The 139,436-nt window shown below is 41.6% G+C and overlaps 4 protein-coding genes across 27 annotated transcripts in view; 3 read left to right on the plus strand and 1 right to left on the minus strand.

Moving 5' to 3' along the window:
- ZNF350 (zinc finger protein 350) overlaps positions 1-11,906 on the plus strand; it is a 21,130-nt gene extending 9,224 nt beyond the window's left edge. For 2 of the 3 annotated variants that reach the window (XM_037991412.2, XM_037991413.2), the window contains exons 3-6: positions 1,006-1,197; positions 7,028-7,154; positions 7,485-7,580; positions 10,037-11,906. In XM_037991412.2, the coding sequence (XP_037847340.1) occupies positions 1,183-1,197; positions 7,028-7,154; positions 7,485-7,580; positions 10,037-11,400 (1,602 nt within the window). In that variant the 5' untranslated portion in view covers positions 1,006-1,182 and the 3' untranslated portion in view covers positions 11,401-11,906. Of the gene's footprint in view, positions 1-506; positions 899-1,005; positions 1,198-7,027; positions 7,155-7,484; positions 7,581-10,036 lie in introns of those variants that run through there. The other variant, XM_037991416.2, reaches the window with a different exon arrangement.
- A 22,343-nt stretch (positions 11,907-34,249) lies between these two features.
- ZNF613 (zinc finger protein 613) lies at positions 34,250-49,406 on the minus strand. Of its 10 annotated transcripts, none has more exons than XM_073016095.1 (7): positions 49,310-49,406; positions 48,857-48,956; positions 46,998-47,090; positions 42,361-42,486; positions 39,646-39,772; positions 39,273-39,365; positions 34,250-35,886 (listed from the first exon to the last, which is right to left on the minus strand). In XM_073016095.1, the coding sequence occupies exons 4-7, from the start codon at positions 42,373-42,375 to the stop codon at positions 34,271-34,273; spliced, it is 1,851 nt and encodes a 616-aa protein (XP_072872196.1). In that variant the 5' UTR covers positions 42,376-42,486; positions 46,998-47,090; positions 48,857-48,956; positions 49,310-49,406; the 3' UTR covers positions 34,250-34,270. The 10 variants fall into 10 exon arrangements, with proteins under 10 accessions (XP_072872196.1, XP_072872194.1, XP_072872193.1 ...); XM_073016093.1 differs by having other exon boundaries at positions 42,361-42,568; XM_073016092.1 differs by having other exon boundaries at positions 46,925-47,090.
- A 267-nt stretch (positions 49,407-49,673) lies between these two features.
- On the plus strand, positions 49,674-85,076 carry ZNF649 (zinc finger protein 649). Of its 7 annotated transcripts, XM_037991419.2 has the most exons (11): positions 49,674-50,004; positions 54,176-54,349; positions 60,549-60,606; positions 61,050-61,176; positions 61,784-61,877; positions 65,972-66,020; positions 69,903-70,108; positions 74,648-74,849; positions 78,305-78,431; positions 78,716-78,811; positions 83,359-85,076. In XM_037991419.2, exons 8-11 carry the CDS (start codon positions 74,835-74,837, stop codon positions 84,714-84,716), a joined length of 1,596 nt encoding a protein of 531 aa, XP_037847347.1. In that variant the 5' UTR covers positions 49,674-50,004; positions 54,176-54,349; positions 60,549-60,606; positions 61,050-61,176; positions 61,784-61,877; positions 65,972-66,020; positions 69,903-70,108; positions 74,648-74,834; the 3' UTR covers positions 84,717-85,076. The 7 variants fall into 7 exon arrangements, with proteins under 7 accessions (XP_037847347.1, XP_007996014.2, XP_037847345.1 ...); XM_007997823.3 differs by lacking the exon at positions 60,549-60,606 and having other exon boundaries at positions 74,648-75,144; XM_037991417.2 differs by lacking the exon at positions 60,549-60,606.
- Positions 78,722-105,894, plus strand: ZNF577 (zinc finger protein 577). 7 transcript variants are annotated; one of them, XM_073016103.1, is made up of 8 exons: positions 78,722-78,811; positions 87,037-87,166; positions 90,690-90,781; positions 97,066-97,263; positions 97,540-97,618; positions 99,403-99,529; positions 100,508-100,603; positions 104,247-105,894. In XM_073016103.1, exons 5-8 carry the CDS (start codon positions 97,559-97,561, stop codon positions 105,407-105,409), a joined length of 1,446 nt encoding a protein of 481 aa, XP_072872204.1. In that variant the 5' UTR covers positions 78,722-78,811; positions 87,037-87,166; positions 90,690-90,781; positions 97,066-97,263; positions 97,540-97,558; the 3' UTR covers positions 105,410-105,894. The 7 variants fall into 7 exon arrangements, with proteins under 7 accessions (XP_072872204.1, XP_072872206.1, XP_072872207.1 ...); XM_073016106.1 differs by lacking the exons at positions 78,722-78,811; positions 87,037-87,166 and adding exons at positions 88,547-89,654; positions 91,160-91,256; XM_073016102.1 differs by lacking the exons at positions 78,722-78,811; positions 87,037-87,166 and adding exons at positions 89,575-89,738; positions 91,160-91,256.
- The last annotated feature ends 33,542 nt before the right edge of the window (positions 105,895-139,436 follow it).

Genomic DNA, 139,436 nt, shown 5'->3' on the forward strand with positions numbered 1-139,436 from the left:
CCATAACACTTTCCGATAAACTTTCCTCTTCCTCCAACACTTGCAGTGTCTTTCTGCTGGAGTCTTACCATCCATACAAGTAGTCAGAAAATTTCTTTCCTTTAATTTGTACTACACGGGTAGGTCTGTTAGAGGCTATGGGTTGGGATAGATAGATTTCCTGTGTAGTTGTGCTCCCAAACCCTTAAAGGTTCAAGTGATTCTCCTGCCTCAGCTTCCGGAATGCCTGTATTTTTAGTAGAGATGGGGTTTCACCATGTTGGCCAGGCTGGTCTCAAACTCCTGATGTCAGGTGATCCGCCCGCCTCGGCCTCCCAAAGTGCTGAGATTACAGGCGTGAGCCGCTGTGGCTGGACTTACTAGTTTTAATTGTAACACTAGAGATTACATGTAGTGGGCAACCTTTGTCATATTCTTCTGCTAATTAGGACTTTTCCATTCTACAGAAACCTTAGAGCACATCAACCTCATTTACCACCTAGTTTATCCAGTAAGTTATTGTGTATTTTAGCTATTTATGTCTTTAAACCTCCTAAAATATTGTCACTACTGTTTCTATGACAATGCTTATGATCTGCCCAGTACATTGGCTTTCAAACTGAAGTACATGTCCTCACAGGGTGTATGTACAAAGACTTTTGAAGAGGTGTGTGAACACACGTGATTTAAACGAAAACAAAGACCAGCTCCTCTCTTTGCTGACTGTCTCTTTTCTAAAGCTAATCTGCCTGAGAGTTCACCAGCTCCTGAGGCGTGGTGCTATGGTGGGTCTTATTTCCTGCATGCCTTCCCAGTCCTTTCACAGAAATATCACAGAGGAAAGGCATACTTCCACCACAATAAGCATCCTCGACATTATTGGCCAGAGGGATAAAATCTTCTGGGGCTCCAAATAAAGGTATAGTTAACTATATTGGGGGCATTGTTTTAAGATGAGTGCCGAGAAGCAGTGACAGTATCTGGGCCCAGAGAAAATGTACCACTTACATTGAATTTGTTCTTCAGCCCACAGGTTCTTACCCCTCAGGAGAAAAAGCATCACCCGAAGAGGGAGGAAGTGGATTTGGGTATCACCATTTCTAGGGGCACACTTGATTGAAGACTGAGACTTCTGAAGAGAAGTCCAGAAGATACAAAGACAGACCATCCCAGTTGAATGCTGTTTTCCAAGAACAGAAGAAAATGATCCAGGCCCAGGTAACTGACTTATGGTTTGTTTTATTCTTTCCTTTGTTCCATAATAGATTTGTAGAAGCCACTTTACACAAACATCTCTGTGCAGTAAAGAGCAGTATTGCCGCCAGCATGTCTCACCTCCAGCCATAAGGTGGTTTTCTCCTATCTAAGTAAATAGAATGTACGATTGGGTTTTACACTGAGACATTCCATTCCCAGGGACGAGCAGGAGACAGATGCCTTCCTCTCATCCCAATTGCAAACAGGCCTTCCTCTTTCACTCATCCTCCTCAGCACAGACCCTTTATGGGTGTCGGGCTGAAGGACGGTCAGGTCTTTCCCTTCCCACAAGACCATATCTCAGGCTTTCTCAGGAGTTTGAGACCAGCCTGAGCAATCTAGTGAGACTCTGACTCTGTTTAATAAAATTGAAGAAAAGAAAGAAAGAAAAAGTTCCCTTTTCATATATTTTCTTCCTAATCCCCTTCTGTAAATGGTTGGTAATATTTACTTCCTGTCACTGTATCTGTGTGTGGATCTATGTATGTATTAACAAAAGCATGAGTATATATGAATCTGTAGACATAAACATATGTATCTATTATGATATATATATATATATATATTTTTTTTACATGATAGAATCATATTTCAAAGAACATAGCAGCCAACTTGAAGGGACTCTTCATTGGCCTAAGGTGCTATACTTTGAACATCCAAAGACGAATGATTGCAGCCGGGCGCGGTGGCTCAAGCCTGTAATCCCAGCACTTTGGGAGGCCGAGACGGGCGGATCACGAGGTCAGGAGATCGAGACCATCCTGGCTAACACGGTGAAACCCCGTCTCTACTAAAAATACAAAAAACTAGCCGGGGGAGGTGGCGGGCGCCTGTAGTCCCAGCTACTCCGGAGGCTGAGGCAGGAGAATGGCATAAACCCGGGAGGCGAAGCTTGCAGTGAGCTGAGATCTGGCCACTGCAGTCCAGCCCGGGCTACAGAGCAAGACTCCGTCTCAAAAAAAAAAAAAAAAAAAAAAAAAAAAAAAAAAAAAAAAGACGAATGATTGCAAATGATGGAAGAACATTCATTGTATAAAATTCCATCAGTTTATAGTGATAACTTGGAAAAAAATGCATTTGTTACCATTGGGGGTTAGGAGAGAATCAAGTATTTAATTTGAAAAATGATAAAAGAGGCCAGGCGCGGTGGCTCAAGCCTGTAATCCCAGCACTCTGGGAGGCCGAGATGGGCAGATCACGAGGTCAGGAGATCGAGACCATCCTGGCTAACACGGTGAAACCCCATCTCTACTTAAAAAATACAAAAAACTAGCCGGCAAGGTGGCGGGCACCTGTAGTCCCAGCTACTCAGGAGGCTGAGGCAGGAGAATGGCGTAAACCCGGGAGGCGGAGCTTGCAGTGAGCTGAGATCCGGCCACTGCACTCTAGCCCGGGCGACAGAGCAAGACTCCGTCTCAAAAAAAAAAAGAAAAATGATAAAAGATCATAAACATACTTTGTGTGTGTGGGTGGGGGTGGGTAGGATTGGGTTGACTATGTTTTTTTATTTTTTACTTTTACTTTTCTGCTTTTTTCTTTCTTCCTTTCTTCTTTTCCTCCTTCTTCTTCCTTCTTCCTCCTTCTCCTCCTCCTCCTCCTCTTCTTTTTTTTTTTTTTTTTTTTTTTTTTTTTTTTATAGAGATGGGGTCTTATTGTGTTGCCTAGGCTGCTCTTGAACTCCTGGGCTCAAGCAATCCTCCTGCCTTGGCCTCCCAAAGTGCTGGGATTACAGGCATAAGCCATTGCACCTGGCCCTCTTGGTAATTTTGTATTACTGACCCTCACTCTGCTCCTTGGCTGTAAATTCCCACTTGCTTTTGCTGTATTTAGAGTTGAGTTCAGTCACCCTCTACCACTGCAAAATCCCATTACATTTGTCTATATGCCTATCATAATGGCCCTGAATAAAGTCTTCCTTACTGTGCTTTAACAATTATCATTGAATAATTGTTTTAAACACGTATAGCTTAATTAAGGAAGTGAGATTCCAATGCCTTTGCCATATTCTTCTGATTAGAGGTAAGTCACTAGGCCAGTCCATGCTCAAGGAGAGGGTGTAGAGCACCCAATTCTGTCCCTGTTTGGGCGCCACTTGTAACCTGCATGGACCTAGGGGGACGGAACAAAGAGTGGCAAACACAGGAATAAAAGACAAGAGATAAAAGAGTATATTTGGAAGAAGGGGTCAGGGGGTACCTTGCCTCTAGTGGACAAGGACTCTGAGCTTTACACAGCCCTCCGTATTTTTAGGCAAAAGAGATAGTTGAGTGGGGTGCAGTGGAAGAAGGGGTCAGCTGCTCAGTCCAGAGTAGACTCACAAGACTGCATTCGTTAGATGTTGCAGTAGATAACCTCAGCTCCAGGGTGTGATTGCCTCCAGAAAACCTTCTGTCTGTAGGAGCAATCATGAGTTTGCTCACATCCTGCATTCATGATAAACAGTTTGCTGTTTGATCATGTAGCCTCCAGTGGAATGCTGAGTTGGTCACGTCCCACGGGCCTTTGGCTTCCTGCAAGTGGGAGCTACATAAAGGTGTGAACACTGGGAGGCTGGAGTTCATTGAGCCATCTGCCTGCCATAGATCTGTCATATAGTAAATTATTTTTGAGTGTGGATTGAGGTAGGACTGTCACTTTACTTTTTACCAAATAGGTAGATATCTCACATAAATAATTTAGAATGGGTAAACCAACCAGGATTAAGTACTTATATCATCTATCAAGTGTGTTCACTGGCCTCTATAATAAAATGAGTGTAGAGTATACCTTCTGCTGTTCCCTGGGTCTTCAATGACTCAATTTTCTACCCAGCAGTATTCTTTAAAGGCATCCTGAGACAGGAGATTGACAATTCATTGATAAACAGTCTTAATTGTCACTATTACAGGGCGGTAGGTCCCTTGCCAGCCATGCCTTTGAGTCCCAAATGTTCTTCAGGGTTGGGCTGTGTTGTTCAAGAGGTTAGGACCTTAACACTTATTGTTCCGATATTTATTGGCTATAATAACTTATCTGGAGCAGTCAACTGTCAGAAAATTTTGTCTCCTTTGTAGGTAACCTGTCTTTGGTCTCTGGATGCTTTTATAGTCTCCTCTTTGTATCTGGTGTAACTTAGTTTCGATCTGTTGTGTCTACATGTAGACTTCTTGGTTGTTGGATTTCTTGAGTTTGAAGTTTGGAGTGTTTAATCAGTTCTGAAAAATTTTCAGTGTTACATCTTTGGATATTGTTTCTCCATTACTTGATTTTCTCCTTCTCCTTGAAAATTATCAAAGTCAAGGAGAAGGTCATGGGAACCCTCAATTTATAATTAGTCCATCAGAAAAATAGGAGGCCTGGATTTGTGATATATTGTTGGCCCTCCATATCCATGACTTCCACATCATGGATTCAACCAACTGAGGATTGAAAATATATATTTTTTAAAGCACCTGAACTGAGCACACACAGACTTTTTATTTTCATGATTCCCTAAACAATACAGTATAACAACTGTTAACATAGCATTTACATTGTATTAGATATTATAAGTAATCTAAAGATAATTTAAAGTATATGGGGCTGGGTGTGGTGGCTCACTCCTGTAACTCCAGCACTTTGGGAGGCTGAGGCGGGTGGATCGTCTGAGGTCAGGAGTTTGAGACCAGCCTTGCCAACATAGTGAAATCCCGTCTCTACTAAAAATACAAAAAATTAGCTGGGTGTGGTGGCAGGCGCCTGTAATCCTAGCTACTTGGGAGGCTGAGGCAGGAGAATCGCTTGAACCTGGGAGGCAGAGGTTGCAGTGAGCTGAGATCATACCATTGCACTCCAGCCTGGGCAACAGGAGCAAAACTCCATCTCAAAACAAAAAACAAAAATTAGCCAGGTGTAGTGGCACAACCTGTAGTCCCAGCTACTTGGGAGACTGAGGCAGAAGAATTGCCTGCTCCTGGGAGGCGGAGGTTGTAGTGAGCTGAGATTATGCCACTGCACCCCAGCCTGGGAGAGAGTGAGTCTCTGTTTAAAAAAAAAAAAAAAAAAGTATGTAGGAGGATGTGCATGGGTCACATGCAAATCTGCAAGTACTCTTCCATTTTATTTTATTTTATTAGAGACAGAGTCTTTTTCTGTTGCTCAGGCTGAAGTTCTGTATGATCATAACTCACTGTAGTCTCTAACTCCTGGACTCAAATGAGCCTCCTGCCTCAGCCTCCCAAGTAGCTGGGACCACAGGCACTCACCACTGCACCTAGTTAATTTTTTAATTTTTTGTACAGACGGGGTCTCATGTTGCCCAGGCTGGTCTTGAACTCCTGGACTCAGGTGACCCTCCTGCCTTGGCCTCCCAAAGTGCTGGGATTACAGGTGTGATCTACTGTGCCTGACCAATACTGTGCCATTTTATATCAGACACTTGAGCATCCTCAGGAGGTCCTGGAACCCATACCCTACAGACACTAAAGGACGACTGTATATATGTCTTTTGTCTGCATCTATGTAAACAAATATATGTACATGTATTCATATATATTTACATATATAAAATGTGTAAATATGTTGTTTTTAGGTTAGCAAGATTTAACTTCCACACTTTATAGAAACTTCCAATTGGGATGAAGGGGTGGCCTGCCCCTCCACACCTGTGGGCATTTCTCATCAGGTGGGAGGAGAGACTGAGAAAAGAAATAAGACACAGAGACAAAGTATAGAGAAAGAAAAGTGGGCCCAGGGGACCAGTGCTCAGCATACGGAGGACCTGCGCCTGGCCCTGGTCTCTAAGTTCCCTCAGTATTTGTTGATCACTATCTCTACCATCTCGGAGAGAGGGATGTGGCTGGACAATAGGGTAATAGTGGGGAGAGGGTCAGCAGGAAAACATGTGAGCAAAGATCTCTGTGTCATAAATAAGTTTAAGGAAAGGTGCTGTGCCTTGATGTGCATGTAGGCCAGATTTATGTTTGACTTTACACAAACATCTCGGTGCAGTAAAGAGCAGTATTGCCGCCAGCATTTCTCACCTCCAGCCCTAAGGCAGTTTTCTCCTATCTCAGTAAATAGAACACACAATTGGGTTTTATACCAAGACATTCCATTGCCCAGCAACGAGCAGGAGACAGATGCCTTCCTCTTATCTCAATTGCAAACAGGGCTTCCTCTTTCACTCATCCTCCTCAGCCCAGACCCTTTATGGATGTTGGGCTGGGGGACGGTCAGGTCTTTCCCTTCCCAGGAGACCATATCTCAGGCTATCACATGGGGAGAAACCTTGGACAATACCTGGCTTTCCTGGACAGAGGTCCCTGCAGCCTTCCACAGTGTATTGTGTCCCTGGGTACTTGAGATGAGAGAATGGCATGACTTTTACCAAGCATACTGCCTTCAAGCACTTTTTTAACAAAGCACATCCTGCACAACCCTAAATCCATTAAACCCTGAGTCAACACAGCACATGTCTCTGCGAGCACAGGGTTGGGGCTAGGATTACAGATTAACAGCATCTCAAGGCAGAAGAATTTCTCTTAGTACAGAACAAAATGGAGTTCCTTATGTCTACTTCTTTCTACATAGACACAGTAACAGTCTGATTTCTCTTTCTTTTCCCCACGTGGGTGAATGGAGGATAATTGAATATACAATGACATAATATTATATTAGGACTTTACTTCTTCCACAATGTATTTTTTTAAAAAAACAACAGCTATTTGGTATAAACACACAGCCTGTAGAGTGGAAATGAGCAGAAAAACTTTAGCATTTCTTCTATATCATCAAAAAGACATCACTTTATTAAACAGGACTGTTATTACAGGAATCCGTAACACTGGAGGATGTGGCTGTGGACTTCACCTGGGAGGAGTGGCAGCTCCTGGGCCCTGCTCAGAAGGACCTGTACCGGGACGTGATGTTGGAGAACTACAGCAACCTGGTGGCAGTGGGTGAGGACAGCTGCCCTGTGTCACTCAGAGGGTGCCCAGTCAGTGGCCTTCCTTTCTCAGATACTTACCTCTTTGGAATGCCTGCAGTACTCTGAAGTGTTAGATTCTCAGATCCTTCTCTTGCTCCCACACAAGATGGTGTAATCTACCCTCTTGTGAGAGAAAAACCTTGATGTTACAGATATGAAACTAAACTTTCATAGTTTCAGATATGAAACTAAACTTTCCATATTTTAAGAAACTCAAGTTTCCTGAAGTGTAGCGTTCTTCCTCTTGACATTGCCAGCCCAATTTGATATGTCTAAGTCCTCTATCATTTCCCATGAACAGGGTATCAAGCCAGCAAACCGGATGTATTCTTCAAGTTGGAACAAGGAGAACCACCGTGGACAATAGAAGATGGAATCCACAGTGGAGCCTGTTCAGGTGAGAGAACCCACAAGGCAGAAGGCTGTGGAAGTCACATTCTAAGTCAGTCAGAGAAGGCAACACAGCTGTGAAGGGGGTTTGAGGATATGTAAACAGTTCCTCTACTCATCTCTCTCCCAGTGTGAGACCTGTTTTTCTTTGTAGGAATTTAGAGCTAAAAAAAAAATCCCTTTATCTCTTCAGAGATCTGATTCTTTATTTTATTTACATATTTTTTGTTTGCCTGCATAATTTTCTTCTTCCTCGGATTTCAAGTATTTCCCTTCTTCATGTCCTTCCACCTCTCTTGTTATGAAATTCCACCTTCCAGGCCTCTCTCCAGAGAGGAACCTTCTCGAATTCCTGCCCCTTCATGCCCCTTGACTAATGCTGACCTCCCCTCCTAACACCTCTGCTGTGTTGGATGTGACAGTGGCTTCCTCAGGGTAAACTGGGCTTTCACTGTGCGTTGGCTTCCTTGGCTTCTCTTTTTCCTTATTCTTAGGTTCTCCAAAGGCCCCGTTTTCCATTTTCTCATCTGTGCCCTTCACTCTTCAAAGTTTCCTTCATTCGAGTAAGTTAAGTGCCTTCCATTCCCTGGAGGAGAGTCCCAAACTGACATCTCCCGGTTGTTACCTAACACAGATTTTAGTTCTGTGTAATTTATTTGATGGCAACTCTCCCCTGAGTTCCTAGTAACTGCAAAGAACTAGAATCATCTTTCCTCCAAGAAAACCCGTTAAGTTTGTGTTCTCGTTTGTTCTGTACATCCTGAATCTTGGCCATCCAGGCATTACCTGTCCGAAGAGCTCTCTTCTTTAAAGTTATCTGCTAGTCATGATGAATCTCTAAGTAAAAAAGTCATTTTTTTAAACATCCCACATTCCCAAGGCCAGCTTAAACCAGGTCATAACTCCTGCCCTACTTCCACTTGATTCCTTTCTGTGTTTAATAATTTGCTTTTGTTTTTTTCCCCGTCATATTCTGATGCCACTAAGTCCCAGTAAACCATGTTACCCGTCAAAGTTCTCGTTTCAGTGATCTCTGTGATACAATACCATCCTGCTCACAAAGAGATTTCCATCTTCTTTCCTAAACCCTCCCCGGTGTGTTCCACACATATGATTACTTCCCTGACTCATTCCCTTAAAAATTACTTATTATTATTTATTTTTATTTATTTATTTTTTGAGACAGAGTCTCACTGTGTGCCCAGGCTGGAGTGCAATGGTGTGATCTTGGCTCATAGCAACCTCCACCTCTTGGGTTCAAATGATTCTCATGCCTATCCCCAACACTAGCACCGTACCTGGTACATGGTGATCATTCAGTAAGAGGATGTGGAATGGATGGATCTGTTCTTTGGATGAAATGGCCCTCCAACCTCTGGTCTGCTGGTCACAGTGAATTGCTTGTATTTTTAAGGTCTTTGTTTTGCAAGGCACATTTAGAATGCAGCCAAATCTGTCTTTATTCGTTATTAGTGATCTAACCTTGTTTTTATGCTAACTGCTTTCACCTTTTAGTTTGTCTATTCTATTATTTTTTGCCAATGTGCAAGGAACATTAAACATGTAGTTTTATTTACACTCAGGTCATATGGTTATTACTAAAGAGACACCTCACATCAAGGCATTAAAAAAAAAATACTTTGGGGCCGGGTGCAGCAGCTCATACCTGTAATCCCAGCACTTTGGGAGACCAAAGCGGGCAGATCACCTGAGGTCGGGAGTTTGGGATCAACTTTGCTAACATGGTGAAACCCCGTCTGTACTAAATATACGAAATTAGCTGGGCGTGGTGGCACATGCCTATAATCCCAGCCACATGGAAGGCTGAGGCAGGAGAATCGCTTCCAAGGTTGCAGTGAGCTGGGATTGTGCCACTACACTCCAGCCTGGGCAACAGAGTGAGACTCCATCTCTGCCCTGCCCCCCGCAAAAAAAAAAAAAGTACTTAGGCTGTGAGCCGGGATTGTGCCACTGCACTCCAGCCTCGGCGACAGAGTGAGACTCCATCTCCCCCGCAAAAAAAACAAAACAAAACAAGTTTGGTCATGAGCCGGAATTGTGCCACTGCACTCCAGCATGGGCGACAGAGTGAGACTCCATCTCCCCGACTCAAAAAAAAAAAAAAATACTTTGTCCGGGCACAATGGCTCACGTGAGGTCAGGAGTTTGAGACCAACCTGGCCAACATGGTGAAACCCCGTCTGTACTAAAACTACAAAAATTAGCCAGGCGTGGTAGCAGGCACCTGTAATCCCAGCTACTTGGGAGGCTAAGGCAGAACAGTCGCTTGAACCCGGGAAGCGGAAGTTGCAGTGAGCTGAGATTGCAGCATTGCACTCCAGTCTGGGCAACAGAGTGAAACTCCATCTAAAACAAAAAAACAAAAGAAAACCAAAAAAAAAAACCAGAACAGACTTTTACCTCAAATCAAAATGATGGAAATCTTTGTTCTTTTCTTTCTAGAAATCTGGAAAGTTGATGATCATGTGCTGAAGCGCTTGCATAGTGAAAGCCTAGTGAACAGAAGGAAACAATGTCATGAACATGATGCATTTGAAAATATCGTTCATTGCAGCAAAAGTCAGTTTCTGTTAGGGCAAAATCATGATATATTTGACTTACGTGGAAAAAGTTTGAAATCAAATTTAACTTTAGTTAATAAGAGCAAAGGCTATGAAATAAAGAACTCTTGTGAGTTTACTGGAAATGGGGACTCCTTTCTTCATGCTAACCATGAACGACTTCATACTGCAATTAAATTCCCTGCAAGTCAAAAACTCATCAGCACTAAGTCCCAATTCATCAATCCCAAGCATCAGAAAACACGAAAATTGGAGAAGCATCATGTATGCAGTGAATGTGGGAAAGCCTTCATCAAGAAGTCTTGGCTAACTGATCACCAGGTAATGCATACAGGAGAGAAACCCCACAGATGTAGTCTGTGTGAGAAAGCCTTCTCCAGAAAGTTCATGCTCACTGAACATCAGCGAACTCATACAGGAGAAAAACCTTATGAATGCCCTGAATGTGGCAAAGCCTTTCTCAAGAAATCACGGCTCAACATACATCAGAAAACACATACCGGAGAGAAACCCTATATATGCAGTGAATGTGGAAAAGGCTTCATCCAGAAAGGAAATCTCATTGTACACCAGCGAATTCATACAGGTGAGAAACCTTATATATGCAGTGAATGTGGAAAAGGCTTCATTCAGAAGACTTGCCTCATAGCACATCAGAGATTTCACACGGGAAAGACGCCCTTTGTGTGCAGTGAATGTGGAAAATCCTGTTCTCAGAAGTCAGGTCTCATTAAACATCAAAGAATTCACACAGGAGAGAAACCCTTTGAATGTAGTGAATGTGGGAAAGCCTTTAGCACAAAGCAAAAGCTCATTGTCCATCAAAGGACTCATACAGGAGAGAGACCCTATGGCTGCAACGAGTGTGGGAAAGCATTTGCGTATATGTCGTGCCTGGTTAAGCATAAGAGAATACACACGAGGGAGAAACAAGATGCAGTCAAGGTGGAAAATCCTCCTGCAGAGAGGCACAGCATATTACACACCAGTGATGTCATGCAGGAGAAAAACTCCGCTAACGGGGTGACTACACAAGTGCCTTCCGTGGCCCCTCAGACATCACTAAACATCAGCGGCCTCCTCACAAACAGGAACATAGTCCTTGTGGGACAGCCAGTGGTCAGATGTGCAGCCTCAGGAGATGATAGAGGATTTGCACAGGACAGAAACCTTGTGAATGCGGTGAATGTGGTTGTGCCTTCCGTGATCAATTATGTCTTATTTTATGTTACAGAAAACCCATAGGAAGAGAACTCAGATCTATGTGGGAAAAGGGTGGAGCAAAAATTTGTATTTCATTATGTGGCTGAAAAGCATACACTGAGAGAAAATGTATAAGGCAGAGAAAGCCTGATAAACTCATCCTATTTAAATGTATGCTGTGATGCACAGGCAAAATCTGATGTTAGCCTAAACACATACACAGCAATTGCTCTATTGTGTCAAATAAATGAGTAAAGGAAGCCCAAGTACTTCGAAGTGGAGGAAATGAAGTACTGTGAATTTTTAAGAGATGAAAAAATTGGTATCAGGGGTGTTGCAGTGACTGAAAAACCCCATAAGGGGCAGTTGGTGGGAAAGGGCTGATACTGGAATGGTGGAATGTGGGACGCATTTGTGTCAATTCAGTTTCCTTAGACCAGTGTGAAGGATTAATTGAAAACCAGGACCAAAAACTTTCAGAACTATATTATGCAGAGGGATCTGTGAAACTAGTGATTTTGTTTCATTAAACAAATATTTTAAAATTATATCCTTTGTACCCTGTCCTGTTCCAGGAGCTGAGGTCAAAGAAGAAAAAGTTTGTGGTCTCCCGGAGAGTTTGCGGGGTTAATTTTAAGTAGTATCATTACACTCAGCTAATCTAGTCAAGGGATGCAAATATCTACATTAGGTGAAATGGACATGGAGTAACTGTGTCCAGGGGACATGATAATTTGTTGTTCAAGGAGTAGCAGAAGGACTACTGTTAATGGTACTTAAGCACCTGAGTACAAAAATGAGATTTTGTTTTGTTTTGTTTTTTATTCTCAGGTCCTATCTCTCCAAGATATTACAAATTCCCTGCTAATTTTTGTGGCTACTTAAATTTTAGAATTAAAGAAACTGAACACAAAATTTAAAAATTCAGTTCCCTCACTGCTCAAGAGCTGTATGTGAATAGCTGCTACCAAACTGGACAGCAGAGTGAACAGAACTTTGAGACAATGGGGACTCTTTGTCATCATTTCCAGCATCCCAGAAAGTTGTGCTGGAGAGGCTGCTTTGCATGATTTAATATTTCCCAACACATAGAAAATCAAAAACTATATATTGATTTGGAGAGAGAATGATTTGGAAAGATAAGTGTGTTTTGTCATTGAAGGAAATGACAGTTGTAAAGAATGGAATTGTCACTCACAACTTTTGTGTGATTAGAGACTTAGCCAAATATAAAAGGGGCAGAGCAGAAAAGGAAAAGGACCCTTAGAATAAGTAGAACACAAAGGAGGAGGAAAATCTTAGTCTCTGAGAATGGATGAGACTGTAACAGATGGGGGGAGGTGGGTTTCTTTTGGGATGTCTTAGAGATGACCCTTTTATTTGTCCGTAAGACCTATCCCTTGCTAAAGTTACCATTTGAAAGATCCTGGCTTCTCTGTGACCTGCTGAACTGAGACGTGATTTTTTTTTTTGAGATCATGATTTATCTTCATCGTTCTCACTTTTCTGGGAGTAGATCTCTTGGCCTTCTTTATCCGGTTTTTTTAACCTTCATCCCATATGGATACACTTCCAAGTTACAGTAAGTGCTGCGCATAGGAAAAGAAATGAAAATTTGCCTTGTTGTGGCTAGCTCAGAATTCAACAGAAATCCTGGGTTACTAGGTAACTTTTGTTTTGTTTTTGTTTTTTTTTTTGAGATGGAGCCTTGCTCTGTCGCCCAGGATGGAATGCAGTGGCACGATCTCAGCTCACTACAACCGTCGCTTCCCAGTGGGGTGTGTTGTCCCTGAAAACCCTGAGGAACAAAGGGCTGAATTGGGAATGCCCCAGTTTGTTGTGGGGCCTGAAGTTGGCCCCTCTTCTCCTTTCCCAACAACAGTTGCCCATTTTTATCAAATTTATTACAACGTTGATTAGCCAGTGTTTTCCTTTTTTACATCTTGGGCATAGGCCAGGTGGCTCTTTCTTTGTTGTAGTAGCTTGAGTTGTTATATTTTGTTCATTTGAGACTGGGCAATTCTGTTTTAGATGACCAATTGGACCACAATTATAACATTTTCCCCCAAATGTTCTAACTTGTCCTCCTAAAACAACTCCCGTTATTGCTTGAGCTATAAGTTTAGCTTTATGCATAGCTCCTCCAATTCCATCACAGGCTTTTATGTACTCTGAGATTACATCTGATCCTGCTGGGACCTTTTCTTTTAATGGCTTAATGGCTGAGTGACACTCAGGATTGGCATTTTCTTATGCCATCAACTCCACTATGACCTTACAGGCATTCTCATCCGTAATTGACTTTTGAGCAGCATCTTGGAGCCTTGCCACAAAATCAGGGTAGGGCTCTTTAGAGCCTTGTCTTATTTTATTGAATGAGGGGCAGGTAGTTCCTGGGTCTTGGGTTTTTTCCCAGGCTGTAAGGCAGATAGCTCTAACTTGCTCAGTGACCTCATCTTGCATTATTGCTTGTTGATTAATAGTGCTCCAATTTTGACCTGTTCCTAATAGTTGATCTGCATCTATGTTAACTGGAGGATTGGCAGCCCTATTTCTTCAGACCTGTTCTTGTGCCCCATCAATCTTCCAAGTCTTAAATTGTAAAAATTGAGAGGGTGAGAGTGATGATTTCGCCAGAATCTCCCAATCATAAGGAATGAGTCTATGTCCACGAGCAATGGAATCTAATAATGTCCTCATATAAGGGGAGTTGGTTCCATATGCTTTACTCCCTCTTTCATATCTTTGAGCATTTTCATAGAAAATGACTCATATGTGGCCTCAGCTAGGGGAGGCTCTCCCTCTTGGGCCCCTTCTCCAGGTTGTACCTAATATTACTATAATATTACTGGGAACCTCAATATCTCCTTGTTTTCTTGCCTTGTCAATAATCTTATATAATGCACTACCCTGTCCACTAGGTGGTGATACAGGATTAAGTCTCATAGTGGGCGGCTGAGGCTGCAGAGCCCTGCCCTGTGGTGCTGGAAGCATTCCTGGCTGTCCATACTGATTTTCTGGGGGCAGCCGATACTGAAGTTCAGCTGGCAGACAGTATTGATAGGCTACCGGCAGTTGGGTCTTATTTTCTACCGACTGTTATTGTGGATACTGTATTTGGATTGGCATTGCCGTGACAGAGACTCTATCTTTCTCTATTTGATATTCTCTTGGGGTTTGGACTTGTCTAACCTGCATTTGAGGTTGTAATGTTACAGGCATCTGAACTGCTGGAAGAGGAGTTGGTCTTCGTGGTTTAGACTCTGATGGACCCGCTAATTCTGGACCTTTTTCTTCTAATTTTAATGTTTCAGGGTATATTACCTCCTGTAATTGATTGTAGTCAACATTTTGTGTTGACCGAGCCATTACAGACTCTGCTACATATTTACAACGTAAACTTTCTGTTCCTTTCCAGGATTCTGTCCCTGCCTCTTCCTCACAATCTATTACACAGCTTTCAGGGGCATCAGAAACTGAAATGCTGTCTTCTCCTGTTTGAAACTATTCTAAAGGTACTTTAATAATGGCCCAATCATTCCATACTGTAAGTGTGACAATTTTACCCTCCCGACTTGCTTTTTTTATTCTTTGCCAATTTTGTCCCAATCTTTTAGATCTAAAGTTCCCTGTTCTGAAAACCATGGGCAGAATTGTTCTATCATTTGAGATAGCGTGATTAGATTTTCTGTAGAGACTCTACCTCCCCCTCTTCTTAAAAGAATTTTAATTAAGCTGAGATAAGAGGCATATTTACTATCAGTTTGTCCTATTTTTACCCTGGGTTCTTCCGAGCGCACAAGCTTACCGCAAGGCTGACTGTGGATGTACTTGGGAATCTCTTGTCGACTTGTCCTCAATGACCACGCTCTAGCGAATTTCACCCTAGAGAAAGGCCCCACGTTGGGCACCAGATGAAGGGGGCCAGCCCTTCCACACCTGTGGGTGTTTCTCATCAGGTGGGACGAGAGACTGAGAAGAGAAATAAGTCACAGAGACAAAGTATAGAGAAAGAAAAGTGGGTCCAGGGGACCGGCGCTCAGCATGTAGAGGACCTGCGCCAGCACTGGTCTCTGAGTTCCCTCAGTATTAACTGATTACTCTCTACCATCTCAGAGAGGGGGTAGACTTTTACAAACCATACTGCCTTCAAACACATTTTTATCAAAGCACATCCTGCACAGCCCTAAATCCATTAAACCTTAAGTCAACAGAGCACATGTCTCTGCAAGCACAAGGTTGGGGTTAGGTTACAGATTAACAGCATCTCAAGGCAGAAAATTTTCTGTAGTACAGAACAAAATGGAGTTTCTTATGTCTACTTCTTTCTACATAGACACAGTAACAGTCTGATCTCTCTTTCTTTTCCCCACAAGTGAGAGCAAATGGAAAAAAAAAAGCGTAATTCAACATTTTCAGAATACAGTGATTTTGCTAGTAATATGTAAGAAAAGAAACAGCCTCATTCACTACCCATGCCATTCAACAAACCAATACTAATGGATTGCTGATTGAAATTTACAACCAGATAATGCAATTTTGAGAATTACAAAATGAAATATTTGCTATGGTCTTAGAATCTGAGGATGTTTTATAAACAGTATGAAACACATTGATGATATGGGTGAAATGACAAATTAGAACATTAAATAAGAGTTGGCCGCCATCACACACACACACACAAACACACACGCGCGCGTACACATAGCGGGGAGCATAGGAAGAGTTGTATGTAGCATAAAGAACACATATCACATAATATAATGAAGTATAGGGAAAACATTACATCAGAAACAAAAAAATGGAAATTGTCCAGTGAGTAGTAACTATGAGGAAAGTTTTGATGTCCTCAGTAATCATGAAACTTCAAATAACACCACCACCTGGTGCCATCATATGCCAACTAGAAGTCTAAAATTAAAATGGCAGGAAATACCAAGTTTTGGCAAACATGTGCCAGGAATTCCATGTGCTGCTGATGGGCGTTAAAATTGGCACAGGCATTTTGGAGAACTGTTTGGCAGAACCTACTTAAGTGGAACAGATATCAACCTCTGTCTCAACAATTCCCCTCTTATAAGTATGCCCCAAATGAATTTCTAAATATATCATCAAAAGACAAATTCCAGAATTTGTATATCAGCACTAGTCATAACAGTCCCAAACCAGAAGACCAACCACTTGCTCCCTCAGAATAGAATGATTCAAACATTTGATATTAACAGAAGAAATGTTATGTATCAATGCTAATGGAAATCAATAGTACATTTGAAAAATCATAAAAATTTAAGAGCTAAATATAGACAGGTTCTTGCTGTATGATTTCATTTATATAAAAAACAAAACATACAAAAGCGATGTGACCTCTTAAATGTTGGAATAGATATAAACCTATGTCTCAACAATTCTGCTATTCAAATATACCCAACAGAACTATGCTCTTGGGGGTAGGAATTTAAGAATATGAAATCTTCTGCAATGTAAAAATTCAAATAACAGAAAAACGTGTCATGAGCCTGAGACTGATGTTCATATGTTATTAAACCAGAAGAAATAACACAAGACATAATTGGTCCTGGCAATGTCATCTGATATCCATAATGAAAATATTACCTTTTCCTTTAATGAGTCCTTAACTTTAAGAGAAAATGCACTCTCCCATAATCATCAGAACATGGATACTTCATTATAGACACAGTTATGACCTCCATTAACATAATAATAAACCTAGATTTATATAAAATATTTTTTATTCCAGAGATGAATTGACATCGTGGTTTTTGTACAGGATTATGTAGTTCTTATAGTTCCATCCTAATCTTTCTTATAAACACATAGGCATTATAAATATGACCGTAACAATAATACTGAAAACGTAGTCTATAATTCAAGTAAGGCAATGTGAACAACCTGAATTATTTCATATTACAATTCTTAAGCATCTTCAAAATGAGATATGAGATTTTATCACTTGAATTATTCACTAACATCCTCAGTGAGAGTTTTATTAAATTATAATAGGAGCCATTGAGGACTGGCATAGGGTCTAGGACGCTGGTCTTTTTACTAACCCGACTCAGAGCTAAGGTATTATTCATCCTCCTTGACTGGCCTTGCCACTGAATCTGCTTCTACCCCAGAATACTCCGTTTGTAGACATGAGCATGTAGTAAGACTTCCTTTCCTTGCAGACTCTGCATCTCAGAGTGCAACAGAAAATACTCACTGGACTTCTTCCCTCTGCCAGGACAGTGAGCTCAGTGTGAAGGTTGTGACAGCCATTACATGAGGGAGGGAGGCAGCCAAACCTCAAATAAAGGTTTATGATTCTGTGACCTCACGTCCCCTCAGAACTGCAATTGTCACTTTACCTATAGGGTAAATGACAGTGAAGGCCTGGGGAGCTGAGAACACTTCTGAAATTTTGTTTTCCAGTTGCTAATTACCAACACCAATGACAAGTCTCTTATGTGTGTCTTCAAACAGGCTGCTGCAGTGTTTGGGAAAAGCTCTTACTTTTTCATGATCTCTAGAGGCACACAGGGTCTCATATGGAAGGAACAGGAAATACTGAGGTCTGACCCGTGAGGGACCCGCAGAGAGATTTGTGTGTCTCACTGGGTTCCAGGCTTCCCTGAGTTCTTCTACCCATTAGTTAGCTAGATTAGTTAACCCTTAATTTTCAGATGTCTGAGCTATACCACTTTTAAGTATTCAACAGATACACAGAATCGGAAAACGTTCCTGAGAAGGATGTCTCATGAGGTAAGAGTAAAAGCAAGAACACAATGTCAGTAATTCACATTGAAGGTCACTGGACTTGTTTGTATAATTAAAGGCAAAATAACTTGAAAATGATTATATAGAAATATTCTAGAAAAATGTGCTCCACCAATATTGACCCCTGCAGAGATAAGAAATCGAGACAGAAATTTATCCCTAGAAGAAAGAGAGATGTATAGCATTCTCTCAAAGATGAAAGCACCAGTATCAGACAGTTTAACCAGAAGATTACATCATCCTTTTAATTGTTACATAAGCCAACTCTACGTCTCAATTCAACAGCATGGAATGGTTATGAAAATTGTCACACTTATTTTTGCCAAAAAGTAAGGAGCATTCATTGGTTATGTAATTAATGAACACGTGTAAAATTTAATCATCAAAATCAATCCTTTGGATTTTGCAACAGACAAATCTACATTCGACAAGGTCCACTATCTATTCCCTTCATGAGGATTTGTAGGCAAGCAAACTGTAGAAGAAACTCAGTTTTCACAAGGCCACCATTCCTTCTGACACCATTTGTAAGATTTCAGGTCCCCCAGTTCACCCTCAGTATTGGTAATTCTCTGAAGGACACACAGAACTCACTGAGAGCTATTTTACTCACTATTCTGGGGAAAGGATACAGATTAAAATCAGCAATGGGAAGAAACATAGAAGACAGACTCCAGGACTAGTACCCAAAACGCTGAGTTTTCAGTTGTCCTCTCTCCATGTTGTCATGATATGTTACTTTATCAGCAGCAATATGAGATAATACTCATGAATGTTTTCATTCAGTAAATCTCTCCCAAGTCTTGGAGACCAGAGTTTTATCTGGAGCTTCAGTGCATACTGCCTGCTTGGCTGCCCTTAAGTCTACCTCCTCCAGAGGCTAAGCTGTTACTGTGAGACCCAAAGCCCCCACCATAAGGCAAATTCTTAGACTGTCTGATGGTCAAGCCCAAGGGAAAACAAAAATACTTTCTTCAGGCACGACATATGAAAAAAATGGGCATCACCTCCAGGTAGGTAAGGGTAAAGGCCACACTTCCCGTTGGGAATGGTAAATGTTTTGCTACACAGGCCACCTGCAGGTCTCTGCCCATGACTTGTCTTACAGCCAAATGAGCCTATTTGTCTGGGTATCTATGTTTAGTATAGCATTTACAGGACAGACATAGCAACTGTGTCATGTGAGTATTTCCAGTATGTGGATCAGCCTGCATGGGATAGAGAGTGATTTAAAGAAACAACTAATCAAGTAGGAAGTGGAGAAAGATATTTAAATAAGAGCCTCCATCGATTGTCCTCCCTGCAGGAACTGAGCAGCTATCCACACAAAAGAAGCAGCTTCATAAGAGCCAAAAATCAGGTGAGCAATTACAGTACCTGGTTTTTACTTCATATCACCGAAAGAGGCACTGAATAGGGTAGAAAAAACAGTCTCGAATTGCCAACACCACCCCACCCCTTCCCCCAGCGATGGCCGCGTGGTGCAAAGAGAGAACCTGTGCTCTTGGGTTGGGCAGAGAGAGTACAGTGATTGCGGGACTATGCATGTGAACTCAGTGCTGCTCTGTCACAGCAGCCAGCAACACTGAGCAGAACTTAGCTAGCACTCATGGATGAAGCATTTAGATCAGTCCTGGCTAGAATCTCCAGTTTTGTTCTTCTTGCTTAGGATCATTTTGACTATTCTGGGTCTTTTGTGTTTCCATATGAAAAACATAGGAAAACATTAAAAAACACAAATCCCATTTATAACAGCTGCAAATGAAACAAAATACTAGGAAATAACAAGTGAAAGATCTCCACAATCAAAAAGTATAAAACATTGATGTAAGATATTGAAAACACAAACAAATGTAAGATATTCCGTGTTTAGGAATGAAAGAACTGACAGATTAAAATGTTCATACTACTTAAAGCAATCTACAGATTTAATGCAATCCTTCTCAAAATACCAATGACATTCTCCACAGAAATAGGGAAGAAAAAACTAAAATTCATATGGGAACACAAAAGATCCAGAATGGCCAAAACCAACCTAAGCAAAAAGAACAAAACTGGAGGAATCACAACCTGACTTTAAATTATACCAGAGAGCTATAGTAAACAAAACACCACGCTACTGGCATAAAATCAGACACACAGATCAGTGGAATAGAATAGAGAATCCAGAGATAAATACATACATCTACAGTGAGCACATTTTTGACAAAGGTGCCAAGAACATACCTTGAGGAAAAGACAGTTATCGTCAATAAGTGATGCTGGGAAAACTGGATATTTATATTCAAAAGAATAAAACTGGGTACCTATTTCTCACTATATACAAAATGTCAAGTAATAGGATTAAATACTTAAATCTAAGTATTTCATAGTTACTACTATGAAACTGCTATAAGAAAGCATTGGCCGGGCGCGGTGGCTCAAGCCTGTAATCCCAGCACTTTGGGAGGCCGAGACGGGCGGATCACGAGGTCAGGAGATCGAGACCATCCTGGCTAACACGGTGAAACCCCGTCTCTACTAAAAATACAAAAAAAAAAAAAAAACTAGCCGGGCGAGGTGGCGGGCGCCTGTAGTCCCAGCTACTCTGGAGGCTGAGGCAGGAGAATGGCGGGAACCCGGGAGGCGGAGCTTGCAGTGAGCTGAGATCCGGCCACTGCAGTCCAGCCCGGGCTACAGAGCAAGACTCCGTCTCAAAAAAAAAAAAAAAAAAAAAAAGAAAGCATTGTGGAAACTCTCCAGAACATTGGTCAGTGAAAGATTTCTTAAGTAATATCCCACAAGCACAGCAACCAAAGCAAAAATGGACAAATCATGTCGAGTTAAAAACTCTGGCACAGCAAAGGAAACAATTAACAAAATGAAGAGAAAACCCACAGAATGGGAGAAAATATTTGCAAACTACCCATCTGACAAGGGATTAATAATCAGAATATATAAAGAGCCCAAATAACTCTAGAGGGGGAAAAATCTAATAATCTGATTAAAAATGGGCAAAAGGGCCGGGCGCGGTGGCTCAAGCCTGTAATCCCAGCACTTTGGGAGGCCGAGACGGGTGGATCACGAGGTCAGGAGATCGAGACCATCCTGGCTAACACGGTGAAACCCCGTCTCTACTAAAAAATACAAAAAACTAGCCGGGCGAGGTGGCGGGCGCCTGTAGTCCCAGCTACTTGGGAGGCTGAGGCAGGAGAATGGCGTGAACCCGGGAGGCGGAGCTTGCAGTGAGCCGAGATCCGGTCACTGCATTCCAGCCCGGGCGACAGAGCAAGACTCCGTCTCAAAAAAAAAAAAAAAAAAAAAAAAAAAAAAAATGGGCAAAAGATCTGAATAGACAGTTCCCAAAAGGAGACATACAAATGGCAAAGGAGTATATGGAAAGGTGATCAACATCACTGATCATCAAAGAAACATAAATCCAGAGTACAATAAGGTATCATTTCTCTCCAGTTAAAATGACTTTTATCCAAATGTCAGGCAATAACAAAATCTGGAGAGGATATGGAGAAAAGCAACCCTCATACACTGTTGGTAATAATGTAAATTAGTACATCCACTGTGGAGAACAGTTTGGACGTTCCTCAAAAATCTAAAAATAGAGGTACCATATGATCCAGCAATCCCACTGCTAGCTGTGTATCCAAAAGAAAGGAAGTTAGTATACTGAAGACTTATCTGTACTTTCATATTTATTTTAACAGTATTCACAATAGTCAAAATTTGGAAGGAACCTAAGTGTCCACCAACAGATGAATGGATAAAGGAAATGTGGTACTTATACACAATGGAGTACTATTCAGCTATAAAAAAGAATGAGATTCTGTCATTTGCAACAACATGGATGGAACCGGAGGCCATTATGCTAAGTGAAATAAGCCAGGCACAGAAAGACAAACTTCACATGTTCTCACTTATTTGTGGGATCTAAAAATTTAAATAATTGAACTCATGGAGATAGAGAGTAGAATAATGTTTATCAGAGGCTGAAAAGGGTCGTAGTTTTTGAGTGGGGGATGTAGGGATGGCTAATGGATACAAAAATAGTTGGAAATAATTAGGCCTAGTATATGCTAGCACAACAGAGTGACTCATCAAAAATAATTTATTGTACATTTAAAATAATTTAAAAAGTATCATCAGATTGCTTGTAACATGAAGGATAAATACTTGAGGGGATAGATACCCCATTTATCCTCATGTGATTATTACACATCATAAGCCTGTATCAAAATATCTCATATAACCCATAAATATATATATATCTTCTATGTATCCACAGAAGTTAAAAATAAAAATTTCTTAAAAGAGGGTTGACTATTGCCTGTACAAGCCTATCTTTTACTACAATTCTTCCTGTGAGACAGCCAAACTATAAAGGGTGGAAATTTGTACAGGATCTCAGAACAATCAATAACATATTAATAACGTATGGGGTTGGACAGTACTGTAGGTAGTTCCTCTACATTCAATACTGAATAACACTATATGTAGGTAGCTGCCATCTTAGCTAATGGTTACTTTTTTACTCTGATAGATTTATGTAGTGCTTTTCTTAGCATTTCTGTTGATAGACATTTAGTTACTACTTGGGTTCACATGGAAAGACGAACAATGGACATAGATGGTTGTGCCTCAGGGATATACTCAAGAGTCCAACTTATTTCTTAGAAATATTGAAACCAAATGTCTTGTATGCTGCATTTTTTGAAAACTACACTTTAATACGATATGTGGATGATTTCCTTCTTTGTTCAGAAGATGAGAAAGCTGCTATAAAAAGATGGGATTCACTTGTTACAAAAATTACTTTCAAAGAGACATGGGGTCTCCAATAAAAAATCGTGAGTTCTGTCAACAATGAGTAAAATATTTAGAGTTATCTATTATCCAAGAAAGGACTTTTTATTGATCCAAATAGAATAAAACAAATATTTTCCTTGCTTACTCTAAAAACAAAGAAAACAACTAAGAGGATTTCTGGAACTGGAAAATTATTGCAGAAATTAGAGTCTGAATTTTTCACTAAAAGCTCACCTTTCTATACTCTTTTAAAATGAGACAAGCAGACTCTCTGGATTGGACAGAAAAAAAATCAATTAATGTTAGAAACAATTTAAAGGATCTCATAGATGCCCCAGCACTGGAAAAATCCAAATTATAAATTTTGTTTACATTGTTTGTACATGAAAATCAAGAAAACACCCTAGGCATTCTGACCCAAAAACATAGGGCTCAAAATAGACCTACATAATACAATAGTCAGCAATTGGATTCAGTGGCTAGAGGACTACCAGCCTGCATGGGGTTAATACAGCAATCACCCTACTAGTAACCCTCCTGGGCTCAAGCAATCTTCCCACCACAGCCTCCCACCTAGTTGGGACTTCAGGTGCACGCCACCATGCCTGGCTAATTTTTCAAATTTTTTTGTAGAGGCAAGGGGGTCTCCTTATGTTGCCCAGGCAGGTCTGAAACTCCTGAGCTCAAGAGAGCCTCCTGCCTCAGCCTCCCAGTGTGCTGGGATTACAGGCATTAGCCACCACACCCAGCCTGGAAGCACTTTTAAATTCACTCCATGCTCAGATTTATTTAGTTAGCAGGCTGGTACCTTCAGAAGTCCTACTTCTTTCTGCACCTCATATGACACTGCCCCTAAATTTGAATGAAATGTCTCATGATTGCATATAATTTTTTTTTTTTTTTTTGAGACAGAGTCTTGCTCTTGTCACCCAGGCTGGAGTGCAATGGCATGATCTCGGCTCACTGCAACTTCTGCCTCCTGGGTTCAAGTTATTCTCCTGCCTCAGCCTCCCGAGTAGCTGGGATTAAGGTGCCTGACACCATGCCCGGCTAATTTTTGTATTTTTAGTAGAGACGGGGTTTCACCATGTTGGCCAGGCTAGCCTCAGACTCCTGACCTCGTGATCCACCCACCTCAGTCTTACACGTGTGAGCCACCGTGCCCAGCCTGAATTTTTGAGACATAAAATGTGACGTCATTGATCACTGAAGCCACTACCACACTCACTGCATTTATAAGTTTTTTCCTTTGGGCAAATTTTCTGCTCTCTCCTGAAGGCACATATGGAGCAAGAGACTGTTCCAAAAGAACTATGTTCCTATTTTCTAGGAGTCCACTGATATTTAATGATATCTGAGGAGTTACAGAGGCATTTTAAAACAATCACTGCATTAACAGGGTTTTGCTTATGTGTTCACAGTTTCACTTGTAAGAAGCTGCAATTCTTTGTGCAGGGATTTTCCACCTTCACCGAATTGACATTTCTCCCTTGTATTTTCTCATGTTTAATAATGCAAGGCTTGTAGACAAAAGCTGTCCCATTTGTGATACATTCAAAAGTTCTCTCTCCTGTATGAATTCTTTGATGTACAATGAGCTGTGGCTTCCTATGAAAGCTTTCCCACATTCACTACATTCAGGAGTCATCTCTCCTTTATGAATTTTCTGGCATGTAATGACACATGACTTCTGAGAACAGGATTTTCCACATTCACTACATACAAAGGGAGTCTTGTCGATATGAAATCTCTGATGTGAAATGAGACCCAACTTCTGGATAAAGCTTTGTCCACATTTACTGCATATACAGGGATTCTCTAGAGTAAAAGTTTCCTGCTGTACAATGAAACTGTCCTTCTGGGTGAAGCCTTTTCTGCAATCATTGCATATGCAGGGTTTCTCTCCAATATGGGTTTTCTGATGTAAAAGAAGATGTGATTTAATGAGGACAGCTTTCCACATTCAACGCATTGGTGGGTTTTTCTTCTCTTTTGTTTCTTTCGTGCATAATACATTCTTTCTATAACATTCGTTGCCATATTCAGCACATTCATGGGATTTCTCTCCTGTATGCATTCTGTCATGTTCAGTGAACCTGGACTTTGGTGGTATACAGTTTCCCACATTCACAGCATACATGAGGTTTCTCAATTTGGGGAGCTCTCCAATGCTTAATAAATTGAGACTTCATGCTAATGGATTTTCTACGTCCAGGGAAAGTGATTTTGTATAAAATTTCTCATGCTGTGCATGGAGAAAGGATTTCCCATCTCCATTTCACTCATAAGAACTCTATTTCATGGCTTCCTGTTCTGTTTAAAATTTGAGTTTTTCCATGATTTTACCTTAAAGGAAAACGATTCTGGCCCAGATGAACCATATTTTCAAAGACATTATGTTCATAGCATTGTTCCATTTTCTTCAGACATTGTTGATTATCCAAATGTCCCTGAAAAAGATGACCAACATTTTTTATTTCTAGAAAAGGAAAAAAACAATAAATGCAAAGGTGTGGATTGGCTCTTTACTGTCTACTACATGATCTCAGTATAATAATAATAGTATTGTATAATATTTAATGATATTAGATTCCTTAACATAATAAAATACTTACATAACAATATATTAAGGAATCTAATATAATTAAATTTTATAATATTAATATTGTAATTACTATTTTTTTAGATGGGGTCTTGCTCCATTGCCCCGGCTGGAGTACAGTGGTGCGATCTTGGCTCACTGCAACCTCCGCCTCCCAAGTTCAAGCAATTCTCCTGCTTCAGCCTCCTGAGTAGCTGGGAATACAGATGCATGTTACACGCCCAGCTAATTTTTGTATTTTTAGTAGAGACAGGGTTTCACTATGTTGGCCAGGCTGCTCTTGAACTCCTGACCTCATGATCTGCCTGCCTTGGCCTCCCAAAGGCCGTGAGCCACTGTACCGTGCCTATAAGTACTATTTAATAATATTCCTTATCTATGGGCAACTGGTAAATAAAAAAAAAAATTTACACAAACCATGTGGCAAAAGCAGTAAGTATACAAGCCAGCTTAAATAACTCACAATGAATAAATATAGATTTGGCTACTTTCTAAATATCATCTTGAAAATATCATCAGAGTATTAAAACAAACAGGAAAATCACCTTTAGATGAGAGAAATAGAGGTTGAAGGAAAACCTGATCCAAAATTACGAGGGCTGCATTCAGTTATTCTACAAATCCTTACTAAATGCCCATCAAGTACTGGCCATGGTGCTGATGCTGGTGACACACAAACATATTCTTTATTCTCAGTGAGCTTACGTTCTGGTTGGGGAAAACAAAATAAAAACACAAGCAAACTAAAAAATGAGGTATCTGCAAATTATGAGAAGTGGTCTGAAGGAGCAAAGGAGACAGAGAGAGGGGGAAGAAAGGAGGATATATAATGGAGGAAGACAAGGCTCACTGATGAGTTCAAAATGAGGGGATGAAGAAAGTGAGGAATTAAGGTTTGCTCCTGAGTATTCTGCTTGAGTCAAAAGATTAGTGGAAACTGCGTTTGCGAGAGTGAATATTACTGAGGTTTGGAATGTAGGAGAAATAAGTATACTTTTAAAAACATATACATATTTAGATTTTTATTAGATATTAAAGTACAAAGTACCCAACTGGATACCTAAATGTTGAGAAAGGGCTTGAGAAGCGCAATGTGGAAAATATCAGGACATAAATATTTAAGGATAAAAGACTAGATGAGATCATGTTCAGAGAATGCCAAAACTGAATACAAATTAAGGCAAAAAACCAAGATGTTAGTCATTTAAACATTTGGCTTGGAAAAGACCACTAAAGGGAACCAAACACTCATCAGGGAAATAAGCAGACACACTTATTTTAAATATCTTGGGAGAGTCAAGTCAGAATGTCAGATTTTGACTTCAACGTATCTGCGACACTCTTAGATGGTCATCCTGTTTTTAACATGTATCCCTTTTCTTCATTCTGTATCGTCAAACTAATTTTCCCAAAGCACCAATCTCACATTTAGAGTGAAACTTATTCTCAGTGTTCAACTTCTAGCTTCACTGTGGGCACATTCTCCTGTGCTTCTAAAGAAAGAGGGAAATATAAGAAGCAATGATCATTTGGAAATTTTGCAACAGGCCAATGAACCATGTTGATCTCTCCAGGAGCAGATGTGCTTCTGCATAGGATAAGATGTTTTACTGAATGGGTGCTGCTGCTGGTGCCCAGATGTGTTGTCTGTCACCTTCTTCAGTCACATTTGGCATGTGGTACCTACACAGATGTCACATTGGAATTTTTCCCATTTCATTATCCCTAATACACTGATCCCTTGTCATGTAACTAATAGCATCTTCTATAATTCTACAATTATGTCTTGGATGGCATCACACAAGGGGCCTAAGGGACCACCTTCTTCCTTTTAAACCAAGACTTATGCCACCTTTAAATATTTCTTAGAGGCCGGGCACGGTGGTTCATACCTGTAATGCCAGCACTTCGGGAGGCCAAGGTGGGTGGATCACCTGAGGTCTGGAGTTTGAGACCAACCTGGCCAACATGGTGAAACCCCATCTCTACTAAAAATACAAAAAAATTAGCTGGGTGTGGTTATGGGTGCCTGTAATCCCAGCTACTAGGGAGGCTGAGGTGGGAGAATCGCTTGAACCCAGGAGGCGGAGGTTGCAGTGAGCCAAGGTCACACCATTGCACCAGCCTGGGGACAAGAGCGAGACTCCATCTCAAAAAATATATGTAACATATTTTATACTTATATATGAAACTCTGGCTGTTCCTTATTATTGCATCATTACTGTCACTGCGTGAAAGATAAGACTACCCATAGGCTAGAAAAATACAAAAGAAACTTACCCCCTACCATGCTACCTCAATTACTAACACAAAATCCAGTCAGCCTGGCAATAAAAGTTAATGTTGCTATGATTACCCCACTTATCCACATTTCCATTCTACTACTTTCCCTACAGACACCTTCTAACATTGGCTTCCATATGGCTGGCTTTGGACCAAATCTTTTGGCAGTCTCCCCCATGGCCTGACAAATTTTCCATTTAATCTCTTCATTCTCTGCCCTTCATTATCTTTATTCAAAATTTAGATATGCCTTTTACATATCATGCCATCATTCCCTATGCTCTATATATCACTTTAACCTTTATTTCCTTTACATTTCTACCATATTCCCTATCTTTGCTAATCATTTTTTAAACTGGCCTGATTTCCCCACAGAACTGATGTTAACAGTCTTTTTGAATAAATATAGACATTGACCCTCCTAGTCTTAAAGCTTGAAACTTGTATTTGTCTTATCTGAGTTCGTTTCTCCTGAAACCAACCATCAGGCCTCCCAGATAGTATCAAGGAACTGAAACTTACCAGATCACTGCATCTAGACAATGAGATGGCGGACCCGTCATCCATCATGATTGCCTAACCGACCACCTGATTCCTGTTAGCCAACTCCCCTTCCTTACCCTTCCCTAATTCCTGTTTTATATTCCTTACCTGTTATATAAGCCACCAATTTCAGTTAGTTGTGGGGAGACAGATTTGATATTTATCTTCCTCTCCCACCTGATGTTACCCAAAAAAGGCTTTCTTCTCTCACAATACTCATTATCTCAGTGATTGTCTTTCTGTGTGTGTGGCAAGGAACAGGACCTAGACTGAACCCTTGGCATTTCAGTAACATCTTGACATGTAACTTCACACAACCTAGAATTCTAACAATACCTTGTGTTCAAATCCTGTATTAAATATAGATGTTTCATATTTTTTCTACAAAAAATCGTCACTATTAGAAGAAATTTTCTTGTTTCTCACAAAATTCCATCCATTTTAACATATATTAGGCTGTGGCTGTTACCAAGTATGTCACAACAGCATCCCCTAGAGAATTTTATCAACACTATCAGGGATTGTATTCCAAATCGAATCAACCCAGACTCTCAGAGGAATGGGCCTTAATACATGCATTAGGTAGGCATACTCCAGCAAATATTTGGATTTAAGAAATGCTTGACTAGGAGCAGTGGCTCATGCCTGTAATCCTAGCACTTTGGAGTCTGAGGCAGGTAATGCCTCAGGTGGATCGCTTGGGCTCAGGAGTTCAAGACCAGCCTCGGCAACATGGTGAAACTTAATTTCTACAAAAAATAAAAAAATTAGCTGGCCATGGTGGCGAGTGCCTGTAGTCCCAGCTACTGAAGTGGGAGAATCCCTTGAGCTTGGGACGTGGAGGTTGCAGTGAGCCAAGATCATACCACTGCACTCTAGCCTGGGTAACAGTGTGAGACTCTGTCTCAATTTTTTAAAAAATGACTTCCTCTTCTAGAGGAATTATGAAAAAACAGTATAAGCTACTTAAGAATAAATGTAACCATAAGGTCTAGGACATAAAAAAGTGAACCACAAATCTTGGGGTGGGAATGGAAGAACTTGGGTAATTAGAGAATGAGAATGTTATATATAGAGAGAAAATATAGAAATAGAATTGAATATTTTATACTTGTCAATTCCATCCTAATTAAGGCAAACATTTAATGTGACTCCATTTACTAAGCCACTGCTACAACCTTCTGATATGATACAGCCATTGAAAAATTTTATATGTAGTCCCAGCTACTTGGGAGGCTGAGCCAGGAGGATCCCTTACACTTAGGAGTTGAAGGTTACAGTGAGCTGATGGTACCACTGTAGTCCAGCCTGGGAGACAGGGCAAGACTGACTCCCTCTGGATGGATGGATAGATAGATGGATAGATAGATAGACAGACAGTTAGATAGAGACAGATACATAGATACATAGATATATATAAAGAGAGAGAGATATATACTATATATACATACATACATGTATGTATGTGATGAGAATTTAAGTGATGAAATCAAATATTTACCCAAAGTATTGCAATTGTGAAAACTAGTAAGAAACAACAAAAAAAAATGTTCCTCAATAAGAATCAGAAGTGTGGGTAATAGAGATTTTTTTCTTGTGTTGGAATAAATCTGAAAGAAAACATTTATGAAATGACACGGTAAAGTTGGGAACTAGAGAGAAAAAAAAGTCGACTTTAGTAGCAAACTCATAATCACCTCGTCCAGAAATTTGTAGACAGTGATATGAATATAGGAAGGGAAATGTTTTTCACTGTTATTTTTAAGACAGACTTAGACTTGAAGAACTGAACTGCATGTAGCTCTACTAGGTAAATGTAGCTTTAATCACGACTGTAACCAGCAGTCAATTATTAAGCCTCAACCCACCCACTCTCCAGGGCCCTTGGGCCTGCAAAGCTCCAGCCTCCTCAGGCCCCTAAACCACAGACATGTACAGGCCTCCTCAAACATTGACTCCAAATTAAATCTGAAACCTCTTTCACTAAAACCTTCTCCAGCCCCAAGCTTCTCTATCACATTAAATTGCAAACCCAGACTGGACACCAAGGTCATTCATTGACACACACTTTCCTACTCCGTTTCTCAACCACTGATTCCCACGGCATTCCCTCAACGACCATAAACCTTGACAGTTGGGCTATCGATCATTAATATCTTCCAGTCTCTTAGTTACTGACCACCAGGAGCCCTATCACCAAAGCCAGTCTTCTCCAATGAGTAAACCCAGGGAGAACCCCAGGACGCAGGGTCCCACATGGTCTCAGAACAGGGGGCTCCCCTTCATTGACCCCCACAGGCCTTTCACTTAGAGCCACATCCAGACCCCAACCCATCTGATCCTGAGTCTCTCCGGACTCCACCTAACGCTGGGACCAAACACTGAGCCTGCGTCCAAAACGACTTCCATCTCCCTCTGCAGCCGTTGCTAGGGACTTTGAGGGCCCTTGGCATCTGGTGGGGAAACCAGGCCTTCCCAGACGTCAGAGTTCCTCCCTCGGTCTCGCATTGTGACGTATCATGGCCACGCCCATCTCGGCGCCTCCCACCAGAGAACCCGGAAGGAAGGGCTGTTACCACGGCGTTGGAAGACCGTGAATTAATTTCAGGGCACCTCAGTCACTGCGCAAACTGGATAAATTATCAGTAAATTATAAAAACTTTTAACAGACAGAGCAAAAAAAATAAGATGGCCGCGCGCTGTACTCCATACTGAGCCGTTAGGAAGAAGCATCATGGCTGCAGTTCATTTTAGGAGGTGTCAGTTTCCATTCAATAGAAAATACAATCTGTTGGGAGTTTAAGCCGGAATCGTATTTCTGAGGGCCTCTTCAGGACCAACAAGGTGTGCCAAAGGCGAATTGGCTGAAGGGGAATAGGGGGACAGCGGTCACAGAGTGGACCAAATTTGTGGACATTGTGAATCTCCTTCAAGGGATGCAGAAAAGAATAGGCAAGGCTAGTCTAGCCGAGAATTGTCTTGAGGCCAAATACGGGGGCGATCTCTATGAGGATCAATGCCCACGTGCAACTGCATACAGTGTGTGGTTACCTGTAATAAGGAAAAAGGAATGAGGCCTCAGATTTAATCAAATATTTCCCTAAAACACATGAAGATGGAAATGGAGCATATAAGAGCATTAAATTACTGAAGAGGCCGGGTGTCATGGCTCAAACCTGTAATCCCAGCAATTTGGGAGGCTAAGTTGGGAGGATCACTTATGCCCAGGAGTTGAGACCAGCCTGGGAAATATAGCAAGACCCTGCTTTTACAAAAAAATAATAATAATAATACAAAAATTAGCAGAGTGTGGTGGCACGCACCTGTAGTCCCAGCCACTTTGGAGGCTGAGGTGGGAGGATGGCTTTAGGCCAGCAGGTCAAGGCTTCAGTAAGCCATGATCAGGCCACTGCACTCCAGCCTGGGCGACAGAGCACGACCCTGTCTCAAAACAAAACAAAAACAAACAACTGTTTAAATTTTTTAAATTATTAAAATAATGCAGTCACCATTTGGCAAACGGCACGCTTAATAAATGTCGGCTACAATTTTTATGAAGGCGAGGGGCGATAAGCCTTTTGAAAGAGGCAACCTGGAATTGAGGACCCAGTTAAATTTATTTAGCTGGGATGCCAACTTCTGAAGTGAGTTCAACACCTGGTCCCAAGGACAGGCCTGGGCAGCCCAGTGGCGCACCCTGATTTATGTGTTCAGGGAGTAAGAAGATGCTACGACTGCTATGATAGGATGTGCAGATTCACAAGGCAAGAAGTAGAGAGAATCTGAAGTCCAGGTTGAAGAAGAGTCCATTTCTTATACTCTTAATTGCAGAGCATCTGTACTGAATCCCTCCTGTTACAGGCCACTACTTTATATTTTGTTCATCAGTGTATCCTGTGTGTACAAGTGTTTGCCACCGTGCAGATGCTCAAAAACTATTTGTTGTGATCACCCAATAACCCAGAGTTTGGGTTTCAATTGTGAGGCAGCCACTTTATGGCAAATTTCCACTTTATTTTTCCTTGTGAGCAGGACTGTTTCTAACATGGATATATCTTTATTAGATCAAAGGAAGGAACTCTGAGTACAGGAGAGGACAAGGGTCTTAACCCCAGGTGAGAAGGAATGATGAAGATAAATCATATGTTCCAATTCAGCATACCACAGAGGAGTCAGGATCTTTCAAACAGTAGCAACTCTCCAAGGTGAAACATCTGTAGACAAATTTAAGGGTTCTTATCCAAGATATCCAAAAGGATCTCACCTTTACCCATCTTACATGCTGTCCTTTATTTTTAGAGAATGAAGTTATTTTGTTCTTTTAATTGGGGTTATTCTGTGAATCCTATTCCTTCTCTGTTCTGCCCCTCTTGTGACAGAAATGAGTCTCTATTCAGGATTTTTAAAAAAGTGTTTTTTAAGAATAATACTAATCCTTAGAATTTTTTTTGGTTAGCTCCTTTCCTTCAATGGCAAAAGTAATTTTGATCAATTGTCCACTGGGTTATTCATGCACCTTCATTCATCTTCCAAATCTATATATAACTAATTTATATTTTGGTATCTGCTGTGGTATACACAATTGCCTACAAACTATCAAGGAATTTATAATTTAGGCAGAGATAAGACAGGAACACTTTTTAGAAAAGTATTCGTATCCTGTTTTATGTAAGGAAAATTGAGTCCTTTCCCCTTCCCACTCCAAATATGTCCCCTGAACAAGAAATTATCAGGACAATTTGATCTTTATATTGTACGTCTCTTTCAACTGATACAGGCATATGCATTTTTTAACTGCAGCTGCTGGAGGGTAGAATAGCTATGTGCATATAATCCAGCTTTTAAAAAAATGCTGGCTTGAAATTTTGCTTTGTTTCCCACTGCCATCATCCATGGTTCCTACATAAAGGAACAGTTTCAGGTAAAGAAAATAGATCATTCAAACTATTCTGAATGGTGTTTATGCCAACAATAAGACAAACCACAGGGTTAGGATGAGGACTACCTTCTAAATTAAGAGCATGGCCAATTGGTTACTCACAAGTTTTGAACTTCATTCCTCTGGGGTGATATTTATAAACAGATCCAAACTTGTGTTACATTATTAAATTAAATACATTTTTCCTTTTGAAGAGCTTCAGTAGTCTGAAATAACAAGTGAAGAAATTTGGAATCAAAGAAACACAAGAGCTAATCATATAATGATCTTGGTTGGGAATAGAAGACATATCAAAAAAGAGGGAAGAGGTACATTGTGTTACAAATTTAACCAATGATGTGTAACACTGACAACCCCTTTTAATTAGTCATTGACATATCAACTAGTGATTCAAGGTATATTGTCCTAAAATACACATCCTGTATATTATCTGCTGTATAATGATGTTAGATTTGTGATCGAAATCTCTAAAATATTCCTTTTCACAGGACTTATTTGCTCATGTGTTCTTTCATATTTTGCTGAAGATGTTCTAGTTACTATTTTCATAGTTTTATTTCTATGATTTCCTCTGAATATAAGGCAGAATGTACCACTAGCAACCCTGCCACATTCACAGCCTTCAAAGATCTTCCAACAGTTTCTCTCCTGTGAAAACCCCCTGATACCTACTAGGGTATTATTTCTGAACAAGGACTTTTCCATGATCATTATATTTCTGCCAACTATAAGCTCACTGATGATGTGATCTATGGTCACTGATGAGAGGATCTATCTTCCCATAAAAGACTTTCCCAGTCTGTACTTCATACTATTTTTCTCTGAGTATATGCTTATCAGCCATAAGGTTTTACTCAAGGGTTTTCCACCTTGAATGTATCACACTTTGCTCCTGTGTGTTTTTTGTGACATAGATGTAATTGATCACTGAAAGCACTACCACATTCACCGCATTCATAAGGTTTTTATTCTGTGCAAATTCTACCATCTGCTGAGACTGAACTTCTGGCAACAGGCTGGCTCACAATGGCTACTTTGCTATCTGCTTGGAACTCACTGTTAGTTAATGAAGTCTGAGCTGCCACAGAAGGCATCTGCATAGTCACCATGTTAACAGAGTCTTTATCCTGTATGAGATCACTTGTATGTGATAAGCTATGACTCTCTGAGAAAGGATTTTCCAATTTGACTGAACCTACACGTTTCTCTCTTGCATGCAGCATTCCCTTATGATAAACAAGGCATGACAAGTGGGAGAAAGCTTTCCCACAATCAGAGCATCCATAGGGTCTCTCCCCTGTATGAGTTCTCCGATGTCTGTTGAGACATGATTTATCTCTGAAGGCTTTCCCACAGTCACTGCATGTATAGGGTTTTTCTCCTGTGTGAATTCTCTGGTGGTTAATGAGACCCGACTTGTGTGAACAGGATTTTCCACACTCAGTACATACAAAGGGTGTCTTTCCTGTGTGAAATCTCTGATGGGATATTAAGCATGTTTTCTGGCTGAAGCCTTTCCCACATTCATTGCATACATAGGGTTTCTCTCCAGTGTGAGTACGTCGATGAATAAGGAGATTACCCTTTTGGATGAAGCCTTTTCCACATTCATTGCATATATAGGGTTTTTCTCCAGTATGAATTCGCTGATGTACAATGAGATTGCCCTTCTGAATGAAGCCTTTTCCACAATCACTGCATATATATGACTTCTCTCCTGTGTGAGCTTTCTGATGCGCATTGAGCTGTGATTTCCAGCGGAATGCTTTGTCACATTCAGTGCATTCATAGGGTTTCTCTCCTGTATGAGTTCTCTGGTGTTCAGTGAGCCTGGACTTTTTGGAGAAGGCTTTCCCACACAGGCCGCATCCATGTGGTTTCTCTCCTGTATGAACTCTCTGATGATTAATGAGCTGAGACTTCTTGATGAAGCCTTTTCCACAATCACTGCATATATATGATTTCTCTCCTGTATGAATTTTCTGGTGCACATTGAGCTGTGATTTCCAGCGGAATGCTTTGTCACATTCAGTGCATTCATAGGGTTTCTCTCCCGTGTGATTTCTCTGGTGTTCAGTGAGCCCGGACTTTCTGGAGAAGGCTTTCCCACATATACTGCATCCATGAGGTTTCTCTCCAGTGTGAACTCTCTGATGATAGATGAGGCGAGACTTCTTGCGGAAAGCCTTCCCGCACTCAGTGCATACATGGGGTTTATCTGTCTTTTGAGTTTGCTGATGCTTAATGAACTGTGAATTTGTATTCGTAGAATTTCCACCTTCGGGGAAGTTCATTTCATTATGAAATTGTTCATGCTTGGCATGAAGGAAGGATTTCCCATCTCTATTAACCCCCACAGACTTCTTGATTTCATACCTTTTGTTCTGGTTGATTAAACTTAAATTTGATTTCAGTATTTTCCCATGTAAGTCAAATGTATCATGATTTTGCCTTAAAGGAAAATCACTTTTCCTCTGATGAATGATGTTTCCAAATGCATGTTTATGGCATTGTTCCACTCTCTTCAGACATCTTTGGTTTTGTGAGTGCATCTGTAGACGATTGTCAACTTTCTTGATTTCTAGGAAAGAAGAGAACAATAAATCTTTGCATGAGCATGGAATAGAACTGTTTCACAAATAGCTTTGTACAGGCTGGCTCTACTGACCACACTATTTCCCTGGTTTAAAAAACTCCAAGTAGATATGTCTATTGTCACTTGGATAAGAATAAACCATTATAATTTAAACAAAGAAAACAAAAAATAAAAGCAGTCAGTATATAAACAAGGTAAATTTCTCAGGAAATGGCAAGTTAATTCCTGCTCACACTCATGCCTGAAACCTTACTATCATCTTTCATTTGTATGTTTGTCTCACACCCTTTGTCTACTTCAATAGGAAATTCCATATGTCCTCCTTTATAAATATATAGTAATCCCTCATCTATGGGCGATATGTTCCAAGACCCCCCCACCATGGATGCCTGAAACTTTGAATCATACTAAACCCTATATCCATTATGTTTTTTCCTATACAGTGCATATACACCTATAATAAAGTTTATAAACTAGGCAGAGCAAGAGATTAACAATAACAAATCATGAAATAGAAGAATTATAACAATAGGCCAGCATCACACTCTTGAGCATTGGAGACATTATTAAGTAAAACAAGGGTTACTTAAACACAAGCGCTGTGATACCTTGACAGTTGATCTGATAATCAAGATAGTTACTAAGCGACACAGGTGGGTAGGGTACACAGCATGGATATGCTGGACAAAAAAATGATTCCTGTTCTAGGATAGAGCAAGATGGTGCAAGATTTCATGCTCCTTGGAATGGTGGGCAATGTGATTAAGAATTGTTTATTTCTGGAATTTCCCATTTAACATTTCCAGGCCATAGTTGACTGCAGGTAACTGAAACTGTAGAAAGAGAAACTGCGGATAACAGGGGACTCCTGTATTCTGCAACTAACTAACACTCACCCCCTCTACCTAGGTGGAAGAGAATCACTCTGTCTGGTACTATAGCAATAGCCTCCCAAGTGGACTTCAGGTTTCAACCTCTGCCTTCTCCTGTATACTTTCTACAAAGTAGTCAAAGTGATCCTTTTAAATATAAATGATGTCATGTCACTGTTCTATTCAAAACTCCCTCATGTTTCCTCATCTCATAATTTTTTTAAAAAAGTCATGGCCAGATGTGGTGGCTCACGCCTGTAATCCCAGCACTTTGGGAGGCCGAGGCATGCAGATCAGAAGGTCAGGAGATCAAGACCATCCTGGCCAACATGGTAAAACCCCGTCTCTACTAAAAATACAAAAATTAGCTGGGCATGGTGGCATGCAACTGTAGTCCCAGCTACTCGGGAGGCTGAGGCAGGAGAATTGCTTGAATCAGGTTGAATCACGGAGGCAGAGGTTACAATGAGCCAAGATCGTGCCACTGCACTCCAGCCTGGCGACAGAGAGAGACTCTGTCTCAAAAAAAAAAAAAAAAAAAAAATCAAGTCATTAAAATGTCCTTGAAAGGTCATAGACCTGCTATCCCAAACTCCAGATCCCATCACACTGTCTTTACCTCCATATTATCTCCAACCACTGCCGCTCTTGTTCACTCTTCTGTATTCACACAGGCTTCCTTAAAGTTCCTCAAACGCACACCTGCCTTGGGCCTTTGGACCTGCTATTTTGTCTACTTGGAAGGTAATTCACCTGAGGGATGTACTCACATCTCTCATACAGCTGCTCAAAGGCATCTCACCAAAGACCCATTCCCACTCCCGGCATCCCTCATTATGCTTTGTTATTGATCTTCCCAGCATTTTTCACCACAAGACATTTATCCATTTTGATTAATTTCGTGCCTCTTCCTTTTAGCATGTAATCTCCAAGAAGAATTTTGTTGTTGTTTTAGATGTTCGCAGCTGTCAGGGCCCGTATGTAATAGGCTATCAAAAAATATTTAAGGCAATGAAACAAGGAAAGTATGGGACACACTGGGGAGACTACTTCAAATGTAGCGCTTTAAATATAGTTGGCTTTGAATTTATGAAAAGGAAAAGGAAAGCAAACTCTGTGTAGGCAAGATGATAACATATCATGGAGATTCAACTAGAATATCACTTGACAGATGAGAAATTTCCATCTTATATGACTGCTATGATTCACTGGGACTCAATGCCATCAGACTATGGTAAGAACAGAAAAGCTTTAAGGGAATAAGCCCAGCAATATAATTTAAGAGAAACTAAATAATGGGCAGAATTAATGATTCCAAAAGGAAATTGAAGCAAAGCAGGCATGAGGTTTAGTAATCTGGTTTGGGTTGGAAAGAGAATGAGAATTCTTCAAAAATCAATTAAATACGGGAGCTGAGGAGGCAGGGAAGTTTAAAGGTAGCCCTATGGTGGCCAGGTCGACTCAAGGAGTTGACATGCAAGTGGGTAAAAAATATGGTACAAACATGTAAGTTAGGAAATATTAAGGGAGATGTCAATCTGAGAGTCTCCATAGAGAACAAGAACTTAAGTCATCAGAATGAAGGAAACTTTTAAAGGATATGAGAACAGAGCAAAATAAATGGAAAACAGAACCTCTGGAGGACCTCAGAGTGGGAGAAAAAAGAGAAGCTAAGGAAGCAAATACATGCAAAGCAACAGACCAAGTTACTAAGGGGGCACAGAGTCCAAGATAGTGTGGGAAGACCTTAGGAAAAAAAATCAACATTATCTAAAGGGGCAGAAAGGTATAGTGGCCAGGAGAGAGAGCTGATATTCAAGATCACTCTTTGGAGACAGACATGGAAGGAGGAATTTCATAGGAAAAGAAGTATAATGAACAGGTAGAGATGCTCTGATGGGGGAACAAGAAATGATGAGATTTGAGAATCCTAAAAAGGAAGAAACCTTGAGAAAAACAAATCAAACCTAGATTAAAAGAAGAGTGATGAGGCCGGGCGTGGTGACTCACACCTATAATTCCAGCACTTTGGGAGGCCGAAGCAGGTGGATCACCAGAGGTCAGGAGTTCAAGATCATCCTGGTCAACTTGGTGAAACCCCATCTCCACTGAAAATACAAAAAAACTTAGCTGGGTATAGTGGTGGGTGCCTGTATCCCAGCTACTGGGGAGACTGAGGCAGGAGAATTGCTTCAACTAGGAGGCAGAGGATGCAGTGAGCCGAGATTGCACCACTGGGCTCCAGCCTGGGTGACAGAGTGAGACTCCATCTCAAAAAATAAAATAAAATAAAAAGTAAACAGCGATGAAATCCAAGAGGAGATAAAGAGGTAGATGTTCCTCTAAACACCTGAAGGAGAAAGAGCTTTTGTATAGGGAGAGGGATACATGGAAGCCCTGTCCACACAGCCTCAGATGCCCTGACAGCTCAGACACCGCTGAACAACTATCATGTGACTTGCTAGCCACCCTCCTTGCTAGCTCTCACCCTGAACTCACCTGGACAGATTTGGCTGTGGATTTCATTTTCTACCATCCATGGTTCTCCTTGTTCCAACTTGGAGAGTGCATCTGGCTTGCTGGCTTGATACCCTGTTCATAGGAAATGATAGACAACTTAGGCTCCCTGAATTAAGCTGCGGTCTATCAACATGGGACCATGTTCTGTATTAGGAACTATGTAATTTATGTGTCTGCAAAGCAAAGGGATTTTCCCTCTGAAGGGGGCACATTATACTCTTTTATCTGGGGCTACGGAGAGGACAGATCTACCACTTGAGAGCACCACAGGCCCTCCACAGCTTTTGAAAGCTGAGAAAGCAAAGGCCTTTGACTGGGTACTATCTGAGTGACACAGGGCAGCTGTCCTCACCCACTGACACCAGGTTGCTATAGTTCTCCAACATCACGTCCCGGTACAGGTCCTTCTGAGCAGGGCCGAGGAGCTGCCACTCTTCCCAGGTGAACTCCACAGCCACATCCTCCAGGGTCAGTGATTCCTGTAATAAGAGAGTCCTGCTTAATATGAAGTATTTCTCTTATTTATATGGAAGCAATGTGAAGGACATTGTTCTGCTCATTTTCACCAAATAGTCTGCATCTATATATCTAGGTGCTATGATTTTTTAAAAAATACATTGTTGGCCGGGCGCGGTGGCTCACGCCTGTAACCCCAGCACTTTGGGAAGCCGAGACGGGCGGATCACGAGGTCAGGAGATCGAGACCATCCTGGCTAACACGGTGAAACCCCATCTCTACTAAAAAAATACAAAAATTAGCCGGGTGCGGTGGCGGGCGCCTGTAGTCCCAGCTACACGGGAGGCTGAGGCAGGAGAATGGCTTGAACCTGGGAGGCGGAGCTTGCAGTGAGTGGAGATCGCGCCACTGCACTCCAGCCTGGGCGACAGAGCGAAACTCTGTCTCAAAAACAACAACAACAACAACAAAAAATTGTCATAGAGGCAAAAATCCATCTCCAAAGTCTATCTATATTCAAAATCTATCTCTAGCAAAATATTCTGTAATTGTGTAATTATCAATCATTTAACAAATCAGAAGTTTCTGTAAGAACCAATCATTTAATCCTCTTGCTAATCCTTTTTTTTTTGGAACACATATTTGCCAGACACTAAATATATTTTAGCAATATCAGGATGAATAAAGCATACTCCTTTATTCACCATGAATCTTCAATGAATCTTCATGTGCACTATCAGAATCAACCAGGAAGAAACCCCAAACACTACAAGATATTACATAATAAATAAGTGTATTTTATATGTTAGGAGGAATAAAAGAATCTTTCCAAAACATGTCCAAAGAACAAGAGACAATTAAGTATTATTACCCCCTACTGCTAAATATGACTGGCTTAAAAAATAAATAAATAGGCCAGGCATGGTGGCTCACGCCTGTAATCCCAGCACCTTGGGAGGCCTAGGTGGACGGATCACCTGAGGTCAGCAGTTCGAGACCAGATTGCCCAAAATGGCAAAACCCCATCTTTACTAAAAATACAAAAATTAGCCAGGCATGGTGGCACATGCCTGTAATCCCAGCTACTTGGGAGACTGAGGCAGGAGAATCACTTGAACCCAGGAGGCAAAGGTTGCAGTGAGCCGAGATCATGCCACTGTACTCCAGCCCGGGTGACAGAGCGAGACTCCATCTCAAAATAAATAAATAAATAATAAAAAAATAAAAAATATTATTCAAAAACCATACACACACGTATGGTTTTGAAGTATTTATATTTACATTATCAGGCATGTAAGCAGCCCAACTGAAGAGATAGTCAATGAACTGGTAAGTAGATCTGAAAAAACTACCAAAAATGAAACAAAAGGACAGAATGATGCAATATATAAAAGACAGATTAATAAATACAGAGGATAGGTAAGGTCTAGCATGTACCAATTTAGTTTGTGAAAGAGCAAATACAAGATTCAATTCTGACACCAACTCCTGGAAGACCCATAGGTTAAGGTTTCAGTCCCACAAGACCAACCTTACTTCAGACAGCAGTCACAAGTGTGAGGTCCCCAGGTTACAAAGACTTTTGTCCCTTGGCTACAAATGTGGGGATTTCTGCAACCCACCTTGAGGTTCAATAATCTACTAGAACAACTCACAGAACTCAGGAAAGCACTTTACTATTACTGGTTTATTTACAACCCAGGAACAACCCAATGGAAAAGCTGCACAGGGCACGGTATGGTGCTGTATGGGCATAAATTTCCACGCTCTCTCTGCATGCGCAAACTTCCCAGCACCTCAATGTGTTCACCAACCCAGCTCTCCAAACCCCGCTGTTTAGGGGTTTTTATGTTACACAGGCATGGTTGAATAAATCATTGGCCACTGGTGACTGAACTCAATCTCCAGCCTCTCTCTACTCCCTGGAGATTAGGGGTAGGACTGAAAGTTCCAAGCTTCTAATCAAGGCTTGGTCTTTCTGGCAACCAGTCTCCATACTGAAGCTACCTAGGGGTCCACTGAGAGTAGTCTCACTAGAAAAAAAGAGCACCAGGCATAGTGGCTCACAGCTGTAGTCCCAGAACTTTGGGAGGCCAAGGGAGACAGATTGCTTCAGCTCGGGAGTTAGAGACCAGTCTGTGCAACATGGTGAAACCCTATCTCGACAAAAAAAATACAAAAAATTAGCTGGGCCTGGTGGCACACACTCCCAGCTAGTTGGGAGGCTGAGATGGGATGATTGCTTGAGCCCAGGAGGCCGAGGCTGCAGTGAGCCGAGATTGCACCACTGCACTCCAGCTGGGTGACAAAGTGAGACCCTGTCTCAAAAAAAAAAAAAAAAAGACCCTTATCATTCAGGAAATTCCAAGGGTTTTAGGAGCTCTATGCCAGGAACTGCAGACAAAGACCAAATATCTTTCTGTGATACCACATGTGAACAATATAGTCCCGATCCTACTTTGCCTAGATGTTGAAATTAAAATCTAAATTTACTGATGCACAAATCCTAGTTTACCAATTTATACTTTTTCACTTAATTCAATTGACTTTTAAAGTCTTCCAGAAATCAATCATGTGATGAAGGAAAGAATAAAACAAACCAAAAGTCACCTGGGACTTGATCATTTTCTTCCGTTACTGGGAAATAGCCAGTAAGTAGGATGCTGTGTCTGGAGTCTCTCCTTGAGCTGCCCTCAATTTCTGGCTAGAAATCTTGGTCTCTGGTGAATTATATCCCTGCAAAAGATGGGATCCAGGTCCTGGAACCTCCTCCTCACCTCACTTGAAGTGTCTCGCCCCTGGAGTTAGGTACTGCGGGCTGAAGAGTAAATTTATTTGAGTGTACATTCCCTGCAGGCCCAGGTGCTGTCACTGCTGCTGTGTACTCACCTTAATGCAAGGCCATCTCTAACTGTCCCTTTATTTGGGGCCCCAGAAGTTTTTACCCACCCTGGGGCAACAACAAATCCTGGGGCAACAAAATATAACATTCTATATGTATGAGAGACTTCTTAGATCAGGTTTTAGAAAAAGGACAGAGAAGGTGAGGATTTGGATATTTATTTCTTTAAAACCACATGTCCACATGACTGGTCAAAAGTCATCATACACCTCACATGTAGGCATGCCTCAGTTTGAAGACAAATGTACTAAGCCAAGCAGAGGCACTGTCTTATTTCTCATTACTACCTACTGCGTTATATCCTTATAAGGTATCAATCATTATTTTCCATTCCAATATTGACCTAAGGCTTACAGATTTAACTATATTGTCCAAACGCAGAAGTAAAATCTGAACCGACACGGCCTGTCTCCAAGAACATGACCTTAGCCACTCTGAATTCCTTTGGACCGCATACCGTCATCATACATCTTAGCTCTCTTTGCCACTACCTTGAGGGAGTTTCATTCATCATGGAAGATGGCCAATGTCACAGACATATAATGTGACCTTCTGAAATCAGCACTGCCAACAGTGACACAGGCACAAAGACAAATGGAAAAGCTGCACGCTACACCCCTGGCCTGAAAGCAGCAGGTCAGAGAGTGGCAGCCCCAGAGGCTTTCTTTAGGCCCAATTCTAAAACTCAAGTAAGAGACTCACATGGTGAGAGCATCAACTGGATGGAGTCACCCTGAGCTTTCCTTCTACCTGGATGGAATCATTGTAACAAGCTCCCGGTGGCCCTCCTGCATGCTCCAAACCCACAGGGCCTGCACTGACTCATCCTCTAACCCACAGCTGCAAATGCTCCCCTTCCGTCTGCAGTCTCAGAAGCACATAATTGTGGCAAGAGATGTTTCACACTTTTCTTCTTAGAATGCCACCAGTGGAAAGGTGCGGAACCCAAATGATCTAATATTCCTGGGCAGGAGGCGGTGGATGCAACATTTCAGTGACATCCAGGGTATGCATTTCAAATGGCAAGGCTTCCTTTCCCATGAGCTTCCACAGCCCCTTTCCCAGGAATAGCTGAAGAGCTTCTACTTCATTTTTGACCCGTACGAGCTTTCTGGAGAATGTAATCGCACCTGTTTGCTCCAGTGGCTAGGTCCTTTCCCTGGAGGAGTACATTTCCTGAAAACTCAGGTATGTATAGGAAGCCATAAAGAAAATTTCCATAAATTCTAAAGCATCATTACCAAACAGGACATGTTCACAAATCATCATCATATGAAAGAAACAACAAAGAAAAGTATATTTAAAAAAAAACAAAACAAAACAAGACTATGTATTAATTTTGGATATGTACACATTTAATAAAACATGTATTATATGAAATTAGTTCAAGAGAATAGTTATCCCTAGAGACGGAGGAGAGGAAAGGGGGTGGATTAGAGGATATCACTGAAGGTGCACTTGCATCAGCTTATTTCTTTTTTAAAAGTACCAACAACAGAAAAAACAAAATCAAGTATACTGTGGAGGAAAATCTCATTGAATAAAAATGGCAGAGTAGGTAGGTCCAAGGGTCCGTCCCTCTACATAAAAATCAAAAACTCAAGTAAAAAAACTATCAAAAAATCAAGTAAAAACAATAAAAAATGAAACAAAAACTTGGTCAGGACTCTGAAAAATAGTCAAAGGTTCACAACAACAGAGCAAATGTTGAGTCAAAAAAAAAGGCAACTGGCCAGGCACGGTGGCTCATGCCTGCGTATAATCCCAGCACTTTGGGAGGCGGAGGCAGGAGGATCACTTGAGGCCAGGAGTTCAAGACCAACCTGGCCAATATGGTGAAACCCCATCTCTACTAAAAATATAAAAAGTGGCCGGGTGTGGTGGCACATGTCTGTAGTCACAGCTACTCAAGAGGCTGAGGCAGGAGAATCATTTGAACCTGGCAGGTGGAGGTTGCAGTGAGCTGAGATCACGCCACTGCACTCCAGTTTGGGCAACAGAGCTAGATTCCATCTCAAAGAAACAAAACAAACAGCAACAAAACGGTGACTTAAAAATAGTAGGAAAGTTCTGTGCCATTTTTACTTGTCTTTGCTCCACCCCCTCCCCAGCTCAGTGATGGTCTTAAACATTGCGGCCGACATCCCCAGTGTGGGATCCTGGATTCAGGCCCTGGAGGGAACAGAATAGACTTTATTCACAAATAATTTTGTTTAGCTGGGTGGAGTGGCTCACGCCGGTAATCCCAGCACTTTGGGAGGTTGAGGTGGGAGGATCACTTGAGCCCAGGAGTTTGAGTCTGCGGTGATCCATGATCTCATCACTGTACTCCACCCTGGGTGACAGAGTGAGACCCTGTCTCAAAAATAAAAATAAAAAATTGATTGTTGTCTTTTCTAACTACCTGAAGGACCTACGCAACAGGCCCTTTCCTGTTTTGGAACTCACTCAGGGAGGAAAAGTAATGGGCATTTCTCAAAAACTCTGTGAAGCAGAACAACAACCTTCAGCTGCCTGGGGCAAAAGATTACACTTGAGCCATAGAGGAAAGGTTGAGAGAAAAAGCTAGGAGGAATGTGTCTTGGGGAAATCATGCCATTCAAAAGCACTCGTATAGACTGAGGAATTTATAAAGCCACATGCATGCACAGAGGAGTATGTTGGCTGAGAAAAGACCTGAGAAGACTCTAAACGTTCCTTCTAGTTGATGTCTACAGGTTCAGTACAAGCAGGAAGTGAAGGGTAAGGCAGGTTTATAGATGCCCTGGCTAATCATTAAAGGAGTAGCCCAGCACACAATCCACAACCACAAAAACATTATACTAAGTGAAAATGTCAGACACTCAGGTGCAGGAGCTCACACCTGTAATCCCAGCACTTTGGGAGGCCAAGGCGGGCAGATTGCTTTGAGCTCAGATTGCTTTGAGCTCTTCAAGACCAGCCTGGGCAACATGAAGAAACTCCATCTCTATAAAAAGTTAAAAAATTAGCCAGGCATGGTGGTGTGCGCCTATAATCCCAGCTATTAGGGTGGCTGAGGCACGAGAATTGCTTGAGCCTAGGAGGCAGAGGTTGCAGTGAGCCAAGAGTACACCACCGCACTCCAGCCTGGGCAACAGAGTGCGACCCTGTCTCAAAAAAAAGAAAATATCAGACACTAAATGTCACGTTATATGATTTCATTTATATAAAATACCCAGATTAGGTAAATGCATAGAGACAGAAAGCACACTGGCCGGGTGCGGTGGCTCATGCCTGTAATCCCAGGACTTTGGGAGGCCAAGGCGGGCAGATCATCTGAGATCAGGAGTTCGAGACTAGCCCGACCAACATAGAGAAACCCAGTCTCTACTAAAAATACAAAATTAGCCGGGTGTGGTGGCACATGCCTGTAATCCTAGCTGAGGCAGGAGAATTGCTTGAACCCGGGAGGCAGAGGCTGTGGTGAGGTGAGATCAAGCCATTGCACTTCAGCCAGGGCAACAAGAGTGAAACTCTGTCTCAAAAAAAAAAAAAAAATGTTGGGAGCTGAAAAGGCCAAAGGGATGGTGATCAACTCAGCATTCCACTGGAGGCTACATGATCAAACAGCAAACTGTTTATCATAAGTACAGAATGTGGGCAAACTTGCTTCTGTACCTGTCCCAGAAAGTTTGCTGAGGGCCATCACTCCCTGGCGCCAGGCTCCTTGAGGCCATCTATGGGGACATCTAGAACCTATTGTTAAAGGAATGCAGTCTCACAAGCCTGCTGTGAACCAAAGGGCCCGACTGACAATTACTCAACAATCACCTGCCTCCCCCCCAAACCCCCCCTTTCTCTCTATCTCTTTTGGCTAATAAATACAGAGGGCTGCGTAAAGCTCAGGGCCCTTGTCCACTAGAGGCAAGGTGCCCCCACCCCTTCTTCCAAATATACTATTTTATCTTTGTCTTTTATTCTAGCGTTTGCCCTGCTTTGTTCAGTCCACCAGGGATTGTGGTTGGTTACAAGTGGCGCCCCGAACAGCGACAGAATCAGGCACTCTACAAAAAGAGACAGAAAGCACATGGGTAGTTGCCAGTGTCTACTGGAGGGGAGAATGTGAAGTGACTGCAAGTAGTGGTTGTACAACAAAAGGGTACGGGGCTTCTTTTTAAGTGATGAAAATGTTCTAAAATTGACTTTGGTGATGACTGCACATAGTAAAAGCTGTCAGTAGAACTTAATTACTTAGTTATGATAAACCTACTAAAATATTTAGGGGCAAATGTATGAATGTCTGCAACTTACTTTGAAATGCCCCCAAAAAACAAAGCAATATTTCACAAGATGGATAAATGTGACCGGGTGAGGTGGCTCACACCTGGAATCCCAGCACTTTAGGAGGCGAAGGAGAGAGGATCACTTGAGGTCAGGAGTTCAAGATCAGTCTGGACAACATAGTGAGATGCCATCTCTACAAAAAGAAAAAAAGATGGAGTAATGATGAGTAGAAGGATGATATACAGATAGATATGTAATAAAAGAAACACAATAAAATGATGATAAAATCCAGGTGGTAGGCATACAGGTATTCAATTGTAAAGTTCTTTAAATCGTGTTATATGCTTGAAAAGTTTTGTAACCTGGAGAACAGGGAAGCTTGTCAGTAAGGTGACCAAAAACAATGTAAATATTTTATAAACTAATTGCTCTTCTATGTAAGAGTAAATTGGAAGAGAACAGAAAGGTCAAAAATAAAAATACACCATTTACAATTGCAAAAAAATTAAAAACCAAGGTGCTGATAAGGGTCAGGGAGAAACATGTTTGGGTAAACACAGAATCATAACCAGTTCTTAAAAGTGATAAGTGAACTTTTTAAGTCTTAAAATTCTATCTAAATATATCCATATACTTAGTGATTCAAGTCGCAATGGTGCAGTTTTGCCTCTTGATGGTATACTATTACAGAAATCTTAAAAAAAGTTTTTAAACAAAAACATGTATGATATGTTTAGTATAAGAATGTTATAATATAAAATAAGGCAAATTATACCAATGTTTCAGTAGTTTATCTGAATTGTGAAAAATCAAGCATAGAAAACAAATTAAAATATACGAAAATCTTATCAAAAGTCATTACTGGGGAACACATTTTGGGATAAGAGAGATGTTGTTTTACTTGTGTCAGAACCTGAAAGAAAATATTTATGTGTGTGTATACATACATTCACACAGTAAACTTGAGGAAGAAAGACGAAAATCTTTATCTTTAATAGAAACCTTATCATTTTCTTTTTTTGTTTTTTTCCTTTTTTTTTTTTTTCTTCTTTCTTTCTTTCTTTTTTTCTGTTGAGACAGGGCCTCACTCTGTTGCCCAAGCTGGAGTGCAGTGGCTCAATCATAGTTCACTGCAGCCTAGACCTCCCAAGGGTCAGGTGATCCTCCCACCTCAGCCTGGCGAGTAGCTGGGACTACAGGCGTGTGTCACCACACCCAGTTAATTTTTGTATTTTTTTGGAGAGACAGGCTGTGTTGTTCAGGCTAGTCTGCAACTCCTAGGCTCAAGCAATCCGCCCACCTTGGCCTCCCAAATGCTGGGAATACAGGTGTGAACCACCGCGCCAGATTTGATTAATCTTTGATCTTCCCCAAGGTTTCCTATTTACCAGGATGAGAGGAAGGAGAGATGTGAGAAGTCAAATGAGGTCTGTAAACTAGTCCTTGCAGAGAAACTTAAAAGGGACTGAGAGGGAATTACCGTTGGACTTCAACACACACACCAATCAGCATGCCTCGGCTGCCAAGGCTTCAGCCTTCACAAGCGTCTCCACGACTCTCACATCTAGACCTCCCTAACACTGGTCACACCCCCTAAGATTAATCCCAAAACCTGGACCACACACCCAGGTTCACATGAACCCAGGCTCCTCCTCACTGAGTCACATATTAAATCCTAATTACAGCCTGGAGCGAAGGTTCACGCCCCGTAATCCCAGCACTTTGGGAGGCCAAGGTGAAAGGATCGTTTGAGGCCAGGAGTTGGAGACCAGCCTGGGCAACATAGTGAGGCCCCCATCTCTGCAATAAGTAGATAGATAGATAGATAGATAGATAGATAGATAGATAGATAGATAGATAGATAGACAGATAGCTAACTAGATAGATAGATCTCTGCAATAAGTAGATAGATAGATAGATAAGATAGATAATTAGATAGATAGGCGTGGTGGCGCTCACCTGTAGTCCAAGCTACTCGGGAAAGCTGAGGTGGGAAGATCACCTGAGCCCCGGGAGATGGAGGCTGCAGTGAGCCACGATCGCGCCACTGCACTCAAGCCTGTGTGACAGAGCGAGACCCTGTCTCAAAAATAAATAAATAAAATCCCGAATCCGCGGCAGACACCGTTTTCCTTGACAAAAACCACTCCTCACTCCAGTCCTCAACCACCGAGCCCTACAGAGTGACCCGTAAAGGCACCAAACCCTGATCACGGACTTCCAAGCGTTGCGCTCGACAGACTGACCACTGACCACTGGGATCCCTCAGGGCTGAATCCGGAGACGCCCCAACCCCAATATCCCGACTCCCACTTGCTCCAGCTTCCCCCACAAACTCCACGACTCCGCACTAAACGGACGCTCACAGACACCCTCCTTCCCTCATCCTGACAGACGGACCCACACACAGACCTGATTTTCCGGGGAACCCACCGACACTTCCCAGAGCCTGCACTTTTCCTGAATTCTTCCACTTCTGGGCCCTCCCACAGCCTCCAAACCGGCCTACGGCGGCCGACGAAGGTCTGAAGTTGCAGGTGTGCGGAGCACGGACGACTGGGAGGTAGTAAGTTCGCGTCCTCTCGTCATGGATACTGAAGGCGGCCATCTTTGAATCCTGCACGTACGGAAGGTAAAGTGGATCTTTTCTGCCCAAGTATGCACGGATGGCTCGGGACCGTGAAGAACCCCATATTTTGGCACCTAAATCCTGCGCTCAAGTTTCATTTATTTTCAGAGGCTCGAGCTTAGCCAAGACAAACACGGGATGGGCTACGTGCACCTTAGCGGGCTGGGGAGAAAAGTCATCCGCTTTGCACAAAGAATGACGGGAATGACACAATGGGCACGGCCATCTTAGAAGTTAGGTGTCCGTACAAGTGAAAGCGCTGTCTCCGCTGACGAAAAAGAGCAATCGCACCCTGAGTCATATACCGCGAAAACGCTTCTAGCTACATGGGGAAGACGAAGATTTTTGAGGACAAAAAGGGTGTGGAGAAGCAATTGAGGTACGAGGATATTGTCCACCCCGTCAACGGAAAGTGAAAAAACAGCGACCAGCTGGAACCTCATTTACGTTTGAGGGACATGGTCACCGCCCAGTGCAGGTAAGGAGAGCAGCCAGGAGCCAACAGGAAAAGGGAATCCAATGTGGGAGGCGGGAATTTTTCTTAAGATAGGAGAAGGGCTTCCCGCTGCTGGAGGTGGAATCAATCTTAAGGTCGGGGCTTTCCGAGAACCAAGTGCCTAAAATTCTATAAGGAATAAATAAGACGACTCTGGGAGAATGAAAAGTTGTGCAAGCCCGGGCGCCATGGCGCGCACGTGTAGTCCCAGCTACTGGGGAAACCGAGGCAGGAATATCGCTTGAGCCCAGTAGTTCCAGGCTGCAGTGAGCTATGATCGCACCTATCAATAGCCACTGCACCACGCAGCCTTGGCAACCCCTTATTGAGGAAAAAAAGAAAAAAGAAAGAAAAAAAAAACGTTGTGCAAGAAAAGAAATCATAGGATACTACCTGACTAACCTATAAATATTATTTACATAGTCATCATAATGTAAATTCTAATTCTGATCCAACCTAAATTAAGACAATTCCATTGGAAGAATGAGAAGGAAATTCCTGCGTGTAGTGGAGTGTTTATATTTCTAACAGAGTTTTCACGTGTCCTTCATGATAAATCTATAGAAAATGCCCCAAAATGCAAACTCCATTTCAGAAACATACCATGTTACTTAAAATATCGAATCTGTGAAGAGTAAAAAGCTTTACAGAACTATAAGACTCCTTAGGAGAACTGCAAAACAAAAGCAAGAATTTTATGACTCAGGAATTCCACTCCTAAATATTTATTCAACAGTAATGAAACTATATGTCCTCACAAAGTCTCACAAGAATGTTCTTGGCCCTTTTACGCATAATACCCTGAACAGGAAACAGTCCAAGTGTCCACCAGTAGATGAATGTATAAGCAAATTGTAATGTAATCATACCCTGGAATACTACTCAACAATAATAAAAGAACAAATCACAGATGTATGCACCAATATAGATAAATGTCAACAACCTTATGAAGGGGGCCAGCCCCTCCACACCTATGGGTATTTCTTGTCAGGTGGGACGAGAGACTGAGAAAAGAAATAGGACACAGAGAAAGTATAAAGAAAGAGCAGTGGGCCCAGGGGACTGGCACTCAGCATATGTATTTCTCGTCAGGTAGGATGAGAGACTGAGAAAAGAAATAGGACACAGAGAAAGTATAAAGAAAGAACAGTGGGCGCAGGGGACCGGCACTCAGCATATGGAGGACCCGCGCCGGCACTGGTCTCTGAGTTTCCTCAGTATTTATTGATCACTATCTTTACCATCTCGGTGAGGGGGATGTGGCTGGACTATAGGGTAATGGTAGGGAGAGGGTCAGCAGGAAAACACGTGAGCAAAGGACTCTGTGTCATAAATAAGCTTAAGGAAAGGTGCTGTGCCTTGGTATGTACATAGGCCAGGCTTATGTTTGACTTTACACAAGCATCTCAGTGTGGTAAAGAGCAGTATTGTCACCAGCATGTCTCATCTCCAGCCATAAGGTGGTTTTCTCCTATCTCAGTAAATAGAACGTATGATCTGGTTTTACACGGAGACATTCTATTCCATTCTATTCCTCCCAGACGAGCAGGAGACAGATGCCTTCCTCTTATCTCAACTGCAAAGAGGCCTTCCTCTTTCACTAATCCTCCTCAGCACAGACCCTTTACGGGTGTCAGGCTGGGGGGTGGTCAGGTCTTTCCCCTCCCACGAGGCCACATCTCAGGCTGTTTCAGTTGGGAGAAACCTTGGACAATACCCAGGCTTTCTTGGGCAGAGGTCCTTTCGGCCTTCCTCAGTGCATTGTGTCCCTGGGTACTCGAGACTGGAGAATGGCGATGACTTTTAGCAAGCATATTGCCTGCAAACACATTTTTAACAAAGCACATCCTGCACAGCCCTAAATCCATAAAACTTTGAGTCAACACAGCGCATTTCTGCGAGCACAGGGTTGCGGCTAGGGTTACAGATTAACAGCATCTCAAGGCAGAAGAATTTTTCTTAATACAGATCAAAATGGAGTTTCTTATGTCTACTTCTTTCTACATAGACACAGTAACAATCTGATCTCTCTTTCTTTCCCCCACACCTTATTCTGAGAGAAAGAAGCCAGGCAGAAAGAGAGAAGAGAGAACATGTTATATGATTCCGTTTACATGGAATAACAAGTGTAGTGAGGATATGGAAGAACTGGAACCTTCACATACTGCTGGTGGAAATGTAAAATGGTGCAGCCACTTTGGAAAATAATCTGGCAGTTCCTCAAATGGTTAAACATACTAACCATATGATCCGACAGTTTCACTCCCGGGTTTATATCCAAGAGAAATAAAAACATGTCCATACAAAAATTTGTGCATGAATGTTTATAGCAGCATTATTTATAATAGCCTGAAGTGAAAACAACTCAATTATCCATCATCACAGTCAGGTCTTTCCCTTCCCACGAGGCCATATCTCAGACTGTCACATGGGGAGAAACCTTGGACAATACCTGGCTTTCCTAGGCAGAGGTCCCTCGGCCTTCTGCAGTGTATTATTGTTTCCCTGAGTACTTGAGATTAGAGAATGGTGATGACAGGGTTGGGGCTAGGGTTACAGATTAACAGCATCTCAAGGCAGAAGAATTTCTCTTAGTACAGAACAAAATGGAGTCTCTTATGTCTACTTCTTTTTACATAGACACAGTAACAGTCTGATCTCTCTTTTCCTCACACCTGAGCACCAGTTTGTTTAAGTAAAACTTTAAGCAACTGCACATAGTGTTTTTCTTCAGTAGACAAATTCTGCCCCATGTTACCCTGATTCAGAAAACTTCCCATTCCCAGTACTTCTTTAAAGCACTGCTCACAGTACCTCTTTAGGTACTGACCTCATATCTGCTGCCAGCCAACTCGTCCCGGGGTCCCCATTCATCTTGTCAATTTCAGTTCCTCTGCTCTAGCAGACCTTCTTCATTCATGTCCTTGTGTCCCTGTGTTTGGACGTGACTATGTCATCCGATTCTGTCGCCATTCATTGAGCCACTATGCCGCGGACCCTGTTGGACTGAACAAAGGAGGACGAATGAGGGAATAAAGACAAAAGGCAAAAGAGTGTATTTGGAAGAAGTGGTCGGGGGCACCTTGCTCTTAGTGAACAAGGGCCCTGAACTTTGAGCTCTCTTAGGATTTATTGGTAGCGAGAAGGGGGGTGGTTGTCAGTCCAGGGCAGGCCTGCAAGACTGCATTCCTCAAACAATAAGCTCTAGATGTCCTAGTACATAACCTCAAGAATCCCAGCGCCAGGGAGTGATGGCCCTCAGCAAACCTTCTGGGGCCGGGACAGAAGCGAGTTTGCCCACATTCTGCATTCATGATAAACAATGTGCTGTTTGATCATATAGCCTCAGTGGAATGCTGACTTGGTCACAATTCCCCAGCCTCTGGCTCTCTACAATTACTAATGTGTTTTATTACTATTATTTAATAATAAATAATATGTTTTATTATTTAGTAATATGCATTATTACTAATATGTTTTATTAATATATTACTAATACGTTTAAGTATAGGTTTTCTAGGGAAGCAGTCAGAACATCTACAGGTAAGTTTGACTCAGCAAAGCATACAGACTTTGAATTTGAGCAGACCTAGGTTTTTATCTGTATTCTGCATTTATACTGTGAGAACATGGACGAGTTTTTTAACTTCTCTGAGATTCTTTTTTTATTTGTATAAAAACAAAATCATTAATAACTACTCATATAGTAAAAATACTTAGCACATAGTAAGTACCCAAGATGGATTAACAAACAATATTCCACTTCTTCTATCTGTTTCTCTGGATTTTTTTTGGCTTTTAAAATTTTCTCCTTTGATTTTTCTCCCCCTTTCTCTTTATAACTGTCTTTTTCCAAATGAAGACCTTTGGGTATAGTTTTTGGCAGGATTTCATAATTTAATGAAGATGACTTGGTTGGTGTTTGCTATATAAAATAATTGTGTTTCTTGTAAAACCAACCTTCTGGTACTGTATGTTACTTTTTTTTTCCTTTAAATTATTAGATTAACCTATCACCTGAAGAAAACACAGTTAACAGTTAAATAATTGTGTATATGTGTATATCTAAAGCACACATATACACAACTCAAACAATGCAAAACATCTGTTATAATCATAGTTTACTAAGGCAGTGAATTCCTTTAATCCTCAGGTCCTGGCTTTCTGGGATAAAATATTTCCTATAAGGGAAGGAAGTGAAGGTATTAAGATCAATACATCATCCTTGACCAGTGACCAGCTTCAGAGAAGAGCCAGAGTCAACAATAGAACAAATATTCCCGTTGCTGGCTGTATCTAAGGGCACCAGAAAATGTCCAAGTCCCAAGTGAGTTATACATGTATATTTTGACTTCCTACTTGGTTTTCCAGTGGATTTGAAGAGGTTTCATAATGCTCATAATTAAAAGGATATTATGAGCCTGGGCACAGTGGCCTCACACCTGTAATTTCAGCACGTTGGTAGGCGGAGGTGGGAGGATCACTTGATCTCAGGAGTTCGGGACCAACCTGGGCAACATAGTGAGACCTCATATTTGAAAAAAAGGGAAAAAAAAGGATATTATGTTTGTTCAATATTTATGAGGTGAAGGAGGTCAGTCCCTCCACACCTGTCAGTATTTCTCTTCAAGTGGGACAAGAGACAGAAAAGAAATAAGACACAGAGACAAAGTATAGAGAAAGAAAAATGGGCCCAGGGGACCAGCACTCAGCATAGAGAGGACCTGTACCAGCACTGGTCTCTGAGTTCTCTCAGTATTTATTGATGGCTATCTCTACCATCTCAGTGAGGGGGATGTGGCAGGAAACAGAGAAAGGTGTGTAGGGCAAGTTTTGGGAGATTCTGTGCAGAAGCTTCGCATTTTCCTCTCACCGTGGAGTTACACGGACAATGTTTGATTGTCCTAGCCATGATGTGTGACAACAGGCATGACATATTGCCAGTCCAGGAAGCCCACTTGAGCCTGGGTGTCCAGGGTTTTTATTTGGCTTTAGTTATTATGGGCGAGGCTGACCACATGAGTGGCTGACCTTATTCTTCAGCCCCTTCAGAGGCCACTATACTGCGGTGTGGCCCAAGGCTCCCATCATACATTGTTAGCATGCATAATCTTGTGTGACCCAAGGCTCCCAGCAAACAAAGACACTCATCAGACAGTATATTCCAATGGCTTAGAGTAGGAGTGTCCAGTCTTTTGGCTTCCCTGGGCCACACTGGAAGAAGAATTGTCTTGGGTCACACATAAAATATACTAACACTAACAACAGCTGATGAGCTTAAAGAAAAGAAAAAAGAAAAACTAAAATATCTCATAATGTTTTAAGAAAGTTTACAAATTTGTTTTGCATTCAAAGCCCTCCTGGAGGCCAGGCACAGTGGCTTATTCCTGTAATCCCAGCACTTTGGGAGGCCAAAGTGGGCAGACCACTTGAGGTCAGGAGTTCGAGACCAGCCTTGCCAATATGGTGAAACCCCATCTTTACTAAAAATACAAAAAATTAGCTGGGCATGGTGATGCATGTCTGTAATCTCAACTACTTGGGAGGTTGAAGTGGGAGAATTGCTTGAACGTGGAAGAATCGCTTGAACTTGGGAATTGGAGGTTGCAGTGAGCTGAGATTGTGCCCCTGCACTCCAGCCTGGGCGAGAGAGTGAAACTCTGTCTCAAACAACAACAACAACAACAAACAAAACAAAGCCCTCCTGGGCCACGTGCACCCCATGGTCCACAGGTTGGAAAAGCTTGATTTAAAAGTTACCTCCCAGGGACAGGCAAGGGCTGAGCCTTTCTTTGGAATGTTCAGTTTATGGGTAACATTAAACTCACTCTGTTAATCCTTTACTGCACAGCTTGTCTTCACACCATGATGTCTTGAATCTCAGCTGGAAGACTCAGAAGGTTAGGGACTGGAATCATCTGAAGGCTTCGTCCTTTCTGTTTCTATGTGCCAGGCTGAGATTACTTGAAAACTAGGCTCATCTGAGGCTGCTAGCCAGAGCACCTGTGTGTGACCTTCTCGTGTGGCGTGGATGGGCTTCTCACAGCATGGTTCTGGCTCTGAGACAGCCAAGATGAGGCTACAGGGCCTTTTCTGCCTTAGCCTCAGAAGTTATGTTGTGTCACCTCTGTTGCATTCTGCGGCTAGCTCACCCGGTAGAGCATGAGATTCTTAATCTCAGGGTCGTGGGTTTGTGCCCCACCTTGGGCGCCATATGAAGGAAGCCTGCCCCTCCACACCTGTGGGTATTTCTCACAAGGTGGAGATGAGAGACTGAGAAAAGAAATAAGACACAGAGGCCGGGCGCGGTGGCTCAAGCCTGTAATCCCAGCACTTTGGGAGGCCGAGACGGGCGGATCACGAGGTCAGGAGATCGAGACCATCCTGGCTAACACAGTGAAACCCCGTCTCTACTAAAAAATATAAAAAACTAGCCGGGCGAGGTGGCGGGCGCCTGTAGTCCCAGCTACTCGGGAGGCTGAGGCAGGAGAATGGCGTGAACCCGGGAGGCGGAGCTTGCAGTGAGCTGAGATCCGGCCACTGCACTCCAGCCTGGGCAAAAGAGCCAGACTCCGCCTCAAAAAAAAAAAAAAAAAAAAAAAAAAAGAAATAAGACACAGAGACAAAGTATCGAGGAAGAAAAGTGGGCCCAGGGAACTGGCATATGGAGAACCCACACTGGCACTGGTCACTGAGTTCCTTCAGTATTTATTGATTACTATCTCTACTATTCTCAGTGAGGGGGATGTGACAGGACTATAGGGTAATGCTGGGGAGAGGGTCAGCAGGAAAACATGAACAAAGGACTCTGTGTCATAAATAAGTTTAAGGAAAGGTGCTGTGCCTTGATGTGTACATAGGCGAGATTTATGTTTGACTTTACACAAACATCTCAGTGCAGTAAAGAGCAGTATTCCCACAAGCATGTCTCACCTCCAGCCATAACGCAGTTTTCTCCTATCTCAGTAAATAGAATGTATGATTGGGTTTTACACCGAGACATTCCATTCCCAGGGACGAGCAGGAGACAGATGCCTTCCTCTTATCTCAACTGCAAAGAGACCTTCCTCTTTCACTATTCCTCCTCAGCACAGACCCTTTATGGGTGTTGGGCTGGGAGATGGTCAGGTCTTTCACTTCCCATGAGGCCATATATCAAGCTGTCTCAGTGGGGAGAAACCTTGGACAATACCCAGGCTTTCTTGGGCAGAGATCCCTGTGGCTTCTGCAGTGCATTGTGTCCCTGGGTACTCGAGACTGGAGAATGGCAATGACTTTTACCAAGCATGCTGCCTGCAAACACATTTTCACCAAGGCACAGCCTGCACAGCCCTAAATCCATTAAACCTTGAGTCAATACAGCTCACGTCTCTGTGAGCACAGGGTTGGGACTAGGGTTACAGATTAACAGCATCTCAAGGCAGAAGAATTTTTCTTTGTACAGAACAAGATGGAATTTCTTATGTCTTCCTTTTTCTACATAGACACAGTAACAGTCTGATCTCTCTTTCTTTCCCCCACACTTTTCTGCCTTAGCCTCAGAAGTTATGTTGTGTCACCTCTGTTGCATTCTGTGGGTACAAGCAAATCACCAAGACAAGCCAGATTCGAGGGGGAAGGGAATAGGCTCCATCGCTTTGTGTGGGAGCGGCAAGGTTTTGCAGAAGGTTTTCTTTGGAATGTGAGATATTATTGTGGTCATCTTTGGGAAATGCAGTCTACCACATGGGCACAGTAAGAAACTGTTTCCTTCTCCCTGAGGATAAAGCTCCTCTAGAAAAGTAAATATTTCATGTCACTTAAATAAGAAGAAATTTATTTGATGGGTCATCACATAGATCATGTAGAAGTTAGTGCCCTCCACAGAGAAGCCAGTGGTGTAATACCAAAACCAAACTCAGTGATCAGAGTGCTTCAGGGCTCCAAAACAGTGTAGCCAAAGTTCACAGCCTCCTGATGGTCTGTGTTTTTTTTCAGGGATACCAAAACAGTGTAGCCAAAGTTCACAGCCTCCTGATGGTCTGGTTTTTTTTCAGGTAGAGATTTTTAAGATGGATGGATTCTATGACCATTGTATGGTCTTCCACAAAGAGTCCTCAATATTCTTTTTTTTTTTTTTCTCAGTGGTTTCCATTTTCAGACCAGTTTTGACCCTAGGTGACATTTGGCAATGTCTGGAGACATTTTGGATTGTCACACCTGGGAAAGGAGGGTGTGCTAATCGCAGCTAGTGGATAGAGGCTAAGAATGCTGCTAAGCATCTTGTGATGACACTACCGGGCCTTAAAATAAAGAATTCTCCAAACCAAAATGTCAGTGCATGTCGCAGTCTGTTCCTACAGGATTGAATGAAGGGGGACGAATGTAGAAGTGAAGACAAAGACAAAAAGATACATCTTAAAAGAAGGGATCGGGGGCTCCTTGCTTCTAATGAGCAAAGGCAGCCCTGAGCTTCTACAGCCCTTCATATTTATTAGGTGGAATCAACAGGGAGAGAGAGGTAATGGTTAGTCAGCTGCTTTGATTCATCACAGGTATACAAAATTACTTTCTTTATACAACAGTCTTCAGATATTCCTATAGATGACCAATGTGGAGCACCCGATTCTGTCACTGTTTCGGGGTCGGGGGGGCACTATGTAACCTGCCACAATCCCTGGTGGACTGAACAAAGGGGGGCAATTGTGGAAATACAAGACAAGAAACAAAAGAATGTATTTGGAAGAAGGGGTCAGGGAGCACCTTGCCTCTAGTGGCAAGGGCCCTGAGCTTTACACAGCCCTCCATATTTATTAGGCAAAAGAGATAGTGAGAAGGGGGGTGGAAGAAGGGGTCAGCTGGTTGGTCCAGAGTAGGCTTGCAAGACTGCATTCCATGAACAACAGGCTCTAGATGTCGCAGTAGATAACCTCAGCGCCAGGGAGTGATAGCCTCCAGCAAACTTTCTGTCGGCAGGCAGAGTCATGAGTTCGCTCATATCCTGCATTCGTGAAAAACAGTTTGCTGTTTGATCATATAGCTTCCAGTGGAATTCTGAGTTAATCATGTCCCATGGGCTTTTGGCTCCCTACAAACCACAAGGAACACTGTGCCTGGGGTATGACTGCCCGGGCACTCCTTCTGGAGGCAATGCAAATTGTCAGTTTTCCAACATCCTACTTTCATGAGAACAGTTTTCTGTTTGCTCATATAGCCTCCAGTGGTATACTGAATTGGTCATGACCCCATTTTCTTGGCCTCCAACAAATGCAGATTGAGCATCCCTTATCAGAAATGCTTGGGACTGGAAGTGTTTCAGATTTTAGATTTTTTTTTTTTTTCCAGACTGCTTGCATTATGCTTACTAGTTGAGCGTCCCTACTCTGAAAATCCAAAATTTGAAATATCCTGGTCTTTGAGTGTGACCTTTGTGCATCATGTCAGCCCTCAAACGAATTTCAGAGTTTGGAGCATTATAGGTTTCAGAATTTTGAATCAGGTATGCTCAAACTGTAGTGCTGAGGTAGAGAAACTCCTATTTACATTGATTAGTAAACAGTTCCAAGTTATGTTGACAGAGTCTTAGATTTTTCCTTCATAATCTCTTCATACCTGAGAATGCAGTGTCAGCTCTCTGTTCAAAGCCAATACTTACCTACTTCTTTTTAAAAAAAAAAAAAAACAATTCCAATTATATTAAGCTCAAAATATTCACAATGTCAGCTGGGCAGTGGTGGCTCACCCTTGTAATCCCAGCACTTTAGGAGGCTGAGTTGGGAAGATCAGTTGAGCCCAGGACTTTGAAACCAGCTGGACAACATAGTGAGACCCTATCTCTACAAAAAAATATGAAAGTTAGCTGGGCATGGTGGCACACACCTGTAGTTCCAGCTGCTCAGGAGGCTGGGGTGGGAGGATCGCTTGAGCTTAGTATGTCAAGGCTGCAGTGAGCTATGATCATGCCACTGCCTTCCAGCCTGGGTAACAGAGCAATACCCTGTCTCTAAACAAAATCATCATCTTTATAATACTTCTCCAACTTGAATGAATTTCAAAAAAGAAAATATTCACAGTATCAAGCTTTCAAACAATGTAGAAGTTTATAGTGCAAAACCTGAAAGTTCTGTCTTAATCCTTTTTCACCATCTTTAAAATAATCAATCTCGAAACATTTTTGTGTATTCTTATGGTTTCCTGTATCAGCATTGGCATATCTAAATGTGAATTTGAGTGAATTTTTGCTGAGTGTCTCTTGCTCACCCTCAGGCTGAATGATTCTCTAGAACAGGGGTTCCCAACCCCTGCTACTGGTCCATGGCCTGTGAGGAAATGGGCCAGGCCAGTGAGCAAATTTTATCTGTATTTACAGCCAGTCCCTATCATGTGCATAACCGTCTGAGCTCCCCTTCCTGTCAGATCAGAGGCAGCATTAGATACTTCTAGGAGCTCAACGCTGTTATGAACTGCACATGTGAGGGATCTAGGTTGCACACTCCTTATGAGAATCTAATGCCTGATGATCTGTCACTGTCTCCCATCACTCCCAGCTGGAACCATCTAGTTGCAGGAAAACAAGCTCAGGGCTCCCACTGATTCTACATTATGGTGAGTTGTATAATTATTTCATTATATATTACAATGTAATAATAATAGAAATAAAGTACACAATTAATGTAATGCACTTGAATCATTCCCAAACCATCCCCTTGCTCCGATATGTGGAAAAATTATCTTCCACAAAACCAATCCATGGTGCCAAAAAAGTTGGGGACTGCAGATTAAATACTTTATTAAAGGATGTAAGGAGGTTCTGTTTCTCTTTTGCGAATGAATGATTAAATATGTGAATCAGTGAATGAATGGAAGTACCAAAACAGGTTATTTTAACTAAAACAGTTTTTCCTATATATTATAATGTAAAACTAGTTACACGGAAGGCAGCCAAATAACTTACTCTGGGAAAATGTATTATAAGAAATTATCATTTATATTAATAGCATTACACAATGGTAATTCTTTAGAATTTGAATAGGAATGTTCTATTACAGAGCTCACTGTCATTCAAGGATGTAGCTGTGGGTTTCACCTGAGAAGAATGGCAGCTACTGGACCCTGTTCAGAAGAATCTGTACCAAGATGTGATGTTGGAAAATTATAGCAACCTGGTATCACTGGGTAAGCATAGTTTTTCTGGGTAGTGTAGGCAATCATTTGCGCTTCCTTTCTGAGTAATTAAAAAGGGTCAGGCCTCACAAATACTTTACTTTTTTTAGACTTCAGTTTAATACATCATAGATTTTTAGTACTTTTCTGGCCTCTAACAGAGTGTTTTTCTCTCATTTCCAAAAGACGTTAAAGGCCTTTACTTGGCCCAGATAGAAATTATTTAACCCCTTAAATATAAGCTTTGGCTGGGCGTGGTGACTGACACCTATAATCCCAGCACTTTGGGAGGCCAAGGGGAGCGGATCATGAGGTCAAGAGATCGAGACCATGCTGGCCAACATGGTGAAATCCCATCTGTACTAAAAATAGAAATATTAGCTGGGTATGGTAGCACACAGCTGTAGTCCCAGCTACTTGGGAGGTTGAGGCAGGAGAATCACTTGAACCCAGGAGGCAGAGGTTGCAGTGAGTTAAGATCACACCACTTCACTCCAGCCTAGAGACAGAGTGAGACTCCAGCTGGAAAAAAAAAAAAAGTACATAATTTTTCAGAAGTCTCGTAGCCCTAGTATTTGCGTTCATGTGTCCTTTATGATTTTCCTTGATGCTTTTCTAGGGTATCAGGTTGCCAAAGCAGATGCATTATTCTGGTTGGAGCAAGGAAAACCATGGATTACTAGAGGAAGAAATCTAGAGTCAGGTTTGTCCAGGTAAGTGAAAAACCAGTCCTGTAGGGGAACTTGAAGTAATACCCCAGTTAAACAGAAATAGGGGGGCACCTCTGAAATGCTGTTTGGAGAAATGTTTTTGAAGTTCTTAAAGCTGTGAATGTGACTAAGAACAGCTGACATAAGCTCCTCACATACCTTAATATTGCCTCCACTTTTTAATCTCTCCATATTAGAACTCCTTTGCTTGACTTTTAAAAGAATCCATGTTCTTCTTTTAGGTACTCTGATCAAATCCCTCTCTGGCTCATCTCAGAACTTGCTTTCCTGGTTAATCTTTCTCCCTGGCATGTTTAGTTTACTTGCTTTTCCCTGTCTCCATCCCCCTAATCTATAGTCATAGCCCCATTTTCAAGTATTCCTAAATTTTCCTCCCTTATCTTCATTTTATGTGTGTTTCATACCTCTCATAGTTTCTTCTGTTCTTTTCTTCTTCCATTTATAAATGTCTCAGACTTTCATTCTCTACCCTGTTTCACTTCCTCTTCTCTCCTTGGCCCTTGCTGTGAACATCTACCCCTTTTATTACATGATGAAGTGGATTAATTGGTCTCCTTTCTAGAAGATGTCTGGCAATTCAATGATCACACAGAATGGCACCGAGAAAACCAAAGCAGCCTTGAAACTATGGAGAGGCACCACAAATATCATACATTTGGCAAGATAATATCTCATCTGAGCTCAAACCTTCATACCCCTTTTGTACTTGGGAAACACCTGAATCCTAATCTAGAGTACTTTATTCAAAATAGAAACTATGCAAGAAATGAAGGTGAATGTAATGGGTATGATGAAGTTTTTCTTTATCCTAAGCATGAGAAAATTCATGCTGAAGAGAAATACAATGAATATAATGAATGTGTAAAGGCTTTCAGTCGTAAGTCACAGCTCATAAAACACTGGAAACCTCAAAAACGAGAGAAACAGTATGACTGCAGTGACTGTGGGAAAGCCTTTTCCCAGAAGTCAGACCTCATTAAGCATCAAAAAACCCACACAGGAGAGAAGCCCTGTGGATGCAGTAGATGTCAGACAGCCTTCAGCAGGTAGTCCTGTCTCATTTTACACCAGAGAACCCATACAGGAGAGAAACCTTATGAGTGCAATAAATGTCGGAAAGCTTTTACTGATAAGTCATGCCTTAATAAACATCAAATAACTCACACAGGAGAGAAATGCTTTGAGTGTCGTATATGTCAGAAAGGTTTTAGTGATAAGTCAAAACTCACTTTACATCAAATAACTCATACCGGAGAGAAACCCTATGGATGCAGCAAATGTCAGAAAAGCTTCAGCAATAAGTCACAGCTCATGATCCATCAGAGAGCTCACACACGAGAGAAACCCTATGGTTGTGATGAGTGCGGAAAAACATTCCTCCTTAAGTTTAGCCTCATTTTACATAAAAAAAACCTATACCGGGGAAAAACCGTATGGGTGTAATGAATGTGGGAAAGCCTTCATCCAGAGATCTGAGTTCAGTAGATATCAGAGAACTCACACAGGAGAGAAACCGTATCACTGCAGTGAATGTGGAAAAGGCTTTAGTGTAAAGTCATTCCTCAATACTCACTGGAGAACTCATGCGGGAGAGAAACCCTATGGATGCAATGAATGTGGGAAAATGTTTTCCATCAAGTTTAGTCTCATCCTACACCAAAGAACTCATACAGGGGAAAAACCCTACGAGTGCAGTCAGTGTCAGAAGGCTTTCAGCCAAAAGTCACACCTGAATATTCATCAGCAGTCTCACACTGGAGAGAAACCTTACGAATGTAGAGAATGTCACAAAGCCTTCAGTCGGAAGTCCTATCTCCTGATCCATCAGAGAATTCGCTCGGGAGAGAAACCTTATGAATGCCTTGAGTGTGGGAAGACTTTCTCTCGTAAGTTTAGTCTCACTACTCATCAAAGAATCCATACAGGAGAGAAACCCTATGGATGTAGTGAATGTGGGAAAACTTTCCCCATCAAGTTTAGCTTGGTTTTACATCAGAAAACACATACAGGAGAGAAACCCCATGAATGCAGCAAATGTCAGAAATCTTTTGCCCAGAAGTCACATCTTATTATACATCAAAGAACGCATATAGGTGAGAAACCTTACGAATGCACTGAGTGTTGGAAAACCTTCTCCCGCAAATTCAGCCTCATTCTACATCAGAAAACACACACAGGAGAGAAATCATAAATGAAGTGAATATCTGAAAGTTTGCAGTGAGAAGAGCTAGCTCATTATACCACAAGGTTAACATAGGAGTGAAACCTCAAGGCTGCAGAAAATGTGAACAAACTTTAATTTCAAGCTTATACATCATTTCTTATCAGAGAATAGTGCTGGGCATGATGCCAGTCGGGAAGTAATACCTTTTCCAATAAATGTCAACTGAATATAAGCCAGTGGGAACAAACAGGAAGGAACATCTGTGTATTATTGATTGTGGGGATGTTGTTGGCATAAAATGCAGTTACATCAGTTTCAGATAATTGACACCAAGGGAGAATTTCTGTACTTTAGGTGAGATAAATCTCAGCACTTTGGAAGGCCAAAGTGGAAGGATCGTTTGAGCTCAGGAGTTCAAGACCAGCATTTTCAACATGGTGGAAACCCTGTCTCTACAAAAAATACAAAAATTTTCTGGACATGGTGGTGCACATGTGTAGTCCCAGCTACTCAGGAGGCTGAGGCAGGAGAATTACCTGAGCCAAGAGGTGGAGGTTTCAGTGAACCAAGATTTCACCAGCCTGGGTGATAGCCTGTCTCAAAAAAAGAAAAGAAAAGAAAAAATAAATTTGTATGTTAATGAATCTGGGAAATCATGCTTTTTCATCTCTATTTTTTTTTGCTCTCATTATATAATCAGCATTATAGAAAGTATTAAATATGTAAATAAATATGCTTGTTAGAAAACAAAGCAAAAAATATCAGAACAATACCAAATATTTAAGTGTTTCGTACCTATTTTTATTATAAAAATGATTGTTCATATTTGGGAACTGCATGTGTTAACATCACAATTGTGAATTTGTAGTATGTATGCTTAAATGTGCATAAAGCCTTCCCATAGAATATCTGCATTGAATCTTTGTATAATGCTATGTAAATTATAATTGAACTGTGCCATGGACCCTACTGGACTGAACAAAGGAGGATGAATGCGGGAATAAAGAAAGATAAACACAAAAGAATATCTTTGGAATAAGGGGTCGGGGGCTCCTTGCTTCTAGTGAACAAGGGCTCTGAGCTTCTACAGCACTTCATATTTACTGAGTAAAGAAAATGAGGAGGGGGTGGTTGTCAGTCAGCTGCTTGATTTAGTACAGGCCTGCATGACTGCATTCTTTGAACAGTAGGCTCCAGATGTCCCAATAGATAATCTCAAGGAGCACAGCACCAGGGAGTGATTGCCCTCAGCATACCTTCTGGCGGCAGGTGCAGATATGAGTTTGCTCACGTTCTGCATTCATGGTAAACAGTTTGCTGTTTGATCATAAAGCCTCCAGTGGAATGCTGAGCCAGTCATGACCCTTAGGCTTTCGGGTTCCCACAGAACTGCAGTGGTTCATTGTTTTAGTAAAAAACTCATTACAATACTATATATCTTCATGCCCCTAGTGTTTGCTAGTATTTGTAAATGGGTCTGGAAGATGTTGTGCTGCTCTTGGGTAAAACTTTGTCTCATGAATTCTAAGGTAGACATTTTTCCAACATATTACCACTGCTAAAATAATGTGGCATACAATTGATGGCTTAACATATTTAAATGAAGAACTTGGTGTATAAAATTGTGGTGTGCCGTACAACCAAAGGTATCTCAGATTGGATGAAATATAGTAGAAGCCATCGTCTTTATACAGGGTTTTGTTTCTTGTAAACCAACGAAATATTTGGGGATTGAGGAAAATGAGTCTTCCAGGTTTCATGCCCCTTCTGAATTCTAAATAGTTTGAGAAATAGTCCCTGATATCAGAGAGATGGAAATTAAATAATTGTTGCAGTCCTGGTTTTATTGCATGAATGGATAATGTGGCTTGATCCTATAGTCAAATAAAATAAGCTTCTCTTTCCTTCATAGCGACAAGGTGTGCAAGATGTGTTTCCCTTTGAAACGTCATAAGCCAAATGTAAGACATGTTTTTATTAATCCCTCTCTAGAATGTAGCAGGAAAGTCTCCTAAACTGTTTTCTTAAATTGAGAATAAATTCTAAAATACATTGAACTTGATTTTAATTTTACAAAAATATGTTTCCTTTCAAGCACAATGTTTTTCCTTAAAATAGGTGACTGCAATTATGGCAGTTACTCAGGGTAAGATGTTGAACAGTCTCACATGACTCCACAAGTTATATTTACATAAGACTCCAAGAAAGACAAAGGCTACAGTATAGCATGAAAAATAAAATCCAATGAAATAAAATACAGGTAAATATGATGGTGTTCTGAGACACACAGGCACAGATTCCAGGGATCTTTTTCAGTCACACAGGATACTATTTGTCTCCAGATCACCAACCACTAAATATAAGTGAGGTGTCTGTTTCAGGGGAACCAAGGCACAAGATTGCTGAGGGGTCTTTTATATACACAGTTGCAGCCAAAATCAGACTTTTTAAACAGAGATCATCCATCTATTTTCAAAACACAGGCCAGGTACAGTGGCTCACACCTGTAATCCCAGCACTGTTGGAGGCTGAGGCGAGTGGATCACCTGAGGTCAGAAGTTTGAGACCAGCCTGGCCAACATGGTGAAACCCTGTCTCTAATAAAAATACAAAAATTAGCTGAGTGTGGTGATGCACACCTGTAATCCCAGCTACTTGGGAGGCTGAGGCAGGAGAATCACTTGAACCCAGGAGGCAGAGGTTGCAGTGAGCTGAGATCGCACCACTGCACTCCAGCCTAGGTGACAGCAAGACTGTCTAAAAAAAAAAGATAGTGTAAGCAAGCTGGTAAATGCACCTCAAGGGGAGTTTTGTTTTGTTTTGTTTTGTTTCGTTTTTTTGAGTCGGAATCTCACTTTGTTGCTCAGGCTGGAGTGCAGTGGTGCAGTCTCCACTCACTGCAACCTCTGTCTCCCAGGTTCAAGCAATTCTCATGCCTCAGCCTCCTGAGTGGCTGGGATTACAGGTGCCACTTCATATCTTACATAAATCAATGTTTCCTGTATTAGACTATAAAAGTCAGCAGACTATTTTGGAGCAAGACCAGATAGTAAGTATTTCAGGCTTTGCAGGCTGCATACGATCTCTGTTGTATATTCTATTTATTTTACTCTTTAAAAATACTAAAAACCAATCTTAGCTCAAGGGCAAAGCAGGCTGTGGACTGGATATGGCTCATAGCAGCAGTTTGCTAACCCCTGGAAACCTGAATTGAACAGTAAAACTCTAAAAGTGTTAGAAGAAAATATAAGATAATGTTTCTATGATCTTAATGTGGGGAAGGATTTCTTTAAAAAGAGTTAACATGGCCGGGCGCGGTGGCTCAAGCCTGTAATCCCAGCACTTTGGGAGGCCGAGACGGGCGGATCACGAGGTCAGGAGATCGAGACCATCCTGGCTAACACAGTGAAACCCCGTCTCTACTAAAAATACAAGAAAATTAGCCGGGCGTGGTGGCAGGCGCCTGTAGTCCCAGCTACTCGGGAGGCTGAGGCAGGAGAATGGCGTAAACCCGGGAGGCGGAGCTTGCAGTGAGCCGAGATCCGGCCACTGCACTCCAGCCTGGGGCACAGAGCAAGACTCCGTCTCAAAAAAAAAAAAAATAAATAAAAATAAAAAGAGTTAACATAAACTATAATAGAAAATATTAAGGCCAAGCGTAGTGGGTCACAAGATTGCAGTGAGCCAAGATCATGCCATTGCACTCCAGGTGACAGAGTGAGACTCCCTATCTTGGCGGGGTTGGAAAGGGAAAAATGGGGAGTTGTCTGTTTTGAATTCCCAACATGTACAGAGCACCCTTGACATTGACATAACTAACTTCATTTTACAAAAAGCCTTCATGTTACATTTCAAAAGAATTCAGGGGCCCCACATTGCTGTTAGATAGACACTTTTTTTTTTTTTTTTTGGAGATGGAATCTTACTCTGCCGTCCAGGCCAGAGTGCAGTGGCGCGATCTCAGCTCACTGCAACCTCCGCCTCCCAGGTTCAAGCAATTCTCCTGCCTCAACCTCCTGAGTAGTTGGGACTACGGGCATGTGCCACCACACCTGTCTAATTTTTGTTTTTTGTTTTTTGTTTTTTAAATATACTTTAAGTTCTAGGGTACATGTTCACAACGTGCAGGTTCATTACATAGGTATACATGTGCCATGTTGGTTTGCTGCACCCATCAACTCATCATTTACATTAGTTATTTCTCCCAATGCTATCCCTCCCCCAGTCTCCCACCCCCTGACAGGCCCCAGTGTGTGATGTTCCCCTCCCTGCGTCCATATGTTCTCTTCACTCCCACTTATGAGTGAGAACATATAGTGTTTGGTTTTCTATCCTTGTGATACCTTGTTGAGAATGATAGTCTTCAGCCTAATTTCTGTATTTTTAGTAGAGACAGTGTTTCACCATATTGGCCAGGCTGGTCTCAAACTCCTGACCTCGTGATCCGCCTGCCTTGGCCTCCCAAAATGCTGGGATTACAGGCGTGAGCCACTGCACCCAGCCTTTGATAGCATCTTTTATTGAAGTGGCAATGCACAGCAGCAGCAGAGGTTCTGCTCCTTGTGGAGCAGTATTCCCAGAGTAGCAGCTCGGAGGCAGCCCTTCAGTCATATTTCTACCCACTTTTAATTATATGCAAAGTAAGTGGTGGATTATGCAGAAATTTCTAGGAAAAGGTGGTAACTTTCAGGTCATCAGCTTGTCATGGAAAGCAGCAATAACTCCCAGGTGTTACCACGGAAATGGTAAACATGACATGGCATACTAGTAGGTATGTCTTATGAAAAGCTGCTTCTGCCCTGTTGCTGTTTTAGCTAGTCTTCTATTTAGTCTGGTGTTGGAGCCTGGCCTCTTCAGTCAAGTCCCACCTCCTACCTCGATAGTGGCTTTTGTATCCAGTTTTTTCATAGAACACAATTTCAAATTTCTGTACTTGGTGTTTTCCAAACAGCCTGAAGCAAAAAGCAATCTTTTATATGAGTATATATATCGATCCTCACTCACAACTTTAAAGTCAGTAGCTGAGATGCAGGGACTTGTCATGAGCCTTGACTACTCAAGCTAAGTGGCCTATTTTTTCCCCACTTTGTGCTGTAGGGACACCTGAAATTCCCCTAAGTTGGCCATGCTCAGTGGGCTGCCGCTTGACAGTTTCCTAGTAGTCAGTCAATAAAGGGTGCAGTCACCTCTCCCCAGCTCACTGAGGTAGACATAGTTGGTACTGTGCTGGCGTTGGTTCCATTTGAGCCTCTGAATATCTGTGTGGTTTGTGCAGTGTTGGTGCTCCAACCTCACAGTGCAGGGGTTGAGGTGTCAGGAGAGGGAACACATCAGTGCCATTTCACTGTCTCCTGTGTCAAAGTAAAATTAAAATGCAGACCAGACTTGAAAAACTCCTGAGCAAACAAAACCTGGTAGACCTTAAAAACAGCCTTAACCTTGCTTAACCTGCAAACATACGCAACAATTCACTTGAGTCATTTCTGGTAAATGCTTGTGTTAGGGAAAGACGAAACTCAATATCAACCGATCAAAAGCGGCCAACTCACATACTATTATGTCATTAGGGACTTTCCAAGGCAAATAAAAAAATCCATTTTTATAATTGTAACTGGTCAGATAATTTCTTTGTTTTACTTCTTCATTCACCCTATGAATACTTGCGTCTAATGCTTTAAGTATAGGAGCACGAGACTTCTTTTGGTTTGATGCTTCCCAATTCATGAACTGCTGTTTGTTCAGATAAACTCTAGAAAATGTTTACTGCGCTTCAGATTTTTGTTGTCAGGAGAGCCATCCCGGGTTAATGACACAAGAACAACTGTTTCCCTTCTGTACGTCAGATCTACCAAGATGGCCGCGCCCAGAGAGCCGTGGCACAGGGTGCGGACATGTTACGTCCCTGAAGAGAAGCCTAAATCCGATCGTCCCAGCGCTGCAGAATTGACTCGCGCCCTCGTCGGCCGCCGTAGGCCGGTGCCAGTGCCGGGGTTTAAGGGCCAGAAAAGGAAGCAATCACGGAATTTAGGTGTAGCCAGGAGAAAATCAGGTGAGCGTTTGGGTCTCTCCGTGGAGTAGGTTAAAGTGGCAGGGAGCTTCTGAGGAGCCTGTGGGGAGAGCTGGCGGCCTGGGCGGTGGAGCCTTTGGGTTGGGGTGCCTTTGCGGTCTGGCATGGGAGAGTTCTGGTGGTCGGGCGTTAACGGTCTGTCGAGTTCAGCGACTGAGATTCGGCGTCAGAGTTTAGGGTCTCTGAGGGTCACTCTGTTAGTAGGGCTGTCGATCACTGGATCAAGAACTGTAGGGGGACGCTGCCCAGCACTCCGGCTTCACCACCGACCCCATTATTATCACTCCAAACGCTGCAGTTTAAAGTCTGTGATGAAGCCGGGGTGCTGGGCAACCTACGACGGTGTCTGGTGTAGGTTTTGGGGTGAATCAGGGATGTGTGTTAAGTGTTTAGGGAAGGCCCAGGTATATGGGGCTCAGAGTCTTGTAAAATCTGATATTTTACAAGCCCAGGCCCCTGGCTGGTGGTTGAGTTTTGAAACTATAACCGCCCACCCTTGCCGGCTGCCTAGACAGAACCGATTTGTCAAGATAGGGAAATTGCAATGGAGAAAGAGCAATTCATGCAGAGCCGGCTGTGCGGGGAGACCGAAGTTTCATTATTACTCAAATCAGTGATGAAAGAAAATTTTCAGCCGAATTAAATTTAAAGGAGTTTAAATGAGCAATGAACGATTCGCGAATTGGGCAGCCCCCAGAATCACAATAGATTAACAGAGACTCCAGGGGTGCCTCGTGGTCAGAACAAATTTATAGACAAAAAAGTGACATACAGGAATCGGAAGCGAGGTCCAGAAACAGTGAGATTCGTTACCACTCGTCGTTTGCCTTATTTGAACGCCGTTGGAACATTCAGCATTCTATCACTATGGCCGCTGGGATTGGCAACGCTCAGCTATTGTTACAGGTGCATACGATTAAGTTTGGTTTTCAATTTTGTCTGCAGTTTATCCACAAGGACTCAAATATAGAAGTATGGAGCCCTTCTCAGGCAATATTTAGTTTGCTTAGGCATCAGTCTCCTTGAATATTTGAGGATCAAAGTTTCCCCCCATCCCCCAGACGGAATCTAGCTCTGTTATCCAGGCTGGAGTGCAGTGATGAGATCTCAGTTCACTGCAACCTCCGCCTCCTGGTTTCGAGCGATTCTTCTGCCTCAGCCTCCCAAGCGGCTGGGATTACAGGCCCGCACCATCATGCCCGGCTAATTTTTGTATTTTTAGTAGAGACAGGATTTCACCATATTGGCCAGGCTGGTCTTGAACTCCTGACCTCAGGTGATCCGCCCGCCTCAGCCTCCCAAAGTGTTGGGATTACAGGCGTGAGCCACCGCACCCAGCTATGATTGTTATGATTTATAAGAAATGTGTGCTTGATCTTTGTCCTGTTTCCTGGCACATGTCTCCTAAAACCCTTGGAACCTCTTCAGGGATAAGTGTCTTCGTGTGGCATTGAGATGGCAGGTGACTGGGTGCTTCTGGCTGACCTTAGGATGGGGGAGGCTGGTTGCCAGGGCAACTAACTGTGTGATTTGAGGGTTGGAAATTTTAGCTCTGCCTGGCAACAGGGAGGTTGAAGGTTGAGTTGATCACCAGTGGTTAGTGTTTTAATCAAGTATGCCCATATAATGAAACTGGCATAAAAACTCAAAAGGATTGGTGAACTTCTGGGGAACTTACAGATTCTTGAGCAGATGGAGGTGCCTGAGGGGTGGTGCACTGAATCTCTAATAAGCTGCCTTGGAAGGCATGGAAGTCCAACGCCCCTTGCTACAAACTTTGCCCTGTGCTATCCCTTCCATCTGGCTCTTCATCTGTATCCTTTGTAATATCCTTTATTCCTTTTCCCATTTGCCCTGAGAATATTCACCGTCGATGCTTGCAGCTGGAGCATTTACCCCGAGATAACTTTGTCATGAACGGTCTCGCTTTTATTATTTTCACATTGTTCTAGTAGATGGACTTTGGAAATAAAAGACATCATTCTATTTATAGCATTCTGTTTTTAGTAGTGGTATTTCCATTTACAAAATGTGGTAGTTCTTAATCACTGAAAATGTCAAATCCTAAAAAACATAGCATTCCTACACGTGATGTTAACATCATTCTCAAGCAGTTCTTGGCTGAAGACTCGCTAGATGGAGCTGATTTTTCCAAATAGACAATTCTGATGATTCAGATGATTCTGATATTAGTTCTGATTAGAAATAACTCCGAGAACAGCTTTTATATTTTATTTCCACATTGAAAATCAGATTTACTGCAGCCTCAAAGAGCGTATTTATGACAAATTAAATAAGCGCTGGCAGCAAGCTGTACTTCGTTTTTCTAGACAGGAAAAGGGTTAAAATAAACCAGTAAATGTTAAGTGTTTTCCTGAGTTCTGTGAGCCATCCAGCAAATTAATCAAACCTGAGGAGGAGGCCGTGTGAATCCTGATTTATAGCTGGTCTATCAGAGATACAGGTGACAACCTGCTGCTTGCAACTTGCATCTGAAGTTGGGGGCAGGCTTGAACTGAGCACTTAATCTGTAGTATCTGACACTATGTCCAGATACACAGTCTCAGAATTGAATTAAATTGTAGGATGCTGTCTTAGGCTTGTTGGTGCTGCTATAACAAGATAGCTGAGACTGGATAATTTATAAACAACAGAAATTTGTTATAGTTCTGGAGACAGGGAAATCTAAGATCAAAGCACCAGCAGGTTTGGTGTCTGACGAGGTCCCAATTTCTGCTTTCAATGTAGTGTTTTGTCGCTATTTCTCTGGAGGTGAATAATGCTGTGCCCTCATGTGGCAGAAGGCGGAAGAGCAAAAAGGGCCGATCTGTGTGTGAAGCCTCTTTTATTTTTATTATTACTATTATTTTCTTCTTTCTTTAGGTTTTTTTTTTTTTTTTTTTGGATACAGAGTCTCACTTTGTCACCCAGCCTGGAGTGCAGTGGCACCATCATAGCTCACTGCAGTCTCAACCTCTCAACCTCCCAGGCTCAAGCAATCCTGCCTTGGCCACCTGAGTAGCTGGGAATACAGGCATATGCCACCATGCTTGGATAATTTTTGTATTTTTTGTAGAGATGGGGTTTCACCATGTTGCCAAGTCCTGAGCTCAAGTGATCTGCCCACTTTTGCCTCCCAGAGTACTGGAATTACAGGTGTGAGCCACCACACCTGGCCTTTTTTTTTTTTTTTTTAAAGAGACAGGGTCTTGCTGTGTTGCCCAGGCTAGAGTGCAGTGGTGCAATCACAACTCACTGCAGCCTCAAACTCCTGGCCTCAAGCGATCCTCCCACCTCAGCCTTCCAAAGTGCTGGGATTACGTGCATGAGCCACTGTGCCTGGCCAAAGCCTCTTGTGTAAGGGCCTTAATGCCACTCTCAAGGGAGGAGCTCTCATGACTTAATCACTTCCTAAAAGCCCATCTCTTGATACCACTGCATTGGAGAGTAAGTTTCAATGAATTTTGGAGGGCACAAACATTCAAACCATAGCATCTGGCGTTTGGGAGCTTAAATTTTTGGAGGCCGTCTCACCGTTTCCTAATAAGAGTGGCTCACTGTGCCTAAGTTGTTTTTTCAAACAATGTGGTTTATCCTGAACACCTGCTTTCCTCTAGGATTCTGGAGTTTTGGTGTATGTTAGCCAGTAAGCACCTTCATGATCAGCCCCCAATAAAAACCATGGGCACACAATCTCTCTCTAATAAACTTCCTTGGTCTATGGTGTTTCACATGTGTTGTCACAACTTGTGGCTGGAGGAATCAAGTGTATCCTGTGTGACTCCAAAGAGACTGAACTTGAAACTTCTGTCAGGCTTCCTCCAGACTTTGCCACATGTACCTTTTCCCTTTGCTCTGTATGTTTTCACAGCAATCAGTGGTTGCCATGAATATGATTACAAACTGAGTGTTGTGAGTTCACCTAGTGAATCACTGCATCTGGGAGTGGTCTTGAGGGACCCCTGGCACAGCTGCCTGCATTCATTCACCTGTCTGCCGTTTTCCAACAGACTCTCAGGTGTCCTTGACTTGTGGCAGCATCACTCCAGTCTCTGCCTCCATCTTCACACGGCCTTGTCTTTTCCCTGTGTGTTTCTTCTCTGTGTGTCTCAAGATTGTTGGGAAAAAGGCTTGTAGGGTGCCAGTATAAACTGGTCATAAAAATATGGGACAATAAATTGTGGAAAGCCTCAGGAGGCCTCTGAGGAGGAAAGCCGCCTTATTGCCATCACGTTGACCTGCTCTTTTATCTGTAAACACTGTGCTTAAGGAGAAAGACACTCCTTTGAAGCACTGGAATGTGGCCAGATATGCCGGCTGCTAGTTAAGCCCACTCCCATATGACTCTCCACATTCAGAGTGTTGTTTTATTGCCCTGGGATGTAAAGATGTGGAGACACCTGACAAAGGGATGCTTAGATGTATTGCTTGGCCTTGACTTCAGGAGAGTTTAAGCAGCGGAGACAGCATCTGGGCCCGGAGGGAATGTGTCACCAAATGAACTTGATTTTTACTCCACAGATCCTGGCTCCCCAGAAGCAAGAGACTTCAAGTGAAGGAAGGAGGAAGTTCCTGGATGTGGATGTCATCATTTCTGGGAACACTCTTAAATGGAAACTCAGATTTCTTAGCCAAAATTTAGGGAGGATCCAGAAGAAACCAAAGATGAAGCATCCCAGTTCTTGGGTATTTCCTGAAACAGAAGAAAATGACAGAGGCCCAGGTGACTTTTGGTTTGTTTTATTCTTAACTCGATTCCCTGATGGATTTGTGGAAGTCTGAAGAAATCAGTTCCTTTACATTAAAAGTATAAATTGGAAAAAATGAGCTCTGGGGAGAAACAGACTTAGACTGTACCTGTTAACCAGGACAAAGTGGGATCATGAATACATTGCTCACATGACTCACATGTGACCAGTGTTGGAATATAATGTGTGACTCTGCCGAACCCTGTTGGTTACATTAAGTGTCAGCTTGTGTCCAAAATCTTTGGCCACCATCACACCCAGAGAATCATGGTAAGTTACATGATGTGTACTGTTTCTGAGGAGAATGCAGGTCCCTTCCTCAGGGGATGTCAGTATCTCATGGCACTTAAATCTTGGAAAATTTCATTTGATGCTTTTTGCTAGAGGTGACAAGATAGACTTTTTGTCCTTAACAGCTTTCTTCCAAAAGATATACAAGCAAGTTTCATGTGGCTGTTTCTACATGATTCTGAGTCCTCTCTGGGACTATACCAAGCAGAATTTAATGAACACAGTATTTCAGGAGCCCTCAGCACCGTGGCCTATATACCCAACCTTGTTGCAGTCTGTTTATCTGTGAATAAACCTAATTGCCTAAACAATGCAAGGTTTGCTTTCAAAGGTGCTCCTTGAACAGGCCACTAAACTGGTGTTTAAGTACAGATTTGACCATAGGGAGTTGAAAGTTCCCTTTGGCAATGGCTTGGGTTGCTGAGATCCTCAGGGTTTGCTTTAGAATGTCATGTTGTCTCAGAAAATACAGAGCCCTTCCCTGTTTTTAAATCCAGTTGTTAACCTCTCACCTCTTTTAATGCCTTAACTTGAAAAAATTATGCAAATGACTCATTATAGTTTTAAATGTGTATATATTTGGTTTCTATCTCTGGTTCCTGGCACAGAGCTCCTAAAACCTTTAGAATTTCCTGAGTGATAGGAGTGTATTTTGTTCTTCATAACCAGCCCCTTTCAACCATACCTGAGTTTATGGTAATGAGGTGACTCAGGGTGGGCTCCTTTTATAGTAATGAGGTGACCTCAGGATGGGGCTGGTTGCCAGAAAGACCAAGCCTTGATTACAGACTTGGGACTTTCAGTCCCACCCCTGAACTCCAGATTCTGTCACCAATGGTTGATTATTTCTTTCTTTTTTTTTTTTTTTGAGACAGAGTCTCGCTCTGTCACCAGGCTGGAGTGCAGTGGCACAATCTCGGCTCACTGCATCCGCCACCCCCCTGGGTTCAAGCAATTCTCCTGCCTCAGCCTCCTGAGTAGCTGGGACTACAGGTGCGCACCACCACACCCAGCTACCTTTTTTTTTTTTTTAAAGTAGAGACAGGGTTTCACTATGTTGGCCAGGATGGTCTCGATCTCTTGACCTCATGATCCACCTGCCTCGGCCTCCCGAAGTGTTGGGATTACAGGCATGAGCCACCATGCCCAGCCATGGTTGATGATTTAATCATGCCCACATCGTAGAATCTCCATAAAAACCCCCATGGGGTTTGGAGATCACATGTGGAAGTGGGGGGTGGGGGAAGGGTGCGCTGCAATTCCACAGGAACAGAGGCTTCTGTGCTTGGCACCCTTTGGACCTTGACTTCTGTACCTCTTCACCTGGCTGTCATTTGTATCCTAGATAATAAACTGTAATTGTGTGACATTTTCCTGAGTTCTGTGAGTCATTCTAGCAAATTATCGAACCTGAGCAGGAAGGTTGTGGCAGCCCCCAGTTGTGGTCAAGTTGGACAGAAGTGCGATAATGTGGGGACCCCAGAGTGGCACATGATGTAAGGGCAGTCTTGTGGCACCGAGCCCTTAAACTTGCAGAGTCTGATGATAACCCTCAGTGGTTAGTGTTAGCATAGGATCGAACTCTAGGATACCCAGTTGGCATCAGAGAATCAAAGGGTTGGAGAAGTGTTGCTGGAAAAGACACTGTGTATTTGGTATCAGAAAGAACCACAGATTCATCGATAGTTTTTGTTTGTTTGTTTGTTTGAGATACAGTCTTACTTTGTTGCCCAGGCTGGAGTGTAGTCGCGTGATCTCTGCTCACTGCAACCTCTGCCTCCTGGGTTCAAGCGATTCTCATGCTTCATCTAGGCGCCACCATGCCCAACTAATTTTTGTATTTTTAGTAGAGACCAGGTTTCATCATGTTGGCCAGGCTGGTCTCAGATTCCTGACCGCAGGTGATCCACCCGCCTTCGCCTCCCAAAGTGCTGGGTTTACAGGCATGAGACACCACGCCTGACCTCATGGATAGATTTTTTTTTGGAGATGGAGTCTTGCTCTGTCACCTAGGCTGGAGTGCAGTGGCGCGATCTCGGCTCACTGTAAGCTCCGCCTCCTGGGTTTATGCCATTCTCCTGCCTCAGCCTCTCCGAGTAGCTGGGACTACAGGCACTCGCCACCACGTCCGGCTAATTTTTTCGCATTTTTCAGTACAGATGGGGTTTCACCATGTTAGCCAGCATGGTCTCGATCTCTTGACCTCGTGATCCCCCTGCCTCGGCCTCCCAAAGTGCTGGGATTACAGGCGTGAGCTACCGCGCCCGGCCATGGATAGATTTTTCAATGTGAAAGACTCAAATTAAATAGTACACATAGTGAGAAAACAAAGTTCCCCCTCTATATACTTTTTTCCCTAATTCCCTAGTATGTCATTAACAAATGCTTGTCTTCCTGTTCTAGGGATTTACCTGTGAGGACATCTATGTCTGCATGTGTGTGTATGTGTGCGTACACATGCGTTTGTATACATATGCATGTATCTATACATGTCAGTGCTTACATGTATGATGGCTTATTTTTTATGGCCACTGCATAGTTTATTTGTTGTTTTGCTAAATATCATGGTATAGTTCACATAAAGGGAATCATGCTAGATTATTCTGCTCATACTATATGACTATAGCATATAGTTCAGGGTTGCAAGTAGGTGCTGATAAACACTGCAGATGTTCTTATGTTAGCAAGAGGATTTAATGGTTGCATATTACAGAAACTTACGATTTGTTGGATTAATGGATGGCTGCATGGTTATCATAAAATATAGAATATTTTACTATGACTTTGCTTCTGTCACAGTATATTGAAAGAACTAGGAATACAGTTTATTTGTGAACATGCTGAGTTTGTACTGCAAGGGTCCACTTATATCCAAGCTTGAATCAAAAATATAATATTCTCAGGATGTACAACTCACTTATACAGAGTGCCATAAGCAGATTCCAGCAGGCCAACTGTGGGTCATGAGTATGCACAGTTTCAGTATATGCGGGGCATCCTGAAACCATTCCATTGGGTATACCAAGGGACAACTCTACAGGTGCAACTTATATGGTGAAAATGGGCAGAACAACTTCATATTTCTTCCATGCCAATAAAAGAGAAACACTTCATATTAAGCAGGACTGTGTTATTACAGGAATCACTGACCCTGAGGGATGTGGCTGTGGACTTCACCTGGGAGGAGTGGCAGCTCCTGGGCCCTGCTCAGAAGCATCTGTACCGGGATGTGATGTTGGAGAACTACGGCAACCTTGTGTCAGTGGGTGAGGACAGCTGCCCTGTGTCACTCAGAGGGTGCCCAGTCAGTGGCCTTTGCTTTCTTAGCTTCTGGAAGCTTTGGTGTGTCTGCTGTGCTCCCAAATGGCAGATCCTCAGGCCCATCTCTGGTCCCAGAGGAAGAGGCACTATCTTCCTTCATCTTAGAAAAAAACGCTTTAATTTGCTAACATGCAAATTATGCAGTCCCTAACATGTACCTTTCTCCTATCATCAGAGCCACGTAGTGCAATTCAGTGAGCCTAAGTCTTCTCCCATTTCCCACAAACAGGGTTTCAAGCTAGCAAACCTGATGCCCTCACCAAGTTGGAACAAGGAGAACCGCTTTGGGCATTAGAAGATGAAATCCACAGTCCAACTCATCCAGGTAAGTGAGAGAGAACCAGCAAGAGAGGAAGGCAGTGAAAGTCACATTCTGGTGGTTTAGAGAAGGCATGAGAGTTGTGAAAGTGTTTAGGGAGACAGAAACAGCTGCCACATATCCTTCTCCCCATATGATACAAGAGCTCTTTTTCTTATAGGAATTTAGAGAAACATACATACCCCTTTATCCCTTCCTGGAACTGAACTGATCCCTATTGATTTCTTCTTAGATGTCGTTTCCCCTAAGTTCTTCTTGCTTGGATTTTCACATCTTCCCATTCTTCTTCATCACTTGTCAGAGGATCATTTTGTGTTTCTGAGGCAAAAACAACAAACTGTTTTTTTTTTTTGTCTCACATAGTCACTCAACCCAGCATTTATGCCACTGGATATACAGGGGTTGTTTTCTCACACCTCAGACAATTCTCCAGCAGACATCAGCTGGGTGTCCTCTATTTCAAATTAGCTCTGACACTATCTACCTGATGCGGCATCAGATCCCACAGGTTAAGGGATCAGTCCAAGACTGTCTCCCACTTCAAATGCCAGTGGCAAGTCCCAGGTTGTCACCTCAGCTTCTGATCAACCAGCTGTAAAGTAGAGGTTCCCAAGACCCTCTCCTCAAGTTTGATTAATTTGCTAGAACAGCACTTATATGTATATGCATGTGTGTGTATATATATGTGTATGTGTCTGTATATGTGTATATACATTTATATATATACTTTATATCTATATATACATTTATATGAGAGAGAGAGTGCCATAAGCATTTTCTAGAGTTGCTGATTCATCAAATGAGATAAGAACTGAGGCACAAGAGGCCAGGCATGGTGGCTGTAATCCCAGCAGTTTGGGAGGCCGAAGCAGGCATATCATGAGGTCAAGAGTTTGAGACCAGCTTGGCCAACATGGTGAAACCCCGTTTCTACTAAAAATACAAAAATTATCTGGGCGTGGTGACATATGCCTGTAGTCCCAGCTATTTGGGAGGCTGAGGCAGGAGAATCACTTGAACCCAGGAGGTGGAGGTTGCAGTGAGCAGAGATCACACCATTGCACTCCAGCCTGGGTGACAGAGTAAGACTCCATCTCAAAACAAAAAACAGAAAAACAAACAAACCTGAGGCATAGGTATGTGACTATGGTTTGCTTTTTGCATTCTGACAGTATGTGTTTTTCGCCTTGAATTTTCTTCTCATGACATGGTTTATAATACACTACAATATAATAATATCTTCCATCTCTAGATTCCCATTCTGCTTTGCACCCCAATCACACACAAGCCACTCCCATAGATATCATATCAGTGGGATTTGGTGGTGCTTGAGGTTCCTTTGCTACTCTGGAGTCAAGGGCCTGGTTTTCATTCTTCCTTATGTAAGACTGAAATACATCTTGGTCATTCATGCATTTCTTTATCAAAGGACAGATTAGCTAGGCTGAAGAGAGATCATACTTTTCTATCTATTAAGCATTTCTTAAAGGCAAGATCTTTTATTAAAGGAGTTTTCATGACACTGTGCATCCCAAGGCCTCTTGCTCTGCGAGTCTGGTTTTGTTAGAATTGGGTTGGGGGCCTGGGCTTGTCTTTACACGAAGCTCTCTTGGGGGCTGTTTCCATGAGTTGATGAGCTGTAGCCATAATACATAGTAGAGGAGACTGAATTTACTGAGAAACAGAAATGTCTTTCTTGAGCAAAGATTTTGTTAGCAAAAATAGGGCAAATTTTTATGTAATATTTACAAGTTAAACTTTTGAACATATGAAATGTTTTTGTTACAATTCAGGGCTATACAAAGATAAAGTGAATAGTAAATACAGAAAGAATTGTAGGACTTTAGAAGAAATGTAACCTACATTTCTAGGTTCATCTAGACAAGATGGAGAATGACAGACTGATAAAATATCTTATGCAAGAGATATAGCTAGGCATTGAATTAAGATGAAGAGCTATGACAAGACAAGAAGTTGTAGAGCTGGAAATGCAAGGCCATGTGGGGACTGTTAGAAGATTAGCCTGAAGGCCAGGTGCGGTGGCTCATTCCTGTAATCCCAGCACTTTGGGAGGCTGAGGTGGGCAGATCACCCAAGGGTCAGGAGTTTGAGACCAGTCTGGCCAACGTGGTGAAACCCTGCCTCAACTTAAAATACAAAAAATTACCCAGGTGTGGTGGCACACGCCTGTGATCCCAGCTACTCAGGAGGGTGAGGCAGAATTGCTTGAACCCGGGAGGCAGAGGTTGAAGTGAGCTGAGATCGTGCCACTGTACTCCAGCCTGGGTGACAGAGCAAGACTCCATCTCAAAAAACAAAAAAAGAGATTAGCCTGAAACTTGTCACATGGAGGCCAGTGTTAGAAGATATTTGCTGGGAAACGGTCAAGTGGGAACTTAAAGTGGATGCGTCTGGTAATGGTGAAACTTTTATTGTTCAGCTCCTGCTGTGAGTTTTCTGTGCCAGTAATTTAGGATGGTGGTGGAGGTAAAGTTGTGTATTTTTCTAGCTCTACGTAGAGGTTACCTTTCACCTGGTGGCAGTATTGTAGCAATAATACTGTATAGTTGATGTTTGAAGAAAAACTAAAAGTAAAGCTGCCTCAAGTCTTGATTCAGAAGTAGGAAGGTGTTCCTTAAGGGTTCCCTTCACCGATGCCAACAGAGACATAAGTACAAAATTCAGGAAGTAGAGGCTGTTAGTGGCAAGGTGAGGGATTAGTATATTAGGGACAGTAAAGTGGAAAAAAAAATCCAATATGACATCTATGCAAGTAGGGCATGATGAAGAAGGTGACAGTTTCCACATGTGGTGCAGTGGCAGAGCTGTGTGGAGAGGCCCGCGTGTTCCGCTTGCATGTTCTGAAAGTCCATAGGGATCGCTGTGTTTCTCTGTCTGTTGGAACATAAGAGAATGTGTCATAGCCAGGTAGATACAAGGTGTTAATTGAAAAATCGAGGAGACAAAGAGAAACTTTATATTCTAACAAAAGATGATTCGCAGATCTGAGTAACGTGACCTTGGGGAAGTGAAAGAAACACACATCACTGAAGAGAGGGGAAACTCTTTTTTTTTTTTTTTTTGCCTTGCAGGAGGCTTTTTGCCTTGCAGAATTTGCTTTGCATACCTGTTCAGTGAGAGATGGGGAGTCTTATGAATATCTTTATGAGAATCAGCAAACGTGTGCATAGCAAGCAAACATATATGTAACATATCCATGTTCATTTTGGAGTGGAGTTTTAACATTAAAATGAGTTGGAATTTGACTCTATGCTAGGAGGTCTTTTACAGGATATAAGAAAAGTCTGCACAGACTCCAGCAACTGACCAAAACAGCCTCACTGGTGTTTCTCAGGAGAAAGATATTGGGATCAGTCTCCTGTCCAATCATAGCTGCAGTTAGGAATGCTGTTGGGGGTGAGGGGCATCAGTTAGTCAGCGTCTGGTGGTCAGGGAGCTGCAATTGTTTCAATATTGCTTGTCCCAAGGCCAGTGTTTGATTAGCTGCTACAGAAAAAGAAAAAAAAACAGAACAAAAAAGTCATGGCAGTTAGAACATAGTTTATTCTTTAAATGTAGGGGGTGTACGACTTAGCCCTTGCCTGTGTGTCCTTAGGCCTAGTTTATAATTTGGTATCTTATTGCCACAAAGAGTCTGTTCCACCAGTCTTGTGATCTCTATTTTAACAAAGGTTAGAGTACTGACTGCAATTTTCCTGCACATGTGAGATTGGTGCTCTAGGAAAGTTAGTGTGATGATAGTCTGCAGAATGGAGAAGGGCATATTTTAGCACCCAACAGTCTAATAGAATTAGGATGAAGTCAAATGCTGTGTATCCAACATTCTAACTTGCCTTTCTATTTATTCTAATCCCTATGTCTGCTGTTTTCCTACTCAGGATTATTGTTTTTCAAATTAAAAAAAAATGTTTTTGTAGAGACAGGGTCTCCCTGTGTAGCCCAGGCTGGTCTCAAACTCCTGGGCTCAAGCGATCCTCCCACCTCAGACTCCCAAAGTGTTGAGATTAGAGGCAGGAGCCACTGTGCCTGGCTGGCAAATTTTTTGTTTTTTTTTTTTTAGATGGAGTCTCGCTCTGTTGGCAGGCTGGAGTGCAGAGGCACAATCTCGGCTCACTGCAACCTCCTTCTCCCAGGTTCAAGCGATTCTTCTGCCTCAACCTCCCGAGTTGGTGGGACGACAGGCGTGTGCCATCACGCCCAGCCAGTGTTTTGTATTTTTAGTAAAGACGGGGTTTCACCATGTTGGCCAGGATGGTCTCGATATCTTGACCTCATGATCCACCTGCCTTGGCCTCCCAAAGTGCTAGGATTACAGGCATAAGCCACCATGCCTGGCCGGCAAATTTTATCTTATGTGTATTTAACTGCAATTCTTAAAAGTTTTTTAACAGATAGGGAACATTTATACTTGGAATTCCTTCCATGTTGGTATCATAAGGTTTCCAGAAAAAAGCCAGCCAACCCCGAGGCATCTTTGAAGCAGTTTTATTCCATGTGATGATCATGGAAGGATTTATTGTTCTGTCTCTTAGAAATTGAGAAAGCTGATGATCATCTGCAGCAGCACTTGCAAAACCAAAGAATACTGAAGAGGATGGGACAACACTATGAACATGGAAGAACTTTGAAATCATATTTAGGTTTAACCAACCAGAGCAGAAGATACAACAGAAAGGAGCCTGCTGAGTTTAATGGAGATGGAGCTTTTCTCCTTGATAATCATGAACAAATGCCTATGGAAATCGAATTCCATGAAAGTAGAAAACCCATCAGCACTAAGTCACGATTCCTTAAACATCAGCAAACACGCAATATAGAGAAAGCCCATGAATGCACTGACTGTGGGAAAGCTTTCCTCAAGAAGTCTCAGCTCACTGAGCATAAGAGAATTCATACAGGAAAGAAACCCCATGGGTGTAGCTTGTGTGGGAAAACCTTCTACAAGAAGTACAGGCTCACTGAACATGAGCGAGCTCACAAAGGAGAGAAACCGCATGGGTGTAGTGAATGTGGGAAAGCCTTCCCCAGGAAATCTCAGCTTACTGAACATCAAAGGATTCACACGGGAAATAAGCCGCATCAATGCAGCGAATGTGGGAAAGCTTTCTCCAGAAAATCACTACTCATTGTACATCAGCGAACTCATACAGGAGAGAAGCCTTATACATGCGGTGAATGTGGAAAATGCTTCATTCAGAAGGGCAATCTCATTATACATCAACGAACTCACACTGGAGAGAAACCTTATGGTTGCATTGACTGTGGTAAGGCCTTCAGCCAGAAGTCTTGCCTTGTAGCACATCAGAGATATCATACAGGAAAGACTCCCTTTGTATGTCCTGAATGTGGACAACCCTGTTCACAGAAGTCAGGACTCATTAGACATCAGAGAATTCACTCAGGAGAGAAACCCTATAAATGCAGTGACTGTGGGAAAGCCTTCATTACAAAGACAATGCTCATTGTACATCACAGAACTCACACGGGAGAGAGACCCTATGGCTGTGATAAGTGTGAGAAAGCTTACTTCTATATGTCTTGCCTTGTTAAACATAAGAGAATACACACAAGGGAGAAACAGGGGGATTCAGTGAAGGTGGACAGTCCTTCCACAGCAAGTCACAACTTAAGTCCTAGTGAACACACGCAGGGGAAAAGCCCTGATAATATGGTGACTCTGCAGATACCTTCTGTGACCCCGCAGATGCCATTTAACACCAGCGGGCTCCTAGCAGATAGGAACGTAGTCCTTGTGGGACAGCCACTTGCCAGATGTGCACCCTTGGGAGATAATAGAAGCTTTGCACAGGACAGAAGCCTTACAAATGCAGTGAACGTGGTCATGCCTTCAGTCATCAATTACATCTTCTTTTATGTTACAAACACATAATTGAAAACTGTATATTAAATGCGGAAAAGCCTTGACCAAAAGTATCTAGTTGATTACCTGGTTAAGTCCTCCATAAGATTTCGAACTTATGTTTCAATACAAAGCTTGAAATCCTGTGAATGCAGAAAGTAGGAAAGCCTCTTTTGGAAGAGGGACCCTATCATTGGTGATCACCATGGCAACAGTGAGCTCATAGTGGGTAGAAATACAGTGATGGTGGGAGAGCCTTTGTCCTTAAGAGGTGTCAGTACACACTGGAGAAAAACTCCTGGAAGGTAGTGAATGTGACAGCATTTTCAGTGGTACATTCTGCCACATCCTTTAGCAGGTGAAATATAGAAATAAAACACTGTGAACCCACTACCGTGAAGTGCCTTTATCAAAATATTAAAGTACTCTTGAAACAAAGAAGCCCTGCGGAAATGAGGATTGTTTGAGAGCTTTCTGTTCCATTCCTGACTTCATCATATGTCAGATAGTATAACTGATGTCTATTTTTAGACAGAATATCTTGAACTATTACTATTTACTGCGTTAATTATTCTAAAAGTTAAAGGAAATAGTGTCTGCCCCACATCACTGGTTAAGGTTATCACATTGAGGGAGGAAAAAAGGAAAAATTAATTGGGCAGACAGCTAAAGCTGGCCTTGGCAAAATTCTTTTAAACAGAAAGCTTGAAAAATCAAGCATAGGCACGAACAGAGCAGAGTGGGGAAAACTCAGGCAGCAGCTACTCTGATAAGAAAGTAAGGCCCAGCATAGAAGCCTTTTGTTCTTTGTGTGATTAGTGGGCTCCCAGGAAGAAGTTTCCTCCCCTTTTCAGGCATGTACATGGTGAACTCCATGGGAGCTTGCAGGGGGAGTGAGGAGTCTTACTTAAAACAGACCCACAGTTACACAAACAGGAGAAGCGATGCTTTGTGCTTGCCTAAAGACAGCTACACAGATAAGGGGAGTTGCACAGACAGCTTCACAGATAAGTTACACAAATAGCTACAGAGATGAGTTTCACAGAAAAGCTTTTGAATTCAGTCGTAAAAATGGCAACCCATTCAGGCTCCCTTTCTGCTGTGGGGAGCTTTCTTTTTTCACTTATTAAACTTTCACTCCAACCTCTCCCTTTTCGTCCATACTCCTTAATTTTCTTGGTTGTGAGACAAAGAAGTCTGGATGATACCTCACAACCAGGGACCTCTACATTGTGATGCATCGGTGAGACTGTAACGACATTATATTCACTTCTCCCATTTGTGGGTTCCTTTTTTAAATTGTCTATCTTCAGTGCCCAACCAAGATCATGTGATGATTAGCTGTTAAATTTCTGACCCTAAAGTTAATTCAATATTATTTCAGAAAATGAGTCCTTCAAAAAGAAGGGGTAAGGGATAGGACCAAGGAATACTACAGTGCTAGGTTCCCTCTAGTGGGGCCAGAGACAGCTGATCTTTCCAGTTAGGTGTGCAACATATCAGACGTCAAGTTTATATAGGATGTGACCTCCCTTCCTGGACTAGGCAACTGAAGCTGAAAGGTTTGGGTCAATCAACAGGGACTGGTATAAACAGACTGGGTTGCTACCCCAACTCAGCTCAACCCCTATCCAATAGGTAGGGAACATCTGAGGCCCCAGGAGAGTTAGGGGGAGGGCACTAATCTGTCAATATGCTTTTTTCACAATGACAAGGCAGCAGAGACCTGGAAACATAAAGCTTTCCTTAGGCTCTCCCAAGCTCTGGCCACCAAGAGTAACCTGATGAAGCCCTGCTGGATCTGCCATCCTGGCCTACCTGTCACCACCTAGAGTGACCCTCTCATTCTACCAGTGATAAACTACACCAGTATACCTAACATGACAGCGTATACCAGCAGAACTCGAGTGGCTTACTGGCTTACTGGCTTACCGAACATGGGAAGGAAGCAGAGGTGCCCTGTTTTAACTTAACCAACTGTGACAAAATGCCACAGCCACAACTAACAAAACCTTGGTGGGCTGACACTTTGATGCACCACACTTTTGATTACATGAAGAGTGTCCCACTGGTGATAATGAAAAGAAAGACTGGAGTGTTGTTAGCCATTTGTGCAGGGGCTTCATGAACAACATCGTGTGGGAGAAACTAAGTTCTTGTAACAGGTTTGAGACTTGGATGGCAAACACTAATGCTTCCACACCCACGAGTGGGTCACTGAACAAGAAAATGGAGAAGGGGTGTTGTGTGCACCTGAGAGCTATACCTACATTTTTCTCTGTGAGTGGTCTAGGGTTTATACAAATATAGGACAGGCAATGTCATGCCTGATCCAAATTGTTGTTTTCAGAATCCTGGGAATATGAACTTGTAAGCTCCTAGATAACTGACCAGCTGCAACCTTCCTTGTGGAATGGAACAGACCCAACATTCTTCCTGGCATCTACCCTCATTTCCTCCCACTGCAGAAGTACTCTCAGGTAAGTATCTTCGTGCCTTATGAAAAGAGATCTTTAAAGGAGAATCAACTGTGTCCTGGTATCTCATGTTCCACAGAGAGCTGAAGAGGCTGAACAGGATTAGGGGAAGACAGGTTCTGGAAGAGCTGAATCTAGTTGTAAACTGGAATACTGCAGGCTTTGTCCAATCTGGATGGTATTTTCAGAGGCTGATATAATAATTGAACTGTGGTCAGGGGTAATGTCAATAGGTGCTGGCACAAAACTGATGCTAGCTTAAGGCTGAGGTCAAGTCTATTACTGGAAAAGTGATATTTGAGGAAGGGCTTGAGGTCTTATCACTTAGGCCTGTCGGTACGTAAACTGTCTTAATTAGGGCAAGTTTAAAAAAAAAATCAGTGTATTGTGGGGAAAAGAAAGAGAGATCAGACTGTTACTGTGCCTGTGTAGAAAGAAGTAGACATAAAGAACTCCATTTTGTTCTGTACTGAAATTCTTCTACCTTGAGATGCTGTCAATCTATAACACTAGCCCCAACCCTGTGCTCGCAGAGACATGTGCTGTGTTGACTCAAGGTTTAATGGATTTAGGGCTGTGCAGGATGTGCTTTGTTAAAAAAGTGCTTGAAGGCAGTATGCTTGGTAAAAGTCGTCGCTATTCTCTAATCTCAAGTACCTAGGGACACGATACATTGTGGAAGGCCGCAGGGACCTATGCCTAGGAAAGCCAGGTATTGTCCAAGGTTTCTCTCCATGTGATTGCCTGAGATATGGCCTCATGGGAAGGGAAAGACCTGACCATCCCCCAGCCCGACACCCGTAAAGGGTCTGTGCTGAGGAGGATGAGTGAAAGAGGAAGGCCTCTTTGCAGTTGAGATAAGAAGAAGGCATCTGTCTCCTCCTCATCCCTGGGAATGGAATGTCTTGGTGTAAAACTGGATCGTACGTTCTATTTACTGAGATAGGAGAAAACCGCCGTATGGCTGGAGGTGAGACATGCTGGCGGCAATACTGCTCTTTACTGCACTGAGATGTTTGTGTAAAGTCAAACATAAATCTGGCCTACGTGCACCTTTCCTTAAACTTATTGATGACACAGAGATCTTTACTCACATGTTTTTCTGCTGACCCTCTCCCCACCATTACCCTGCAGTCCTGCCATATCCTCCTTTCCAAGATGGTAGAGATAGTGATTAATAAATACTGAGGGAACTCAGAGACCAGTGCCGGCGCAGGGCCCCTGGGACGACTTTTCTTTCTCTATACTTTGTCTCTGTGTCTTATTCCTTTTCTCAGTCTCTCATCCCACCTGACGAGAAACGCCCACAGGTGTGGAGGGGCAGGCCACCCCTTCAACCTCCAGTCTTAAGGCGGTTTTCTCGTATCTCAGTAAATAGAAAATACAATCGGGTTTTACACCGAGACATTCTGTTGCTCTTTAATGCACCGAGATGTTTATGTATGTGCACATCAAATCACAGCACCTTTTCTTAACCTTGTTTATGACACAGAGACATTTGTTCACATGTTTTCCTGCTGACCCTCTCCCCACCATTACCCTATTGTCCTGTCACATCCCCCTCTCTGAGATGGTAGAGATAATGATCAATAAATACAGAGGGAACTCAGAGACTGGTGCAGGCGTGGGTCCTCCTCCGTATGCTGAGCGCTGGTCCTCTGGGCCCACTTTTCTTTCCCTATACTCTGTCTCTGTCTCGTATTTCTTTTCTCAGTCTCTGGTCCCACCTGACGAGAAACACCCACGGGTTGTTCAGGAGCTGGCCCCCTTCAGTTCCCCACTTTGGTCGGCCGCTGATCAACCCTGTTCTCCATTCTCCACGCCAGTTATAACCTAAGCTTCGCCGTCGTTTTACCCATTCTTTGACTGACTCCTTCCTCTGAGGCTATATCTGATGTACATGTAAAGATACTTCTCAGGCAGTTCTCAAAGGCAGCTTTCTCCATAAAGTCCCTCCAGCCAGAAGCATCCTCAGGATAATTGCCCCTCCGATTGTTGCTCAGGTCCCTCCCTCTTGAAATTCCTCTCAGATTGCCGCGCCCACATGGTTTCTTTCCATTCTTCCTAGGATTAAAGTGCCTAAATGTCTGTGACCATCTCTACCCAGCCTGCAGACAGATCAGGGCAGGCTTGAGCCTTTGAGAAACTAAGCAGTTTATGTAGCGCCCCTGGCGAATGTTGCAAAGCCAAAGTCCAGCAGTTCACGTGGAATGGAAAAAGGGTGGGTCGTTTTCAAACGCTTTTCATTGTCAGAGCCTACCTGTCTTAAGGCCCGGAAAGGGGAACTTCGCCTGCTGTACGGCAGTAGGGTTGAAAATGGCTGCTCCCAGCAAGCATCCCTTGGGCGCAGACATATTGCATCATGAAGCGACGGCATTCGCCGGATTCCGGGTCTCTGAAAAGACGCTGTGTGGCCCTCGCCGGCCGCCATCCCCGAAACTTGCGAGTGTTGCGTCTGCAGCTTGCGGGATTCGCGGGTCGGCGGGCAGAGGCGAGTGTTTAGGGATTTAGGGTCCATGACTCGCCTCCAGCAGTGGAGACAGAGGGTCATCGATCTGGTCTACGTGGGCTTCTGGTAATGTTTCAGAGCCAGGGAGAGCGCGTTGAGTTTTTTTTTGGTTGTTCGCTAAGCGCGTGGGGTCCGTGTTGCGGGGAGCTCGGGGGGAGTCCTCGCTGGGGGTTCGTTTCGCAGAGTCGTGTTGCGGTTCCCAGAGTCTGGGAGCTCATGGGCTCCGCATTGGAACAAGCGCTTGGGAGGTCTTCGTTGCACAGTAGCACTAGGGCGTCGTGGTGGGGAAGCGAATCGTGTCGGTGTTGGAGACAGCTCTGGGCAGTTCGTGTTCATTGCTTATCACAAAGGGGTCTGCTGGTCCCCTTGCTTCCCTGCTCCTGTATATTCTGTAGAAAATTTGCTTTCAGGATCATTGCGACTCAAGTAATAACATCCCCATCATTTTAAATACTCCTCCAGAAAATAACTCTGGTTTAGTGTATTTCATGTTTAGCGTTGGGATCAGGTGTCTAGGTATTGGTATGATTTTATTCGTATTTTGGGTTCCGGTGTCTAGGTATTGGTATAATTTTATTCATATTTAATCTAACATCTTGTCAACTACGTATTCCCTTATTACATGCTCTTTGAGAGTTTTCTTTTTTAAACTGCTGCGGTTCCTTCAGGTGTTTGCTTTAATTTGGGTAGAACTGATGTAGATCTAGAAACAACACTTTCAGGAACATGTGATGGATTTCCATTAACCCAAGATTTTTATTTCTTTGACTAGCTGTAGTGTTTTCCATACATGTCTTGGACATTTCTGGTTATGCTTATTTCTACATAGTTAATACTTTTTGATGTAAATCGTGACTTTTTTTTTTCGCATAAGACCTCTCCCTCTTTACTTTTTTCCTTTCTAATTTTACTTAGTGGACAAGAACAGAAGTTAAAAATATATACGTTTATTCTGTCACTTCATTCTACTCATGTCATTACACATAACTTATAAATTGATGTCTTTCTTTTTTCTAGTTGAGCATTTTTGTCATCTGCTAATAATTTTAGCCAGGTGGCAAGTGGATGGACTGTGGAGTAAGAAGTACCTGCCTCTGCCTCTGACTTGGGTATGTTAATCTCTGAGTCAGTTTCCTTATTTGTGGAAAAAAAGCTGTCCTCGTTTCTTTTTCATGGAATCGTTATGAAGATTAAGTGAGCAAACGTTCTTTAAGTATGTTCAAAGTGTAGTACTAGGTACACAGTATGGTCTGAATAAATAATGACTGTGATTTATCAAGTTTTTATTTCTCTTTCCTAAGGGCTTTTGACCTTTACAATTATTTTCATTTATATTTTTTTCTCTTTAAAATTTTCTTTGATTTATGTTGCTCTGTTTCCCAATTTCATGTATTCCTGAGGAAAAAACTATACTTGTCAATAATGATTTGTTCTTTTGATATGAGACGGGATTTTATTTACTAAAATTTTATTTAATATTTTTGCAGCAAGAAATGAAAAGAGATCTTGGATGAGCTTGAGAATAATCCATAATCCATTGGTGGAGAGGGACTGAATGGTGGTATAGATAAAACAAAATTAGGTGTAAGTTCATCATTCTTTAAGTCACATGATGAATATGTGGAATTCGAGTATACTGTTCTTTTGCTTGAAATTTTTCACAGAAAATTAAGAAAAAATTTTTGCCTATACATTTATAAGAGAAATTGGTCTGTAGTTTTCTTAAGTTTTTTTTTGCAAGTGATTATACTTGAAAAATCACCAGGTTAACAAAATAGAATAATGTAGCATCCCAGAAGCCCTCATCTTCTCTGTCCTCTTCAGAGGTAATTGTTATCCTAAAAACATCATAGATGTGCTTGGTTGTCACCTTTATGTAAATGAAATCCTAAGGTACACATTCTTTTGTGGCTGGCTTCTTTTGCTCAATATTTTTGTTGTGAAATTCATCTACGTTGCTGCGTATAGCAGTAGCTCATTTCTTCATTGCTATGTAGTATTCCATTGATAATTATACCCTATATTTTTTATCCATTCCATTATCAAGAGACATTGTTATGGTTTATGGGAGTTATGAGAATTGTTGATATGAATGTTTTTCTACATGTCTTTTGGTGCATAAAAGTTCTATTGAGGGCTGGGCGTGAGAGCTTACGCCTATAATCCCAGCACTTTGGGAGGCTGAGGCGGGTAGATCACCTGAGATCAGGAGTTTGAGACCAGTCTGGCCAACATGATAAAACCCCGTCTCTACTGAAAATACAAAAATTAGCCTGGCGTGGTAGCAGGTGTCTGTAATCCCAGCTACTTAGGAGGGATGAGGCAGGAGAATCACTTGAACCGAGGAGACAGAAGTTGCAGTGAGCTAGGATCATGACATTTCACTCCAGCCTAGACAATAAGAGTGAAACTCTGTCTTAAAAAAAAAAAAAAAAAACATAGTTCAATTGAGCATATACTTAGTGTATTAAGTATAGAGGAGAGGAGTATGCTAGACACAAGGAGAAACCACAAATGCCCAATCATAATGGGAAATTCTTAACATACCTCTCCCAGTAACTTAGAGAACAGGCAGACAAAAAGCTAAAAGGGTATAGATTAACCATTGCTGGCAAACTTTCTGTAAAGGTGCAGACAGATGATAAATATTTTAGTCTCTGCCAGCTAAATGGTCTCGTCTGCATCTACTAGGTTCTGCAATTATAGAATGAAAGTAGCTATACAGAATGTATAAACAAATGGGTGTGCCTGTGTTCTGATAAAACATTATTTACAAAACAGGCAGCTAACCCACAATAGTCCTAACCCCAGAAAGGTTAGAATGACGTAAATAATTAACAAACTTGACCAATCTAAAACACTGCACTCAATAATTTTCCTCAGATGCACATAGAACATTTATAAAAAGTCACCATATGGTTAGCCATCAGGCAAGTCTAAGTAAATTTCAAAGGATTAAAACCATACAGAATTTTTTCTCTAACTACAGTGGAATTAAGCTATAAATCAATATCAAAATGATTTATTTGCTATAGAATAGTCATGTGACTTTTTGGAACTATCAATTCAGAACGTGTTTTTTTCTTGTCAGAATGATTGGCAGTTATGCCATACACTTCTAAATAATCTGAGTAAAAAAAAAAATCACAGTGGAAATATTTTCAATTGCATTTTAATAAGAATTCTACATGTAAACCCTTGTTGAATTTAACCTAAGAAGTCACTGGAGGAAATTTATAACCTCGAATGCAAGTATTAGAAAAGAAGGAAGGATGAAAATGAATGAATAAGCACCTATCTCTATAATTCTTTTTTTTTTCTATTCTATTGATTGGTGTTTGGAAATGCTAGTTTTATATAATTGTTAGAGAGGCTTCACTTTTTCTGTGAATTGTGAATGTTACATAATATTGGAGTCATCTATACTGTAAAGATTAGATAGAACTCATCAGGCTCTGATGACTCTTTTAACTTTTTTTCATGGAAATTGAGAATATAGTATAATATTTGCCCATAACTTAGCTTCAACAGTTATCAATTCATATTTATCTGTCATATCAGTCATATTTATCTGTGCCTCCACTTTTGTTTTACTCAAGAATTTCATAGCAAATCCAAGGCTTCATGCCTTGAAACTTGTAAGTATCCCAGTATGAATCTCTAACCGGTGTGGTCATTAAAAAAATTTATAACCACTAGACCATTTTCTTTTTGTTTTTTCTTTTAGAGATGGGATCTTGCTGTGTTGCTCAGGCTGGTCTTGAACTCCTGGGCTCAAGCAGTCCTCCTGCCTTGACTTCCCAAAGTGCTAGGATTACAGGTGTGAGCCACTTCACCCATCCTAGACCATTTTCAGTGTATCCAAGTTAATAATAATTTCTTTCCTTATCTTTTTGGGCAGATGGACTTTCGGTCTGTCACCGAGGCTGGAGTATAGTGGCACGATCTTTTCTCACTGCAATTCCCGCCTCCCGGATTGAAGCAGTTCACCTGCCTCAGCCTCCTGAGTAGCTGGGCTTACAGGCATCCACCACCACACCAGGCTAATTTTTTATATTTTTTATAGAGATGGGATTTTGTCTTGTTGGCCAGGCTGGTCTTGAACTCTTGACCTCAAGTGATCTGCCCATGTTGGCCTCCCACAGTGCTGGGGTTACAGGCATGAGCCACTGTGCCCAGCCTATTTCTTTAGTTCATTGAATAGCTAGTCCATATTCAGTTTTTTTCTGATCATCTCATCCTTGTCTTTTAACATTGGATTGTTTGAATCATGATCCAAATGATATGGGTACGTTCGATTTGCTTGTTGTATCTCTTTAATTCTGTAACAACTCCCCTTTCTTTTTTTATTTTTCTTTGTTTTTTTTTGTTCTCATGCCTCTTCATATATTGTGGTAGGAAGTACACAGCACCATCCATGAAGGATTCTTATCTAAAAAAATTGAACATGGGACTAATCAAACCTCTAAGTTGAACTACTCACTTAATTAAAAGGAAAAATTGGGAGTTGGGTAGGTAGAGAATAACAAGTTAAACTATACCATGAGGCTGGGAGCAGTCGCTCATGCCTGTAATCCTAGCACTTTGGGAGGCTGAAGCAGGAGGATTGCTTGAGGCTAAGAGTTCAAGACCAACCTGGCCAACATAGCAAGACCATGTCTCTATAAAAAAAAAATTTAGCCAGGTGCAGTGGCTCACACCTATAATCTCAGCACTTTGTGAGGCTGAAGCAGGTGGATCATGAGGTCAGGAGTTCAAGACCAGCCTGGCCAAGATGGAGAAACTTTGTCTTTACTGAAAATACAAAAATTAGCCGGGGCGTGTTGCTGGGCACCTGTAATCCCAGCTACTCAGGAGGCTGAGGCAGAGAATTGCTTGAACCCGGGAGGTGGAGTTTGCAGTGAGCTGAGATCGCACTACTGCACTCCAGTCTGGCGACAGATCGAGACTCCTTCTCAAAAAAAAAAGTTTTAAAAAACCCATACAAAATGATACCCTGATACAGCGGTCAGACAAATCCAAAGGTAGGACATCATATGAGAGAAATTACCTGTTTCCTTCCTCTCTGCTTCATTCCTCCCAAAAGCAGATAAGGCTGAGGGCTTGTAATGGTCTGGAAGCATCCTAACTTTTATTTGAAGTGGAGGGCTTTTTTTTTTGCCTTTTTTTTTTTTTTCCGAGGCAGGATCTTGCTGTGTTGTGCAGGTTGGAGTGCAGTGATGCGATCATAAACTCAATTCAGCCTGGAACTCCTGGGCTCAAGCGATCCTCCTGCCTCACCATCCTAAGTACCTGGGACTACATGCATGCACCACCATGCCTGGCTAAGTTTTAAATTTTTCTGTAGAGACAAGGTCTTGGTATGTTACCCAGGCTGGTTTCAAATTCCTGGCCTCGAGGAATTCTCCTGCCTTCACCTGCAGAATTGCTGCAATTACAGGCCTGAGCCAACACAGCAGGCCCTAGTTTTTTTTTGTTTTTTTATTGGATACTGTTGGCTGACAATCTGACATCCAAGCCCCCTTTGTTAAGCAAATTCCTCTTTAATTTAGGTAGCTGTCCCTCTGGACATTTGACCTGAACCTCAGTTCAGTAGGAAATCCAGATTATTCTTACCAATCAGGGTGATTGATATATCATTGCCATTCTCGGTTAATTGCCATGTTCTCCGCGTGAGTATCTGGTGCAGTTCTGATGTATTACATATGACGGAAAGTCTGCCATGAGCTTCTGGGAAATGGCTGGATCCTGGATTTTTCAACCCTGGAGATCTCAGCTCCAACCCACTTATGCATAACTGCCTTTTCTACCTCTTAGCCATCCATACGGATTTCTGCATTTGGGTTGGGTACCACTGTTTTTGGACTGGCCCTGTAGGGAGGCTGGACTGAAGGGCTGGGGCTGGGATGAAGCAGTCTCAGGATTGAAGGTAGAGGAAGTTTGCATTTTGACCAGCGTGTTTACCGGTGGGTCAGAAAATGGCTTGGAGATGAGCTCTCTGGGTGTAAAGGATACAGGCTTGCTAGAGAGTCTTGAGAATGACTTGCTGGGGTGACAGCAACATTCAAGTTGGTCTCACAGTGTGGGTGTTCTCAAAGTGTGAGTTTCTAGAGCGGCTCTTGGGGAGACTGATCTCTGAACTGCTGCTTCTGGGGCAAGGATAGGACCGCCTTTGCTTTCCTGCCTGTGTGGAAGGAGCAGGCTGAGCACACACACTGAATATTGCATTAGGAGATCGCAGGCTCTTGTTTGTGTAGCTGTGACTGTGTGGCCACCCCGCAGTGTAAAGCGCTGGGAAGTAGAGTTCTAAAAGTGAGAGGGAAAGAGAACAAATTTGTACTGTGAGGCTGTTGTAGGAGGGAAGTGTCACAAGGGAGAGAGCCAGATGTAGATTCAAGTTCCCACGCTTCTAATTAGGAAGAATGTTAACCTGCACAACACACTTTGTCTCAGCAAGCCTCAGCTTACTCGTGTTTAAAATGGAAATAATAATGAGTACCTTATACAGTAGTATTGAGGGTTTAGTAAGACAGTGCGTATGGTTTGTATGATTAGTAAGACAGTGCAGTAAACAAAAAATTTAGGAGCATGTGGCTGCCGGTGAATTTAAGTCAGTTTCCTGAGTCACCACTTCTTTTATGTTTTTGTTTTTAGAGACAGTCTTGCCATGTTGTCCAGGCTGGTCTTGAACTCTAGAGCTCAGGTGAGATTCACCCATCTCAGCCTCTACAATAGCTGGGACCCTAGGGCCCATGCCACCATGCTTGGCTTTACCACTTCCTTCATGATCTTTTTTTTTTTTTTTTTGAGACGGAGTCTTGCTCTGTAGCCCGGGCTGGACTGCAGTGGCCGGATCTCAGCTCACTGCAAGCTCCGCCTCCCGGGTTTACGCCATTCTCCTGCCTCAGCCTCCGGAGTAGCTGGGACTACAGGCGCCCGCCACCTCGCCCGGCTTAGTTTTTTGTATTTTTAGTAGAGACGGGGTTTCACCGTGTTAGCCAGGATGGTCTCGATCTCCTGACCTCGTGATCCGCCCGTCTTGGCCTCCCAAAGTGCTGGGATTACAGGCTTGAGCCACCGCGCCCGGCCCTTCATGATCTTACCTAAAACATATATGTGAGAACTTGGCAGTAGACAAGACCATAAGGTGGTTTTAGTTTACTATCTCCTGTTTCACATCCGTTCTATTTCTGACATAACCCAAAAAAAAAAAAAAAGGCATTCCTCTTGCTCATTCCATATCTTCCTATGGACCAGTGCCCCATGATTCCAGGGTGTTAAGGAGACCGATGAAATATTGGAACCTGATGTTAATGTGAGTCCAGATGGCAATTGGAGACTTGTGGTCCTAGGAGCATGTTTCTTATCATTGAATTTGGTCTCGAATCCCCAGGTTCTAGCCTATAGGAACAAGACATTTTCAGTAATGGAAGAAAGAGCTTCCAGGCTGGGAAGGTCATCGTTTCCAATTGTAGCTTGACCTGAGATGATACCTGACCACAACTACTGGGAAGGCCCAGAATAGACAGAAGAGAGAGAACACCCTAGAGTTGCTAGCCCCTAAGAGTTGAAGAAAATGGCCAAGGCCCAGGTGAGGTTTGTTTTACCTATTTTGTCTTTTGTTTCCCAGTGGATCTGTGGAAGCTTGTAAAAGACAGCCTGGTTAAATGAGATAGTGTATTCTGATAAAAATCAGGATCTGTCAGAAAATAAGTTTAAGTTGGAATCTTAAAATCCTGGCAAATTAAGAAACGAGATATATAGATCGGGGGGTTTGTGCCAAGTTCTTAATGTCGGAACATAGCTAAGTGACTGTTAAGACCCTGTGGGTTTTCTCTGCTTTAAACTGTGTCTCTTTTTTTGGCAGCTGAAATAACAGGAAACACATGAAAAATGCCACGATTGTAATGTCTGTGAGGAGAGAGCAAGGCAGTTCTTCAGGGGAGGTAAATGTGTCATTGCTGTTAGATCTTGAGAAATTTCTTTCCTTCAGAGAGCTTTTGTGGTTGACAGTATCCTCAAAGTCAGCCTTGTAATAAAGGCATGGGATGTTTTCTTTGGCTTTTTCCTATTATTTAGTGGGGTAAGCTAAGGAGTAATGCCAAAGGAAAACTGGATTGGACAAAATTCTTTGAAAATAGGGTGCTTTGAAAATAGACGCTTCTGGTCATCTGACTTTGCCCAGGAGTAAAGCCTGGAGTATCCAATAGAATGAATGGGCTGCCTGACCTTTGATCCTCCATGAAATAGAATTCTTTCAGCCAGATTTTTGTTATTGATACAGCAGGAGACAACTAACATCTCCATTCTTTGGTAACAGCTTGGAATGCAGATACTGACAATGCTTCTTTCTTACCTTCTTAACTCCAGGTTCAAAAAACAAAGCACCAGTTCTGCTTGTTTTGCTTTTACTGTGTTTAATTACTGAAATGATACATGGCTACATTTGCATGCAAGAGATTCAAGCAAATAGAAGCATTTGTATCAAAAGACAGTATCTCCTTTCATCCTTTTTCTGCCCAAACTTCAACCCAAAGGGTAATAAATAAGTGTTCATAGTTTGGGTCTCTATCTAGTTCCTCCCTGTGATTGACATCTGATAGAATATATTTATATTTAGGTACATTTCTGTATACATATGTGTGTACTTATATAATTGTATATATTATTACTTTTTTTCCTCCCCAAGATAGAGTCTTGCTCTGTTGCCCAGAGTTGGAGTGCAATGGCGCAGTCTTGGCTCACTGCAACCTCTGCCTCCTGGGCTCAAGCAGTTTTCCTGCCTCAGCCTCCTGAGTAGCTGGGATTACAGGTGCGTGCCACCACACCCCGCTAATTTTTCTATTTTTAGTAGAGATGGGGTTTCACCATGTTGGCCAGGCTGGTCTTGAACTCCTGACCTCATGAGCCCCTTGCCTCAGCCTCCCAAAGTGCTGGGATTTCAGGCGTTAGCCACCACGCCCAGCCATATTATTGCTTTTTTTTTTGGAGACGGAGTCTTGCTCTGTTGCCCAGGCTGGAGTGCGGTGGCGCGATCTTGGCTCACTGTAAGGTTCGCCTCCTGGGTTCACGCCATTCTCCTGCCTCAGCCTCCCGAGTAGCTGGGACTGCAGATGCCCGCCACCATGCCCAGCTAATTTTTTGTATTTTTAGTGGAGACGGGGTTTCACCATGTTAGCCAGGATGGTCTCAATCTCCTGACTTCGTGATCTGCCCTCCTCGGCCTTCCAAAGTGCTAGGATTACAGGTGTGAGCCACCACGCCCAGCCATATTATTACATTTTTAAAAATATGTCTTAGATCATATATTATTTGGGAGCTTAATTTTTTGCGTTTAAGAGAATGCCTTGGAGATCATTGATAATCACGTGGTTATGTATACATCTACCTCATTGATTTTAACATTTTTGTAGTATATTATAGCATGGAGGTGCTGTAATTTAACCCTGTCTGCTTTTGATAGACATTTAGATTATTGATACGTTTTTCAATATCAGAAACAAAGGAATAATGAACATTCTTATTACGCGTTGTTTCATATCTATGTGAATACTGCCTTAGTGCTTTTTTAGGGTAGGAGGTATTGCTGGAATTCCATGGTCCTTTGGTATGTGAAATAGTCATGGTATGCATAATGTCATGGAGAAAAGGATCAAGACGTGTCCCTGTCCCTCTTTTCTGCATCATCTATTGTTATCCACCTCAGATTGCATTGGAATTGTTCTTATAGGGATCATTGTCATTCGAAGATGTGGCTGTGGACTTCACCAGGGAGGAGTGGCAGTTTTTGGACTGGTCTCAGAAGGTCTTGTACAAGGAAGTAATGTTGGAAAACTACAGCAACCTAGTATCAGTAGGTAAGGACAGCATCACAGTCACTTACCTTTTTCTTATTTGGTGACCTCTGTATGGTCCTGTAAATATTTAATGGTTTAGACTAAAGCATTGTATGTCATAGATTTTTTTTGTTGTGGTGGTAAAATGTATAACATAAAATTTACCATCTTAATCATAAGTGTGCAGTTCACTGGGATTCACTCATAGTGTTATGCACCCACCACCACTACCTTCTGTCTTCTAAAACTGAAACTCTGTACTCACAAAGCAACTACCCATTGCCCCACTTCTCCCCAGCCCCTTGCAACCACCATTCACTTTCTGTCTTTAGGATTTTGACTTCTCTAAGTACCTCATATAAGTGGAATCATATAGTGTCTGTCTTTTTGTGTCTGGCTTATTTCACTTAGTATGATGTTCTCAAGGTTTATCCGTGTTGTCGCGTGTGCCAGAATTTCCTTTTTAAGGCTGAATGATATTCTTTTGTATGTATATACCACCTTTTGTTTATCCACTTATCTGTTAAGGAACCCTGGGTTCCTTCCACGTTTGAGGGCTTGTGAATCATGTTGCTATGAAATGGGTGTACAAATATCTGAGACCCTGCTTTCCATTCTTTGGGGTATATACCCAGAGGTGGAATTGCTGGGTGATATGGTCATTCCATTGTTAATTTTTTGAGGAAGTTTTCCACAATATCAGTACCATTTTACATTCCCACCAAGAGTGCACAGGGTCCCAGTTTCTCCACATTGTTGCCAACAATTGTTATTTTCTGCATTTTTTTTTTTTTTTTTTTTGATAGTAGCCATCCTAATGGGTATGAGTGTGTCATAGACTTGTATTTTTCTCCCTGGCACAAAGTGGTTGTGCTCTTTTACTGAGTGAAAGATTTTTACTTTATCAAAGTGCAAATACTGTGGTTCCTGAGACATAACTCTATCTTCATCCATTCCCCAAGCACACGTGCCAAGTGTTCAGTGATCTCCTGTTTACAGGGTATCAAGGCACCAAGCCAGATTCACTCTTCAAGTTGGAGCAAGGAGAACCCCCATGGATAGTAGAAGGGGCAGCCCACAGTCAAACCTGTCCAGGTAAGTAAGTGAAGACTAAGAAAATGCGGAGAAATGGCATGAAAATCCCAGCTGGTCGGAGAAGGGTTGATGCTTTTAAAATGTTCTTTAGAGGACTTTACTGTAGTTGGTGGCCCAGAAACCTAATCAGCCTTTCTGCATCTGTGTCCATCCCTAATAGAACTGTCCCTTCCCGGCTCTCAAAGGATAATGTCTTCCTTCCTTCTATTTTCTGGATCTAATTTCAGTCCATATCATTGAAGACCTTGAATTCTTACCTGGTTCCATTCTTCCCAGCCTGCCTCCGGTTTTTGTCCCTTCCTGCTCCCTACCTTACTTGCTTTGAAATTCCCCTTGTAACCCATCTGGATTGTGTTGCATTTATTTATTTATTTATTTATTTATTTGAGATGGAGTGTTGCACTGTTGGCTGGGCTGGAGTGCAGTGGTGCAATCTTGGCTCACTGCAACGTCCACCTCCCAGATTCAAGTGATTCTCATGCCTCAGCCTCCTGAGTAGCTGGGATTACAGGTGCCGGCCATGAGGCCGGCTAATTTTATGTATTTTTGGTAGAGATGGGGTTTCACTACATTGGCCAGGCTGGTCGCAAACTCCTGACCTCATGATCCACCCACTTTGGCCTCCCAAAGTGCTGGGATTTCAGGCGTGAGACACTGCACCTGGTTGGATTGTGTTACTTTTAGCACTTCTGTCGCTTAAAAGTGTACCCCGGCCCCTTTGGAAAGGGCCGATTTCCTTTACTGAAAATCACCTCACCTTAGCTCATGTCAAAGCCCCCACACCTTGTCTCTCGGGGCATCTCTGTCGACTTACTCACCCACTGCTCCCCACCTTTCCAGCTTCTGTTTTCTTTTTATCTTCTGCTGATTCTCCTGGTAGAAGTTTAATTCACCCTCAAGGCCTAAGCTCTCTGGCCCCTGCTGGAGACTCGCAAATAGACATCTCTGCTACTAATGTCTCATCTGCACTCTAACCCGCTGTGTGTCGCCAGCCGCCAGGACAGCTCTCCAGATATTTCCTTATTCCAGTATGTGAAACCGGAATCCTCCTTTCTCCCAGATGTTTCTACCATCATATAGTATACTCATATATACTAAAGATTTCAGCTCTGTCTTCTGACAAATAGTTTCATGCAGATACCTCCTTTTCTGTAATCTCACCTGCCTTCTTATTCTATATTTTGCCAGCACCCAGGACGAGTATTCTGTGAAATTCTTCCCTCGGCTTCAGGGTTAGAAGCTGGGATTCTCTTTCCTCCTGGAAAATCCTTTCCCTCCCTGTGCATTATATTTAGGTTCTGCTGTATTGCTCACCACTCCGGTTCCTGCTCACCTTGGCGTTGCTTTGAGTCTTCTCGGTTTACTCTGTTGTATGTCTGAACGTCTCAGCTGCTCTGTTAATTTTTATTGTTTTGAACACTCCACTCTCAAGCCCCACTTCACAGTAGGCCATAGTAATAGAAGTTCGCATCACCTCCATTGCTGCACCTTTGACTGACTTCCATTTTTCTGTGAGTTCCATTTGATGTGATGGCTTCATTCCCCTCTGGGCAGGGGCCGTCAAGGCGCTGGAACTTGATGAGAAGACATGAGGAGTGAGTGTTGCTTGAAGAAACAAGAGGTCCACATATATTCAGAGATTCAGAAGAGAAGAACCCAGCCACATAGAAAAAGTATTAGGGTTGTGGTAGGAGAATCAGAAGATGTCCATGAAATAAGTGACAAAATTATTCCAAGGAGGAGGAAGGCATATGTTTTATTGAATGCTACAGATAAGAGGAAGGCATATATTTTATTGAATGCTACAGATAATGTCAAATAACGTGAGGACTGATATCTGTGCATTTGATCATGTTGCATTTTTACATCCAGATATTGCTCTCTTTCACTGTCAGCTCTTGTTTTACTTCCAAGAAGTAGTTTTTGACTATTGCAGGGCACATTTGGAGATCCCTCTTTTTTTTTTTTTTTTGTTTTTTGAGACACAGTTTTGCTCTTGTTGCCCAGGCTGGAGTGCAGTGGCCCAATCTTGGCTCATTGCAACCTCTGCCTCCCAGGTTCAAGGGATTCTCCTGCCTCAGCCTCCCAAGTAGCTGAGATTATAGGTGCCCACCACCATGCCCGGCCAATTTTTTTTTTTTTTTTTTTGTATTTTTAGTAGAGACAGGGTTTCACCATGTTGGCCAGGCTGGTCTCAAACTCCTCCCACCTGCCTTGACCTCCCAAAGTGTTGGGATTACAGACGTGAGCCACTGCGCCTGGCCACCCTCTTTTCTGACTTTTATCTCCTTTGTGTCTATGCTGCACTAACTTAGTAATGGTCATGTATTGTTTTGTGCATGTATTTTACTGGTTGGTATGAGGCTTCTTTTACCCTCATTTTATTAAATGGCACCAGCACCTACATAGGTGTGTAAGCCACATATTGAGCAATTATCCTCAATTCTTCCCTTTTCTACCGGCAATATTTGTTCTAAGAGTGAATCCTGTCTTTCCCTCCTCCATACTTATGTCCTTGTTTTTTCACATTTCTCCATCTCCATTGTAATTATTCCTAATCAAGCCACCTGAATTCTGCCATAGCCTCTGGGGTATTCTCTTCTATAATTTCATCTCTCCAATTCATTCTCCATAGAACGGTCATGTTTTGGAACTGTCAATTCAGAGCATGTTTTCTTGGCAGAAAATGTTTTGTGGCTTACTGCCATTGTTCTTAGCATAAATTCCAATTTCTAACAAAGTCTTCCTCCAAAATCTCTATGTTGTTAATTCTGCCAGCCTTGCCAAACTTTTGTATTTCTACTTCACTCAAGCTCAGGATATTCCAGGTAAACCAGCTTCTCTTACATTTTTTTTTTTTATCACACCTAAGTTTTTTCTGCCTCTGGGTTTTCACACTGGCTGTTCCCTTTTCTTGGAATGTTTTTTATTTTGTTCTTTGCATAACATTGCTCGTTCTTACCCTATGATGTGAGCCACTTCCTTTGTACTGTTCTTCATATTCTGTAATTTTCTTACTTCTTTGCATACCTGTTGATTCTCTATCTTTACCTGAATGACAGGTTCATGGAGAGAGAGAATATATTATTAGTCACTGTAGTATCCCAAATACCAGTCCATTCAGTGTTTGTTGGGTGAATATATCCATCCCCTCCATCTATTTTTGATTTATTCCGGTTGCAATGTGTTTCTGTTTCTACTCTGTCTCCATTTGCAAGGTCCGATTTGGGAGGCAGCCCAAGTTGTATTGATTCATTATAGAGTATCCATTGTTGTTGCTAAAGTTGCTATGTTTTCCTTTTGCTGTTTTATAGCATCTTCCTTTTTCACAGAGGGTGAGGTACACTGCTCTGAGACTGAGATCTTATAAAAGCCAGCCAAAACCATGGCATTTTTGTACCTTCTGCTACCTCCACAAAAAATTATCATGGATGTTCTTATTGTTCTTTTTCCTAGAAGAAATTTGGGGGGATTGACCATATGCAGTGGTACCCAGAAAACCAAAATGAGCTTAAACATTCCAAAAGATGTCAGGAAAGTTATGCCCTTGGAAATAAGTTTGATTTATTTAAGAGCATTGTTCCTTTAATATAAAGACACAATAAGTTTGGCTCACATTGTAAAAGTCTGAAATCTCATTTAGGGTTTGTTATCCAGAATAGAAGATACACAGGAAAAGATTCTGATGCATTTGGTGGATATGGGAAATCATGCCTCCATATCATCAAGCGTGACAAAACTCTTACTGGAGTTAAATACCATAGATGTGTTAAACCCGCCAGCCCTAAATCACAGCTCAATGACCATCAAAAAATTTGTGTAGGAGAGAAACCACATGAATGCAGTGTGTGCGGGAGAGCCTTCTCCAGGAAAGCACAGCTTACCCAACATCAGAGAACTGAAAGAGGAGAGAAACCCCATGGATGTGGTGAATGTGGGAAAACATTCATGAGGAAGATTCAGCTCACTGAGCATCAGAGAACTCACACGGGAGAGAAGCCCCATGAGTGTAGTGAATGCGGAAAAGCCTTCTCCAGAAAGTCACAGCTCATGGTCCATCAGAGAACCCATACAGGAGAGAAACCCTACAGATGCAGCAAATGCGGAAAAGCCTTCAGCCGGAAGTGCCGGCTCAATAGACATCAGCGATCCCACACTGGAGAGAAACTCTATGGGTGCAGTGTGTGTGGGAAAGCCTTTTCTCAGAAGGCATACCTCATTGCACACCAGAGACTTCACACAGGAGAGAAGCCTTATAAATGCAGTGATTGTGGGAGAACCTTCTATTTTAAGTCAGACCTGACCAGACATCAGAGAATTCATACAGGAGAGAAACCTTATGAATGTCATGAGTGTGAAAAAGCCTTTAGAAGCAAGTCAAAGCTCATTCAGCATCAGCGTACTCACACTGGAGAGAGACCATATTCATGCAGCGAATGTGGCAAAGCCTTTGCCCACATGTCAGTCCTCATTAAACATAAGAAAACTCACATAAGAGAGAAAGCCATACATTCACTGAAGGTGGAGAAACCACCTTCAAGGAGTCATACCTCCTTATACATGAGTGAACACATACAAGAGCAAAAGACTGTACCTATAGAAATGCCTGCCTCAGGAACCCCGGCATTGTTAAACAAGAGTGAGCGCCTAGTGGGTAGAAATGTAGTGATTGTAGAACAACCTTTTCCAAGAAATCAAGCCTTTGTAGTTAATCAGGAATTTGAACAGGGAATAAGCCTCGCAAATGAAGTGAATGTGGCCCCATCAGTAATAAATTATATCTTGTATGTTACAGATATTGTGTAAGAATAAATCTGATACCAGAAAGGTGGGAAAATCTTTAATAGGAATCCTGCAGCCACTATATGCCAGAGAGCTCATTTAGGGCTGAAACACTGGAGGCAGTGGTTGTAGAGGACATTTCTGTAAGAAGTCAAACCTGTTAAATGCCATTGAAATCATGTTGGGCAGAAATGTATCTGTTATGAGGAAGCCTTTACCTGGATATGATATCTCAATTGGTATCAAAAGAAAACTTACAGGAATGTTTATGAAAGATTGTGATGGTGCTTTTAGCACTAAATTGTGCCTTGTGTGCCAAAGAAACAAAGACAACTGTAGAGGCAATGGATATGGAAAACATTTTTAGTAAAATATGGGAGAAGTTATACAAAAGAAAAACTCTTGAAAGTAAGACATGATGGAAACTCACCAAATTATCTCCTGTATCACAGTTTTATGTCTTGAGAGTCTTGGAGGGACATGTCTAATAAATGAAATCTTGAACCCCAGGAATGGTATTATGTAATGAAAACCTATGAATATAACAAATATGGAAGTAAAATTATGTTAGTTTGTTATGAGTGCTGCACCAAACTAACACAGATTTAATGGCTTAGAACAACACAAAATCATTATCTTAGAGTTCTGGAGGTCTGAAGTCCAAATGCATCTCACGGGGCTCTATCAAGCTGTAGACAGGGCTGCTTTTCTTTTTGGAGGCTCTAGGGGAGCATCTTTCCTTGCCCTTCCAGCTCCTAGAAGTTGCCCAGATTCTGTGGTTTGGGGCTTCTTTCAAAACCAGCAATGGCCAATCAGTCTGACATCACTCAAACACTTGAGTGTTCTGTCTCCCTCTTCCATGTTTGAGGACCCTTGTGATTACACTGGGAAAACCCAGATAAGCCAGGATAATCTCCCTATCTGATTATGATCCAAGTATGTTAACATTTTACTCCATAACCACAGAATCTTACGCTATGATTGTTATATGTGAACATTGTAGATGCTCTTGAAATGTTAAAATCGCATCAGCATGGAAAATAACTCCTAAATGTCCAGAAAGAACATGAGATTTATGATGCTTGAAATGTTGCTAAACATAAATTTGTATCTATTCCGAAATTACATAAATTAACATACCCGGCCAGGCATGGTGGCTCACACCTGTAATCTCAGCACTTTGGGGGGCCAAGGCAGGATGATCACTTGAGCCCAGGAATTTGAGACCACCCTGGGCAACATAGTGAGACTCTATCTCTACAAAAAATAAAAATAAAAATAAATAATAGCTGGACATGGTGGTGTGTGCCCATAGTTCCAGCTACTTGGGAGGCTGAGGCAAGAGGATTGCTTGAGCCCAGGAGTTCTAGGCTGCAGTGAGCTATGATCGTGTCACTGCACTCCAGCCTGAGTGACAAGACTCTGTTTCTAAAAAAAGGTTGGGGGGGGGGTGGAACTAACATGCCTTATTATGAGTATGGAATGCATATGACATAATGCACCTGGATATTGACTAATCTTTTTCATAGCCAACTCCAACAGTCCCTTTTTCTTTTATAGTAAATGTCTAATGTATATAATCTCCTGCCTTAAATGTCTAAAAAAGATACACAAAATGTATGAATGAACTTCATCAGACATTGGGAAGTGAAGGGCTCAGGATGGCTTTCCATGAGAGAAAGGAAACAATGAAATGAGCCTTATGATTGCCCCAGCTTAGTGCCTGGAGAAAGTTTCCAGTCTGCAGCGATGAGAGGAGAAAGCCAAGCAGATCCCAGCCATCTTTCTGAATTGAGACAGAGTTTAGGGTTTGAGGAATTCAAGGTGACCCAAATTCATGAGTTGGATTACTGGAGAAGAGCTGCACTCAGGAATTGAGAGTTCTATTGAGTTTCCCCCACAAGCCTTTGAGTCATAATCAGCACATGTATGTGAGGAAAACCCTCGTAGGCTGGAGGAAGAACAGGAAGAAATGAACATGCAGAAAAATCCTTGGATTATACACAAGGTTGGGAGTAATTGGCATTTCCACCAGCTGGAATGGAAATGCCTCTTAACATTTGGAGAATCACAGTGGACCTTAAGTAAGAAGTATTGCCTCTGTGGGTGGCTCAGATTTGCTGTACGGTAGAGGCTGACTGGAACCCTCCTTAGAAAGCATACATGCAATCCACGAAAAGGCCAAACTTTCCAAGTAATTTAGCAGTTTTCCAGACAGAGACTAATAAAGAAATAGAAAGCAGTGTATCAGTCAGTAATTGGCCATGTCTGGCATCCAATCAAAACTTACCCAGGTGTGCAAAGAAGCAGGAAAATATAACCCCCTAACATGAAGAAAAGTCAGTAGAGACCCAGAAGTGACACACTGATAGCAGAAAAGGATGTTAGAAACAGCTGCTATAAATGTCCCATATGAATCAAGTGGATTATAAAGATTATAATTTACTGATGGGTTCCCCCCACCTGAACAAGAGGTAGATGAAGCTCAGTGTAGGCACAGGAGCCAATGCCCCTAGGATGTTCATCCTCCCAGGGAGGCACCAGAAGGAAGCAGTTGCCAGCAGTCGAAACCAGGTTCCCTGGGAGGCAGAAGCAAGCTCAGCTGAATTTGTGGAGCGTAGTCTACCCAGTGTTTTGCCCCGTTTGCCTTTTCTGGGAACTGAGGCTTCTGAGCAGGGCTGCTGAGCTTCCTAGGAAGTGTAGTTTGGCCATGGGCAGTGCCTGAGACACCTGTGCTGGGCTGTTGAGGTTTCTGGGGAGTATAGTTAGGAGGCCTAACAACTGTTACTCTAGGTAGCGGCCGGTGTGTCCTGACTGTTTAGCCCCTGTAGGGGTTTCTGTCACACATCTGCCTTTGGCCATTTTTCTCCACATGAGTGAATTCTATCTGGGTTTCAGGGCAGTTGAAGAGGGTAACAGTCAGAACCTTAGCCAGTGCTTGCTGGGGCAGCATTATGAGGGAATTGGCCTTGGGCATATTAAGTCTGAGCTCATCTGGCAGTTCTGCTTTGGCCGGGACAGACTTTGGTGGGTCAGACCCAGTCAGTTCATGGTGAGTCTGCCCTGCTGTGTGGCTGAGGTGGGAAGCAGCCCTACAGAATCCCGTTGTTGTGTGGGACATGTTTGCCCTTGTTCTTCCTGCCATCATGGGCCAGATGGATCCCATATTGGAGGCTGGGGAGGGCACTTAGGGCATGGGTCTTACTTAACCTTACTCAGCTGACTCTCCTTTTCCACGCCAGATGAAACTTTTTTAGGTGTGTAAGTGTCTGTGTGTCCTATGGGGTGTCCAGAACTGGCCTATTAACTGCATCACTGTTAACAGAAAGTTTCTAGAACAGTGTCTACAGTGCAGTGCTTTGAGGACTAAGTCAGCAACTTTTAAATAGAACTTTTGTTACAAGTGGGAAGATGATTTATGTATAAAGAAATTTGACACACTTAAAAACTTACAACTCCTGGTGTACAGATTTATAGATTCCATCCACTTTGTCTTGATTCCCAGTTTAGAACTTGGGTCTGTAGATTCTAGAACCTGTCAGACCTCAGAGTAGAAGTTCAGTGTCAGCTCTCCCACCAGAACTTGCATGACTGTGATCCCATGCAAGGGAGAAGACAGTCCAGGTTCTCATTGCCTTGCTCTGTATCTGTATTTAGGGGTGGAGGTAAAGAACTGGAAATTCCTCATTGGTGCTGATTAGTCTGCCCTCCGAAGGCTTTTTTCCAACCCTAGCTTTGTTGTTTTTTGTTTGTTTTTGTTTTTGTTTTTCGTTTTTTTGAGACGGAGTTTTGTTCTTTTGTCCAGGCTGGAGTGCAGTGGCATGATCGTGGCTCACTGCAACCTCTGCCTTCCAGTTTCAAGTGATTCTCCTGCCTCAGTCTCCTGAGTAGCTGGGATTACAGGTGCCCACCACCACACCTGGCTGAATTTTTTTTTTTTTTTTTTTTGTATTTTAATAGAGACAGGGTTTCACCGTGTTGGCCAGTCTGGTCTCGAACTCCTGACCTTGTGATCCGCCCACCTCGGCCTCCCATAGTGCTGGGATTACAGGTGTGAGCCACCACACCTGGCCAGCTTTGTATTTTTAAAAAGTTGTCCTTCATTAAGGGAGGGAAATTGAGTAATTGTCACAATTCTAAAAGCTGGGCCTCTCTCTGAAATGTCTCCTTTACTCTTGATAAGAGATCTTTTGTCAGATGTTCAGAATCAGAAAAGACAACAGCTAGATCATACCTTAGAAATGATAGCCTTTTCCTAAGAACCGAAGAAAACCATAAAAGCCCTGGTGAGGTTTTGTTTCTTACTTTTGCCTTTCTTTCCAATGGCTTTGCGAGGCTTCAGACAAATAACTATTAAATGGAAATACATTTCTAATTTAAAAATTTCAGAAACCATCAAATCAAGGTTCAGGCAAAGATAGAATGAGGAAATGTAGCTTCATACAGAGTGCCTTAAGTTTGAATACAGGTGAATAAATATGTAAGAATGTATGATGTACTTAAGTTTCTGGGTTTGTTTGTTTTGTTTTTTTGAGAGAGTCTTACTCTGTCGCTCAGGTTGGAATTCAATGGCACGGTCTTGGCTCACTGCAACCTCTGCCTCTTGGGTTTGAGTGATTATCTTGCCCCAGCCTCCTGAATAGCTGGGATTAAGGTGTGCCACCACGCCTGGCTAATTTTTGTATTTTTAGTAGAGATGGGATTTCACCATGTTGGCCAGGTTGGTTTCAAACTCGACCTCAAATGATTTGCCCACCTCACCCTCCCAAAGTGCTGGAATTGTAGGCATGAGCCACCACAACTGGTCTGTTTCTGATGTTTCTGGTGTCAATAATGTATTAATTTTCTGTTGATGCCAAAACAGATTCTCACAAACATTTAGCAGCTTGAAACAACACAAATTTGTTATCTCCCAGTTCTTTAGGTCAGAAGTCTGGATTGGCTTGATTGGTTTCTTTGATCTGGATTTCAAAGACTGAAGTCAAGGTGTGGGCCAACAGGGCTCTTACTGGAAGACTCTGGGAGGAATCCATTTTCAAGCTTATTCAGGGTGTTGGCAGACTAATTCTGAGATTTGTTTCTTTGCTGGCTGTCAGCTGGGGGTTGTTCTCTTATTTATTTATTTTACTTTTTTTTTTCTTTTTACTTTTAATTTTTTTTTGAGACAGGGTCTTGCTCTGTCACCCAGGTTGGAGTGCAATGGTGCAATCTCGGCTCACTGCAACCTCTGCCATAGTAGATGTTGAATCTGCCGAGCTGGAAGTGTGTCAGTTCCAGAAACATTTCTGTGCTGTTCATAGACACCTCCCATCAAGCCCAATTATAAGTGTTCAAGTCTGTCATTTCCCATAAACAGGCTCTCAAGCTACCAAACCAGATATCTTTAATTTTTTTTCTTTTTTTTTTTGTTTTGTTTTTGAGATGGAATCTTGCTCTGTCACCAGGCTGGAGTGCAGTGGCACCATCCCGGCTCACTGCAGTCTCTGCCTCCCGGGTTCAAGCAATTCTCCTGCGTCAGCTTCCTGAGTAGCTGGGATTACAGGCATGTGCCACCACACCCAGCTAATTTTTGTATTTTTAGTAGAGCTGGGGTTTCACCATGTTGGCCAGGATGGTCCTGATCTCCTGACCTCATGATCTGCCCGCCTCAGCCTCCCAAAGTGCTGGGATTACAGGCATGAGCCACCGCACCCAGCCAGTGATATTTAATTTCAAACATGGAGAAGAGTCATGGAGAATAGAGGGTAAAATGCGAGGTCAGTGCATTTCAGGTGAGTGAGAACCAACAAGATGGGAGACCTGGAAAGTAAAGTAACTGGTCATGAGGGGTGGACCCCTTCCAAATGTGTTTAACAGGGCTAAGACTTGGAAGGTGACTACAGATACCTAGATCGTTGATGAGGCTCTCTTGTTTGGCGTTTCAAAGAAAATGTGCCTTTTTTTCTCTTTATATTGACTCAGATTCTCACAATTGCCACATCATCACAGGACTACCTTTTTTTCTGGGGTAAGGGTATTTGGCCTGATTTTTGTATTTCCTAGAGACCTCAGTGAGTCATATGAGAATGTATCAAAGCAACCTAGAAGGTAGGAGTGCTCACCATAGTGGTGTTCCTGTAAATATGGTGTTAGAAGTCTTTGGGAAGGCCGGTCTTGGTGGCTCACACATGTAATCCCAGCACTTTAGGAGGCCAAGGTGGGTGGATCACCTGAGGTCAGAAGTTCGAGACCAACCTGGCCAACATGGCGAAACCCTGTCACTACTAAAAATACAAAAATTAGCTGGGCATGGTGGTGAGTGCCCTGTAATCCCAGCTACTCCAGAGACTGAGGCTGGAGAATTGCTTGAACCTGGGAGGTGAAGGTTGCAGTGAGCCAAGATTACGCCATTGCACTCCAGCCTGGGTGACAAGAGCGAAACTCCGTCTCAAAAAAAGAAAAGAAAAAAAAAGAAAAAAGAAATCTGTGGGAAAGTTCATTGACTGTTGCATTTAGAATTAAAGAAGAATGAATCAGTGAAACAGGATGACTGCACTTACCTTTATGTGAAGAGCTGAGAAGACTTCATTCTATCTTGCTTCCGACAGATGTTGGTTCCTAAGACTTAAGTTGGCCTATTTTCTTGGTACTCATTGTTTGAACTTGATGGATGGACTTTTTCCATTCTCTGGGCATCTCCTTCTCCTAAAGCCTTCAGAGTCAGACAGCATAAGGGTAGTTCATCGTTGGTAGTTTCCTTTCTTTGTTCCCAGTGTGATCTCTTCGATTTCATGGACTTAACAATACTATTTATATGCTGATGACTCACAGATTTCTCTCTACAGGCTAGATATTTCCTTATCCTCCTACATTTGCCTGGGAATTTCTTGGAGATCCAATAGCTGACTCAAACTTCAAGTCATCCTTGCTTCACCATTTTACTCATCCCACAAATGCAGTCCATTTAGCAAGTTTAGTCTTTCTCCTTATATCCCAAGGTCCTCCACTCCTTTCTCTAACAGTTATTTTCACTCAAGCTTTGATGTCCATTATCTCTTGCCAAAATTATGATAGTTTTCTCTAATAGACTCTCAGTCCTTTACTCTTGTTTCTATTCTCCACATAATACCCTTAAGGAATTTATTTTACTATTTTTATTTATAAAAATGAATATGGGAGTCAGGGGCAGGAGTCAAATGTTTCTAGCCCCTCGCCTCCAAAATCCCTAAACATTAAGATAAACATCAGAAACATCTTGGTTCTCAAAGACTTCAGGTTTTGACAAAAGTGTGGAAGGTAATTAAAGCTTCATATAAGAAGGTAAATCTTAGTTGGAAGATGGAAATATCTAAATTATGGTCTAAAAATGTTATATGATATAGCAAATCTATACTCATTCACAGGGCACAAGCCTAAAAATATTTATGCTGTAATATTTAAGACATGGTCAGTGTTAGTTACTGAAAAACATACACACAGGATGTTGCTTTTAAATTGGAAATCAGGACATGTCATCCTGCCCCCGCTATCATTGGGAATGGCATCCTGTTACTGTTAGCACAAGATCCAAATTCTTTTCAGGATCCTCCTACAAGGGAGCATGCCATGATTTCTGCCTAGATGTTTTTGTTTACTTATTAATGAAAAATGTTTTGGTATAACATACATATAATGTAATTCTACAGCTAGGTAACTTTCTAGTCAGCACACTGTGCAACCAGCACCTAGATCAAGAATCAGAGTTCTGTGCAGAATGGCATTGGGTGAATATTACACTGTTTATCTGTTTTACATTCAGGCCATTATACTTAGTGTCCCTATGTATGTTTTGTATGAATATCTTTATTTATTTTTTCTTTTCTGCTTTTGAAAATGCTTATCTCCAAATGTTCTAGACTTAATGAGAAGTTCCAAAATAATATACAAATTTCTTGCACATTCTTTTTGCAAGTTTCACAAAATATGATATTTTATCAGTTTGCTTTATTTTATCTATACACACACACGACACACAGGTATGGTTTTTCTGAACTCTTTATAACTCAAGTGTGTATTTCATAGAAAGAAGGGCATTCTTTTGTATAATCAGAATACTGTGATCAAAATCAAAATATTGACATTGATACAGTATTATTATCTAAACTACAGAGCTTACCAAATTTAACCATCTTACTAATATTTTTTATAGTAAATGGGAAAAGAAGCCCTTTTCTGGACCTCTTCTTGTTATCTCACTTACTCTGTTGTGCATACATTAGCTTTCATAACATCCAGAAGTCAGAGCTTGCTAATTATAGCCAATTCTTTTGGAAAGAAATCATATGGATGCAATGAATATGCAGTGAATACTTGTAAACTACTCATGACTATACCTGAGAGAACTCATGCGGGAAAGAAATCCCAGGAATATCATGATTTTAGGAGAGCCCTTCCTAGTGAGTTAAAGCTCATTGCTCATCAGCAACTCAAACAGGAGTGAGACCCTACTGATGTAATCAATGTCATAAAGCCTTCATTGCAAATTCAGGTGTTGTGTATCATCAGAAAACTCATCATAGAGAAGGGAAAGTCTGTACATGCAGTAAATGTGGAGAAGTTTTCCCTTGGAAGTCAAAACTCATTTTACATCAAAGAAATCATTCAGGAGAGAGACCATTCATTTGCAAAGTATGTGATAAAGGCTTCGTGGTTAGGACACATCTCACTGTACATCAGAGAGCTCACACAGGAGAGAAACCGTATGCTTGCTCAGATTGTGAGAAAGCCATCTCAAAAAAGGCTTTACTCATGATTCATCAGTGAATCCACACAGGAGAGATACCTTATTAATGTGTTCAATGTCAAACAGCTTTGAAGACCAGATCTGAGCTCAGTTATCATCAGAAAGTTTTTCATAGAAAAGGAAAATTCTAGGGATGCAGTAAATGTGGGAAAACTTTTCCTTGGAAGTCAAACCTCATTTTGCATCTCAGAACTCATTCAGGAGAGAGACCTTTCAGGTGCAAAGTCTGTCATAAAGCCTTCATTGTTAGAACACAGCTAACTATGCATCAGAGAACTCACACAGGACAGAAACCATATGCTTGCTTGGATTATGAGAAAGCCTTCTTGAAAAAGGCTCAGCTTATGAAGCATCAGTGAATTCACACAGGAGAAAGACCCTATAGATGCAGTGAGTGTCAAGAAGCTGTCATCTGGAAGTTGGATCTCAACAATCATAAGAAAACTCATCATGCAGTAAGGAAATCCCATGAATGCAGTGAATGTGGGAAGGTTTTATCCTCCCCCAAAAAACTTTGTTATACATCAGAGAACCCATACAGGTGAGAAACCCTTCAAATGCAATGTATGTGATAAAGCCTTCACATTAAAGGGAAATATCATTGTATATCAGAGAACTCATACAAGAAATAAATAATATGAATGCTCAGACTGTGATAGGGCCTTCTCCAGTAAGGTATATCTCATGAATCATCAGCCAGTTCACACAGGAGAGAGACCCTATCAATGCAATGAAAGTCAACAAGCTTTCACCCAAAAGGTCTCACTAAGCATCATAAAACTTGCCATTCAAGAATGAAATCTTATGGATGCAGTGAATGTGGGAAGGTTTTGTCCTGTAAGTTAACTCTCATTATATAACAGAGAACCTATACAGGTGAGAAACTCTTCATGTGTAGCGTGTGTGATAAAGCCATCATAGTTAAATCCTGTCTCACTGTACATCAGAGAATTCATACAGGAGAGAAATCATATAAATGCTGTGATTGTAAGAAAGCATTCGCTACTTTGTCAACTCTCATTGGTCACCAGAGAACTCACACAGGAAAGAGGCCCTGTAGATGCAGTGAATGTCAAAAAGCTTCACTCAGAAATCGGCTCTTATTAATCATCAGAAGACCCAGCATAAAGGAAGAAAGTCCTTCATGCAGTGACTTGGAATATGAGAGCTTTTTTGATTAGTCACATCAGCTCAGACATAATAGAAGTTCCATGAATACTATGATTGTAATGGGCCCTTTTGGAACTCTTGTGGGAGAGAAACCTTATAGATGCAATGAATATTTTAAGCCTTCTTTTTTGAAGATCTCCCTCATTTACCATAGGGATCTCACCAAGAAGAATGATTGGCCAGGGGCAGTGGCTCATGCCTGTAATCTCAGCAATTTGGGAGGCTGAGGCAGGCGGATCACTTGAGGTTGGGAGTTCGAGACCAGCCTGGCCAACATGATGAAACCCTGTCCCCACTAAAAATAAAAAAAAAAAAATTAGCCAGGTGTGGTGGTGCATGCCTGTAATCCTAACTACTCGGGAGGCTGAGGCAGGAGAATCTCTTGAACTTAGGAGGTGGAGGTTGCAGTGAGCTGAGATTGCACCAGTGCACTCCAGCCTGGGTGACAGAGTGAGACTCTGTCTCAAAAAAAAAAAAAGGGGCGGGGGAGAGAGAGTGTCATTATGAGTGCAGTTATTGTCAAAGGAGCTTATTAGAAAATGAGAGGCTTTGCATTTAGTAGGCAGCACCTGTGGATGTAATGAAAATGATAAGTCATTTTCAAATTATATTTGTTACACATTAGGGTATTCATTCAGGAGAAGGACCCTACAGATCGAGTGAATGCGGGAAAGCTAAGAAGAATCACACCTCATTGCAGGTAAAAATTAAAATCTCATGAACGTTTTTATAATGAGAACCTTCTCCAGAAAGTCAAAACTCTTTGAATATCTTGTTTAAGAGAGAAATCTCATAGATACAGTGAATGTGATTGTGATAAAGTCTTCCCAGTTAATGTTTATCTTCCTTATTGTAGCAAACTCATACAAGCGGAAACCCCTATTAATGCAGTAAATGTGGTAAAACCTTCATGTAGATACCAAAGGTCACTAATTATATCAGCAAACCCATGTAGTAGATAGGTCATTCTGAAACGGAATGTGGAAAGCTTTTGAAAGTGACGTATACATCAGGTACTTAAATCAGAAGAGAAAACGATAGAGTTAAACTTGGCCATCGGCCACAAAACCCATTGCATAGCAGGAAAGAATTGCAGTGATTGTCTAAAACTCTTATTTAAAATTTAGAGCTCCTGAATTTCCCCCTAACTCACTTATCAGAGAGATCCTATTCTCAAAGAAGGCAATAATATTTAGGTTCAATGCAGGTATAAAATCCTAATGGAGCCATCTCTATTCTGCTTCAGCAGATTCATACACTTACCTAAAAGCTATGGTTATAGTCACAGGAAATAGTTTCTGTGGAGGATTAGATAGCATTAAGCATCATAAGTTTTTAAATATAGGAGCAGAATTTGCTCCATACAGAGATTTTATGAACGCAGTGAAAGTGGTAAAAGCATCAGTGATAAGTTATTTTTTATTTCATGGATTCACTTCTTCACATCCTACCATGTCTTTTTTTTTTTTTTTTTTTTTTTTTGAGACAGAGTCTCGCTCTGTCGCCCAGGCTGCAGTGCAGTGGCGTGATCTCGGCTCACTGCAAGCTCCGCTTCCCGGGTTCACGCCATTCTCCCGCCTCAGCCTCCCGAGCAGCTGGGATTACAGGCGCCCACCACACGCCCGGCTAGTTTTTTGTATTTTTAGTAGAGACGGGGTTTCACCATGTTAGCCAGGATGGTCTCGATATCCTGACCTCGTGATCCGCCGGCCTCGGCCTCCCAAAGTGCTGGGATTACAGGCGTGAGCCACCACGCCCGGCCCCTACCATGTCTTAAATTGTGAAGCATCTTGTGATCTGGAATGTCATAGTAATTGTCAGGGCTTTTTAAATGTGTGATGGCAGTTTAGATTTGAGTAATTACACTTGCCTGTATATATAATTTTACAATGGTTTTGCATTATTATAGAAAGGATTCCAGAAAATATTCTATAAATATTAGACATTTCATTGTCAAATATTCCTTTTGAATATATGAAAAATAAGAATATAATAAGGATTAGTCAAATAGTGACAAAGGATTTTAGGGGTTATGTTGTGGACTGTACTATGTGACATGGACTTTATATATTTATAAACTTTATTGTTTATTTGGAATTACACGAAGAAACAATTTTCAGGGTTAAATTCTCAACATAAGACAAAATGTTGAATAATACAATGTAGTGCAAATAAAATGTTTTTTCTTATGAATCAAAATGTCTTATAATACATAATTTGACTCATTATTAAGGAGTTTAAAGGATTATACCACTTAAGTGTGAATTCCTTATTTTTACTGTCATTTGTAGTATTTTTGCCAACTGTGATGATCCATCACAAGTAAAAGTTTACATTTTTCTAGAGCCTTGTGACTCTGAAACATCCAAAGATTATAAAAGATTTACCTAAAATTTTTAAAATCCAGCAACACGTAAGAGTAATGAAAGAAAAAAGTGTGAGGTTATATGAGGTGAGTTTATGGCTGTATATTTCAAGTTTGTGTCACACAGAAACTTTTGATTTGTTATGATAATATGCCATTGCTTTGGTGGTTCCTCAAAAAGTTAAATCCAGAATTACCATATGACCCAGGAATTCCATTCCTAAGTAAAATACCCATGAGAATTAAAAACAGGTACTCAACCAAATATTTGTCCATGAATGTTTATAGCACTGTTCACAATAGCCAAAATAGCATTTGGTTGAAAAATCTCAAATGGCTATCAAAGGATGAATAAATGAAGTATGCTACATGCCTATACACATGAATACATAAATGAATATTCAGCTATACAAATGAATGAAGTACTGATGACATGTTGCATGAATGAGCCCCAAAAACATACTAAGTGAAAGAAGCCAAAGGCAAATTCCACATTTTATACTTTCATTTATATCAAATCCTCTGAATAGGTAAATCCATAGAGAAATAAAGCAAATTAGTGGTTACTGGGCACTAGAGGGGAAGGGAGAATGGAAACCATCTGTGTAGTATGTATGGGGTTTTCTTTTAGAATGATGAAAATGTTTTTGAACTAGTTAGAGATGGTGGTTGCATAATATTGTAAATGTACTAAACTTCACTGAATTGTACACTCTGAAATGGTTAATATTTGAATTTTTATATGAAGAAAAATATATTTAAAAAGAAAAATATTGCATGAACTCTGGCACTTCAAATATGGACTTTTTTTTTTTTTTTTTTTTTTAACAAAATGAGACTTACTTGACTGAATCTTCTATAAAACTTCTAGCGAGTATTCTAGTTATTAAAAATCAAGGTTTGTATTACCTCCATGTAAAATAACTGACCTATTTTGGTTATCAGTGAAACCTATTGTTTTCAAGGAATTCTGTAAAAATGTACCAGCACAATCTTGCTTATTTTTTTCTCCAGATTTTTGCCCCTTCCCCATTTTGTTTGACAGTTGTCAAGAAACCTTTTCTTCACTATTTTTTTATGAAAATCTTCAGACATAAAGATGTTTAAGGAATACTAAAGTAAACACTAATCTGGATTTGACCATTGCAACATTTTTCTGTGTGTGTTTGTGTGTGTCATATATTCTGACAACGTCCTATTCACCCTGGTGGGTGAGGGAGAGATCCCCTACCCTAAATAGTATGGCATGGCTGAACACAACACCTGACACTGGCTAGTTGAAATTGACAGCAGTTTATTAGTCACAGATACAGCCTGAGAGGGATGGTCATTGCATATAGGTATTGCACTCAGGAATAGAGTGAACAGGCACGGAGATTGTGGGAAGTAGGCTTTATAGTAATGGAGAGGGTAATGTGCCCATGTTTTCCGTGGAAGAATGCAATTGCTTTGTATAATTCCATGGGCTGAATATCGATTGAGGATCATGTTGGGTGCAGCTTGTTCACCTGATTGGGAAGTTAGCTGGGTGGGAGCCTTTCCTGTGCAGTGGGAGCATATCTGGTAAGAGTAAGGAAATTCAAAGATAGGGCTTCAGGGCCCTGTAAAACTCAAAGACTAAAAGCAGGCCAGACACAATGGCCCACACCTGTAATCCCAGCACTTTGAGAGGCCAAGGTCGGAGGATCCCTTGAGCCCAGGAGTTTGAGACCAGCCTGGGCGACATAGCAAGACTCCATCTCTATAAAAAATTTAAAAATAATAATTTTAGAAAGATGTCAAAGCAGCACATGATAATAGGTTCTTAGAGTTCAGTGTATGTGTGTATTTGTGTGTACAGATATATATGTATCTATATATTTCTGGTGAGCAACCTGAAAGCTAGTCACTTGCCACTTGAGCAGTTTTCAGGCAGTCACCCACCTGAGAGCTGGTGGATGGATGAGGTTCAAAGACAGAGCTTTGAAGAACATTGGTTTCTCCTGTTTTCTGTATTGGTTCACCAACCTACTAATAAAAATCTTTGTTCTTATACGTCTAGAGGCCCTTTGGCGTATCCCCAATTCTGTCAAGATACAAAATTGTGGTCTATGCTCTTCTAAAAATCCTGAAACATCTACTACAAAATACACATTTATTCTCTTTTCTTCTTCTTCTTCTTTTTTTTTTTTTTTTTTGGAGATGGAGTCTCGCTCTGTCACCAGGCTGGAGTGCAGTGGCATGATCTCGGTTCACTGCAGCCTCCGGCTCCCGGGTTCAAGCAATTCTCCTGCCTCAGCCTCCTGAATAGCTGGGACTACAGGCATGTGCCACCACACCCAGCTAATTTTTGTATTTTTAGTAGAGATGGGGTTTCACCATGTTGGCCAGGATGGTCTTGATCTCTTGACCTCGTGTTCTGCCTGCCTCAGCCTCCCAAAGTGCTGAGATTACACAAAATACACATTTCTATTGACTTTCCCAGATATTGTGTTCATGGGACTCATGGTTGGAGCTAGTATCTACATGGTACTCCTCCTACATAGACACCACTGGAGAGTGAGGCATATTCACACCCTCAGCACCTCCTACAGATTCTTCTCCCCTGAGGCAAAAGCCATTCAAATCATGCTGCTTCTATTAGAGGAAGTACTTTCATTTTGTTTTACTTCTTCAATTTTGTGCTGCTCATTTATAATGCTGTTCTTTTCCAATCAAGCCTCTGGCTGCAACATACTACCACCTTTCAGACAGCATGCTATCTCTCCCTCAGCCCCCTGAGCTTGATACTTCGAGGTCCTCGAGCACCAAGTTTCTGGTCTTAAATGGCAAAAAAAAAAATCCAAAATTACTGATGGTCCTGTTCACAACAGTGTCTCTTCTTCAAAGAATCTGGTCATTCACTTAATAAAGCAAGGATGTGTGAAAGGGGCCAGCCTCTCCACACCTGTGGGTGTTTCTCATCAGGTGGGATGAAGACTGCGAAGAGAAGTGAGACACAGAGACAAAGTATAGAGAAAGAACAGTGGGCCCAGGGGACTAACGCTAAGCATACGGAGGACCCGTGCTGCACCAGTCTCTGAGTTCCCTCAGTATTTATTGATCATTATCTCTACCGTCTAGGAGAGGGGGATGTAGCAGGACTATAGGGTAATGGTGGGGAGAGGGTCAGCAGGAAAACATGTGAGCAAAGGACTCTGTGTCATAAATAAGTTTAAGGAAAGGTGCTGTGCCTTGATGTGCACGTAGGCCAGATTTATGTTTGATTTTACACAAACATCTCAGTGCAGTAAAGAGCAGTATTGCCGCCAGCATGTCTCACCTCCAGCCCTAAGGCGGTTTTCTCCTATCTCAGTAAATAGAACACATAATCGGGTTTTACACCAAGACATTCCATTCTCAGGGGCGTGCAGGAGACAGATGCCTTCCTCTTATCTCAGCTGCAAAGAGGCCTTCCTCTTTCACTAATCCTCCTCACACAGACCCTTAACGGGTGTCGGGCTGGGGAATGGTCAGGTCTTTCTCTTCCCACGAGGCCATATTGCAGGCAATCACATGGGGAGAAAGCTTGGACAATACCTGGCTTTCCTAGGCAGAGGTCCCTGTGGCCTTCCGCAGTGTATTCTGTCCCTGGGTACTCGAGATAGAGAATGGCGATGACTTTTACCAAGCATACTGCCTTCAAGCACTTTTTTAACAAAGCACATCCTGCACAACCCTAAATCCATTAAACCTTTAGTCAACACAGCACGTCTCTGCAAGCGCAGGGTTGGGGTTCGGGTTACAGATTGACAGCATCTCAAGGCAGAAGAATTTCTCTTAGTACAGAACAAAATGGAGTCTCTTATGTCTACTTCTTTCTACATAGACACAGTAACAGTCTGATCTGTCTTTCTTTTCCCCACAGATGTGTGGATGTCTAGAATATGACAGACATGCACCTAAGATATGGATAATTAAAGGATTTGCATGACATTGACTTAGCAACTAGAGGCTTTACTCAGAAGGCAGGCATACAACCAAATAAACACAAAACTATGTGTTAGCATTATCCTGATGCTCTCTGTATTTTTCCTTTGAGATACTTGATGGAAGCATGGAGGTGAGGTTGGGTAGAAATAATCTGGGGATATATTCGAATTTTTAACGGTTCATTAGCACAGTTATTAAATTGGTGCAGTATTATGTATTGATAAACAGTAATGGCTTTGTGCATCAACTGTATAACCCATGGCAAACCATTTAATCATTAGAAGACTTAGGGTATTTACTTGTAAAATTAATAAATTTTATCCTAGAGATTACTGTGCAAAAAATAAATTACATGATAAGGCATGATGTCCAGAATAGCAGAGCCAAGGCCTCTGTATATCCGTTCTTTCATTAAATCAGCATAAATATCATCACAGTCAATTATGGAAAATAACCAAAGGCTTACAATATTTTGAACAGCATTTTTTTTTGGAAGAAAAACATTTTGAACTTCATTAAAAATACCGGGGTGTGTGGAATTTTGGCCTACTTCCATATCCCTTTCCCCAGATCAGCATTACCTTTGGAAAACAGCAGCCTCAGAACCACAGTAGCCATGAAAACCATCAGCCTTGCAACCACCACTCTTACATCAGAGGAGACAAATAAGCTTGGAAATCCTCAAAAAGCCTCATACTCAGAGCAATGTCATTATGTATCTTATCTTACAGCTCCATGATGCAGTTCCATTCTTTGTCCTAAGTCATTCTTTCACCTGACTCAAAGCTGACTCTGAAGGGAAAGTGCGATACTAGGGCACTGGTCAAAAAAAAATCAGCTTCAATTGTTTAACGTTGTAGTAGCCTAAGCCTGCAGCACCGTTAGGGAGCAAACAAGAGCTCTGAAAAATTGTTAAAGGGACATCTGAAGAACAAGATGTTAATAGGGAGCTCTTGAATACTGTGACATATTCCTGAGGATCTAGAAGACCCAACACATACATAGGGATGTGTGCATGCCCTTGAGATTCCTGAGGGTACCAGTAGTTCACCTCTGGCTGATCTTGAAGCCCTTGAGAAGAAGGAAGAGAAGGCTAAAGTAGACTTATAAACTGCTTGAGCATTGAAGTAGACACACACACACACACACACACACACACACAGTGCCCTCAGCAAAGAGTGGAAAACTTACTGGCTCAAAGAAATGAAGGAAATCTTGATTAATCATTAGCTAACCAAGAAGAGACTTTAAGTGACTGCACACTGCAGGGAATACATGAATTACTCCAGGAATGCCACTAAACGAACTGCAGCAACAACAGCAACAGTAAACCCTGGGCAGAGAGGGAATCTGATTTCCAAAGAAACAACTTTATATGATCTAAAATTTCTGTATTCAACAAAAATTTGTGACACACAAAGAATCAGAAAAGTGTAGTCCATATTCAGGTAATGAGGTTGTCAACTGAAACTATCCCTGAGGAGGCTCGTATGTCAGACTTTATATGCAAAGATTAAAAGTCAGCTATGTTAAATATGTTCAAGGAACTGAAATAAACCATGTATAAAGACCTATGAAGTAGCAACAAAGAGAACAGGTCTCAACAACAGATTCGAGCTGGCAGAAGAGAGAATAAGCAAACATGAAGCTGGGTCAATGGAAGTTATCCAGTCTGTGGAACATGAAGAAGTGAAACAGAAAAATAGTGAAAAACATGAAGAAGTGAAACAGAAAAATAGTGAAAAACATAAAGAGAACGGACCCTCAGAAACATATGGTATACCTTCCAGCATACCAACATATATGTAATGTAAGTCTCAGAGCATGAATAAAGGGAATAAGGAACAGAATATTTGAAGAAATAATGGCCAAACTTTCCCAAATTTGATGAAAATTATTCTGTCCATCTAAGAAGGTCAATAAATTTCAAATAGGCTGGGCACAGTGGCTCTCACCTGTGAACCCAGTACTTTGGGAAGCCGAGATTGGAGGATTGCTTGAGTCCAGGAGTTCAAGAGAAGCATGGGTAACATAGCGAGACCTCATTTCTTAAAAAAAAAAAAAAAAATGGCTGGGCATGGTGGTGCATGCCTGTAGTCCCAGCTACTCAGGAGACTGAGGCAGGAGGATTGCCTGAGCTCAGGAGGTCAAGACTGCAGTGAGCTATGATCATGCCACTGCACCCCATCTGGAGTGAGATCCTATCTCAAAAAAAAAAAAAAAAAAAAAAAATCCAAGTAGCATGAATTCATTACCTTCTCCACAGGCTTTCATCCTGGTAAACTAAACAGAAACCTGGTCATTCCCAGATGGGTGCAGAATGGGTTATTATCAGATGAGCACTGAGAATATTTAGGCCAATTATATATGATAGACAGAACCTCCACTTTATTCTTGGATTTCCTGCTACACAGAAAACGACCAACCCAAGAATCAATTACATACAATCCAGTATCAGTCACTGGTAGATTTCTCAAGGATTTTATTATAAAATTTTTCAGACACATAGAAAAACTTAAAAGAATAGTATAGCAGAGACCCTTACATACATCACATAGATTCAACAAATGTTAATTTTTGCCATATTTTCTTTATCTTCTACCTGTAATCTATATCGCTGTTCTATCCAGTTTGCTGCTTTTGACTGAACTATTTGAAGGTAAATAGCAGACATCATAACCCTTCACCCCCAAATGCCTCAACTTGGATCTTACAATAATGTATTGTCCTACAAAGCACAACACCGTCACGATGTCAGTCCTTTAAGGGTGTGGTATTTAAGAAAGAAGGGGGCTTACACACTGAAGAAGACTAGCAAGCTGAAAAAGAGAAACTTAGTCTCAATGAAAGTTTCAAGCAAGAAGGCAACAGTGAAACTTTCTGAAGCCAAGAAGCCTACAGATCTGGGGATATTATAGAAGGTAGCAACAGAGCCTTCATTATATTTAAAGATCATATGGCCAGGTGAAACCAGGCTCTACTACATAGACTCCCATACAGTTACCTGTTCTGGAAACTGGACAGCCACTATCCTTTAGATTGGTCCAGTTGAGGACTGAAATCTTCTAATGCATCTGTAAAAAGACGAATACAATGCAGATCACCCAAGATCCAGCAGGTAAAAGAGAAAGAGAAAAAATGTTAAATCTTAGGATAGTGCCCTTTTCACATGAGATTACTGGCTCCTGGCTCACTTTTTACTTGTGGCTGGCCAAAAATTGTTGCCCCTATTGGGAAGTTTGAGATAGTGGGTTCAAAGAAGTATCTGTAACTGCTGAGCAGACCACTGAAGACCCAATGGTGTTGAGTTAGAGAAAGGGAGTAAGGAGTAGGAAGTAAGAAAACTGTCTTTTGGGTCAGGGCCCATCACCAGGCTCATGCTTATAATCCCAGCACTTTGGGAAGCCAAAACGGTTGGATCACTTGAGCTCAGGAATTCGAGACCAGTCTGGGCAACATGGCAAAACCTTGTCTCTACAAAAAATACAAAAATTAGCCAGGTGGCGCAGCCTGCGCCTGTCGTCCTAGCTACTCTGGAGGCTGAGGCAGCAGAATTTGAGCCTGAAGGCAGAGGCAGAGGTTGCAGTGAGGCAAGATTGTGCCATTGCACTCCGGCCTGGGCAACGGGAGTGAAACCCTGTCTCAAAACAAAGCAAAAAACAGAAAACTGTCTTTTGAGTAGAGCCATTCAGCCTACCTGACAACTAGCTGTGTAAAGACAGGGCATATGCAATTATTAAAACATTCATACCATTACAGAAGAGTATATTAAACACAATTAGACACACATGACATTTTAACATGTGATGGGAACACCTATATGTGGACAACTGTGTAATACCACTCAGATCAAGCAATGGAGCATTCCAGAAGTCCTTTTTATCCATTCCTATGCTATTAAGCATAGGGGCATTATGGGTGTCAGTGCTAGGAGATCATATAATATTCATCTTTTTCTGCCTGGCTTATTTCACTTAACATAATGTCCTCCAGGTTCACCTATGTTGTCACAAATGACACGATTTCTTTCTATTTTTATGGCTGAATAGTATTTCATTGTGTATCTGTGCCACATTTTCTTTATCCATTCATCCATTGACGGACACTGCGTTGATTCCATATCTTGGGTATTATGAATAGCGCTGCAATGAATATATAGTACAGATATCTATTCCACACAGTGATTTCATTTCCTTTGGAAATATGCTCAGTAGTGAGATCTTTAAGTTTATTACAATATCCTTACATGCTTATCATCAATAAAAAGCAGATAATAAAACTCCCCTTAAATTTACTGTCTACACCAAAGTATGTGTCATGCATTTTAAAACTGAAGTGCATATTATGGATATTTTTTCTTTTTTTAGTTTATAAAAGTAGACCTGATTAAATGCATATTTACAGCCTTTGATTTGGTTTTATAACAACTTAAACTTACTTAGTTTTATCACATATTTATGAATTCTTTAAGAATTTATACTCTTTAGTTTTGCTTGTAAGTTTTATAATGAAGGTATTATAATATGGTATTCTGAAGCTTGCTTACTATTTACGAAGTCTAAATTTATTATTTTTTCTATTATGTAGTGTCCTGTTTAAGAAATCATTGCCTAATACAAGGTTACTTACATATTTTTATGCTTTCTTGTTGAAGTTTAACAGTTTTGATTCTTATATTTGTAATCCATGTGGAGTTAATTTTGGTGTGAAGTGCAAGGCAAAGTGAATATCTAATAGTTTTGATCATATTTGTTAAACATTTTATTTTCCACATCATGCTCTTGCTTTTTTCTAACATCTTGAATATATGGAGTATATATAATATAGCATTTTTTAATGGACTTGCCTGCCAGTTCTATCACTTTTGACATTTTTGGTCTTTCTTGCTTGATTTTCAGCCTGGCAGTAGGTCATTTCCTGCATCTTTGCATGTCTGGTAACTTTTGACTAATTGGATGTCAGACATTGTCAACATTACATTGTTGTTTACTGGATTTCTTTTATTTCTTCAACTGTTTTTGAGGTTTGATGTAGTTAAGCTACATTAAAATGGCTTAATTCTTTTGAGGCTTGCTTTTAAACTTTGTTACGTGGGGGGTCCTAAACAGTCTTTTATCTAGCATTACTTGGTCTCCATTACTGAGGCAATACCCTTATTAGATTCTGTTAGAAGTCAACTAGATGTGTGGTCTTTCCTTTCTTGTTTTTTTTCTAAAATTGAATAATCTTAGACTGTACCTCATAGGGCTGTTGTAACAATTAAATGAGATTATAATAACATGCCTAAAACAGTCCCATGCCTGAAGTTTTCAAAAGAAGACATACAAACAGCCAACAATTTGTGAAAAGATATTCATCACTAATTATCACAGAAATGGGAATTAAATCCACAATGAAATATTACTTCACACCTGTTTGAATGGCACTTATAAAAAATATATAAAAGGTAAGCATGTGGAGAAAAAGGAACCCTTGCACACTGTTGGTGGTAATGTAAATTAGTATATCCATTATGGAAGACATTAAGGAGGTTTCTCTCAGAAAATTACAAATAGGTCAGGCAAAGTTGCTCATTCTTGTAATCCTGACACTTTGGGAAGCCAAGGCAGGAGGATTGCTTGAGCATAGGGGTTTGAGACCAGCCTGTACAACATAGTGAGTTCTTGTCTCTACAAGAAATAAAAAATTAGCTGGGCATGGTGGACTAATTAGCTGGACACACCTGTAGTCCCAGCTATTCAGGAGGCTGAGGTGAGAGGATTGCTTGAGCTTGGGAGGTTGGGGCTGCAGTCAGCCATGACAGTGCCACTGCACTCCAGCCTGGACAATAGGGCAAGACTCTTGTCTCCAAAAAAAAAAAAAAAAAAATATATATATATATATATATATATATATATAGAACCACCATATATATATATATAGAACCACCATATAATCCAGCAATCCTACTACTGGGCACATATCCAAAGGAAATGAAATCAGCACTTTGTAGATATAGCTGCACTCCCATGTTCATTGCAGCATTATTCACAATAGCCAAGAGAAGTAATCAACCTAGGTGTCCAGCAACAATGAATGAAGAAAACATGGCATATATACACAATGGAATACTCTTGAGCCATAAAAAAGAAGGCAATCCTGTCACTTGTGACAACATAGATGAACTTGGAATACATTATATTAAGTGAAATAAGCCTCACAAAGAAAGACAAATATTGCTTGATCTCACTTACGTGTGGAATCTAAAATTGTTGAATTCATAGAAATGGAGAGTAGAATGGTGGTTACCACGACTAGGGGAGGGAGAGGGTTGTGGAAATGTTGGTGAAAGAATGAAAAATTTCAGTTAGGACATGAACTTTTATGTTTAAGAGATCTATTGTACATGATGGTGACTGTAGTAAATAACAAGGTTTGTAGTATTTCTTTTCTTTTCTTTCTTTCTTTTTTTTTTTTTTTTGAGGCAGAGTTTTGCTCTTGTGGCCCAGGCTGGAGTGCAATGGCGTGATCTCGGCTGACCACAACCTCCACCTCTCAGGTTCAAGAGATTCTTCTGTCTCAGCCTCCCGAGTAGCTGGGATTACAGGTATACACCACCATGGCTAATTTGGTATTTTTAGTAGTGATGGGGTTTCTCCATGTTGGTCAGGCTGGTCTCAAACTCCCGACCTCAGGTGATCCACCTGCCTTGGCCTCTCAAAGTGCTGGGATTACAGGTGTGAGCCACCGTGCCTGGCCAAGTATTGTATTCTTGAAAATTGCTTAAGAGAATAGATTTTAAGTGTTCACACCACAAAAATATGGCAAGTATGTGAAGTAATATATATGTTAATTAGTTTCATTTAGCTATTCCACAGTATATACTTATTGCAAAACAACATGTTGTACTGATAAATACAGTTTATTTGTTAGGTATAGGAAATGAATTAATTTTAAAAAGAAAAGTCTTTTTATGTACAAGGACTTCCTTTTTATTATTTCTACTTAAAACACATTTTTGTTTGAATCTATAGATGCTGACTTCTTAGAATGAGGCAGCTCCTGTAAAGGAAAAAAGTATATCTCATATCTAGAAATTCATCTTTGTTGAGGATATCCTTGATGAGACATTATCAGAATTGCAGGACAAACAGATACTAAAAGTACTGGCCATTTTCTGAAAGCTCTTGAACATGACAAAGTTCCAGGTGAGGTGTTTATTTACTTCCCATTAGATTTTTAGAAGTTTATAACAATATATGTAATCAAAGAGAAAAACAAATACAAGTACACTCTGGCTGGCAGGAATGTGGTTAGACTAGGAGACAGAATAAACGATCAAGAGTAGCCAATTAGGAAGGGAGATCTATCTTCAGGTCATAGGGTCCTGAAAGGTGCTAATAATTAGACAATGCCATATAAGTAGCAGGATCTAAATTAAGTTGCAAAAATTTCTGTGGCAGTACTGTCAACCATCACAAGATAATTTTTTAAAGTTACAAGATTTACTTTGTCCAGAAGGAGAAAGCACATAAATTCCTTGATATCAGTAAATATTTCCTGGGCATCAAGTGTGAAGAAATATCTTTGATGGATCTTCCTCTTCCTCTTCAGTTTTTGTGTTCCAGCATAGGGACCCAGTGAACAGTAATCTTTAAGGAAATGTGGCAGATCTACAAGGCACAGCTAGGAAACTTAAAATCTCTTCTCATAAAAATAACATAATAGTGCTTAAACAAGGGTTATTGTGCAGATTATTATGTTAATATATGTAAAATTTCTAAATGATACATAGCACATAGAACTCCTGACCTCAAGTGATCCACCTGCTTCGGCCTCCCAAAGTGCTGGGATTACAGGCATGAGCCGCCATGCCCAGCCTGAATAGTAAGATTTTAAAACCAAATTGTACTCTGGTCAGTCAGGAAAAAAAGTTTATTAAAAAGACTGAGGTCTAAAACTGATCAGTAATCACAACTCTTCTGTCCCTAGCTGAGTTCTGAAAAAGTGGACACAGCTTCTATATATGACTCATAGGAGATGTGCCTCTTTTTCTGTCTCTGGTTGAGATTCTTGCCTATTTGGCCCTTGCCTTTTTGCTTAGTCACTCTTCTTTTGCAGCCTATTAGATACAACCACCCTTCACCTCCTCCCAATATTTATAGACCTCTTCTATTATGCTTTCAAATATTCCTAGAATCTTTTCCAAGTTTGATGACACCTGTGTCCTTCAAGCCTATTATATATTTCTTTTATTGAATGTCTCAGCCTTACACTGTGTATCTGCAGATCACTTTCTGAATTTTTCTTGTGTATGAACTTGAGATTCCATCCCTCTCCATTTCATGATAATGGTAGAATTCATTGTTTTTTGTTTGTTTTTCACTAGAACTAATGTGGCAAGCATATGATTGGCATCAGGAAGATATTAAGAAAGATGAACCTTTGAAGATAGACTGTGAAAATAATGCATTGGGAAAAATATTTTCTTGGAGTGCAAGCTTTGTTCCCTTCAGAGACAGATCCCATAAATGTGACTCAAGAGGAGTAAGTTTGAAACAGAATTTATATTCAAATTTTCAGAGTAAAAGCCATGCAAAAATGAACTCTGATGAATTAAACAGTCATGGGAAATCACTTTTCTGCACCATACTTGAAACCTTCCACTCTCAAGGCCAGTACTGTGAGCATAATTTATGTGTAAAGGCTTTCAGTGTAGTGACAAATTTTACAAGACATCACAGAATTCACACAGAAAGGAAACCTTATGAATGCAGTGAATGTTCAAAATCCTTTCAGTATAAGTCACAGCTTATCATATACCAGAGAACTCATACAGGAGAGAAGCCATATCGGTGCAGTGAATGTCAGAGAGCTTTCAGTACAAAATGTCATCTCACTCTGCACCAGAGAACTCATACAGGAGAGAAACCATATGGATGTGCTGAGTGTCAGAAAGCCTTCAGAACAAAGTATCATCTCATTCTACACCAGAGGATTCATAAAGGAGAAAAACCCTACGAAGGCAAAGAATTTGGAAAGGCTTACAGGGAGAAGGCAACACTCAGATTACATTACAGAGTGCATACAGGAGAGAAAGATTTCAAGTGTAGTGATTGTGAAAAATGTTTTATGCAGAAGTCAAACCCAATTATCCATCAAAGAATTCATACAGGAGATAAACCCTATTGATGTAGAGAATGTGAAAAGGCCTTCTGTAGTAAATCTCAGCTTGTTGTTCACCAGCGAATTCATGTAGGAGAAAAATCCTGTGAATGCAAGGAATGTGGGAAAGGCTTTAATAAAAACACAAACCTCATAACACATCAAAGAATTCACACAGGAGAAAAACCTTATGAATGCACTGAATGTGGGAAAGCTTTTATACACACATCACAGCTTACTGTACATCAGAGAAATCATACAGGAAGAAAACCTCATGAATCCAAGGAATGAGGGAAATCCTTTAATAAAAAGTCACTTCATAATATCGAGAATTCATACAGGAAAGAAACCTTATGAATGCAGTGAATGTGGGAAAGCTTTTATAGACAACTCACAGCTTACTGTTCATCGAAGAATGCATATAGGAGAAAAACCTTATGAATGCAGGGAATGTAGGAAAGCCTTTAATAAAGAGTTGTCCCTCGGCCGGGCGCGGTGGCTCAAGCCTGTAATCCCAGCACTTTGGGAGGCCGAGACGGGCGGATCACGAGGTCAGGAGATCGAGACCATCCTGGCTAACCCGGTGAAACCCCGTCTCTACTAAAAAATACAAAAAACTAGCCGGGCGAGGTGGCGGGCGCCTGTAGTCCCAGCTACTCGGGAGGCTGAGGCAGGAGAATGGCGTAAACCCGGGAGGCGGAGCTTGCAGTGAGCCGAGATCCGGCCACTGCACTCCAGCCTGGGCGGCAGCGCCAGACTCCGTCTCAAAAAAAAAAAAAAAAAAAAAAAGTCGTCCCTCATAACACATCAGAGAATTCATACAGGAGAGAAGCCTTATGAATGCATTGAGTGTGGAAAAGCTTTTATAGATAAGTCACATCTCATTGTCCATCAGAGGACTCATGCAGGAAAGAAACCCTGTGAATGCACTGATTGTGGAAAAGCTTTTATACAAAAAGCAATGCTCATTATACATCAGTGAACACATACAGGAGAAAAGCTCTTTGTGTGTCTTGAATGGCAAAAAGCATTTAGCAGCATGGCAATGCTCTGTAGACATCAGTTGATTCATACTGGAGAGAAACCCCATAGATGAAATGAATGCGGAAAAGCCTTCTGCCAAAAGAGCCATCTTATCCATCAGTGATGCCATACTGGAGAAAAACCCTATGGATGCATTCCATGTGGTTAAATCTTCAACCAAAAGTCACAGCTCATCAGGCATCAGAAATGTTGTACAGGAGAAAAGCCGTATCAATGTAGTCAATGTGGGAAAAGCTTTTTTGAGAAATCATACCTCAGTGTCCATCAGAGATGTCATGCAGGAGAGAAGCCTTATCAGTGCAGTGAATGTGGGAAATCTTTTTCTGTCAAATCTTTTCTCACTACCCATCAGGAAATTCATACAGGAAACTTCACAAACACAGTAAGTGCTGGAAGGACTTCAGTGAGATGTCAAATATCCCTGAATATAAGATGATTCATATGAGAGACAACCTATGAGTTCAAAGAAAGTTGGCTATTTTCTCATTAATTTTGGCCTTTGTAAGCATCAGAAAAGTTATTCAGGAGACAGATTTTTTCAATGCATTGAACAAGGGAATATTATCTCCTAACAATGTAGCCTCATATTCGGTTAAAGGCAATATGAATTAATTGAAAGCTGGAAATTTTGAGAAGATAAATTCTATTGTATGTCACACAGAAACAAAACTTTTTGAATGCAGCAAATATTTTTGCACAGGCCATCATAAAATGGGGAATTTTTACTGAGAAAAAAAATCTCATGAATATTTTGAATCCTGGTTTGCTTTTCAAGCAAATGAATTTTTATACCCGAGAATACAGATAACTGAAGACCTGTGGATGAGATGCCTCTGGCATAAAGCCAAAACTCATTGTGCATCAGAGAATATTTATTGAGGAGAAATAGTGCAGTGATAAGGGGAAAGGTTGTCTACATAAGCAATTTTAGAATAAAAGTTCTCATCCTGCCACATTACCATGCATTCGTAGAAAATATAACACCAAATAGTTACGAAGAGTAAATAATCTCAGTATGACAAATATCACTTTGTTGCATATTTGAATATGTGGTATAGTCAGAGCAGTAAGTTAAGAATGGTCCCATATGTATGTATTTGCTTTGTGTGTGAGTTTGTAGAACATATATATAATGATTTTCAAATTTCAGAAGATAAAGAAAATTGTCTGTCAGATATTACTTGTCCTAGTTTGTATGTTTAGCTTCCAGCCAGAATACATCATTGTAAATTTTTGTGTATCATATAAATCGCAAGGGAAGTGATCAAATTTAAGATTAAAGAAGAACTATGTAATATAATACCATGTATCTTTTTTTTCTTTACTGATTTATGTAAATGGATATGGTAGTTCTTTTCAGCCTGTTGAGTAAGAGGTTTTTGTATTTTGGGTTTTTTTTTTTTTTTTTTAAGCGAGAGTTTTGTTCTTGTTGCCCAAGCTGGAGTGCAACGGTATGATCTCAGCTCACTGCAACCTCTGCCTCCCAACTTCAAGTGATTCTCCTGCCTCAGCCTCCCGAGTAGCTGGGATTACAGACTACTACCGCTATGCCCAGCTAATTTTTGTATTTTCGGTAGAGACAGAGTTTCGGCATCTTGGCCAGGCTGGTCTCGAACTCCTGACCTCAAGTGATCCACCTGCCTCAGCCTCCCAAAGTGCTGGAATTACAGGCGTGAGCCATCATGCCCAGCTTGAATAGTAAGATTTTAAAACCAAATTGTACTCTGGTCAGTCAGGAAAAAAAGTTTATTAAAAAGACTGAAGTCTAAAACTGATCAGTAATCACAACTCTTCTGTCTCTAGCTGAGTTCTGAAAAAGTAGACACAGCTTCTATTTTCAAAGAAATGAAATTAAAATGTCACCTTTGGTGGTGGTATTGCTCAAATGGGGAATGGGGGTTGGACCTATTACCAGATGTGCTTCTTACTGTATCCCTGCAAAACCTAGTGTATGTGTTTCTTAGGGCTTGCATAACAAAGTACCACAAACTGGGTGGCTTAACACATTTTTCATCTTATAGTTCTGGAAGCTGGAAGTCTGAAATCAAGGAGTCAGCAGGGCCATGCTCCCTCTGAAAGCTGAAACCTCCCTGTCATCTTCCTAACTTTTGATGGTTTGTTCAGATTCTTGCATTCATTAGCTTCCAGCTGTATAACTCCAATCTTTATCTTTGCATTCACATGGTGTTTTCCCTATGTGCCTCTGAGTCTTCATATAGGTAGTTTACAAGGACACCAGTCATTGGATTATGAGTCCATACTACTATATTCTGACCTCATCTTAACTAATTAAATCTGCAACTATTCTAGTCCCAAATAAAGTCATATTTTGAGGTACTGGAGATTAGGACTTCAAAATGTCTGTGTGTGTGTGTGTGTGTGTGTTTTTTTTTTTTTTTTTTTTTTAGAAGTGAGGCTATTCTATTCATAAAACCTAGCGATTTAAATGTAAATCTGTAAAGATAGTCTCAATTTCAGATCAGACACATTCAGACACAGGTACACTTGTCATGCCTCCCCACTGAAGAATGAAAAGAACAATTTGCATATCTGTCTCTTTGAGGTAAGCCTTGAATCCCCTACCAATGATGCTTACTACTGTGACAGCACATACGAGATGGAATGTATCATTCTGCTGACAGGTAAACCCAAACACAAAAAGAGTATAAACTATGCATCCATGAACTATTTTCATAACTCACAAATATGATACCTCACTTCTCCTTTGGAAAAACAAGGTGAAAACACAAAAGGAATGATGTAAAGTGTTCTTCCCAATATGGTGGACATACCCAAAGTTAAAGTGCAGTTATAAGTATGAAAAAACGTTTAGTTTCCATCCAGAATAATCCATGACTGTAAAATTTTGTGTATCATATAAATTGCAAGGGAAGTAATCAGATTTAAGATTAAAGAACTCTGCAATATAACACCATGCATCTTGTTTACTGATTAATGTAAATGAATATGGTAGTTCTTTAAAAAGGGGGCAGGGGCTTTCCAATTACACTGAATGTGCAATACTATTCACACAATAGAGTACCAAAAACAGCAAAAATAAGTGGCAGAGGGATGACCATGACAAACCAGGTACACAAACTAGATAAGAACATATTTAGTGTATTTGTACCACTTACTGCCTGTATTGACTCTCAGACCCAAATCTACCCTTCCTAAACCTACTTTGTGGTCCTGGAACTGCAACTGATGAACATCTATTTGTCAGCTGGCACTGGCAAGGACATGTTGAGTGCAGTAGTAAAGATACACGGCCATAGCAAAGGAGCTTCTCTTCCTTGTTCCAGTACTTGTTTCTGAAAATGTGACTGCCAGCAGATTGGCAAGCTGAAGTTCTGGTTGCCTTCACTTCAGTGTCCCTCATTGTTGAGCTCACCTCTCTTGTACCCTCTAGTAGGCTCATCAACCACCTTTAGGCCACTTTCTGCAGATCAAGTGTGTTCTGCTGGCACCCTTCTGTGAGTTCTGGCACCCTGTAGACTGCTTTTATTTCAAGTTACTTTCCCCTTGGCAGGTTGCATGTACCTATAGCAGCCACATTTCTCCAACGAAATGTACATCTTAGCTTTTGGGGATTGAGTTTCCCCTTTGACGTTCCTAGTGCCTTCTTTTTAAGCTTCCTTTAGCTCTAGAGTTACTAGCTACTTCTTGCATCTGCTGCTTCTGCATTGCTTGGAGTTCTCTTTTACTCCATTGAATAGTTAACTCCTTTTAATTTTTGAGAACATGTCAAATTACTGATATAATTTCTCAGTCCTGCTGAACCCTGAGTGATTTAAAAATAACTTCCATTAAATTAGAAAAATTACAAAGCAACTATGTTTTTCCACATACGGACAAATACAGACAAAAGAGAAAGAAGATAAAATTTGCGAGGGCTGCAATTATTGTGGGGATTTGGGGCAGGGGAAGATTTTATCAGAGAGGGCCATGTAGTGCTTACATTGTATTGATATTGTTCTCTCCCATTTCCCATATCCTCAGGTTCTATCTGTATCTATTTTTGGAACTGCAATAAAGTGCACAAACATTCCATCTTTACTCTTTTTAAGTTACGATCATGGTAGAAATAATTTTCTGTTGCTCTATCTTGAATCTTTCCTCTAGCATTTTCATTCTGCTATAAAGTAACCCTAATAAAATTTTAATGTAAGATTTTTTCAATAGTAAAATTTCCATTATTTTCTTTTTTGTTGCTTTTATTTATCTACTGAGAACTTGAAAACTCCATCTTTATTGATTTCAAGAGTGTTTATACTTACCTCATGAACTAAGTTTATCACAGCTGCTTTAAAGTCTTTCCCCTGATAATCCTAATGCCTTAGTCATCACAAGTTTGGTATCTGATGATTGTACATTCTCTTAAAAATTGGTCAGGGTCTCCTGGTTCTTTGTATGTTAAGTAACTTTTTATTGTACCCTTAGCATTTTCAATATTATGTTGTGAGACTTTGTCCTTTTAAAATCCTCTTGAAAATGTTAATTCCTTTTGTCTTAGACTGAAGTCAATCAGGTTATATTCAGACCATAAATTTTTCTGTGGGTAGTGGTTCCAATGTCAGTGCAGTTTTCAAAATCCTTGCTATGATCTTTGGATGCAGCCCTCACATAAGCCACCTCACAGTAGTAATTTTCAGAGTCTTTGCTTCTTCGTGTTTTTTATACATGTGCAAGCAGGGGGGTGAGTCTTAGCTTTATGTCTTAAGGAATTCACTTCTTTACTATCTTCTTTTCAGGATTTTTCCCCCACAGTGTCTGGTTTCCTGGGGCCCCTTTTATCCAGCACTTTGCCTCAAAAGATGGAGTTCTCTCTATGAAGTCAGGCAGCTTTATGCTAGGCTCACCCAATGACAAAGCAGTAAAATAAAAATAATGGGAAAAAAAGATATTTTCCCCATTTTCTTTGCACAATAGGGAATCATTTCCCAATATTTTCTTTTTAATTTTAATTTTAATTTTTAATTTTAATTAATTTTTTTTTTTTTTTTTGAGACAGAGTTTCACTCCTGTTGCCCAGACTGGAGTAAATGGTGCAGTCTCAGCTCACTGCAACCTCCACCTCCTGGGTTCAACTGATTCTCCTGCCTCAGCCTCCCAAGTAGTTGCGATTACAGGTGCCTGCCACCATGCCTGGCTAATTTTTGTATTTTTAGTACAGACGAGGTTTCACCATGTAGACCAGGCTGGCCTCAAACTCCTGACCCCAAGTGATCCACCTGCCTTGGTCCCCTAAAGTGCTGAGATGACAGGTGTGAGCCACTGCATTGGGCCTAATATTTTCTATCTATAGATTTTTTCCCTGAGTTTCAGGTGTCCATGTCACTGCCAGTACTGTGGCAGTGCAGTTTCAACAGTAGAGCTAGCAAGACCATGCTAGAAAAACTAGAAAAACGGAAAAAAATAAAATAAAATAGAGATCCCCACAACACACTTTTTGGCTCATGGGGATTCATTTTCTCTATTTTATGGCCATCAAGACTGGTTTTTCTTAGTGTCCTTGCTCTTCACCTCAGCAGCGAAATTTCTGTTGGGTTTTGAAGGGAAGGCAAGGGTGAAAGACACGGAGTGGTGGCTCTACAGCAAATGCAGGCTTTATGTCCAGCGTAAGACCTACAGAAGTGGAGAAACAGCCTAATGCCAGTGCCCATCGCTGCTTATAGGCTGGGACAATTTATAGGCCTGGGTGGGAGGGGCCTGGGGTGGCATGGATAACGTGTTCCCAGGATGAGGCGGTTCCCGCGCAAAGTGGTGTTCCTTGTACTTTCTCCCAGCAGAATATGATAAGAGGCAGGATGTTTCTCACAGTTCGAACCCCCCGTGAAATGATTCACTTTGATCAGGGTTTGTGAAATGGTGGGGGCCTTCCAAAATGGTGCAGTTTGGACTGGCACTTTCCTAATTTGTCTTACTCTTAGGTCAAAGGCAGGAGATACAGACAGAAAAAAAAAAATTAGGTAACTTACTCTGTGTATTGCTTGGTTTTCAACTCTATACTTTATTCTCCAATCTCTTTGCAATTATTCATTTTAAAAGTTCTCAAGTCGTTTTTATTTTTTTTCAAAAGTTGTAAGTGTAACCAGTGGGAGTGATAAACTAGGGGGCTTACTCAATCAGGGCTGGCACCAGACATTACATATATTTATTTTTAAGGGATAAAACATCCTTGTATTCCTGGGAACCTGATCTTGAAGTTCATTCTTTTCATATAATGCTAGATTTGATTGCTAATAATTTCTTCATGACTTTTACATCTATTTCACATGATTGTTCAGAATACATGTGATCTTTCTGAAGTACAAGTAATACTCTCTTGGAATGGGTTGTGGTTGTCAGTGTCTGCTCAACCACCATTTTGGCCCAGTCCTTACCCCTCAAGGTCTCTCTCCACAATCCCACACCCAGTTGTACCCAGATGGCTCCCCCCTTACTACCTGAGCTCCTCCAGACCCAATTCTGGTTTCCTAAGACTTTTCTCAACAAACACATTCCTTGAATCCACCCTCTTCCTGCTCCCACTTCCTTGCTCCACTGCCTAGTCTTTGTCCAACAGATCCCAAAACGTTTTCCAAAATGGCTGCGCCTTACCTGCTGCTTTAAGGGCCTACAGGGCTCAGTAGATGCAGCCATTTTCTGCTTAGGTCTTGTCTGTGATTGGCTTAAGGCTGTTGCTAGATTTGAAGTAGACAGGTGAGAACGCTGAATGTTGTTCCCGAGAATGCACAATGCTGCTGGTAGCAGCTGGGAAGGTGGTGAAAAGGATAAAAGGATAGTAGATCAGCTGCATTGCCTCTTTCCTTTCTAGCAAGATGGAATTTAGTCGCCAGAATATGCCCATCTCGCTATCTGTAAGAAGCGTCTTCCAAGACTGCTGCTTCTATATGCACGCCTAGTTTCAAAGTCTGCAGACATCTTTTTTTTTTTTTTTTTTTTGAGACGGAGTCTCGCTCTGTCGCCCAGGCTGGAGTGCAGTGGCCGGATCTCAGCTCACTGCAAGCTCCACCTCCCGGATTTAAGCCATTCTCCTGCCTCAGCCTCCCGAGTAGCTGGGACTACAGGCGCCGCCACCTCGCCCGGCTAGTTTTTTGTACTTTTTAGTAGAGACGGGGTTTCACCGTGTTAGCCAGGATGGTCTCGATCTCCTGACCTCGTGATCCGCCCGTCTCGGCCTCCCAAAGTGCTGGGATTACAGGCTTGAGCCACCGCGCGCGGCCTCAAAGTCTGTAGACATCTTGTGTACAGCCCAAGTGCTACCGAGTCTGCGCAAGAGCGTGGCTACGGCAACGAGTGAAGAGGCTACGGAAGCCTGCTAGTCCTCAAGCGAATGTTCGTGCGACTCCAGCTGTCGGGTGAGTTTCCTGGTGCTGGTGGGGTGCTTGACCGGATGCGACCAGCGTGGGGTACTTGTGGAGGTTTGCGGTGTAAGAAGGCTTCAGGGAATGGTCAGTGGAATCTGAGGCTGGGGGTTGGCCGCTGAGGGCTTCTGTGGTCTGCATTGGAGCATCCTCAGCGTCGAGTGGAAGTCGGTGTCTGGGGAACCAGGAAGAGCGAGCAAGCGATGCGGAGTTGGGGGCCGTTATGGCTATCAGTGATGGGAGGGG

Source organism: Chlorocebus sabaeus, chromosome 6, assembly GCF_047675955.1.
Source record: "Chlorocebus sabaeus isolate Y175 chromosome 6, mChlSab1.0.hap1, whole genome shotgun sequence".
NCBI classification, from domain to species: domain Eukaryota; kingdom Metazoa; phylum Chordata; class Mammalia; order Primates; family Cercopithecidae; genus Chlorocebus; species Chlorocebus sabaeus.

Coding starts and splice junctions, on each gene's coding strand:
- ZNF613 (XM_073016095.1), bottom strand. Junction 39,366..39,645: donor TAGCAACCTGGTGTCAGTGG/GTGAGGACAGCT, acceptor TCCTATGAACAG/GGTATCAAGCCAGCAAGCCA. Junction 35,887..39,272: donor CCACAGCCAAATCTGTCCAG/GTGAGTTCAGGG, acceptor CTTCTTTCCTAG/AAATCAAGAAAGTTGACAAT.
- ZNF649 (XM_037991419.2), top strand. Junction 78,432..78,715: donor CGGCAACCTTGTGTCAGTGG/GTGAGGACAGCT, acceptor TCCCACAAACAG/GGTTTCAAGCTAGCAAACCT. Junction 78,812..83,358: donor CCACAGTCCAACTCATCCAG/GTAAGTGAGAGA, acceptor TCTGTCTCTTAG/AAATTGAGAAAGCTGATGAT.
- ZNF577 (XM_073016103.1), top strand. CDS start 97,559: ATGAAAAATGCCACGATTGTAATGTCTGTGAGGAGAGAGCAAGGCAGT. Junction 99,530..100,507: donor CAGCAACCTAGTATCAGTAG/GTAAGGACAGCA, acceptor TCCTGTTTACAG/GGTATCAAGGCACCAAGCCA. Junction 100,604..104,246: donor CCACAGTCAAACCTGTCCAG/GTAAGTAAGTGA, acceptor AATCTCATTTAG/GGTTTGTTATCCAGAATAGA.